Raw genomic sequence first — 144,179 nt, forward strand, 5'->3', positions numbered from 1 at the left:
ATGTGTGACTTTGGGGGAAACGGTCGTCGGATGTCATCGGTAGGCACCTTCCTCTTCCCAGCTACAACTCACGCACGGCCGTGGTTGAAGTCCTTGCTCCTTTGCTAGTTCACATTACGACAAGAAGAAACCAGCAAGCTTTAACGTTCAAAAATTAACAATGAATTAACTTCCAAGAGGGGATAGCCATCACTGTTAAGACCATATAAACCCTAGTCAATAGAATTGATTTAGGAAAGTGATGGCCAGTAATCTTCAGCTCCCCTCGCAATCTTTAGCTCCTAGGGTTCCAACAATAGGGATGCTGGCAGCAACCGAGTTGGATTTGGCTTCTTCACTCCCACGAGCTCTCAACCATAGTTATGATGCACGATATATTCTCAAGCAAAAGAAGCAACAATTGAGGAATAGTCAAGAATAGATGTGGACAAGTTCGAGTAAATGCGCTTCACCGGATCACAATAGGGCCCCAAGGAAGAATCATCAATGGGGGAGGCAAGTGTTGGATGTGCCAATGCACGCGTGTCTTTATCCTCCGACGTGCAATGTTCGATTTAAGTTCTAGCTAAGGATGCTTTCCCATCGTCAAGGTGATCTAACTCTGATAAGTGCGTGCAAGGTTGACGTGAACTTCTCCAAGGATGTGGCTAGGGTTTGACTCTTTTCCTCCTTCCAAGTTGGTAGATCTCCTTCCAAAAATATGGGATAGTTCACCTTCTGAGTAGCGCGAGGTGATTGGCTTCCTTCTACGTTGGGTGAGAGGGTCCCACCAAGGAGACGTGGCAGCCCCTCACTTTCCTAACTCGATATGTCCAGATTCAATGAACCAAAGTGTGATATCTTCTTCCGAGAATATTGGAGGCGATCAAGGAAAGTATGCTCTCCCTTTTTTGGACGTAGGATCCTCCAAAGACGCGTGGCCTCTTCTCCTCGTCTCGTTCGAATTACTTCCTATCTAGCTAGCCATTGACCAGCCTTTTCCATGCTCCACGTGTCCTCCTCCTTGGGCTGGCGAGATCCCCTTCCTAAAATGTGGGAGACATTTTAGGAAGGGATTTGAATTTCGCAAGAGGCACCAACCCCATCACGGCTGCACCTTCCTAGCTTGTTGCTAGGGTTTCTTCACGCCGGCCTTCTCAACGCAAAATATCTAAACTGCCCATGCTAGTCAATGCACCAAATAAAAGAATTATTCAAATGAGGGGCAAATTAGGAATGCGTCACCAGAACTGGGGTTGAACCGAAAATAAAAAATGAAATTGGGGAGGTGGTGCCGTTTATTGGCAAGAATTCTAGTAGACTCGCTAGTGCAGTCCGATCTTTGTCCACCGCTAATTCCACCACCAAATGAGCTCTGATCGCTGCCAAATTTGAGTATGATGCAGCTAAGACAAGGGTGATCAATCTGCTGTTAGTCCCGTCCTCCAATCTTCAATGGATCGTCGGATTCCGACCTATAAACAGCAAGTTGTAGCAGTGGTTTTCAGCAGGGTATCATGCGGCTGAATAAGTCCCTCGTTAGCTCGTTCTCCTTGTCGTTAAAATGATTAAAACCAGTCATGAGAATCTGCTGTAGGATGATATATCTAACCGAGACCACAAGGGTGAATCTCGAGTGCTAGATCCTTGCCACTGAGACAAGAAAATGCATCAGATCTCCCTCCAAATGCTCAATCGATGTAGATCTTCAACCAAGTTGAAATCATTTGAATCAACCCATGTTAGGTGATCGTGAGGTGTTCTCCTGTTAGATCCACAAGGTTGGAAACTAAACCATCAATCTACCCTAATCACCTAGGAGTTTCAGTACTTAGCTTTTGTAGAAAGCCGCTGGTGGTTGAAGTGCAAGACAGGATGCCGCTGCCGCTGCCACAAGCACCACCAACCTACTTTGCATGATCCCTTGATTCCTCGGTCTTTAAACTCTCTCGGGGTTGAAGAGAATGCACCAAAGGAAGTGAAGGTATTGCTGGAATCTTTCGATGACGACAACCGGTCGCTGTCTCTCTAGTTGAAACCGACAATGATCTCATGACAAGGGTGAGAATTCGTGTAGTGCTCACGGCCATGCCCTAGGGGCCAAGTTCCCCACACTCGAGGATGAAAGAGAAAATCAACCTTAATTCCTCAAAAGCATATCTACAATGTCTCGGTTATGGCCTTTATAGAATTAGGCTGAACTAGTTCTAACTTGTATCTCGAGTTGAGACGCTCAAACAAAGCAAGGAAATAAGACCAATACATAAGCAAATGTTTCAAAAGCAATAACAATAATAAAATGTCTTAGAGCTGAAATAGAAGTGGGCTCACGCCCAACTCGCCTAGGTTGCCCTAGGCTGCTGAAAAAGGGAATGGGCTTGCGCCCACCTTGCCTAGGTTATTCCTAGGCTATTGAAGTAGACTCCCCTCAAGCCGAGCCCACCGTCTCAACTAGGTCTGATCTTGCTAAACCCTCTAGGTGCTGCCCACCTAGGTCTTCCTGCTGACTTGCGCTCTTAGCTTCACTTAGGCTTACAATGCGTCTTGAGCTTGTCACTTCATCCTGGCCGATAACCTCACTAAGATTCCAGATATCTATCATGGTCGCTGCCATACTGAACTTTGAAGGATTAGCCTCCCTAGGATTTTCTATGTCTGTTGTAGCCGCTCCCACAAGTGAAAACGTAACCTCACTTAGTTTCTCGCTGCAAGCCTCAGCAGAAACACTCTCAAAGTTAACCTCCCTTAACTTTGTAACATGCCTCGTAGTTGCGTCTGCGCTAACAAACATAGCCTCACTTTGCATTCCAAGGCCTTCGGCATCAGCCTTGGCCATACTCGGTCGGGCGCTAGGTTGGCCTATATCAATAGCATCAGATGGTTGAAATTTGAATGTGATGCATTGGGGGGAACGAATGTTGCTATTTGGTAGCCGAGCAGCAATGCCAGACAACGGCTAGTGGTTGCAGGCTGAGAGGACGTTTCAGATAACGGTTCTGCTGCCAGATGGCTTGCGGGTAGAAGTGTCTGTGGTGAACCGCTGGCATACGTGGTAGTGGTTGTTGGACAGATGGCCGACATGCAGTTGTAGCCCCGCGATCGCGCTTGAACTTCGGTGGGATAGTCTTGCCACCTTAGTTTTGAATTTGAAACCATGTAATGGCTTTGGCCGAGTACTTAAGCCAAGCCGAGTAGTGTACAACGTAGATGAGTTGTAATGCTTTGAGTCTTTGTAAAGTTTTGCTATCAAGAAAAAGACTAAGTCCTCGAGCTGAGGAAAAAACTGGTTGTCCCTTGTTATTTGGAGTTTCCATATGGGAGGTGATAGGCTGGTAAGTCTAAGAGTGCAAACTTACGTTGTGCAGGTGAAGAACGAAAGAAAAATTTGTCCCTTTAATAGTTGGTATCAGAGCCCAGAACATAACCATAACTAATGGTGTTTAGACCCGGGAGACAAGACTCTCTCGCTTGGAGGAATCCATCAATTCATTGATGACTCAAGTGTCTTCTGCTTCGTCAGACTACCATCGAATTATGGAGCATCTGACTCAGTTGGAGAATCAGATGAAGGAACTCACTGCTCGTTTGGATGGTTTGTTTGATGACTTCTCTAATGAGCTTGGGGAGGCCAGTCTTGCTTGGCAACAAGAACTTGTTGTAGTGCACGGTGCTTTGGGAACGGACATAGGGGAGACTCCAAAGATAAAGGTCCCAGAGCCGAAATTCCATGGTGCTCGATGTTTGAAGGACTTGGAGAACTATCTTTGAGACATTGAGCAGTACTTCAAAGCTGTTCATACCAAAGAGGAGGATAAGGTCACTGTTGTAGCTATGTATCTGTAGAATGATGCCAAGTTGTGGTGGCGAAGCAAGTTGGAAGTAGATAATCATGCTAGTAAGGTGCCTATCTCTACTTGGGCGAAGATGAAGCAGGAACTTACTCATCAGTTGTCTAGATTGCGTGGGAGGGTCTACGAAAGTAGACAAGCTCCATTCGAGACTATGTCAAGGCATTTTTGTCGTTGATGCTTGACATAAAGAATATTGCGGAGGAAGACATGCTCTTCTATTTTATGAGTGGTCTTCAGTCGTGGGCTCAGACAAAAATCTGTAGACAAGAGATGAAGGACTTTTCTTCTGCTTAAGCAATGGTCGTCTTTCTCTTAGATTTTCGTGCCCAGCCAAGTGGTGAAATTTCTAAGAACCAGCCACAAAAACAGTACAGGTCGGGGAAGGCGAAAGATGGTTGTAAGAGGAAGGAGGGCCAAAGAGGCATACCCTCCAAGTCTTCCAGCTACTCAGGCTGCCTCATTAGCAAAGGCCTTCATCGTCCACGAGATTGCCCTCAGAGGAAGGAGATGAATGCTATCGTCCAGGAGCTGGATAATGAGTCAAAGGCACTCATCATTGCAGCCCTGATGCACATGAAGCCCCTTCGACGGGTGAACACTCTGCAACAGTCTCTTAAGGACACAACCTTGAGTCTTGGGTTGTTGTATATTGAGGTCTGGTTAAACGAAGTCCCACTCATGCCTTGGTGGATACAGGGGCAACCTACAATTTTGTGGCTAGGCCTTGTGGTAAAGCCAAATGCCAGCCATGTGAAAGCCATCAATGTTGTTCCTTTAGTGACGGACATCGAAGCGAAAGCTATCAAGACGAAAGTTGGGCCATGGTTGGGTAAGTGTAACTTCACAGGTTGCATACTCGATGACTTCGATGTGATGCTAGGCATGAAATTTCTCATCCAAGCCAAGGCAACAGTCTTGCTGCATCTGAAGTCTTTGATGATTTCGAATGAGAAGATGCCTTACCTGGTTTCATTGATAACAAGCAGGGCTGTTGTAGAAGCCATCTCGTCCTTCCTTGACCTTTTTAGCTGCATTGAAAGAAGTCGGCCCGGATTCGAAACAAGGTAATGTCTCTCCTATTGTGCAGGAATTGCTTGAAAGATTCTCTGATGTTATGCTGAAGGAGTTCCCACGGAGACACAACATGGATAATGAGATTGAACTGGTGCCAGGTGTTCGGCCTTTTTCACAGGCCCCATATCGGATGTCCCCACCAGAGTTGGCTGAGCTACGTCGACAACTTGATGAACTGCTTGAAGCCGGTTACATTCAGCCGTCCAAGGCTTCTTACGGAGTGCCAGTCTTGTTCCAATGCAAGAAGGACGGGTCACTGTAGAAGTGCGTGGACTATAGAGCCTTGAACAAGCTCACGGTGAAGAACAAGTACCCTGTGCTTCAAGTGGAAGACTTGTTCGATCGGCTAGGTTATGCTCAAATTTTCAAAAAAATGGATTTACGGTTTGGGTAATATCATGTTGGGATAGCCAAGGGGGATGAGCCGAAAACGGCATGTATTACTCGTTATGGTTCATTTGAGTACCTTGTAATGAGTTTTGGGCTCTGTAATGGGTTGGACACCCGGTAGGCTATGAAAGTAAAAAACTGTTGGACACAGAACAACGATATTCCGCCCAAAAGAAGGAAATGACAGCAGTTGTCCATTACCTAAAGCTTTGGAGGCACTATCTACTTGGGCGGCATTTCAGAGTGGCGACAGACAATGTGGTGAATAGCTACTGTCACAATTGGGGCTAAGTGCCAAGCAGGCATGCTGGAAATATTTTTTGGTGGAGTTTGACATGGACATAGTGCATCGATCGAGGAAAGCCAATCAGACTACTGACGCACTAAGCCGAAGACTGCAGGCAAAGGTCTGTACTGAGGCGGTGATGACTTGTGTCTCTGGTGACTTGATGAAGAGAATTTGGCAGGCTACGACCACTGATTCAGCAATTGCCCACCTCATTGACTTGGTGAAGGAGGGCACCTGTCGATGATTTTGGCCACAAGATGAGATCTTATTCGCCAAGGGGAATCAGATATACGTCCTCTTATCAGGCAGATTTTGAAAGGAGTTCTTGGGGGAAATGCATGATAGCCCATGGGTTGGCCATCCTAGCCAAGACCGCATGTTGGCCGTAATTGCTTGGCATTTCTACTTACCGAAGATGGACGCAGGCATTGAACAGTATTCAAACTTGCCTAGTCTGCTAGCAAGATAAGATAGACAAGCAACTTTTGGGTGGACTACTGCAGCCACTTCCTATTTCGGACCGATTGTGGCAAAGTGTTTCCTTGGATTTTATCACGGGATTGTTGACAGTAGATGGTATGGGATCGATCTTGGTGATTGTTAATTGATTTTCAAAGTATGTGACCTTCGTCCCTGCCCCAAAAGTATGCTTGACCTACCAAGCGGCCAAGCTTTTCTTCAGCAATGTGGTGAAGTATTGGGAGTCCCTGTCGACATAGTGGTTGACCGTTTCACTGGTCGATTCTGGACCTACTTGTTTAAGTTGTTGGGAATGAAGCTGAACTTTTCAACCAACAATCATCCACAAAGCAATGGCCAAACTGAGCAGATTAATTGCACTCTAGAGGAATATTTTTTGGCATTGTGTGATTGCAAACCAGAAGAATTGGACGACCCTGTTGGACTTGGTGCAGTTTTGCTACAATTTGCAGAAAACAAGTACCACGGAAAAGAGCCCATTCGAAGTTGTGTTGGGGCAACAACCCATCATCCCGATGGACTTAAGTGTTTTAAGTTCAGGAAACTGTTCTGTAGCAGTGAATATGCTTCAAGACAGGCAAGAGGCTATGGCTGAAGCTCAGGATTGCTTAGCCAACGCCATAAAAAGAACAAAAAAGGCAGCCCTTGCAACTAACCTACTAGGCTTACCCTTGGCTGCCTCGCCTTGCCTATGGCTCATCACTACAATGGTGGTAACCTCCCTTTGCTCTTCATCGCATTCAGCTAGGGCTGCACAACGAGTCGAGCCAACTCGGGCTCGACTCGAACTCGCTCGAAAAAGCTCGGCTCGAGCTCGACTCATTTATAAATGAGTCGAGTTCGAGCTCATAGTTAAACTCGAAACCATAAACGAGTCGAGTTCGAGTTTAAAGAACTCGACTCGTTTAAACTCGACTCGACTCGTGTTATATAACGAGTTGAATTATATAAACCGGTTCGTAAAAGCGATTCATCGGTTTAGGGTTTTACTGAGGTCTCCTCTTATAGCTTACTCTTCCTTCGTCTTCCCGACTTCTCTCTACGGCGCTGACTCTCTTTCTTCTCGTTTGCTGTCTCTCTTCCCGTCTTTGCTCTTTCGTCGACCACGGACCAGTAGACCACCCTTCGCCTTCGGTCTTCCATCTTCGCCCTTCGGCCTTCGGCCTTCGGTCTTCAGTCTTCACTCTTCCTTCTTCCTGTTTCACTCTTCCCGTCTGCTCTCTTGCTGTCTTCCTTCGACCACGACAACCAGACCAAACCTGAGGCTGAGGGCACTTGCTGTCTTGCTGAGTTGTTGTCTTCCAACTGCTCTCTATCTTCCATTGTTGCTGCCTTCTCTCGCCGCCACCGGCCCACCACTGCTGCCTTCTCTCGCTGCCGCTGCTGCTGTTGCCACCTTCACGCCAGGTACCCCTTCGACCTTCCTTTTTTCTTTTGCTTGTTGTTGTTCTTCTTCCTCCTCCTCCCAACTGATTTTGCCCAAATAAAACCCACCAGAAATCACTGCTACAGCTGCCTCAGTAGCATCGGTTGCCCCTCTCGCTCTTGCTGTAGCATCGGTTGCCCCTTTTTATGCTGTAAGTTTTGTCTAGTTTTTTGTTGAACCATGTTGCATTGATGATGTATTTTTGAGAAGGTTATCTTGTTTTGTACCTGCTGATTCTTCGCATCTTCAAGCTCCTTTGGTACAGCAGATCACGGTGGCAGATAACTTTAGGTAAATTTTAGTATGGCTACATCGTATGTGCATAAAGTTGTTTGCATTTTCATATTGGATGTCTTCTAATTGCTGGTGTAAATAACTATTTTATAGGTTACGGAGGCGGTCTTACTTTCTTCTTTTTGTAAAGAATATGTCGCTTTAGCATCTGTAAGATCCAAAAACAATATAGAATTTTTCATCACCGGCCTTCTTGATGATATTGAATGTTTCCCTCCTACGTGTTATGGCAATTGATTGGATTCACACTTGGTGATGTTACTTTCCTCTAGTGGTAACATTTCACTGATGAAAGTGCTAGTTTCATCTAGTGAATGCTAAGCAACATGGGTGTGAGTACTAAATGCAAGTGCAGGTATGGTTGTGCAGGTGCAAGCATAGCAATTTAAAAGAAAATGGGTACAGGAGTACGGCAGGGCATATGTGCATGTGTGTGCTTACATGTGCACGTGTGTGTGTGTGTGTGTGTGTGTGCAGGCATGCAGAACACCATTTTCTGCAAACGGGAAAATTTTGAGGAGATTAAGGAATTTGCAAGTTTGCTGATATCAATCTGCAAGTTGTAAAAAAGGGACTAACCCTGTCCCTCCTGGCATATACAAGATGCATTTAAATTACAACTGGATTTATCTTTGAAAGGCAGAAAAATTCTTGTACAATCCTAGAGTAGATGAATTACAAACTGGACCTGAGAAAGCAATAGTTTCATTGATCAACATCTCCAGGTTGTTTTGCATTCATAAGATGTAGCTCTATGACAACCATTGCCAATGGTTCACAACTTCACATACTGTAACTGGTAGCCATGTGGGTATGGCCCTGGTGACCAATGTTATATCACCATTGTACTGAAACTTTAGTTGTGGGCAATGGATTGTGTTATTTAGTTATTTTTCGCTTTTAGGTTTGTCAAATGATGTTTGTCCTGGAAGTTTTTGCAAGGTTCTAATGGTGAAATTTTTTAGGATTCATTCTGCTATCATTTCTTTAATATACTATTCAGCCCTTAGTAGGGTTCCAGTCTGGTGGATTTCAAAATGCCTTCAGTATAGTAGTGTGCATCTCCGAAACATATTAACTGCCCATTGTCATGTTACATATGCATATGAAAGTTAAATGCAGATGAATCGATGAAGGTAAATGTGAAAATGCTTAATCTGCACTGGTTTCTGGTATGATCTTAGCATCTAATACGTTTGTAGCATATAGAGGGATATCGTAAGTTGCTGCCTGCTGGTAGAATCTATCTGTGAATTCAAAGGAATATGTTTTAGGATATATACTATATATATATGGTGCTCAACAAGCCAAGTTCGAAGGGGACATTAAATTCCTATATCTGAGGGATATCGTAAGTTGCTGCCTGCTGGTAGAATCTATCTGTGATGAAACATCTTTGTCTTCTTAAATGAACACCATCTGTCAACAGAAAATAAAAACGTATACATTATAGATGTATATGCATACTAGTATATATATTTAAAAGACCATATATGTGATATCAAGGATAAGTATGTCATTTCTTAGTTCTTCCTCTATACATCCACCTGTTGTTCTTTTTGTGTTTCCATAATTATCTTTTTTTACATTGTTTTGCAGCTCATGTTCTGGTTAAGCTTGACTTTCGGCTAGACTTAGCTATATATTAGCAGCAATCAAGTAGCAATCGAGCCGATGCGTTGTTGTTGGTTGCATGTCTTTAATTCCTTCTTATTTTAATTTGTTTTTACGAAAACGCATTGTGAATTTAAATTTTGCAGTATATAATTGTAGTTAATTATTGTATTACAGATTAGTCCTTCTATCTACGGAAGAAGAATGTCTTCACCGATAGAAAATACTATTAGTAAAGACAAACAAGTAATATGCAGTTCAGGAGCAGGTTCAACAGAACCACATAATGTAGGAAGCTCTACACAACAGTCTATAGCTCATGACAGTTTAGATCCTACTAATACAAGGTCTGTTGAAAATGAGGATGTAACTGTGGGTGGTATGAAAAGACAAAGGGCAAGAACTTCTTCAGTTTGGAATGATTTTGAAGAAGTAACTGTGGGTGGTGTCAAAAAAGGTAGATGCAAGTATTGTAAAACAACATTTGTTATAAGTTCAGGAGGGTGTACATCATCAATGAAAAGACATAAATGTCTTATGCGTTCTGGTAGTTTGACGCAAAATACTTTGAGGTTTGTGATTAGTGAAGTTTCAGGCCTTACAAAGGAAGTCATAAGTAAGGGTGCCAAACTTGATACTGAAAAGATAAGAGAAATAATAGCAAAGATGGTAGTTTGTCATGAGTATGCATTCAATATGGTTGAACATTGTTGGTTTAGATTTTTAATGAAGGTTGCTTTTCCAAATTGGGTACCCATTTCAAGGACAACAATGAAAAGAGATGTCACAAAATTATACGAGGTCGAAAAAAAGAAATTGAAGGAATATTTTAAAAGAGTTCCTTCCGTTGCTTTGACAACAGATATGTGGACGTCTAACCAACAAATTGGGTATATTTCCATTACAGCTCACTTCATAGATCATTCTTGGACACTTCAAAAGCGTATAATTGGTTTTAGCCAAGTCGAACCACCTCATACAGGGAAGAATCTAGCAAATGTGATTGCTAAAAATATTCAAGAATGGGAAATAAAAAAGAAGATCATCTCAATTACGGTTGATAATGCTTCTTCTAATGATGTTCTTGTAAGAACATTAAAAGAAATTTTAGAGAAAAGTGGTGTAAGTCTATACCAAGGCGGTAAATTTTTTCATGTTCGTTGTTGTGCACATATTTTAAATCTAATGGTGCAAGATGGTTTGTCTGCAATTAGAGATGAACTTGGTAAGATCAGAGAGGCTGTCAAATACATAAAATGTTCCCCATCAAGACTTTACAACTTTCAAGTTATAGTAGATGAATTTGAAATGCGTGGTCAAAAGAAGTTGGTGCTAGATGTTTCAACTAGATGGAATTCTACTTACTTGATGTTGGAAGTTGCACTTATGTACAGACATGTGTTTGATAGATATGCTATGGAAGATGTTGGTTTTACTTGGTTGTTGGATGCAGAAGAATGGGAGAGAGTACAAAAAATATGTTCTTTTCTTGAAGCATTTTATAATGTTTCTGTTCTTTTTTCAGGGTCGAAGTATCCTACAACAAACCTATTTTTCTTAGAAATTTGGGGGGTTCAAGAATTATTACAAGAAGGAGTTACAAATGGGTCTAGCTTTATGAAGAGAATGACATTCAAAATGAAGGAAAAATTTGATAAGTATTGGAGTTCCTGCAACATATTAATGGCTATTGCTTCGATACTAGATCCAAGGATAAAGTTGAGTTTAACAGACTTTGTCTTTTCAAAGACTTTTTGTCAAATAGAAGAAAAAGAAGAACATATGACATTAGTAAGAAGTACAATGCAAGACCTTTATAACAGCTACATTGCAAAAATTGATGGTTCAAATAAAGATGTTGAAAGTGATTCTACTACTTTTATGAGAGGAACTGACCCATCATGTGGCAACTCCAGTAGAAGTAGAATAAGATTTTTAAGCTTTTTAAATAAAGCAGACAATGTTCATTTTCAAGCTTCAAAGTCTGAGCTTGATATGTATTTAGAAGATGGATTGCTCAAATGTGATGTTACCGCTCATGATTCGTTTGATATATTAATTTGGTGGAAAGATAAAGAACTGAAATACCCCATTTTATCACATATGGCAAGAGATATATTGTGTATTCCTATCACTACAGTTGCCTTTGAATCTGCTTTTAGTACTGGAGGTCGAATTGTGGATGAATCTAGGAGTTCATTGAGCCCAAAGACAGTAGAAGAATTAGTTTGTGCAGGCGATTGGATAAAACAGTATGGCGACCCTATGAATCTTGTACCGGTATTGCTAAAGGCAAGTACCAAAATGCATGTATATTTAAGTTTTATCATGTTTATTTTACGCTTATATGTTATAGAAGTTGTTTACTTATCAACTATTGTTGGTTTTTTTTGTAGGGTACTGCTGAAGATGAGATTGCATGACATGATTCAACAGTAGAAGAATTGGCAGCCAATCCATTCCGTGCTCTTTTCTTTATTGTTTTTATGATATTAGCATGTGCACTGTTCTCAAAGACTTGGATAGAAGTATTTGGCTTATATTCTAGGGATGTTGGCAAAGCAGTTGACGGTAGATGCAAGTTTTTTTTTTTTGATATTTCTGATTTATGCCAGCTTTTATATATTCTCCAATGAGCCTTTTCTTTTGTTTGTTTGCTTGTTTTTTTCTTGCTGTGTGTGTTTCTTTTCCTGCCATACGCACTGGGGTTAGGGGTACATACAGGCTTGGGTTTGTTAGCTGAGGTCTTGAACTCTTGAACTCTCTGCTCCTTCCTTTCTGTCTGAGTGATGAGATTGGCATGGCTGACATTTTCGAGAAATAACTTAACGTGTTGATTTCCAAAATATTGTTTCTGAAAAATGGTGCACGATCTATTTTAGCTGATCCCTGCTCCTTTTATTCTACATGCATTGATGAACAGCCAATCTTTTTGATAAACTGAAAAATGTGTGTGTGTGTGTGTATTGGATTGAGTGCCAGCCAATCTTGTTGATGGACAGCCTATGCTAATCTACGTTGGATGATTTATGTTCTGCACTAAGGAGCATGTCCTTTATTATATCATCTATGTATTGGACGATTTCTGTTGGAAATTTGAACTGGGTTTTGGTGATCATGGCAGCTGGGTATGGGAAGTGCTTTGGAGAAACTGTGTGGACAGGCCTTTGGAGCTGGGAGGTTGAGGATGCTGGGGATTTACAAGCAAAGCCAGAGGTCATGGGTTATTTTCTGTTCTACACAGCCTTGATCTTGACTCCTGTTTACGTCTTCTCAAACTATATTCTAAAGCTTGCTCAAATTGTTGCTGCTATTATCCAATTTCCTCTTGGAGATGATGCTCTGCTCAGATCTGAACTCGAATCTGCTCGTCTGTTTTTCCATCTAAGGACATATGTAGCTACTGAAGTTGTTCCCTTTTTTTGAAATGGAACAGAAGGTATAACGATTTTGGTCCCATGTGTTTAATGTCGAGTAATTGTCAATGTGAGATTGCTTAAGGGTTTTTCTAGTAGTGAAATTTGAGTGGTGGAAGCCTGGAAGGCACGCATTAATCATTATATGTTGCTTCTTTGATTTTTCTTTGCTTGGGAATTTTTTCTTCCCTAAGCAATTGCAAAGTGGATATTACTGATTGTGCAATGATAAAAGTACTTAAACGAGCTAAACGAGTTAAAAGAGTCAGCACTTAAACGAGCTGAACGAGTTAAACGAGTCATCACTTAAACGAGCTAAACGAGTTAAAGTTAAAAAAAGTAAATTTTAATCAAGTCAACGAGTTAAATGAGTTAATCGAGCCGAGCTCGAGCTCGACTTTGCCTAGTCGAGCCGAGCTCGAGCTCGACTTTGCCTAGTCGAGCCGAGCTCGAGCTCGACTTTGCCTAGTCGAGCCGAGCTCGAGCTCGACTTTGCCTAGTCGAGCCGAGCTCGAGCTTGCTATAAGAAGCTCGACTCGAGCTCGAGTCGAGTTCGAGCTCGAGTAATTTTAGCCGAGTCGAGCTCGAGCTGGCCAAGCTCGGGCTCGGCTCGGCTCGGCTCGGCTCGTGTGCAGCCCTACATTCAGCAGCTTGCTTTGCCTTGCTCTTGAATGAGTAGCCTCACCTAAGATTTCGGCCATTGGCATTTGCAAGACACTATCCTGCTTTAGCCTCACTGAAGGTTTTAATGCATATTGCAGCCACCATGCCTTGCTGCCTGATAGCCTCACTTAGGCTTTGGTCTCTCTCGGCAGCGCCCTCGGCATTCCTTGGTGGAGTCCAAGGTAGGCACATATCAAATCCACTCTCGTTATATCGAGCTTGCCCCTAAGCTTGTCCTCTATAATCTCCTTGGGTAGGTTGGACGGCCCTTCTCCACAGCTTCCCCACCCCACATTCTAACTTAGGGTGAGGTCCATAATCTCTTGGAAGTGACCCAAGCAAGGATTCATGGTGTCATTGGAGATGTTCGGGCCATGTAGGGTCACCTCATGCTAGAGTTGCATAAGGTTTTCCTCGATCAAACACCTGGCCATGTAGTCGCTTAGATCTAACTGCATGCTGCTCAATGAAGGTGCTATTTTGTTCATCTTGTGTCGTTGGCTCCGTGAGTGATGGCTGTTGGTTTGCCCCTATAGCAATTCTTTTCTTTCATGCTTCCTCTGTGCCACTCTTATCCATCTTTCCTTCATATGTCCCTTGGACAAGTTTCAGACCATTGTCCCTTGGGACTATGCCAAGTTGGGACTTAAGCCACCTATAAAGCCCCTTTAGCTTTTCCTGGTTATCAAGCCTGGGGTTATATTCTCCCGGATCAAAGATCAGTCTAGCATATACCCATGAATTGCTTATTCGTTGGTGCTCAATAGCCTTCCAGTGTAGAGGGGAAGTGATCCAAGCCATCCTTTGGCATGCACCTTCATCAACCTCATGGTCGACCTTGTCAACAAGACCCTTAAATTCGGTGGAAGTGGTCTTAGGAGAGTCTGAAATGTGTTGCCTTCTTTTTATCCAAGGAGCACTCCATTTCCCCATGTAGGTACCCATGCTTTGATCATGTAGGGGTGCTCACGATTGAATAGGCATTGGCCAAGGATAGTGCTGCGACTTCTATCTATCATGTCTTCTTCCTTATCATAGTCAAGCTCCACATCTAGAGCAATAAGAGTGGGGGTGGTAGTTGTAGAGTATCAAAAATTGGTTCGCCCAAACATGCTTGCAGCAAGTACCACCCTCCTTAGGCAATAACTTGATCATTTTGGAAAGATCCTTCCTTTCGTGGCAAGTTGCCAGACTTAGATCAGCTGGTCCGTGGTTTCCTCTTTCGATGCTCATGTTGTCGCCACCCTCCTTAGGTGACAACTTACTCGGTGTGGGAGGATCCTCTTGGTGCTTCATCAATCCCTCTTGCTCAACCATCTCATGCCACCCGAGTCCCATATAGACTCGATTATAGCCCTCCAAACTTTTAAATTGTCTTGGTAGCATAATAGCAACAGTTTCACTCTTCTTGAAGGTCTTATGGAAGTTCGTGATCTCCTTATTGGTAAGGGAATGATCCCTTGCTTTAGGCCTTTGGATCTTAACCTTGGAAACATGATATCCCTTCTTTGCACTCTCGGCTTGCTTAGCTTGGCTGGACTTTTTCAATGGAGATTGAATTAGGGCCTCTTTCACCCCAGTTTGCTTTGGTTCACACTTCGCGGAGACATGAATGGATCCTTGGACCTTGGCGTCCTCATGCCCTTTATCTTTGCTGCTCTTAGGAGGTAATTTGGGAGTTTGACACTCCTTCATATGTCCAATTAACTCGGTTTTGGCTGGAGTCAATTGTCCTCGTGCCTCTCGTTCCACCAATTTGGAGAGGGACTTACCCAATTCGTCTAACAACTATTTCATCTGATACCATGGGTCTACATTTGGGCTGGTTATCTTGTGTTTCAATTGCTGGAACTTTGGATGGTGTGATTGGTGGACTTTGACATTGGTCATCCCTCAAGTTCAAACCAGAATCTCTTTGTGCTTCTAGGGTCTCCAACTCATTGTTTAATTTTGAGAGATGTCCTTGGTTCCAAGTTGGGGATACCCACTCCAGCTTATATTCTCGACTTGAATTCCCCACCTTGAGAATATCTCTAGGATGAACTCATGCTGCGTATTGGGGTCTTATCACCTCTCCTGAAAAGCTAAGTTTCCCATTTACCATTACATTAGTAACCCAAAACTTCTGGTGCTCCTTATCAATCTCATGTTTAAAATGAAACCCGTGGATGCTGGGATGATGAAACACGAGGTCATTGTCTCAGTCGTGAACACCTCTATCCTTGGGCTTCTTCTCATTTCGATCCCAAGAATCAAGGTGATATCCTTCTGGTGTATACCCCTCTCATAGATACCAAGAACTAGTTCCCTTTCATGAGCCATTTGAAAGCCTTGTTTTTTGTTTTGTCTTGGTGTGGACGTCTGAAATTTTTTTATGGATTGAGCCTAGAGGGGACTCCTCCATTGAACCAGCATTGGTTGGCTTGGTGCAACCCTCCAAACTCTCACTAACGCGCCTCCCTAGTGCTGACATTAGTGTGCTGGCCGAATAACTTGGGCACAGCCTGAGATTGGTCTTCTACAAGGGAGGCGAATTTTGGGCTCGCCTGTGCCGCACCACCTGGTGCCTCCGTAGCTGCCTCTCACCCTCAGCCAGGTCCAAGTGTGGACCTAAACTACTGTGCCCACATCCCTAGTGCTGACGTTAGTGTGCTGGCCGAATAACTTGGGCACAGCCCGAGATTGGTCTTCTACAAGCGAGGTAAATTTTGGGCTCGCCTGCTGCCGCACCCACCTGGTGCCTCCGCAGCTACCTCTCACCCTCAGCCAGGTCCAAGTGTGGGCCTAAACTACTGTGCCCACCTGGTGCCTCGGCAGCGCACCTCAGGTTCGATCACCCTAGGCTATGCTATGAGCAAAGACGCAGTCCAAACTGTAACATAGGAAACTAGTTGGCTGTATCATAGCGCCAAAATTATATAAAATTTTGACCTTAAACTTAGCCAACACAAAGTTCCAATAATTATATGACCACCCTCAAAATTTCAGGTCAATCCGATATGAGGAACCCACTGTAACACCTTGATTTTCTTGGTTGACTGCACACTAGACAGAATCTATCTACACAGACCTATTTGACTTTTAGAGTGGTTAATTATGAATTTTCAAGGAAGATTAAGTCCAGCGCATGATTCCCCCATCAAGTGCCAATAATTATGAATTCCTCTACAAAATTCGAAGAATTTCGAGTTCGTTTATCCCCGACACTTTGCTATTTTCCTCCGCTGGTTGCAACAACTAGAATCCAACATACTGCTCCACTTAGCCATGCAAGTGTTGACCCAATCGAAACCAGAAGACCACTGCTCCAAGCTGACTATAACCTCTAAAAATCTGTGGAATCTGAGCATGCCGGAGCTGTAACAATCCGACACACTCCTGGGCTCGGGCCCTTGGTTCGATGGATCCCAACCCGTTCCCTAGCAGTTTCGGTTCCAACCCTAAAAAGGATAGAAACTAGGACAATCATCTCATTAATGACCTCACTTTATAAGTCCTTGAAGATCCCTCACAATCTTCAATACAAGACTAAACATTTGGGGCGTTACAATCCACCTCTCTTAAGGCACACACGTTTGCATGTGTGGGACCTTAGGTCCGAGTGTTGAAACTGCTCTGATACCATGAATACCACTATAACAACACGACCCACTCCTGGGCTCAGGCCCCTGATTCGACGGATCCCAACCCGCCCCATAGCAGTTTCGGTTCCAACCCTAAAAAGGCTAGGAACCATGACAATCATCTCATTAATGACCTCCCTTTATAAGTCCTTGAAGATCTCTTACAATTTTCAATATAGGACTAAACGTTTGGCGCATTACAAGAGCGCCCAACCTGGCTCTGATACCAATTGATAGGATGTAACCCTGTTGCGGCTAGAAATGAGGCTGCCAGCCGAATCCTCTCTCAAGATCTATGGAGGGAGGCGCACCAAGGTTCAATAATATTAGAGTTGTACATTTTTTCCCCAACTGAACAGCAACCCCAACTCAAATAGCAACCCTAGGACAAATGTACAAGTGAGGTTAAACCCCCCCCCATGCTTAACCTACTACAGAAATCTACAAGATGGGTGGCTTATTACAACTAAGATCGATACATCATTCACTCTAGCTCACTCATCCATACACATTCATTCATCCAAACCATCTGTCAAACCATGCCTAGGCGTCCAAACCATGCCCCATTACCCCTAGGTGGCCTTAATCAGCCCGAGATTGTGTCCTAAGCAAGAGTGCTCCAGAGGAATCCACGGTCGGCTGCTAGGCTTATTGTCGGCTGGAATCAATCAACACCCTCCCACGTTTCTATAGTGGGGATTTAGTGCTCACCTGCCGAAGCCACGTCCGGTGTTTCCCTGTATGGTAGATGACCGAAGGTGAAGTCCACAGCTAATGCTGCCCTCGATATTCAGCACTCTTCCAAACTCCTTTAGCTACGCCACACGTCCGTTGCTAATTCTCCTTCCCACTTCACCTTGGTTCAATTCAGCACAAGCAAGTAAATGCCCTATTAAGTCAGCAAGAGTATAAGATGAGAGGTGGAAATGCGTCACCAGAATCCTAGTCGGCCCCAAGTTGCAAAAGAGAGTTGGGGGAAGCAATCACCAATCTCGCTTGGCGGACGTGGTTTGTTCAAGGTAGGTTCAATGCTAGGCTAGGATTATCCGAGCCCTCAAGGTCCACACACGTTGGTAAGTCGATGCCCATGCCACTTGGTTGACCTTCCCAGTATAGGAGCTGGTCAATGTTGACTCTTCTTGATGAACGTTAGGAAAGTCCACCTTCCTAGGTTGTCGCGGTCCCTTCCTTCAAGCACGAGGTAAGCCTTCTTTCCAATCTCGGGTGGATCTCAGGTGGATTGAGATCTTCCCAAAATGATATCCTCCTTCCTTATTCTCCTCCTTCCAGATTTAGTGCACCCACTGGATGATCTCCTTTCCAAAGGTGCGAGGTGAGTCACCTTCCGATTTGGGCACAAGGGACCTCCTCGCCTACACGTGGCAGCTCCTCTTGGAAATTATTTGAATTACTTTCCTTTGTTGTAGCTGGTGATTGGACCTCCTCCTTAATTGGTGTTATCAACCTTCCAATTCTGGTAGATGGGATCTCCTCTTTGTGTGTGGGTCCTCCCTATTGGTACATGGCAGCCACTTGCCTTTTTCCTTAATCAAAAGTGTCTACAATGCACCAAAAGATTGAGATCACCTTCCCAAAATCATTCTAGCTGGACATGATCACCTTTTTATCTTGGCGAGGGCCAAGATCTTTCCTCAACCATGCACAAGGCTCCTTCCCCTCCACATGTCCCACCACCTTCCTCAATTGGTGCGAGCTGGGTCAAGTAACTCCCACGTCCTTGCCACATGTCCCACCTTCCTACTTGGTCGCAAACAAAATAGGTAAGCGGAAACTCCAAGGTGCGGCGCTATCTCCTTCTTAATTTTCCTCCTTCACCCAGCGCTAGGGTTGGCTTCCCTTGGACAATTATACCCTCAAATAATCCAATGTATCCTAAATGAAATAATTCAAGGCAAGGGCAATTGAGGAAAATATCACTGGAGCTCCCAAAATGCCAAAAAACTTATCGGAATTCTATGGAGCGGCACCAAACGGTATTAGGGTTCCGGCCAGCTGCTGGTGCAAAACCTGAATTCCGGCCGATGGCTAAAATGCAGGAAATACACCTTCAATCAGGTCCAAACTTGGCTGGAATGCTCCTAACTCTTGGGTAAACATGTTGAGGATGATATTCTGATCTGAAACTTTGATGGATCCCCATATTCTATCGACTAATCAGACCTATCAGTCGCGGCTCTTCTGGTGACAGGTTGTATTGCACAAATCTGATTGTTGCTGCCTCAAACGAACTCCAAATTGCACCAAACTTGGACAAAATGTGCCTGAGATAATTACGAACGTGATGAGGCAAGTTCTGTCCTTGGATCATTTCATCATTTGAACATGCTAGACTGTCATGGTTTCCAACAACAACTTGTACCTGGCTGAAAGACAGTCGATTGATCAGCTCCTTTTCTCCTTGGTTGTTCTCGGTTCCTCGCTAGAAAAAAAGTCAATGAATAATCAATTCCATGGACAAGGATGACTATATCAAGTCCGAGACCATTCAGATGAGGACCGGTGTTAGACCGCCATCGGATAAATGGCTGAATGCACTGGAACTTCTCCTAAGAGCTCAATTGGATTTGATCTTCGATTTTTGTTCAAATGCTTTTGGACAAACCTAAGTTAGAAGAGATCTCTCTCGAATGCATATGCTATCCTCATGTTAGATCAACAAGATTGGATCATAACCAGCAAACTATTGTTTGCAACTAGGACATTTGGTACTTATCGTATAGATTGCCGCCAGTAGTGGATGTGCAAGGCTGGAAGTTGCCGCCAGAGCCACGGGCATCGCTCCTCTCCTATGCATCTCTCTCTATTCCTTGGCCTCTAAACTCTCCCGTTGTTGAACAGAATGCACCATCAGATGAGGAAATCGTTGTCGAAGCCTCCGGTGGTAGCACCTGGCCACTACCTCTCTATTTTTTTCGGCAATACTCACACAATATAGAGTATTTGGGTTGTAGTGCCTTCACAAGGCCACGCCCTAGGGACCAAAGATCTCCAAGCAGGAGGAAGAGAGAGACTCTCAAATTTTCATTTCCAAAAACATATGTACAATGTCTCGGTTTTAGCCTTTATAGCATGCCTGAATCGGTTCCTAACTTGTCTCAGTTTGAGATGTTACAAAAGAAAAGAAAAACCACTACATAAGCAAAAGCATTTCAAAAACAAAGAACAAGAATTAAAAATGTCATGGGTGCTAGGCCCGCACCCACTCAGGTTCGCCTGAGCTCGTCTTGATCCAAGATGTCTTCCAAGGTGCTGATAAGAAATTGGGCTTGCGCCCACCTCGCCTAGGTTGGCCTTAGGCTGCTGTAGAAGATAGGCTAGGCATGGCCCTCTCGAGTCCCATATAAAGTCTTCAACAGAATGTTTGTTGAGCTTGGACCCATCCTCCATCTCGTTCTGGGTTTGACATATTTGGTTTTGGCTTCAGACCCACTTGGTTCTGCTCATCGAATCCTCTTGTTCACTCATCCTCCTACTAAGTCCAGACCCTTCTTCAAGTTGGTTCTTGTCCTTCAGTACGCCTAGCTGCATCATTCCTTCATCATGTTGGTGTCCATGGGCGCTAATAGCCCTTGCAGCTAACCTACTAGACTTGATCTTGGCTGCCTCGCCTTACGAGTCGAGCTTAAACGAGTCGAGCTCGAGTAGCTCGACTCGTTGTGCACCCCTAAATGTCAGGCAACGCCTAGCAGTTGAAGGCCGAGAGAACGTGTCAGATAATGGTTCTAGAGCTAGATGGCTTGCGAGCAGAAGTGCCCGTGGCCAACCGCTGGCATGCGTGGCAGCAGTTGTTGGCCAGATGGCCAACGGGCTATTATAGCCCACGGTCACGTTTGAACTTCGGCGGGATAGTCTTGCTGCTTTAGTTTTGAATTCAAAACTGTGTGGCCGAGTACTTAAGCCATGCCGAGCATTGTACAATGTAGATGAGTTGTAATGCTTTTAGTCTTTGTAAAGTTCTGCTATCAAGAAAAAGACTAAGTCCTCGAGTTGAAGCAAAGATTGGTTGTCTATTATTCCATGAAATTTCCATACGGGTGGTGATAGGATTGTAAGTCTAAGAGGGTAGACTTACGCCATGCAGGTGAAGAACGAAAGAAAAATTTGTCCTTGTAAGACTAGGCAAGGCCTCAGTTGGTCATTGGCCAAGATGGCCTTGTGTACCCTTTTCTTTCCAAGCTAGTAAAGGACGCCTAGGTGGAGGGTGCTGATAGCTCTAGGCAGCCTTTGGTCCACCTCATAGGCCCCTGGTGACCATGAGTGAAAGACCGGCCTGCTGAGTGGGCTCACCCAAGGCACGTGGCACGCTGGGTAGGACCGGTCTTTGAGCACCTGGGTCGTGCTAGTAGGCTGCAGGGGTTGGTTGAGCTCAGATAACTCTTCCTGACAATGGGCATAACTGAAGTAGACGTGAGTGTGTGTGGATGCGGGCTGATTTCTCAGGTGTCTGAGTCGTTGGGCATGGCTCTCATCAACTACTCCCATCCTTAGATGGATATTGTCCCCATGACCTGGTAGCTAGAAACCTATTCAGAAAAATATCCTCATCTTCTCAAGTTAGTCTCATTTCTATGTCATCTCATTGGACCAAAAGTTGGTGCAACAAACAACCCTCTCATCAGACCCACCTCACTTTCATGATTTAGGTCGTTAAGGGAGATGGATCATCCCATTGAGCCTTGTCTTCTTTAGATGGGGGAGACCCCACAAAAAGTTTAAGACTTGAAACAAGAAAGATCGTATGGAATTGTGCATTGTTAGGCAATCCTGACCTCTAGGTTGTCTTTCCTATGACTTCAATGACATTGAAAGGACCATGACTGCGACGAAGAAGCTTAGAGCAAGCTTGGCCAAGTAGGGTTCCTTGGTCTCTTGAGGGGTACCCAGTCACCCACCTCAAAGAATCTTTCCTTTTTTGTGTTTGTCATGCTATTGCTTCATTCTATTTTGTGGCACTTCAGCATTTCTTTTTTCACAATTCTTAGAATTTCATCTCTTTCTTTCAATTGTTTTTTCACATTGAGATCTTGATTGACACCTTTTTCATATTGCAGTAATGAAGTAGTGGGAAACTATATACCACCTCAAAATGGGTCATACAAATGGCGAAGTGGTGACTCAAATTTGTAGGACCACTCGCCTCAAAGCATGCATCTGGACCAACTTTTTGGCTTATGACTTGCGAAGCACTAAAGTATCTTGTTGATTATCTTAGTCCGGCCTTTGGTCTAAGGGTGATATGTTGTATTGAGACGGTGCTTTATCTCCATCAGTTTAAAGTACTTCAAAAAATTGCTTAAAGAAATGAGCCCAAAAGGTGACTAGGTTTCTTTGTTTTTTTTTATATAGTTATCTAACTTATGTTAACTATTTCAGTGTTATTAATATTTGAAATGCTTATAATAGAAATACAACAAACATATTCAACTTCAACAAAAAAAAATTGCTGGTGATTGAAATTCAATACAATCATTGAATATGCAAAATCAATAGTAGAAGTTTAACATTTCTCATTAAATGTAATCCAATATAAGAAACATAAATTAGAAACTAAATTTAATATTGATACGAAGGAATGTAAATCCGCAAGAAGGCTTTGATTGTTTCGCTAGGCTCTTCCAGTTCAGCAACTTTCTTAGTGGTTGATAATTGTCTTCTTCCTTAGAGTCTGGGACTACAAGTAAAGACAAATTGTCTCAAGAACAATATCTAGTACATGAATTTGTTCTTCTATGTTAGAAATAATCTCTGAAATATCATCTTGTTTTTTTTTTTTGTATTAGAAACAATCTCTGGTAAGGTTTGAACATTTGGGTCCTTAATTGTGCAAATCATTTTTCCAAAGATTCTAAACATATTAAAATCTAACAAAGTAAATATCAAATATGATTAGTTGAATAAACAATAATATTATAAGAATATTAATAAGCTAACAAACAAATGCTCAATATTTAGATGCCAAATTGTAATGTTTACTTCCTTAAACATTAAAAAATAGGAAAATCAATACAATAAGCTGATAAAGAGAATAGTGATCAGATGATGAAGAAGATGCACTTCCATCATCATCTCAATCATCATCTAAATTTAATGATATCTTAACATCTTCATCTGTGTCCTCAAATTGGTTCTTCTTCTTCTTCTTCTTCTTCTTGAATTATCAAATTTCGCTTCCCTTGGCTTTGGATGCATTCTTTGGACTTTTAGGTTGTTTGTCTGATCATCTTGATGGGCCATTGTGGTCTTGAGAAGCACTGGTTGCCTTGTCGGCAAGATCCTATATGAGAGAAGGATCATCATCATACACGTTGTTTATCATCACATGGTCATTCATCATTTTCATCAACTTCTCCCCAAATAACAAGATCAATTTTTTTTGCCATTTCTTTTCCTCTCGTCATATTGTTCCTTTAATTGCTGATTATAAGCCACAGACATTAAGTCCGTCAACTCTTTTTTTTTGTTGCAACCTATTTCACCTCTTTGTATGGAGCTGCAAGACATTTAACAATGAAAATTATGAGGATAAGGCTTAACACTCGAATGATGTAAAAACAATAAGAAAACATTCATAACCATTTGAAAGCTCCAAATACATTCACAACTAGAAGCTCTGCATGTAAGGCCTAACACTCGAACAAAAAAACATTGTAGTTCAAGACATCTAATGCCATAAGAGATCCACCAATCAATTTTGACATAAAAAAACCTAATGTTATTTAGTGTTAAATAATTAAATGTATTTACATTTTATATCATGATTCATTAGTTATAACTTACTTGGTAAAAGTGTTTTCCTTTTCTAAATTGCCATGTCCATCTCAAATGGACCAGTCAATCATGTATGTTACTCTGCTTTAATGCATTGTGAACTAGACGAGAAATGCACTTGAATAGTCCTAGCTTGATTTCATAATTGGACACAATATCATAGTCATCATAGAAAATTGATGGATTTAAGTATAACTCAGTTACATGTAGAGGTTGATGCAATTGAGCCTCCCATCTTTTGCTAATAGTTTCCTATATACGCTTATATGAAGATTCATCTTTCTTCAAATTCACCTATTACAGTTTAAAAGACGCTAGATTGTAGAGTAATAATGACTAAACTCAGAAAAGCAAACTTATAATGCATAAACTAATTTGCGTTTATTTCTTCATTCGCACGGTCCATTGCCTCGTATGTGTAACCCATCGACGGCTTTTAATCATTGTCAATTATGCAAAGAATTTCAACTAACAGATGCATAACTCTAAGAACATTAGTGACACCAGTCTAAAAGTTTTTTTGCAAAACACATCGTCCGACGTTCATCCAACGATGTATTTGGACAACTTGTTTTCTGACAATTCTTTTGATGTAAACCTTATTCTTAAAGTCTTTTTTGCAGCTGTGCAAACTTTTCAAAGTAAAAAAAAAATGTTGCAAACTTGGTCATGGCTGGCATGTAAAGGTCTATATGTGTTGCAGTCCTCATCATGTGCCATACCTTACCATGTGCATATATAAAAACAACCAACTGTTTTGCCTTAGAGAATATATGCTTAAACTGTAGAACTTCTCTAATATCTTCTAACATCAGACCCAAATAATGAGCTGCACAAGAGGTCCAAAACAAATGTCGCTAACTTTGGATCATCCATTAGCATCTTTCTTGCCTTCACATAATTTGATGCATTATCTCTTATAATTTGAGCTACATTTTCTTCACCTACTTCCTTGATAACATCTCTTAATAGCTTGAAAAGCAGGCTTGCATCTTTAGTTTGGTGAGACGCATCAACTAACTTAAGGAACATTGTTTCGACAATGAAATAAAGAAGTTAATGAGTGCTCTGCTCCTAGTGTCCATCCATCCATTTGACATAATATAACATCTATACTTTTTTCAATGATATTTATATAATTTAATAAATTCTTATGTCTATGCAACTTATAGTTACAACAAGGGTTCTTACATCTCATGGTAAGAAGGACCCTACATACATGGCCCAATTGTCTCATGACATTGATCATGGCTTAGAAGGAACAAAATTGATAGTGTTAAATGCTATTCCTGCCTGGTAAAACCATCAAGTAATGGTTTCACATACAGTCTGCCTTTCTTCCTTCATATATCTATTCTCCGTAGTTGTCTATCTCGCTTTACTAACTCTTTGTTGCAAAAAGAAAAGAGCAATAGGCCCATTGGATGCGGTGGCTGTGATCCAAACTCCTCTCTTGACGTTTGTGGGTACGTTTCAACCTCTATGTCGTCATCTAGAGGCACGTACGTCCTTCGGCCTTATTCCTTTGGGATGTGGTGGTTCTTCCATGTATTATAGTAGTATGCTTATGAATCTCTAATGTCGAATTCTTATATGCAATGGCATTTTTTCCAACGCCAAGTACGTATTGTTTAACGCGATGAATGCCACCATTCAAAACCCTCTTACATTTCACACATGTAACTACGTTCATATTCCTCTTGTTTGTGCAGTATGCCCATTGCTAGGTAGGGTAATTGGATTTTGGCACATAAAACATTATCAGACAGAGACTGATCTTTATCATTCTCGCGTTCAGACGTATTTGCATTGCCTGAACTTACATGATCGATCTGTAGATATATCATTATATTTGTATATAAGTATATAACTGGTATATTATATTTATCAATAATGGTACAATGGTATTTGCAGTCAAGTAGATACACCATGATATTTGCAATAATGGTACAATTACATTGTCATAATGCAAAATATCAAGGGTCGATTGGAAGCATTTACATGGTTTTAAAATAAAGTGAACAAAAGTACAATTTATCTTTTCACCTCTGCAAATTAGGTGTTCATAGTTCATAATAGCAAAAGAACAATGTCGTCCATAGCAAGTTGCTGATGTTGTTATATCTATCTTCCACCGTGCTAGTAACTAATCTATGGCTTGTGCATCGTTTAAAATGCAAATTTCATTAAAATGTCATAATATTACATTAAATTGAAGCATGAAGCATCTTTACCTTCCAAACAGACGATGAAATTAAAATGGAGGATATGTCAAAAGAAACGAAATCTGTTGATTTTTCCCTTTTTAGTGGACATTGGGAGACGAAAGCACCGTTTGGCAAGGAAACGTCATCTATTTAATAAAAAAATGATAGAAGGATAAAGACCGCTTATCATAAAAGACATTTATAAAGAATTGACCAAGATATGTTATACGTTGTTAAAAATGTCCATCCATCCACGTCATGCCCAAATTTGATCATCGCGGGGTCGTACCGTGCCATCACTCTCTCCTTTTCATGCTTCTCTTTTCTGTCTCCCTCTGGTTTTCAGGGCTCGCACGCACGGAGACGCATATGGTAGTGGCCTTCTCCGGGGATTCTTGGTTCCTTTTTTCAGGTTGCACTTCCTGACTACGTTTCTGGATACAGGTCCGTATTGTGCAGTTTCGCCTCACTGATCTAAAGATCGGAAGAAAAATCCGATTTCGGAATTGGGCGAAGAAGGAGGTGTCCAAAGAGGGATGAGGTGCATAAGATCGCCGTCGATACATCTGATGAGTATTTTCGTATCATTAGCGGAAGTGGTGGGAGATTATCACGTGCCAACGTGGGCATCAGCGGTTGCGGGGACCTTTGTGCTCCTCACGCTCGCGTTCTCGATATTCCTCGTATTTGAGCACCTGTCGGCGTATAAGAACCCGGAGGTCTCATTGCTTGTTTGATTTCTGTCAATTTTTGCCCTTGTTTCCTGTGGATGATCCTGACTTCTTTCTTTCCCCTTTCTGTGGTGTCTTCAATGCAGGAGCAAAAATTTCTCATCGGCGTCATCTTAATGGTTCCATGCTACTCGATTGAGTCGGTAAGTGGCCATTTCAGTCTGTATAAAAAGATAAGATCGTATTTCAATGGCGTCCATTTCAATTGCAGTATTTTCGACGGCTTTTACAGTTTTGCTGCTTAAGATATGCAGAAAACCACTTGTCAGAGTTTGGCGCACACGTTCCGTATACTAGATATGATAGTCCGAAAAGCTATTGACTTCAGACCGACTCGACTGATCGGTCTTAATAGGTAGCGTGTAGTTACAAAGTACATGCGTAGAAGTAGCAGCAACATATGACTTCGTGTCCACATTCCCCCACCTTCCAACCCCCACCACACCCCCACCTCCCCTCTTGTCCATTTTGGACACGCAATTCCTATGATGCGTATTATAGCTTAAACATAGACACAATTAGCTTATATTAATGAAGACGGGCATGTCATAACGACCGATGTTAAATTTTTAATTAATCCAAAATCATTCACAATAAGAGTCTAGAGAGAGAGAGAGAGAGAGAGAGAGAGAGAGAGAGCGAGAGAGAGAGAGAGAGAGAGTGGCAGAGAGAGAGAGAGAGAGTGGCTGCAATACAATCAAGAGAACCCAACAATAATGGGATAAGACATTTATTACACATTTTTATAAACATATTACAATGGGTACAAAAATACCATCACATAAATATAAATAAACTACAAGGTGCCATTAGTGAGGCACCGGCTGATATATAACACATTGGGTTAGATCAATTTGATCCAGCTTGCCAAGCACCACAACAACCTCTTCCTTTCACACTTCCTCAAGCTATGCATTTATGGACACTTGGCCTGTAAAATACCATAGTTTTGAACCCAACTTGACTTTGACTCCATTTTAGATTTCTCATTTTCTTAGCACATTATATCTCGGCTAAGGGAACAGTGAAAGGAGAAGGGAGAAGGAAGAGGCAGCTAACAATTACTTCATAAAGAGGGGCCGTGTGACCTGACCTAACTTCGACTAAAATACCCATGTCACATGATATACAAAAGGCACCATTACAAAGGGAGCCCAACAATAATATAGAAACTAGATATAGTATAACCCATATGTAACTAGGAATACCTCTTAACAATGACATGTCTCTATTTATTATAAAACCTATAGGGGCTATTGTGCAATTATTTTTCTTCTGTCACCATGTTTGATAATGGGTACCATGTTTCCATAGTTCCATAATCCCTTTATAATTTGTTTTTCTTAAAGAAATAAATATTTTTGCTCCATGTCACATAAGCTATATCACATGGCTGTGGGTGCAGGTTTGGGTACAGCAGCATGGGTTGGGACACACCATTTTTGAACATTGTGGCTATGTGGTGTACGACACTATATATATATATATATGTAGCAGTGTCACAAAAAATGTGTTTTTTTTTTTTAAAAAGCATGTTTAAAACTAAAAAAACGTGATTTTTTGGAAAAAAGTAAAAAAAATGCGTTTTAACTCGTTTTTTCGTTTTTTCATTTTTTATGTTTCTTTAATGCCAAACAGTTTTTTTTTTTCATTTTCTATTTTTTTTGTTTGTTTCAAATCTTCTTATGTTGATGTCTGTGTTATTAGTTTCTCACTTATTTTATTTCCCCTCATTTTTATTTTTTTTTGAAATTTTTGAAAATTTACCATATTTTTCCCATTTTTTTTAAGCTCGCCGTGTTATACCTGAGAAAAACGTTGCCGTTTAAAACTCCGACATTTTATTTGTGACTATGATATATACATACATAATCTACAATAAATCAAATTAAAGCAAAATTCATATGCAATAATGCGCAATATACAAGTTTAATGGTTCATACATGCAATCCCATCAAATTAAAGTTTAAGAATATGGTTTCATAATAACATCAAGGTCATCATCACTTGGCTCCTCCATGTCTACCTTCTTCCCCTCCTCTTCCTCCCTTTGCACATTATAAGATGGTCGGGTAGAAGGATCATCAAATCCTGAACTAAGAAATTCTCACCATTTTCTCCTTCTGTGTTACAATCCTCAACATTCATATCCTGATATTGGGTCAATATGTACTTCAATTTCTCTAGCATCATAAAGAATTAAAGATATAGCAGGTTGAGATAGTAATATAAAAGAAAGGTATTGAAGAAAATGATAAGATTGTCCATGTTTAATTCCAAAATTGTACTAACTCAAGCTATGAGCTAAAAGGAGTAACAAAAGTACAAGCAATGTTCTTGTAAATACATGCCAGACATATAATCATTTTCCTGTCTACAGCTATCTTGATGAGGATCCCGCTGTTAAGATTGTGGTATTGTGAGTAGCTTTTTTTTTTGAGTTAAAAACCAATATATGGTCAGAAAAGTATTTCTTCAAATTCAGATTCTTTCTATTCGTACCAGTTTGACACAATATCTTGAAAGAGAGGGATTTCTTTGTTCCACCCTTCTACTTCTTGTTTATCCAACTATTATTTTGTTGTGATCTCATGACATCTGTTAGTAATAACATTAGCCAGGTAACACATGTATAAGTCCATTAGTTATGAAAATAGTTCTTTTGTACTATGATTTGTAATATTTTCCTATCTTCTGCAGTTTATTTCATTGGTGAATCCATCAATAAGTGTTGATATTGAGATTTTGCGGGACTGCTATGAAGCCTTTGCGATGTATTGTTTTGGAAGATACCTTACTGCATGCTTGGGTATGCATTTTGTAACTTTGCAGATCCATATTACTTAAAAGTTCATGTTTCTTATTGCTCTTCCTTAGTTCTGTGGTCTCTCTGTTTAGCTTGGAAATTTCTAACTTTTTGTGTGCTCATGTTGTTGTTTAGTTGAAAAACAGCCTCGGCTGCTTAACAGCGAGTGGCATTCTGGGCACCTAGGGAGGGTATCTAAGGAATTTATTGAATTTTCATCCCAAGAATGAACTTCTTTTGTTGAACTACTTTTTTTTTCTCATCTGATGTGTTGGTTGTCAGCAGCAATGTAAATAGATATATTTTTTTATGTATATAATTACATACATATATACCAAGCATATGCATTAATATATTGTTATCTGTTGTATATGTATATTTGAAAAATATATCTGTTAGGATTTCTAGTTTAGATAAGTTCTTTAGTGAGGTTTTTTAGTTAGACCCCATGTCACATGGTTGCGGGGTGCTGATGCGGGTGCCAGTGCCGGTGCAGCAATTTTCAAAAGAAGTTAGGTGCGGTTGCAGCGAGGATGTATATATATGTGTGTGCGGATATTTTTATAAATCATCTGTTACATAGCTATTTAATTGTTTAGTAGCCTTATTTATCTATATTTACATGTAAACTTTTTGTATTAGAGATAGTTTAGTTATGTGCATATTTAAAATGATCAGTTTTGGCCCAGTTCGGCTGACCGAACCAGATGCATTGTGTCGGAGAAGCACCAGCACCAGCATCAGCAACAACATGGGTGTGGCATGGATGCGGCAGCCATTAAGAAACACCCATGTGACATAGGTTAGATCTTTTAGTTAGGCATTTTATTTTGTAAATATCTTCTTCTTTTTGAAAAATTTTAATGTTATATTTCTTCAGTTGAACAGCTCAGTGTGTGAGCCCTTGGGACCCCCAACGACTAGTAAATTCAATATTATCTTTTGTATTTTTCTTGTTCAGCTGAACAGCTCAACTATGTCAGCCCTTGGGACCCCCGATGGCTAGAAACTTAGCCATTGGGGGTCCCCAATGGCTCCCTCTTTTCTGCCTGTATATATATGGCATTCTGGCCCCTTTATATTGCGATGCTTCTTTTGATCTTTTCTAAAACATTTTTGTGCCCTGGTGGTTTGTCTCCTTTATGGGTGTTGTAAAGCTTTTGTTGTGAGAAATGTAGATTTTATCTATATTTTTGGTGCTTGATTACCTTTTTGAAGAAGAGCTTGACTTGTTGTCTGTTGATATAGATTTATATCTATATTAAAGCTGCTTACATGCCATGCCACATAAGTGCGGGTGCCGGAGCGGCACATTCAAAAAAATTTGAGTGCGAGAGTATGTCAAGGGTATTTTATTATGATATTTATATATATATCTATATATATGTGTATGTATTACATACAATAATGTATATTGTATATAACATACAAGCATATCAGGCATATATAATTATATTTTGTAAATGACTAAATGTAAAGGAAACTGTCAATATCTAGAAGAATAGCTCAATGTGAAGTACACTTCCAGATTCGGTGCTAAGTAATGGAATATTAATAACAGAAAATTTTCACAAATGAATGGATATCTAAACTTACGGCTTATAATATAGCAGTAAAAAAGTAAAAGTCTTGGATTCCAGGGAAGAAAATCAACAAGAACCAAGTAAAAGACAGAACACGACAACTTATACATGGTATAGACTTATACTATGAAAACAGCAGACTTATACTACGAAAACAGTAATCCTATGAGAGATTATGCACGGTATAAACATTATATTATCAAAACAACAATATAACAAAAAAAGCATGACATAAGAGAATTATAAAAGCAACACCATAACAGTAATTACAAAAAATAAAACACTAACAATTTAACATTAACAATACACCCATGACACTGCACAAAATGTGCGATATGAAAGTAAAGGTAATAATCATTAAATAATTCAAAGAAATAAACTAACATTGTGCCAATGAAAAATAAACATAAACATACCACTCGAACAAAAAAACATAACAGAAAAAAATAGTGAACAGTCACTATGGTGCACAGTAGATGCAACCGTCTGATTATGAAAATAAAAAGGGAATGTCTGAAACGATCATGTTTAAGAGTTGCTGTCGGATGGCAGAGAAAACAATGAAGTGCCGGTAGCCAGAGATTTGGATAAATAGAAGGGGGCTAACAATACACTAGTTTGGACTGCTTCTGGAGAAAAAGTCAGCTTACTCACGCTGGAGATTGATTAATTATTGCCATTGGCAGTTGCGGTCTCAGGTCACTGAAAAATTCTGAGTGCCACATGAAGGGAGGAGGGAGGACACACATGAAGGGGGAGAGGGCAATGACTAATTGAGGCCTAAACCCCTTGCATTTTAAACTTTTATAACAAAAATAAAAAAACAAAAAAAATTGGATAGAAAAGGATATGATGTAGTTTGACTGCACTTAACTCACATTTGATGCAAGTCAGGTGCACATCAAAAGTTCAACTCGATGCGTGTTGACACTTGTGGGTTCGAGTCAGAGCCACACCCGAGTCCGCACCCGCATCACATCGACATGGTTACAGTACCCAAATTGAAGCATCGTGTTACATAGCTGACATGGTATCAAAGCAGGAAGAACTTGCCACTATCAGAGAATCTTTGTTATTAAAAGTTAAGGAGGATTTGAAGACTTGGTGGTTAGACCTTCACTCGTGTTGAATTGCATGTGGCATCATAGCATCTCCCACTTGATCAATGTTGTTTTTCTCAGTGTTATCTGTATCATACGAACCATCTGGGTAAAGAAAACCCAAACGATACGGGCTTGATACACGATATGCATGCATATTGTGCCCATATCATGAGTATCGTACGATACATGTTATTTTTTTAAAAAAGCAGGCCCAAGGTCCCCTTTTGCGCCTTTTGTTAGAACCGTGCCCTCTCTCCCTCTGTCTAAACTTCTCTAAAAGCTGTGAGAGGGAGACATTTTGCTGGTTTCTCCAAAAAATCACTCATTTGAGGAAGAAACCATCGATTTGGGCATAAAGGTTTGCTCGTGCACATGGTAGGAGCTTGATTCTTGCTTGAAGAGGGCTTTCAACATTTTAGCGCTGCTAACACAAAAGTGGTATAAACTTTCTCATTACCGTTGATTTCCCTTGTTTTTTTTTATTATTACTTGCTACCAACTACTGTAGATTTTTGGTTTTTTTCTTGTTTTGGGAAGATATGACTATAAATCCTGCATGGTAATGGTGTTCAAGGGTGGATCCTAATAATAGGTTAAAGGTTAAATATAATTTTTGTGAGCAAATCATATCAGGAGGGGTATCTTGTTTTAAAAATCATATAACTGGGACACACACTGATGTGGCTAAGTGTGATGGTTCTAGAGAGAAGACGGTGCCCCCTTTTGTTAGGCATCAATGCATCGAAATGCTCAATGCAACTAAAGTATCGAGGATTGAGAAAGAAATGAATGATGCTGAGGTAGGATATGAGGATTAAATGTAGATCTTAATAATATGTTAAAGATTAAATGTAATTTTTGTGAGCAAATCATATCAGGAGGGATATCTCGTTTTAAAAATCATATAGCTGGGACACACACTGATGTGGCTAAGTGTGATGGTGCTAGAGAAAAGTCGGTGCTCCAATTTGTTAGACATCAATGTATGGAAATACTCAATGCTACTAAAGCAATGAGGATTGAGAAAGAAATGAATGATGCTAAGGTAGGATATGGGGATCCCATTGAACTTGAAGAGGAAGGAAACAAAGATGAAAACATTGAACTTGAAGAAGAGGATGTTGGTGTGAACTTGGGAATAAGTAAAGGGAAAGCTGTCATGCACAGAGGCAGTTCTTCAGGTTACAGACTCGTATCATACGTTATGACTCGTTTGGGCAAAGAAAACCTAGACGATATGGGTTCGATATGCGATGCGCTTACATATTGTGCCCGTATTGTGAGTATCGTATGGGTTCCCCAAAAGATCACTCATTTGAGGAAGAAGCCATCGGTTTGGTCCTAAAGGTTTGTTGGTGGGAACAGTGGGAGCTTGATTCTGTGTGAAGAAAGAGAGATTTCAACATTTTAGGGCTACTAATACAAAACATATAAACTTTCTCATTACGGTTGATTTTTCTTGTTTTCCATTACTACTTGCTTCAACTGCCATGGATTTTTAGTTTTTTCTTCTTGTTTTGTGAAGATATGATGGATCCCGCGTGGCAGTGGTGTTCAAGGGTGGATCTTATGTTAAAGATTAAATGCATGAGCAAATCATATCATAAGGAATATTTTGTTTTAAACATTATATGGCTGGGACACACACCGATGTAGCTAAGTGTGATGGTTCCAGAGAAAAGCCATTGCCCCCAACTGTTAGACATCAATGTATGGAAATGCTCAATGCAACTAAAGCAATTAGGATTGAGAAAGAAATGAATAATGTTGAGGTAGGATACGAGGATCCCATTGAACTTGAAGAGGAAGCGAAGATGAAAACATTGAACTTGAAGAAGAGGATATTGGTGCCAGCTTGGGAACAAGTAAAAGGGAAAGGTGTCATGCACGGAGGCAGTTCTTCAGGTTATGGTGAAAGAAGAAGTAGTGGTGCATGGCATGAGCCAAAGTTGTGCTCGTAGTGGTGAAGAGCTCGCAGAGCACCTACTGGAAGGTTGAGTGCTGCGTCTGGTTCGATCCATAATTTTTTTCTTCTTATACTGCTGTAGGTGCGCAGCCTGAAATTCATACAACCATGTGTTTTAAAGACATTGTGCAGCAAGTAGATGATACGATAGGCAAGTGGTTCTATTATGCATTTGTTCCATCTAATGCAGCGAATTGTTTTCAATTTCAAGCTATAGGAGATGCCATTGCTAGTGTGGGCCGAGGGTACACAATGCCCTCTTATCATAAATTGTGAGGTAAAATTCTCAGCAATGAAGTTAGAGATGTTAAAAAATATTCTGATGATCTGAAAATGACCTGAAAAGGAACATGATGTACTGTTGATGGCAGATGGTTGGACAGATAGAGGAATAGAACATTGGTAAACTTCCTTGTATATTGCCCTTTAGGTACAATGTTCTTGAAACCTTTTGACATGTTTGATACTCCTAAGACTTTTGAAGCTTTATTGACAGTCTTTGATGAAGTTGTACAAACAGTTAGGCTTGGAAAAATATTGTGCAATTTATTACAGACAATGCAACAAATTACAAACTTGCAAGTGAGATGTTAGTAGCTCGATATGGGACATTCTATTAGAGTCCATGTGCTGCTCATTGCTTAAATTTAATGCTTCAAGATCTTGGTGAAGGTTCTATTAGAGTCCATGTGCTGCACATTGCTTAAATTTGATGCTTCAAGATCTTGGTGAAGGAAATTGTTTGAAATTCCCAGTTTAACAATGGCAAGAAATCACTAAGTACATTTACAATCATGCTTATGTTTTGAATTTAGTTAGGAAATTTACAAATAAGGCTGAATTGATTCGACCTGTACAAACAAGGTTTGCCAAAAATGTTTTGATTGTGTAGGGTATAGTCAAGCTGAAAAATCTTTTAAGGCGTATGTTCTTAAGCGATGATGGGCTGCATATCCAAAAGGCTATAAAAGGCAAGCTACTGCAATTGTAGATATTATATTCAGTAATTAATTTTGGGAATCATGCACAATGTTGTTGAAGATTTGTTTACCTCTAGTGAAAGTCCTTAGGTTGGCTGATAGCAATATTGTCACTGGCATATCGTATCGCGCATCAGTTGGGCTAACCTATCTGCCATATCGTAACATGTCTTAAATGTATTGGAATGTATCGTAAAAATTAAATTTTTAGTTAAAAAAACTAAAAAATTAGTAAAGCATCAGGAAAAATCAAGAAAAATAGCCAAAAATTTAGAAAAATCAAGAACAATGTATTTCTTTTAAGAAAATCATCACAAATAAAGAACATTAATGATTCATCATTCATAAACCATATATATCAGGGACAAATTCAAAAAATGGAAAGTAAGACTAAGAGATTCAAAATAACATATTAAAACATCCACGATCCATCACAAGGTTGAAGAGCATATATCACATATGAGCAATGTTGTAAAACGCATATCGTAAGGCGTATCGGTCGGGCTTTAAGATACGCTGTATCGTAACCGTATCGCAAATTTTTTTAAAATAATAATAATAAATCAGAAAAAATTTTAAAAAAATCGAAAAATTCATAAAAAAATTAGAAAAAATTAAAAATAATAAATTCTTCATAGAAAACATGTTTTAGATAATGATAGACTTATTATTGCTAAATGCTATAAACTTGCGCGTTCACGGTTCATCACGGTTCATCATTCATACTTCATAGACTGATAGACATCAAAATTCATAACAATATCATTCAATTTCAATCAACAAAGCATAAGTCATAAAGTGATAAAACATTCAAGTGTTCAACAACCATAGATTCATAACTCTTAAGTGGTTCAATACATATAATGATTCATCATTCATAATCTTCATCTTCTTCATCTTCATCTTCTTCTTCATCTTCATCGTCAAGAATTGGAAGATCCTCACCAACATATTCAGCACCAGCAGTAGCACTAGCAGACTCTCCTTCATCAACAAAGCCTTCTGTTGCTTCAACTTCAAGGTTGAAGCATTCAAGATCTTCATCATCAAATATTGTTGCTGGTTCTTCCTCAATCCATGGCTCCAGTTCGTCAAAGTTTTCCAAGCTGATAGGATCGAACTGAGATGTGTGCTTCCTTGCTGATGTTTTTTGTAATTCTCTACGTTACATAAGAGAAAACTTGTGAATATATAATTTCATATAAATATATTGTACAAAAAATATAAACATTAAGCTATATTACCTTTGTTTCAACCTCATATTATATCGAACAAAGACAAGGTCATTCAACCTTTTATGTTCGAGCTTATTCATTTTTTTGCTATGGATATGTTGGAACACACTCCAGTTCCTTTCGCATCCACTAGCACTGCATGTCTGGCTGAGGACTTTGATTGCAAAACGTGCTAGGTTTGGACAATCAAACCTATACCTATTCCACCATAAATCTAAACAAAAATATAACGTTATAACAAATTAATGTGAAAGTTCTAAAAGAATCAAATGTAACAAATGCAAAGTAAATTAAACATTTATATGTATTTACCTGGACGCATGGTTGTCCTGGCTCGAACGGCGACAGGTTGTCCCATGCCCCGATAACAAGTATCATATAGATCTAACTCATGGCTGACGGCATCTTGTTCTCTAGAATCTGCCACTAACATGTTAATACAATCCAACAAACCACTTAAGACTTCTCTGTCCTTCTTAAATGTAGGAGAAAATCTAATTGCAGGATTTAGATAGTAAGCTGCTGCATGAAGAGGTTGATGAAGCTGTTCAGTCCACCTTTTATCTATCATCTTCCATACGGGCATATATAACTTTTTCTTTCCTTTTAAGTTGTCTCGAATTGCCTCTTTTGCTTTATCCATGACCTCATGTAAGTACCCTATGGAAGGCCTATCCTCGCTGTCAGCTAACCTGAGGACTTTCACTAATGGAACACAAACTTTCAATAGCTTCACACATGTTTTCCAAAATTCGTTATTAAATATGATATCCACAACTAAAGAAGCATTTCTTTTATGAGCATGTGGATATGCAGCCCATTCTTCACTAGCGAACATCTGCTTCACTAGCGAACATTTGTGGCAAATCTAGTTTGTGCAGGTCGTATCAATTCAACTCCTTTTGTAAACTTTCTCATCAAACTCAATACATATGCTTGATTATAGATAAATTTTGTTATCTCTTGACATTGGTCAATGGCTGATTTCATATCATGCATCTCATTAAGATCTTGAAGCATAAAATTAACACAATGAGTGACACTTGGACTCCAAAAGAATGTTCCATACTTTTGAAATAACAAATCTCATGCAGCTCTATAATTTGCAGCATTATCTGTAATAAACTGTACAATGTTTGCAGATCCAACTTCTTGTACGACATTATCAAAAACATTGAACAAAATCTCAATAGTCTTAGGAACATCAGACAAGTCAAGAGATTTCAAGAACATTGAACCTTTAAGGCAATAAACAAGAAAATTTACAAGTGTTCTTGACCTTGTATCAGTCCATCCTTCTGACATAATGGAGCAACCTGTTTCCTTCCAAGATAATTTCAATTGATCGCAATGTTCAGACACTTCTTTCACTGAGAATTTTACCCCTCAACTGATGATATGATGACATTTTGAATCCGGGGCCTATAAAATCTATTGCATCTGCCATGGCTTGGAATTGAAAAGAATTAGCTGCATTAAATGGAATACATGCATCATAAAACCATTTTCCTACCATCTTTTGTGCTTGATGTAACATATCTTTAGATGTTACAGCAACACGAATCTGCGGCTGACCACCTGGGCTAGTATATGAAGGGAAAAAGCTCTTAATAGAGCCAACACTAGAGCTGCCAGTAGGAACTCTACCACTAGGTGGTCGCATACCACGCCTGGCCCTATCTGCTATGCCTCTTCTCTTCCTTCCCGTTACGCCAGATCGACCTCCTTCATACATAATCCCTTTTCCTCTACGATCTCTACCTCTTGAGGTCTCCAAATCTGTTCTTAGAATGCTATCATCTTCATCATCACATTCATAAGCTTCTTCCTCTTTTTCTTCATCTTCCAAAGGCTCATTATAGCCTACATCTGCCTCTTCAATTTCTTTCCGTATCCTCTTTTGATGTAAAGCATGAAGCATATCTAAACATTGTTGACGCACATATGGAGGCAAAGGATTGTTTGGTCCTCCAACACAAGGAGACGCATCTTTGGAGGTCCCTGCCAAATGGTGTTTCATTCTACTAATCCCTCCTGAAAATGTATTCCCACAGAAGCTACATTTGAGTTTCAAGCGGTTATTCTCCTTCACCCTTTCGCACCATTGCCATGTGGGATCCATATCTTAAAAAAAAGAAAAACGAAATCCTATGGTAAACTTAATGAAAAACACTTAAAATCTTTCAATCTACGATTATATAGTAAAAAATTATGAATACATGGTAAAAACATGAGATTTCATACCTTACGAAGAAGAAATGAAGAAAACCACTTTCCTCCCAACGAAAATCAATCACCCACGCACAAATCGACCCCTTAATATTCGATTTCACGGTGAAAATCAACTTTTTGATGGTGAAAATGGACGATCGCCCTCCATGACAGCAGTATCCGAGCTTGAGAAATGAAGAACGGAGGCTTTTTTTCAAAAGAAGCCGAATAAGTAGGTCTCGGGCCCCCTTTTGCGAAATCAGCCCGTATCGTACGATACGGGTTCTGTATCGCACGATACGTGCGATATAGGAATGATACACCCCCTATTTACGATACAGGTGGTGTATCGTTCCGTTTTTTTAAAACGCTACGGTACGTATCGTACGATACGGGGTCGTATCGTACGATACGTACAACACTGCGTATGAGTTTATACCATAGTCACTAAAAAAACGCAAAAAATTAAATTACCGTTTAAAACTTAAAAAAACTGTGTTTTTTGGAAAAAAATGTTAAAAACGAAAAAAATGCATTTTTAGCGTGTTTTTTCACTTTTTTTCTGTCACATGGGTATGGGTGCGAGTACGGGTATGGATCATTTTCAAAAAACTTGGGCGCGAGGGTACAGCCGTACACACACACACACACACACACACACACATATATATATATATATATCTTCTCCTTGCTTTTCTTTCGACCACCGTCTTCCAATCACCGCCGACTGGTGACTGGAAACTCTCTTTTTAGGTGAGTCTCATTCAGTCCTTTCTCTCTTTCTCTGTCTCTCTCTCTCTCTAACTCAACTCCTGAAACCCTCCACCTCAACCCTCTACGTCGAGGCGCAGGGTCCCTGCAAACCCTCCGCCTCAAGGCAAAGGGTCCCTCTGCAAAATTCCGGCAAGCAGCCCTCCTTAGCCACTGGATTGAATACAACAACCACAAAATATACAGTCTTGTGCATTAACGGAAGAACGGAAGGAAAGAGCTCGATCAAAATGAAGAAAACAACAAACAGAAGAACAAAAAATGAAGATGAAGTGAAGAACCGTCGTCATTCGCCTGTCGTCGTTCTTCGCAAAACAAACGAAATCTCCTTTGCTGCTCGCCGTTCGCCTGCTGTCGTTGGTCTCTGTCGGTGAAGAGTGAAGACGAAGAACCATCATCGACGAAAATATGTTTAAGGGTTTCGATAATTTTAACGTGAAAATTGTGAAAAACGTTAAAATCTACCGGACCATTTTGGACTCGGTCAACTTTGACCGAGTCCGAAAAAGGTCGAATTCGACCCCGTGTATGTTGACTATACCCGGTGATGTCAACGCCGCACCCGAACCGCACCGGATGCCGCACCCGTAACCGCACCCGCACCCGCACCCGTACTAGTGTCGTACCGGTACCGTGCGGGGAGTACCCGTGTTACATAGCTTTTTTTTCACTTTTTTCATTTTTTTTCAGTTTTTTTAATGCAAAACAGTTTTGTTTCACTTTCTATTTTTTATTTGTTGCAAATCTATTTATCTTGTGATGTTTGTGTTATGAGTTTCTCACTTATTTTATTTCCCCCCCTCCATTTTTAGTTTTTTAAATTTTTTTAAAATTTACAGTATTTTTCTCATTTTTTTCAAGCTCGCCTTATTATACTCGAGAAAAACCTCACCGTTTAAAACTCAGAGACGTTATTTATGACTATGGTTTATAGTTTATACATTAGAAGTTTAAAGAGCATCACAAATCAGCGGTTTTTTAGAGAGACCAGCAAAATCTCTCCCTCTCATAGCCTTTACATATGTTTAGAAGATGTTCTCAATTTAAAAGAACGACGCAAAAAGGGGCCTTAGGTCCCTTTTAAATTTTAACCTCGCATCATACAATATGGGGTGTATCATACAATATACCTCCATATGTTGTATGATACACCCGATATGGGCACAATACATGGGCGTATCACGTATTGAGCCCGTATCATCTGGGTATTCTTCACCCAAACGAGTCGTGTTGTACGATACGGGTCCGTATTGTACAATATAGATAACATTGGCTAATAATGAATAAAGGCCTTCCATAGGATATTTGTATGAAGCTCTGGACAGAGCGAAGGAGAGCATTAGAGACAATCTAAAGGGAAAAAGAAGATGTATATGCCTATATGGAAGATTATAGATCAAAGGTGGTCTGTACAACTTCATCGTCTTACTCCATGTAGCAGCCTACTAACTAAATCCTTCTATTAGATATCTTTCCAATTTTAAAAAAGATAGAGAGGTCAAGTATGACATATTGGACTGCATTGATGTGTTAGTCAATGACCATATAGAACGAGTTGCTATCCATTCAAAGGTCTACAAGTATGCTACTTGTTTTGGTATCATGGGGAGAAATATCGCAGTTCGATATCATGCAGGACATCCTTGCGTCCAGGTATTAGAAACATGACCTTTAATTATTACTTGTTTTTTGAGTTTTTATTTGTTATTTAAATTTATTCGGTTTGGCCATCAGACCTAAGGTGATAGGCGGTGGACATTTGCAGCTTGGTGCCTTGTAGATGGAAGTATTCCTTTCAAAACAAGCTGAGAAATAGGGAGTCTTGATCGCTAACAATAGATCGACGCATTCCATGGAGATTTCCCACACTGTCATGGAATGCCTTCACAACTATCTTTGTGGTGAAGGGGTGGGCCAGAGCTATGAAGTAAGCGTGTTTAGACAAATGATCCACCACCACTAATGTAGCTGATTTCCCACGGGATTTTGGTGAGCCTTCTACAAAATCCATCGAAATGTCTTTTCCCAAATCCGATCTGGGATGGGTAATGACTGCAATAAACCTGCTGGCTTTTTAGTTTCATACTTATCCCTTTGGCAGGTTTCACCTCTCTTGATATATTCAGTGATCAACCTCTTCATTCCTATCCAGTAAAAGGAAGACCGCAGCCTTCAGTATGTCCTTTCCTCTCCCTCATGGCCAGCTGTTCTGGAGTTATGAAAATGCTCCAATAATGTCTCCACCAGCTCATATTCAAGAGGTATAAACACCCTGCCCTGGTAGTATAAGTATGGCTCACGCCATGCATGACCTTACCTCTTAGTCGGGCTATTGTCCTGCTGTTCCTTGATGGCCTAAATTGAGGCTGAATTCAGATGCAATTGCCGAATTCTATCCCAATGTTCAACCTGCACTTGAGACAAGGTCAATAAGGATTCAGCTAATTGGTCCCCTGCACATGACAACCCATCAGCCACTAGGTTCTCCTTCCCTTTCCTGATCTGAATTTCGAAATCGAAGGCATTAAGCTTCATAATCTAGCTCTATAAGGAGGAAGATAGTGATTGCTGCTGCAGACAATACTTAGGCTGTGCTAATCATCACCACCACGAAGCGTTGCCCCATCAAGTACTGCTTCCATTTAATGACCGCTGGTACAATAGTTATAAGTTCCCGTTCGTAAGCTGATTTCGCCTTAAATCTGGGTCCTAAGGCAATAGGGAAGCAATACTGACTGAGAACTGCTCCCACTCCCTGATCTGCCTCCACTGCAAAGAGAATTTGGAAGTTCGGCAACCTTAGAAGAGGCGCCGAAGTAATAGCCTGTTTCAGCCTTTTGAAAGCCTCTTTCTCTGTTTCGCCCCATCTAAATTTGTCCTCTATTTTCTTGTTCCCCTTATACCATCAACCTGGAGATATAAAACTGGCCCTAGGCTGTTGCCCACATCAAAATGATAACTCAGGCCATGATCCAACATTGCGTAAAATAAATAAACAACTATCATGCTCAATTAATTCTACATGAGCATACTTTCACATCTATCATCACTACCTTGCTTTCATTATCAATTATGCCCATCTCAGAGCTAAAGCATTAGGTTATCATTAAACAACTCACTTTTGAAAAGTCAATTACGAGCATGTATCAACACAACTCGAGTTCCCTACTTGAGTGTTGCTTGTAATTCCAAAATCAGATACGACTAAATAACATGCATGTATGCATGACCATATATTTGAAGAATCAAACTGAACTCAATTTGCTTAAGCCAATTGCTTACACTTGTGACTTAGTTCAAGCTGCTAAATCTCAACTTTGCTAGTCTAAGCAATCTGCAAACCACTTGATTAATCTAATTATGTATTATGATTAATGGATCTTAACTAAAATTCTATGTGGTTAATCGCCCGCCCGGCTTCATCTCGACCCTGGGTAAGATCAAGGTAATCTAACCAAAGCTGGATCGTATCAGACCAAGATGTCGATTAAGGCTAGCTGGGTCTCACGGTCTAGCCTAGCCCATTGTCAAGTTTCATGATACAACAAATTGGTGTGCGGTTCGACATGGATTTCGATGCAACCTAGACAATTAAGCCACGTGAAGACTGTTGGCACAGTCTGTTCGTCTCATATACGATATGTGCAAAACGAGGGGGTTCAGGGTTTCTAATGAAAATTCAGCAACATCTTGTCTACTGATCTGATTTTCTGGATTCCAATCTGTCGGAATCGTGAAGAATAGCTGCAGAGTGCGCAGCCTAAAAGAAGCAATTAAAGTTCTACCGTCAAAAATCTAAAATTTTATATGTAATTGGAAAAATTGCAATAATTTTCATTGTACCTTATATTTTAGCAAAGTCTCTGCTCCAGGTGATTACAACATGTGACAAGAAGGATTCAGCAAAGTTTTGTTTCAAACGGACACTTTCTCTCTCTTCATTTATCTCTCTCTACCCTCTCTCTCTCTTCCCTTTCTCTCTCTCTACCCTCTTCCTCTCTTCCCTTTCTCTCTCTCTCTCTCTCTCTCTCTCCTTTCTCTCTCTTTCCCCTCTTCTCTCTCTTTCTCGTCTTCTCCCTCTTCTCTCTTTCTTCTTTCCTCTCTCACGTTGCATCCCAAAGGGAGGTGGCAACCCCTATTTATAGCCAAAAGTTATTATTTTTTTATTACTTATTATATTGTATTTTATATTATTCATATGATAATATATTTTGAAGAGGTTTAGAAAAATGATAATATATTTTGAGGAGGTTTGTTTAATTGATTAAATTTGAATGATTAGTTTCAGTTACAGTTTAGCTTAGTGTCTAAACGTAGCTTAAGTGCTCTAATCCGTCACGATTTGAGTGTTTAAGCTTTTACACTGTCATTATCTAAACTTAATCATGATTAGCACAATTTAATCTCGATTAACCAAGTACTAATCTACCCATGTTCATGGTTGAAAATCACAAGTTTTCCATTGACCAATGACCATAATACCCCGGTCTTACTGGGTCATGGACTATTTTAGCCTCTTAGTTTGACTGCAAATTTCTTAACCACTGGACATCCATTTTTTGTTTGGTTCAAAACACAAGTGAGACTAAGTCGTTTACTTTCTATATGTATTATTAGTTTCAAATTTTGATGTACTGTCTTAACAATACTCAGTTACTCACACAGACACAGTAGGGTTAAGGAACTTCTAGGGCTAAAGCTGTAATTCATAAACTGTTTTAAATGCTAAGAAGCTGTATGTTACATTCATAGCATTACTTTTCATTTTGTTGTTTAGATATGTGGTGGGATAGGTTTGAGCTTGAATGTCCATATCCCAAAGAAAGTTGGCAGTTAGAATCCTTAGCCAAACATGCAGTGCCACTAGATGTGAAAGAAATTGGAGTGTATTTGAACAAACTCATACCAAGAAAAGAAATAGGTTGGAACATAAAAGGCTGAATGACCTTGCTTTGTCAAATTCAATATGAAGTTGAGAGAAAGGTAAATTCAATACATTTATTATGCATTTTAAGTTTTTACCAATTGGTTAATTTTTTCTCTTGTTAAATTTTGTAGGCAATTAGGCGGAACAATGGGAAGGCTTCATTGTGCTCAATTTGATCCCATCAGCCTATATCATTTAATTGGATTCTTGGGTTAAACCTGAAGAAGAACCTGTGCTTGATGAGGATGATCTTGATTTTTTTAATAACCTTAAAGGGCTTGAAGAGTTTGTTGAAGGAGAGCCATGGAATGTGGATATTGATATTCCATTTGAAGGCATTGAAACAATTCCTAAAGACAAGGATAAGGAAGATGAAAATGAAGATGAAGATGTTGAAATGATGATTAGATAATTTAGATTAACACATTGATTGATGATTAATCATGTGTGTTTGTGATGACTAATGGTTGTGACGAATTGTGTGATGAATTTGTGATGACTTATATGTGATGACTTTTTTCTTTATGAAATACATTTTTCTTGATTCTTTTGAATTTTTATATTTTTTCCTGACTTTTCTTGATTTTTAAAATTTTTTTGGTAATTAAAAAATTAATTTCACGGATACATTACAGTACATTTACAATACGTTACGATGCATATAAGGCCTGACCGATACGTGATACGATACACCAATGACAACATTGAGATTTGGATTAACCTTTGTTTTTCCGTTATTTGATCAAGACTTTGTGGGATTTAACTAATGTTTATGCATCATCTGAAAATTGACTGTTGAAAGTTGAAATGTTTTTAGAAGTTTTCTGCTCAGTGGCAATGTTGTCATGTTTGCTCTTAGAACGATACTCATTCTGCATATCTTCTTTGTTTCAGGGGGTGAGGAAAGGACCATCCGGTTTATGAAGAGCCAAGGACGCCTTAGTGCCAAAACACCCTTGTTGGAGCAGGGTTATGAAAAGGGATATGTGAAGCACCCATTCCCGATGAAGTATTTCTTAAAACCATGGAAGCTAGGTCAATGGTTTTATCAAGTGATCAAGTTTGGAATAGTCCAATATGTATGAGCACTTTCAAATTTACAGCACCTTTTTTCTCCTTTTGAGCATGACATTATGTAATATCTTTCATGTTTGTCAGTTGTATGTTTTTCCTTCTATCTCCTACTGTAATTAATTAGGTATGGTTGATCATTGCAGATGATAATAAAGTCATTTACAGCAGTTTTGGCAGTGGTTTTAGAGGCGTTTGGAGTTTATTGTGAAGGAGAGTTTAACTTACGGTGTGGGTAAGCAAGTACCTTTTATTCTTTTATGTATATGCCAGATCACGTGTCTTGTTTCCTCTGAGTTTTTGTTTTTCATTTGATATAGAGCAAATGAGTTAAAAAGTGTCTGGTTAAAAATAGGAACAAGAAACTTACAGAAACAAGCCTAATTTTTTGGCAAATTTACTACTTTTGAAAAACTACAAACAGCTGCCTGGGTTAGTAAAAACGACTCTCAATCAAGCTCCATAGACAGCAGTCAACAGAAATCATGTGAATAATGTTAGAAGTACTTTTTCACAACTCGAGGAAAAAATATATTATGGGGTGATTATAGCCTGATTTGACTTGCATCCTTCTCACCAGATGCAGCCTTTTCCTGATCCAGTGTTTATAGCCTGATTTGCACTTGCATCCTTCTCACCAGATCCATTTGTAATTTTTGGTGAAAGAGATGTCCCGCTTGTCAAAATCAAATGCCATTTGTAATGGGGTGTCTAACTTGTGGTTTCTATATTTATGCAAATGCAATCGATTTATTTCAATCCTTCACACTTATCAGCATTTTTATTTCCTGAAAATAAGAAAAGAAAAAGGAAAAATAAAGGAAAGTTGAGAAGGTGAAAAAATTGTGATATTTTGGGAAAAACAGAAAAATGAAACTTCGTGCTTTATTGCATTTTTCTAGAAACATGATTTTACTATATTTTTAAACTTTTTTTGAGTTTGCATTCAATAGATTATTAAATGATGTAAATTTGTTCAGTGTCTTTGTAAGAAAACTAGTATAAAATTCAAGTTTTCTTATGTATAATTTTTTCATGTTGTCATTTTTGTAAAAATTCCTGAGATTTTCTCAAGGAAAAAAAACTTTGTGCTTAACAGTAGAGGAATACTTGACCAATGAAATCCTGAAAATGATGTTTGTGACTGTGATTTCAATTATTGGATTGAAATTACCGATTCTCTCTCTCTTTGCCATATTCTAGGCCATTCCCAACCACTGTATGGGAGAAAAAGAAAAGGTACAGAGAATAAGAGAATCCAACAAAATGCTATATGCCATTGTCAGTTGTCACAAATATTGTTCTCAGGTTTTTAACAGCGAGATTTTTCTTGGGAAAAGGAAAAGCTTAAAAAACTTAAACAAATAAAAAATTCAAAAAATAGGTAAAAATGAAATAAATTCAGTAACTAATAAAAAACATAAATAAAACTAGATAAAAATGATAAAAAGAATGTTCTCTTGATGTTAAAAATGATGACAAATAATTTGGTTTAAGTTCAAACTGAATAGTGAATACATGTTTGTATTAATGTTAAAAAAGAGAAAAATGAAAAATCAGAAAAAATGTGAAAATAACACGATAAATTTGTTTTCGTTTTTTTTTCTAAGTATCACGATTTTTCACGTTTTTACATTAATATCATGATATTTTCGAAAATATTGTGATATCTGTGATACTGCTATATGCCAAACTCCTCAAAATGCAAACTGAACAAGTTTATAGAAACAATAGATTGTTGTCAACCGGTTCATTATGTTGTCCTTGCACATGTATGGTCAAATTACATATGGACCAACTATTTATATTTGGAGCGCTCGGGCCCGTCACCTCATCATTAACTGATCAAAGCCCTGATTTTTCCACGAGGCCGTTTTGTAACTTGGGGTGTACATTCGTGCTCTTCATTGCAAGTGGGAGCCATTTTTTGATGCATTCATGGGATAGAAATGGAGATGCAGAAAAGGCGTAGGTATGTATGGATAAAGTGTTAAGTTGTTACGGGTTTGTATGGGTCCACAATATTGCCTGTGTTCACTTATCTAAACACCCATTCTCTACAACGGTGGTTGCATACATTTGCAATTACCGTGACACCTTTTACTATCTAGGGAATACATTACTGTCTCATTATTGAGACGTGATTTGCTGCCTGTTTCACTTCCTTTTTCTATACTTTCTTGCTCTGAACAGATTTTGGGGAGCTCTCAAATAGTTTAGAGCCAGGTCAATTCTAGGACTGGAAATTCCAACAGGTGTCTTTTCCGCTCATGTCTGTTATTGAATAATTCTTTTCGTTCATTCTCATCTTATCTGTCGGTTATCTTTTATTTCTGTGCCAATTTAATTTTGATATATTTCACCCCAATTTCTGCTATGATCTCGGTTTTGCACTAATTCTTCCTATTCTTTTCCTAGTTGTATTTTCCTGTCCTGCGTTAAATTTTCCCAAATGACTTCTGTCTATTCTGCTGTATACTCTGTTCTTTCTGGACCAACACATTTGCTGACTGATTACTGATCAGATTCATCTGATCAGTAGACCTGTCTGAAAACTTCCTTTCTATGCCTCTTCCTTCTGATCAGACTAGGCTGTTCTGAGTCCCATCTTCATCTGATTAGTCATCTGATTTAATTCCTGTAAGACTTTTTTTTTTTTTCCATCTTTTGTTAGACTCCTTGTGATTGTAGAGAGTCTAATGTAATCTGTCCTCTTTCTTTTCATTTAATCTATCACTTCATGTCATAGGATTGGTTAGCCACACTTCTTTTTCAGCAGATAATAGTACCTGGCTTGCTTATTGCTATTTTCTTTGCTCTTCATAAAAAAAGGTAAAGAAGTTAAAATCAGATGTTGCTGCAACTCCAAAAAAAGAAAGTGTTACACGACGGAGGAAGGAAGGAAGGAACGAGAGAGAGAGAGAGAGAAGGAAAAGATACTTCTTCAATATCGTGCCCTAATGGCCTAATCTACTTAAATAGTTAGGGATCGGTTGTTACATAAGTAAGACACATAAAGTTGTAAAATGACAAAAGAAGACTCTAACTTTTAAATAAACAGAAAACTACCATACTTAAAAATAAACTTTCTGATTTCAACACTCTCCCTCAAGCTGGAGCATAAATATCAACCATGCTCAGCTTGTCACAACATCTAGAGAGTCACCAATCGGAAGAACCTTAGTAAACATATCTGCTGCCTGATCTTCAGAAGCTACATGAACCGTAGACACTACACCTTCTTTTGTAAGATCTCGAACATAATGACAATTCACCTCAATGTGCTTAGTTCTTTCATGAAATACTGGATTGTTTGCAATGTAAGTGGCAACCTTGTTATCACAGTACATTTTCATAGGAAGAGGAACATGAATACTCATATTTGCTAGCATAGATTTAACCCACGTCATCTCAGTCGTTGTTTGAGCCATTGCTCTATATTTAGATTCTGCACTTGATCTAGAGACTACATTTTCTTTCTTGCTTCTCTATGATATGAGATTGCCCCCAACAAAGATACAAAAGCCAGTTGTGGATTTTCTATCATAAACAGACCCTGCATAGTCAGCATCACTGTAAGCAACAACTTCTGGAGATTCACCTTTCTTAAAGAAGAGGCCTTTGCCCGGGGATGACTTTAGATATTTTAACACCATCAACGCAGCATCTTCTCAACCCAATGATCCACCTATAGATAATCGGTTTTCAGGCCTGGTATACTCTAGGCGATCAGTCTCTACTGCAGCTCCACGCCAATCACAATGCGTACGACATCCTATTGACAGATGGGTGAGCTATAACGATTTTTCTTTGGATTTTCAGCTGTTTATGACAGAAGTCAGCAAAAAGGTGGAACCAAAATGTTATCAACATGCGAGTAAGCAAAAATGTTGGGTTGAAGCTATGAATGAGGAAATGGCAGCCTTGCATGAGTGTCAGACATGGTAGATTGTCCCTCGTCCAGATGATAAGAATGTTGTGGGCTCCAAATGGGTGTACAAACTGAAATATAAGCCAGATGGTAGCATTGATCGATACAAAGCTCGCCTTGTGGCGCGAGGCTTCACTCAGCAATACGGGGAAGATTATGATGAGACATTCAGTCCGGTCATCAAGATGGGAACACTACGTGTAATTATTTCTCTTGCAGTCTCACATGGATGGCCTCTTTATCAGTTAGATGTCAAAAATGCCTTCCTTCATGGGATTCTAAAGAAAGAGGTATATATGGAGCAACCTCCCGGTTATAGTACTCATGATCCTCAAAAATGGGTTTGTAAATTACACAAGTCTCTATATGGGTTGAAGCAAGCTTCTAAGTCATGGTTCGATCGGTTTTCTCATCATATACAACAAGTTGGTTTTCTCCGAAGCTCTCTTGATCACTCTCTATTTATCTACCATACTGGAGAAGCTACCACTTGGTTACTTATATATGTTGATGACATTGTTATAAGTGGGAATTCTTCTTCACATATTTCTTATGTTAAAGATATGTTGAAGCAAGAATTCAAGATGAAGGATCTCGGCGAATTACGGTACTTCTTGGGTGTTGAACTTGACAGGATGAATGATAGATTGACTCTTACGCAGCACAAGTATACCCTTGATGTTTTGGATATGGCAGGTATGATTAATTGCAAACCCATAACTACTCCTAGTGTTCTGAACACTAAATTGACTGCCTCTGATGGAACTGCTGCATATTCCAATCCTACATTCTATCGCAACATTGTTGGTATGTTACAATACCTCACTTTTACTCGCCCAGACATAGTATATGCTGTAAATCAGATCTCTCAGTTTATGCATGCACCCACAGAAGGACATATGGATGCCGCTAAGCGGATCTTACGGTACCTCAAAGCTACTCTTGGAGATGGACTAGTCTACACAAAATGTCCCAATGTTTCACTTGGACATAGCATATATACCTATACTGATGCAGACTGGGCAGGGGATCCCGATGACCGACGATCAGTTTCAGGTTTCTGTCTTTTTCTTGATTCTAATCTCATTTGTTGGAGTAGTAAGAAACAGCGTGCGGTTGCGCGATCTAGCACTGAGGCAGAGTATAGAGCAATGGCTGCAGGAACAGCTGAAGCGTCATGGTTACGACATTTGCTTGGAGAGCTCAATCTTCCTATTGTTTAGTCTTCATTACTTTGTGACAATCAAAGTGCGATAAAAATTGCCTTCAACCCCATCCTACATAATCGTACCAAGCACATAGAGATTGATCAACACTTCATCCGTCGGAAGGTTGAAGAAGCCGAGATCTTGCCTGCTTATATATCCACCAGTGAACAGATAGCTGATCTCTTTACCAAAGGACTCACAGGGCAGCACTTTTGGGAATTGAAGAACAAGTTGTGCATGATCAAATCTCATGCACAACTTGAGGGGGGCTGTTAAGTTTGTGCGTATGGGGATCGGGTCTGTTCAGACCCCATCCACTTCTTTTATATCCACACGCCTAAGAATACTAGGCGGTGACATTCTTGTAATATTTTATATATTTTTGTACAAATCTGTTGTAACCTAATTAGGTTAATCTTTTTAATAGAGATTAAGGATTGCAGGGCTACATTGGTCGACTGCATCTCTTCCTCCATCGTCTTGCTTTCTATCCTCTCTTCTCAATCTATCTTATTTTCAGTCGGAGAGACATGATTTAGTGAAGATTCTTACAATGATAGTACATATAAAAAACATGTATGTGTATACCTATGTGAAACCTAAACCCTAAATTCTAACAATTCATTCATCTCATGAAACTGCAAGAAACAAAATAAAGTCTCTTGGTTTCCAATAGAAGCTGACTATCATGCAATGACTGCTATTACCATGCAGATTGTATAGCCAAAAAGTCTACTAGAAGATATGAGAATCCATTTTAAAGAAGCTACCACACTCTGTTGTGATAATAAGAATGCAGGCATAGCTAACAATCAGTCAATCACCATTTCATATGAGAATAAAACATCTTGGGATGAATTGCCACTTTTTTCATGAAGAATACATCAAGAAGACATCCTGAAAACCATAAAATTGTCTTTTGTCCCTTCAGGGTATTAACCTGTAGTTTTTTTCATGAAGGTTCTTGCTTCCAATAGATTTCAGTTTCTTGTTGACAAACTTATGTGATCGTATAAATTTGAAGGGGGTGGGTGGGTGTTAGATTTAATGCAAGTATGTACATGTATATTCTATTATATATTACAAGCTCTATGCATATGTGTCATCTTTTCCATATGTGTTCATAAAATAATTGATTTGAATATACCACTTATACATAGGTTTCTTTTTTGTAATTTTTATCCTTTTTTTCTCTATTTTTCTTTTTATGACTTTGTATTTTTTTTTTATTTTTCTGCTTTTTTTTACTAGGTTTCTAGCTGTAGCCATTCTGGCCCTCTCGTCTATATGTTTTTTTCCAATCTTTTATAGTTATTATCTCTGTTTTTAGTGCTTTAGTGCATTTCTTTTGTTGAGAGTTTCTTCTTATGGTCGTTGGTATAGATTTTACATCTATATCATTGACATTGGCAGTAGCTAACAGTGAGAACTGGTAATGGCAAGAGATGAATGGAAAAACTTTGTTACCTAAATCCTTGAGTTGTGAAAGGTTTCTTCATCAACTTGATTATGTCCTGATTTTTATAAGAATAAAGTAGAAAAGTCAATATGACTTGTCGATATTAGTATTGATTGATGTGAAACAAGCTCAGGCAAGTCACTATTGAAACCATCGAAACAAACAATTATAAACCGATTCTTCTGATTTATGGCAATGAGTAGGTTAGTACCGCAACACTTGCCCTGCAACGTTATCGTCTTCATCAGCTCGAGCAATTTCCAAATTGTCTCGAGAGGTTTACTAGCTATGGTTGTTAGAGGGTGGCCGTATGTCTTACATATATACAAGAAAATGGAAATGGTAAGACCTGTCCTATTGGTCTTAGGCGATAAGTAAATGGCAATTGTTGGTCTTAGGCAGTAGGAAATGTTTGGCGGGTGTGTACATGGAGATGATGTTCAAATATTGAACACTAGGATAATGTTATGAACTATGTCACATAGGTACAGGTACGGGTACAGAGAAGCGGATATGAGTTCGGCGTTTTCGCCAATCTTGGTACAACGATACGACGATAATTATATATTTGTAATTCTAAAAAACAAGTGATATTATCACATCATTAAGACTGTTGCAGCCGTGAGACTTGGAGAGAGAAAGCTTAATTCATTCACTAACCTTAATCTCCATTATAAAGAGATTAGGGTAGAAAAGAGATTTACAGATTGCATCAACCTAAAATAAAGAAATGATTAAGGAGGCCTTATAACTCTTTAATATTACAAAGAGCCACCTAGAAACATAAACTCTTCTAATTCAACACTCCCCCTCAAGCAGGAGCATACATATTAAACATGCTCAGCTTGTCACAACATTTAGAGAAATCACCAATAGAGAGAGCTTTGGTGAAGATATTCTGCAACTTGATCTTCTGAAGGAAAATGAATAGTGGCAATGGTTCCTCCTTGAATGAGATCCCGAATGTAATGGCAGTCCACTTCAATATGTTTAGTTCTCTCATGGAAAACTGGATTGTTTGCAATGTATGTGGCTACTCGATTGTGACAATACTTCTTCATAGGAAGTGAAATCGACACACTTAGGCTAGATAGCATGGATCTAGCCCAAGTCATTTCTGTTGTAGTTTGAGCCATAGCTCTGTATTCGGATTCTGCACTAGATCTTGACACCACACTTTGTTTTTTGCTCCTCCATGATATAAGGTTGCCTGCCATAAATACACAAAATCCTGTGGTAGATTTCCTGCCTTCGACTGAGCCAGCATAGTCAGCATCATTATAGACTTCCACTTTCAGGGTCTTGCCTTTTGTGAACAAAAGGCTTTTGCCAGGAGACGATTTCAGATATTTGACCACCATCAAATCAGCATCCCAATGAACTTTCCTGGGTTTTTCGATAAATTGACTTAGCTTCCTCACTGCAAAGCTAGTGTCTGGACTTGTCACAGTAACATAGAGGAGTTTTCCAATAAGGGACCTATATGATCGAGAATCCACTAATTCTGCTTAGTCATCGTGAAGGTGTATGCATGTATTCATAGGTAAATTAGTCGGTTTAGCTCCTAGCATCCCGGTGTCCTGCAATATCTTGCTAACATTCTTGTCATTTGAGTAAGTTTGTTTCAAGAAATCTCACATTTGTTTGGCAGAGGTATAGTATCCAATAGTTGAAGCAATATGTGGTTGCACACTATTCATGATCCACAATATGACAATATTATTATTCAAAAGGAAGACCCAAGTGACTCGAGAATAATTATAAACAATGACAAGGAAATACCGAAATCTTGACCTACTAGCAACTCTGCTAGGACCATACACATCAACATGAAGAAGATCAAATATTCCACAACTGGACGGACTAAGACTCGATGAATAACTGTTACGGGTGTGTTTGCCAAGATGACAAGCTTCACACTGGAACGACTCTGGTACTGAAAGATGAGGAAGAAGGTGACGGAGCTTGGAGACAGATGGATGACCAAGTTTGAAATGCCACTGGAAGGAGGAGGACAATTAGGTGATCGATGATGCTGCAATACCCACTGGATCTGATAGGAAGTAGATGTCCCCTTTCTCATAGCCTCCACCAATCGTCTTTCCAGTTTGCAAGTCCTGAAATGAACATATACCATAGTCAAATATAACACCACAATGTAGATCATTAATCAATTGTCCAACCGATAACAGATTTGTGGGAAATTTAGGAACACATTAGGAATAGTCATAGACTGAGAAATCTTGATATCTTCATAATCCATAATAGGTGACCATCTACCATCTGCAAGTCTCACATGACGTGTCTGAGGTAATGAGTATAGCACAGTAAACATAGAAGGTCTACTACAAAAGTGTCTCGATGCTCCTGAATCAATAATCCAAGTAGTAGCTGTATCATGTGGGACAATATCAACAGACATAGCACTGTCTATCATGACTGTAGAGGCTGATGGCTCGGTAGATCTGTGTGCTAGGAAGTTCTCATACTCTGACTTGTTGATACTCACAGAGTCACAGTCACTGTCTCAGGGTGAAAGGAAGATAAAGACCCATCTACAACTGATGACGCTGCCTGAACAGATCCAATAGGAGACTGTAAAGAATTTTTGCCCTCCTTAGATGCAACATTTTTTCCTAGGGATGCAGCGGAAGGACGACCATTTTTATCCCAAAATCTATCTTTCAAATGCCCTATTTTCTCACACTAGGCGCACTGAAATCTCCCCGACCTCCTGCTAACCCTCGACCTATGCCTCTCCCCCTGATTGAACTGCGTCCACGACCACCGGAAGCTACCAAGGCAGAGACATGGATATCACTAGAGGGCGGAGAAAGGGTCACAGCAAGATGGCTGAGTCTGTTGTAGGCTTTAGCTAGGTCAAGGATTTCTACTCTGGTCAATATCTGCGCCTTTGCTACTGTGTATTCAGGAGAGAAACCCTATAGAAACTTCGCTACCATAGACTGCTCACCATGAGTATCATGACATGTTGGACATGGGGGACATAATGCTTTAAGTCGTTCATAGATGGACTTGAGGGAAGCGAAATACTGAGCAAAACTTTGGTCACCCTGTTGCAAATTAAGTAATTCCTCCTCCACCTGCAATATCTTGCTAACATTCTTGTCATTTGAGTAAGTTTGTTTAAAGAAATCCCACCTTTGTTTGGCAGAGGTATAATATGCAATAGTTGAAGAAATCTTTGGTTGCACACTATTCATGATCCACAACATGACAATATTATTGTCTCCCTTTCATGAACCATATTTTCCATTCTTTTCAACAGGCTCATTTTCTTCTATAACATGCTCCTTCTGATGTCCAATCACAGACATCATAAACACACGAGACCAAATCTCATAGTTAGATCCATCTAACTTTACAGTAGAACCATAAGGGAATGTATTTCCTCCACTTTTAACCTCATGAGAGAAATCAGTTTTGGAATTTTCAGCCATCGCAAATCTGTCCACAAGTGATCAACCACCACCAGGAAGAAAAAATATATATATATATATATATATATAGAGAGAGAGAGAGAGAGAAAGAGACTGATCAACAATAACAAATGTCCCACACAACAACGTTAGATGCGCAGCAACAACCAGACAATAGAAGAGGATAATAGAGTGAAGATGAAGCAGCCCTCCTCTTAAAAAAAAATACCCCACGATAGCAGACTGCTGTCCAACTGCTGACAGCAACCCCACGACAAAAAAAAAAACCAGCAATTCAACGACAAAAAAATCCTGCTAACAGCAAACTCACAACAGGAAAAAAATCCACACTGCTTGTACTGCTCCAACCAACAACTTGTGTATTTATGCATCTAACATTGCTGTATCACAGATTATTTTCCACAAATCATGAATAGCGACAACAAGAAACTTTCAACATAAACTGCGACAGAATTCATAGAGAGCAGTCCTCCACTCGGCTGCTTTGATCATAGAACACATCAGACCATAATAAGTTAATCAACCCAGACTCCCACACTGCTGCGATAATATATGTACTTGTTTAATTCCACGGCTGGAGTCTATTCACACATATTTCATAGCTTGAATGGACTCCTCCACATGGTTCCATTGCTGGAAAACAGTCAACTAGAACAGACGAGAAGAGAAGGAGAAGGAGACGGAAGAGGGAGAAGGAGAAGGAGATGGTGGAAGAGATATATCTTGAGAAGAGAAGGAGGGTCGCCGGCTGTTTGCTTCACGTTGCCAGAGTAATGGACGTTCCTTGCCTGATTCACGACCCAGCCACTTGCTTCACGTCGCCAGTCACGTTATGGCTCTGATACCATGTTGCAGCTGTGAGACTTGGAGAGAGAAAGAGTTGCAGCCGTGAGACTTGGATAGAGAAAGCTTAATTCATTCACTAATCTCTTTATAATGGAGATTAGGGTAGAAAAGAGATTTACAGATTACATCAACCTAAAATAAAGAAATGATTAAAGAGGTATAACTCTTGAATATTACAAAGAGCCACCTGGAAACATAAACTCTTCTAATTCAACAAAGACAATGTTTCTTTCATAGTTTCTATATATAATCTCATAAAAAAAATAAACAAACCAAGACAATGTCTTTTTGTGTGGTTTGGATCGGTTTCGACTCGGAACCGATCCAAACGTACCTAGTCCCGGTACCAGTACGCCGGTTTGGGTACGTGGGCTCCCCCACGTACCACTGTGACTTAGGTTATGAATATATGCATTATCATAAACTTATATGTATCATCCATAAGCTATGTCACATAGGTACGGGTACGGGTACAGACCATTTTCAAAAAATTTGGGTGTGGGGGTACGGCCGTACACACACGCGGACATATATATATATATATATATATATATATATATATATATATATATATATATATATATATATGTCAAAAAATTTCAAAATGAATAACATATTCATAAATCATGATCCAAAACACAATATGGAAGTAATTAACATATAAATATATCAACTTTCTTGATTCTCCATCACATCATCAAGATTAGAAGGAGCAACAGGTCACACTTTTAAGATATATTGACATCGCTATGGTTATGGCTCACACTATTATCAAAGAGTCAAGTTATAGAGAAAGGATGAATTTTCGAAACATGTATGGAAGATTTTAAATGAAAAGTTGTGAGGAACTATGTACAAGAAAGGTTTAGAGTGAAAAAGGAAACAGGAAAAGAGAGGGGAATTTTTAATTTTCAACTTAAAAACTGGACAACTTTGGACTAGGTCAAAGTTGACCGAGTCTGAAAATGGACAAAAATGATCCCGGGTACATTGACCGTACCCGGTACTGCGTTGACCGCACCTTTGCCGCACCCAGGGCCGTACCCGTACCCGTACCGTTCGGGTACTCCTCCTTAAGAGGAGTACACGTGTGACATAGTCAATAAGTTTGTTCTCCTCTTCTTGCATCTAAAGAAAGGACAAAGGAAAATATCGAAGTTGCTAGCTGGAACTCAAATTTGGCAAGATTTTGTTGCAAATTGCAATTAGTAGGATAGAGTAATGCATGATAAAATGGCTTCTACACTACAATTCTGATATTATCCAAATTCCAGTATTTCATTTCCTTGCCATTTCATTTTCTATATCTTATCTAAAATGGTATATAGAAACCTAAATCCATACTTGCATTTCTGTTCTAGCCCTATTTAGTCTACCTTGAATCCAAGTTTTCTTGAGGATGAATCCAGTCTTGTTCTTGCTATTGGGACTGAACACAAGTCAAGGTTAGGGATGGGGCTAATTAACAGCAAATCTTTTGCATTAATAGTGAAAATACTTGATAACACGACACTGATAACTGTAGTGGAAAAACAAGGGATGTCAATGTGTATGGGAAGAAATAGTAAAGCAATAAGTAGCAGTTTCAGTCATGAAAACGTGTTCATTTTAAATTGTGAATGACTGTTCTTGTATTAGACCTCTCAGAAGCCTTTTCGTCTGTTATAGTATTGCTAATATTTTCTGCAATTTTTGGTTTTGCAGGTATATATATATGGCGATTGTTCTCAATTTCAGCCAATCATGGGCACTTTATTGTCTAGTTCAATTCTATACTGTCACCAAGGATGAGTTGGCACATATAAAGCCTTTGCCAAAGTTCTTGATGTTCAAGTCAATTGTATTTTTGACGTGGTGGCAAGGTGTGGCAATTGCAATACTTTATGCTTTAGGTTTATTCAAAAGCCCTATCGCCCAAAGCTTGCAATTCAAGTCTAGTGTTCAGGACTTCATCATATGCATAGAGGTAAACATGTCACTTAGTGGGTAAAAATTTATTGCAAAGCAGTTCAGTTATTTGCTTTGTGCATATTTCATGAATACATCACCTTCTATGTCACATATCATATGGTTATGAGTGCTGGTGCATACACGGGTTTACAGAGTAAGATTTTAAACAATAAAAAGAAACATTAATGATTCATAATTTATGAATCATGAAACATAAACTAATAAAGTAGCTCCATCCATTCTATCATATTTTTTTTTTCAGCTTTTATTGGCTTAAAACCATTTGCATATTCATATCATTTGCTTGTACAAAGAAAATATTAATAATGACATGCTTATGTCATTGGATATTTGTATCATTTGCAAATTACACATATATATTGGTAGCATCTTTATACTAAATTCTCTTTATGCCCTTCAGTTGGCCCAGTACAAACATATTTGTATTATTTGCATGCCCCAAAAGAAATATTGATAATGCATAAAAGACAAACAATTGTTGCAATGAAAACCAAGGTTGGTTGAGGAATCCTTGATTTCTCTGGTCATTCCTTCCAGAGAAGATTTGGCAGCCAATCTCAGTACCTGGGTTTGGTTCCATGTTAGTTTTTCATACCAAACATCATTCACACAAAAGAGAAGCCATGAAAAGCAAGGAGCAAAATCAACCCCACAAATTCCATTGACTGCTGTGTCAATAAGATTACAAAGGTACTTTAGGGTACAATTGCCATTAATAAGTGGCACCCCCAGATATTATAGATCTCGGTATGGAACTCGGTCATGTTCCGTAGTGTCTTTTGACATAACACATTAGAGATTAGATTTGCTTATTGGGAATACTTGGTTGCCTTTTTTATATATGCAAAACTAACAAAAAGAATCAAAATGAAAGCAACATTTAATAAACAAGTGATATAAATAAAACATTATCTAAGACACACGAACACGGTAAAATGGGCCGCGTACCGGTGTCAACACTCCGACACGCTGATCCCGACACTTGGACACGACAGGATACGTTTTGGATTGGGTCAGACCCGGTCCGAACCACTTTTCTAACCCGATATTCTTTTTAACCCTCGACTTCTTTATGCTTTCACTCTCGACCTTTACCCTCGACTTGTGATAAACAATGTTTTGTTTGAGACTTTCTTTCTTATGACTTATGAGATTGTAAGAGTGAATTATTAGTTTAATGTTTTTTATTTTATTTTATTATCATTTTTATTTTTTTAGAATATAACACGGTGTCTGCGTATCCTAAAATTTTGAAATTGTCATGTCCGCGTACCCGTACCCGTGTGACATAGAACATTATATGTTAATGAACAATAACTCTAAGAATATAATGAAGGTGGAAAAAATTAAGTCAAAGTAAAATTAAGCAGTTTGGATATAAAAGGTCCCAAGTGTGTCAAGTACTAGGAGTGAACACGAGCCGAGTCGAGCTCGAGTTCAGCCAGCTCGAGCTCGACTCGATTAAGGCTCGACAAATTTGAATGAGCTTTTGTAAAAACTTGCAGTGGCAGGGAAAGGCCCTGCAGAGTTAGAGGAAGAATCTAACTTTAGAAAAATAAATACAAAAAAATTTCCAACCCTTAACCCGATCCAGAGGGCTCTAAGAACAGAAACCCTCGCTCCTTCCTGTGAGGGTTTCTAAAATGGGAAAAGTTCAGATTTTGAAACCCTCACTCGCTCGAGCGTTGGGGTTTCAAGAAACCCTCGTTCGCTCAACCCTTGTCGAGCGAGGGTTTTGAAGGGTTTCAGAAACCCTTTGAGCAAGGGATTCAAGAAACCCTTGCTCGCTTGAGTGATGGAGTTTCAGAAACCCTCGCTCAAGCAAGCGAGGGTCTCAAAGAGAAACCTACTTGAGTGAGGGTAGCTAGGAGAAACCCTCACTCACTCAACCCTCGTTGAGTGAGGACTTCTAAAACTCACTTGAATGAGGATTTTCTGAAGCCTTTATAGTTTCATATTGAGAAAGAGATTGAGAGACAGAATAAGTGTAGCACCTTGGCTGTTGGCTGATCTGCAGCATAGGAGAAGCCAATGTGCAGCCTCACCGATCGCCTGTCGTTGGTGCCGGCCTCCCATTTGGATGAAAACGAAGAAAGTGAGGAGAGAGAACACATGTCCACAAATGAAACTCAAAACTGAAGGAACATAATAAGTAGTAATTGCATTTTGCTGTTTGATTTTTACTCTAGCAGAGTCGAGCTTAAAAGTTCGAGTTCAGTGAACTCGAACTTGGCTCGACTATGACGAGTCGAAATACGAGCTCGAGATCAGCTTGTGTACTAAAACAACCGACTCGTACTCAATTTTGAACTATGTTTTAGCGAGCCAAGCTCGAGTTGGTCGGCTTGTTGTTCGCTGCTGCCAAGTACCCATTTTAGGTCGGGTACGGTGACACGGGTACGTGGACCTTACTGAAGTACCCATGTAAGTTAGCTGAAAAATTACCTAGCAAAGAAACTTAAAAGTCAGTTCTTAATCGTAATTACTAGTTTACCACCAAAAAAGCGGACCCTGAACACATAAATATGATTTTAAGTTCCAAAGCATGGTTTTGATTAATTGAGTCATGCTGATCGGTAATATGGCTTGATCTATAGAGTCAGGAATGTTGACCGTACCCGGTGCGGTCAACGCCGCACCTGCACCCGTACCGGTGTCGTATCGGTACCATGTGGGTACTCCTCCTTAAGAGGAGTACCCGTGTTGCATAGTGTTGCACGAGAGAGAGAGAGAGAGAGAGAGAGAGAAGGTTTCTGTTATTCCTCACGTAACCCTAATCTCATATTTAAAGAGATTAGGATGTTGACAACATATTTACAATTTCAGTCCACTAAAGTGCACTAAAACAATAAGTAGACCCTTGTCCACTTTCTAATATTTCAGAAAGACTCAAATAGACTCTAGAAAACTTTGACACTCCCCCTCAAGCTGGAGCATAGATGTCAATCATGCTCAGCTTGTTACATCCTCTCAAGAAATCTCCAATGGGAAGAGCCTTAGTAAACATATCAGTTGCTTGATCTTCAGAGGAAACATGAATCGTGCTAATGACTCCTTCTTGTACCAAGTCTCGAACAAAATGACAATCCACTTCAATGTGTTTCGTCCTCTCATGAAAGACAAGGTTATTTGCAATGTATGTAGCAGCTCTGTTATCACAATACATCTTCATAGGAAGTTTCACTGACATTCCCAATTCTAGAAGCACTGATTTGACCCATGACATTTCAGCTGCTGTTTGAGCCATCGCCCTATATTCAGACTCAGCACTCGATCTAGCAACCACATTCTGTTTCTTGCTCCTCCAAGAAATAAGATTCCCGCCAATAAAGACGCAAAAACCTGTAGTAGATCTCCTGTCATTTACTGACCCTGCATAATCAGCATCACTATATGCTTCTATGTCCAAACATTCTCCTTTTTTGAACCATAATCCCTTTCCCGGGGCTGATTTCAAGTATTTTATCACCATTAAAGCAACCTCCCAATGAACTTTTCGAGGTTTCTCCATGAATTGACTAAGCTTATTTACATCAAAGCTAATGTCTGGACGAGTGATGGTCAAATATAAAAGTTTTCCTATCAGAGATCTATAAGAACGAGAGTCAAAATCCTCTGATTCATCATCGTGCATATGAATTCGAGGATTCATAGGAAGTGTAGCAGGTTTGGCTCCCAATAACCCTATTTCCTGCAGAAGGTCAAGAACATATTTCCTTTGAGACATCACAATCCCTTTACTACTACGAGCCACTTCAATACCAAGGAAATAACGAAGTTGACCAAGATCTTTTGTGACAAAGTGTTTCTGTAGAAACTCCTTTGTCAGAGCTATCTGTCGAGTACTTTCTCCAGTGTGCACAATATCATCAACAAATACAATCAATATCATTATACCAGAAGTCCCTTGCTTGATAAACAACGAGTGATCAAGCTGGGATCTTCGAAATCCACATTTAGAGACAACCTCACTTAGCTTATGAAACCATGCACAAGGACTTTGTTTAAGTCCATAGATAGCCTTTTTGAGTTTGCGTACCTTGGAACACTCCCCATTTCGTTCAAAACCAGGTGGTTGTTGCATATAGACTGTTTCTGAGAGATCACCATATGGAAATGCATTTTTCACATCGAGTTGAAAAAGAGGCCAATCTCGCTGAACTGCGAGAGATATAATTAGACGAATAGTACCTAATCGTGCCACAAGAGAAAATTGTCTCGAAGAAATCCACCCCATAAGTCTGTGTATAGCCTTTAGCAACAAGACGAGCTTTAAATCGTTCTACGGACCCATCAGAATGATATTTGATGGTGAATACTCATTTGGAGCCGACAACATCACAATTCATCGGTGGGTCTACCAAGTCCCAAGTCTCCCTAGAAAGAAGAGCATCCATTTCCTCCTGCATAGCGTGTTTCCATCGTGAATCTAATAAGGCTTGGTGGTGAGAGGTCGGAATAGTGTGACTGGCCATAGCTCGATCAAACTGCACCAAACTTGTGCTCAAATGGTCCATAGAAACCGAGTTAGAAATCGGATGCCTTGTGCACTGCCGCTGGCTCTTGCGAATAGCAACAGGTAGATCATCAGCAGAATAGTCATCATTTCTTCTTGAGTCATTTCTATCATTAGAACTTACCTCATGAGAAGACTCTGGTGGGCGGTTTGGAGAGGGACCTTGACGCCGAGTATAGACTATTGGAGGATCAAGAAAACGATCACTTGATAGTGGTTGAGAGGACGGGATAGACTCAAATGATACTGGGGGAATGGGAAGAGGAACAAACATGGGAAGCTCAGACACAGTGGTACTTCGAGCAGAAAAATAAGGACAAGACTCAAAGAATGTAACATCCGTACTGACAATCTCTTTCTTGGTATGGGGATCAAAACATCGATAGCCTTTTTGATTGGCAGAGTATCTAATGAACACACATTTGACAGCTTGGGCAGCAAGTTTGTTTTTGTTTGGGCCCAAGATGTGTGCAAAACAAGTGCATCCAAATACTTTGGGAGGTATATGAAATAATGGTCGATCTGGATATAGTATTTGAATGGGGATGCGTTCTTGGATAGTAGACGAGGGCAATCTGTTGGTGAGATAGCATGCAGTAAGAATAACATCACCCCAAAAGTAGGCAGACATATGAGTATGCAACATAAGGGTACGGGCCACATTTAGAAGCTGTCGATGTTTGCGTTTTGCAACACCATTTTATTGGGATGTGTGGGGACATGTATATTGTGGTCGAATACCATGATTGACATAAAATTGAAGTAGGACAGAAGATTTAAATTCAAGAGCGTTATCAGCGCGAATATTTTTGACAGTAACACTAAACTGAGTTTTTAATTCATTGATAAATTTCTGAAGAATACAAATGACTTCAGACCTATCCCATAACAAAAATACCCAACTAACTCTAGTAAAATCATCAATCAGAACTAGGCAATACCAGAAACGTGAACGAAAGGGAACTCGACTTGGACCCCAAACATCAACATGGAGAAGATCAAAAGGACTTTGACTCGATGGACTCTAACTGAAAGGGAAACTACTACGTGTATGCTTGCCTAACTGGCATGCATCACATAAGAAAGACTCTGATGTAGGAATATCTAGAAAAATGTGACGAAGCTTGGACACAGAGGGATGACCCAGTATGAGATGCCACTGCAAAGGAGAAGGCTTCGATGTGAAGGAAGATGCAGCAACATCTATAGGGACAGAAAGGAAATAGAGCCCCTCTCGTTCATGGCTGCCACCAATCATCTTCCTAGTTTGTAAGTCTTGAAAAGAACATGAACCAGGATAAAAAATGACTCTACACTGTAAATTTTTAGTCAATTGCTTAACAGATAACAGGTTAACAGGAAAGCGAGGAGCATATAGCACATGTGTAATGGTGCCCAAAGGTGTGAGCTATATATCACCACTACCCAGAATAGGGGACAACTTGCCATCAGCCAATCTGACATGTTGTGGTTTAGTGAACCTGGTAAATGATAAAAACATATGTGGCTGATTACAACAATGTTTGGATGCTTCTGAGTCAATCATCCATATCATACTTGGGTCACTGGTTGGGGCACCAATAGAGAAAGCCGATTCTATTGCTGCATTGCTGGTCGAGGTAGGGGTAAACCTTTGAGCTAGAACCAGATCATATTCCTCCTTGCTTAAGTTGAGAGAGTATGATGAAGGTAGGGGAGAACAGGTAGTAGACTCAACCAGAGAAGTTGTAGCCTGTGAGTAAGTTGCATTAGATGAAGAAGACCCTTTCCCTGCATTTGTCCTCCCTCCACCACGTCCTGGTTGACTGGCAGAACGTAAATGGGGAGGCTTGTCCCAACATCGGTCCTCTAAATGACCTATTTTACCACAATAGGAGCATTGAAATCTGTCACGTCCTGCACCACGCCCCCTAGTTCCAACAAACGAACTATGGCCACGTCCTCCTGACATCACAAGTGCAGAGACTGGTGTCTCATGCGTAGGCTGAGTAAGAGTGACTGCAAGACGACTCAGCCTATTATAAGTATCTGCCAAGTTTGGAAGATCACTCCCTGTGAGAATTTGAGACTTCGCCACAGAATATTCTGTAGATAACCCAGAAAGAAACTTTACCACCATACCAGTTTCAAAATGTGATGCATAACAGTGCTTGCAAGGTGGGCGAAGAGCTTTTAGCCGTTTATATGCAGCAGTTAATGTGGCAAAATATTATGACAGATCTTGATCTCCTTGCCGATCTCCTTGCCGTATGTTACAGAGCTTCTCTTCCAATTGTAAAATTTTAATAACATTAGTAAAATGAGAATATGTTTTCTGCAGGAAAGACCACATATCTTTAGTTTTAGTGTAGTATGCAATTGTTGGAGCTATGCGAGACTCGACACTATTCATAATCCATGTCATTACAATGTTATTATCTTTCTCCCACGCGGCATATTTCCCTTTTTTCTCAAGAGGTTCATCTTCTTCAATAATATATTTCTTCCTATGACCAGCCAAGACATCATAAATACCCTAGACCAGATTTCGTAATTAGAACCATCAAGTTTAATTGTGGTTCCATACGAAAAAGAGTTACCAGCCATCTTGTATTCATAAAAACTTTCTGATCTACTACTTTCAGCCATAAAAAAAACTGACACACACTAGTAGGGATGCAGCAGTCAAAAAACCACAGAGAAATATATTTCTACTATCCTCAGAATATCATAAGAAGATCACATGCTAGATAACAAAAAACATGTGTAATCACAGAAACTGCCCACGTCTGAAAGCATAACAGAAAGTAGAAAATAGGTTACTGAATTTTGGTCGACTGCAATGGATTTTCAGTTTCAGAAAGAACTGATGCTTTCAGCCGACTGCTTAAACCTTCAGACGACTGCTGACACCTGCTGATTTCTGCTGCCTTCTGCCGATTGTTTACACCTTGAAAACTGATGCTTTTAGCCAACTGCTTACACCTTCAAATGACTACTTATAGCTGCTGATTTCTGCTGCCTTCTGCACCTTCAGAGAGAAATAAAACAGAGACAGCTATAAACCTTCTGATTTCTGTCTTCTCTTACACTATCAGCAGAACACCATCCACGTTTCCCCATTTTTTTATTGTTTTTCTGAAAAGGACTGCACGATCATCACACCTTACGCAAAAAAAAAAATCCACAAGATCTGCTGTTCCTCATATCAAACAGCAGCCATGAGAATCTGACATAGGCATGACCAGTCCTTCTCCACGCAGCACACCCAAACTTTATTTCTTTACCGCCTCCTTGTTGGTGGGTAAGAAGAAATAAAGTTGGGCAACGAGAGGAGGAAAGTGAAGGAAGACGCCGGAGGAAGAAGTCGCCGGAGACAGAGATCACCGGAAAACTTACTTGGTTGTCGCCGCCGGTGGAGGCTCTGATACCATGTTGCACGAGAGAGAGAGAGAGAGAGAAAAGGTTTGTGTTATTCCTCACGTAACCCTAATCTCATATTTAAAGAGATTAGGGTGTTGACAACATATTTACAATTTCAGTCCACTAAAGTGTACTAAAACCATAAGTAGACCCTTGTCCACTTTCTAATATTTCAGAAAGACTCAAATAGACTCTAGAAAACTTTAACACATAGATTGGAGTCTTGATTGTGCTCGTGCATGCATGTTCGTAATACCTTCACACACCCACACAAAAGTAAATAGGAGGTTGTTACGTGGACTTGGAGCATCAACGTTTGGCATGTAGTTCAGCTGGCTGACTTTTAGTTTGGATAGTTGAGGTCTTGTACTTCCTTTAGTCTCAGTACAAAAGCAAACGTGAAAATATTCCTTCTCTAAGCTATAAAATCATTTAAGATACGAATAGTCATCATAAATTGTTAAGCTAAATAAGTAAGAAATGCATTTGATTCTGAATATTGACAACTTACTAACATTTGATATTGTAGATAATAAGACCTTTCTATGAGCATTTTCTGTTAAAGGTATAAATATGAGGGTGCATGAGGCATGCAGTTTGGTCACCCCGACTTGGTAATGTCTTTGGGCTTGATTTTGGCTCTATTAACAAAGCTTATGCATTAGCTCACTAGGTTTGCCAACTGTCACAGACACAAATAGGAAATTGGGTTTTATGTGGATGTCGGTGGAAGATGCCCACAAATTGGCATGGAATCCAGCCCAAATACACAGAACAAAATGGAATTGAAGGCCAACCAGGCAATCACCTAGAAGACTTGTGTATTAAGGCATACAATACACCAATAATGTATTATAATGCTTAGAAAATGTTGAATTACTGAAGGGAGTAATTTCTCCTATAGGTGCAACAAAGGAGGGAGAACTAGTTACGCCAGTACCTAATGGCTAGAATTCTACCCATTGAGAGCTCGTCAACAGCCAGCCCCTACGTCAAAGGCCATTGATGACCTTACAATAGACTGAAAGAAAAATAAAACAAAAAAAATACTAAAAAAAGACGAACAAAAACAGAATTACATAATAATAAACCTATATACATAGTATATCTAATCTACCAATATCTGGTGAATTGAACATTATATGCGTACTCCAATTTTGGGGTTCCTATATCAATAGAATATATGATGCTTGGAGTCAAAATTGGAGAATCCACGTGATTAGGTTCCTAGACAGTTTCATCTTCAAACCGTTGTGCATAGGTCAACTTAATTAGAACTATGCGCAGTATGGCTTCCTAAGAGACTTCTGTTAGATGAAGCCCTTTATGCTTCAGGTGTGGTTTTTCCAAATTAGAAAACAATAAGTCTCTTCCTGCTTGAATAGTCATATGCAAAGATGAGAATTCCTTTTCATAGGTCATGATTAAATGATGTCTTGCATAGTGATTTCTTGTTGATGAAGGGATACCCTGGGGCAGTTATTCTTAAGAAGGTATGTCTCGGCAAGTAAATCACATTAACGTTGCTATTTGTATGCTCTTTGATTTTCAGTTGATAAACATCAGTTGCAGTATATATATTTGTTTCCTGGCATTAATTTGTCATTATGCTTGTTGATGACACAGCGTAAATCTTAACAGCCTGATATTCATCAGTGCAGATGGGTGTTGCTTCAGTCATTCACCTTTACGTATACCCTGCTAAGCCATATGTGATGATGGGTGACCGTGATTCAACAAGTGTTTCTGTCCTTGGTGACTATGCAGATATGGATTGCCCTCCGGACCCTGATGAGGTTAAGGATAGTGAGCGCCCCACAAAGCTACGATTGCCCCAGCCTGACTTTGACAAAAAGAGTGGAATGACATTGAAAGAGAGTGTTCGAGACATCGTCCTTGGTGGTGGTGAATATGTAAGCTTTCATTGGCTTTGGGATGTGAGCCTTTCTGAAAAAGTGCTATTCATTTTTCAAAGTTTTTCTAGTGCTTTGTTAATGCGGTCTAGTTTTGGCTTGTTTAGATTGTGAATGATGTCAAGTTCACAGTTACCCATGCTGTAGAGCCTGTGGAGAAGGGCTTCACGAAGATCAATGAAAAATTTCATAGGATTTCCCAAAACATAAAGAGGAGCGAGAGGGAGAAGAGGAGGAGCAAGGATGATAGCTGCATTGGTGAATCCACTCCTGCTAAACGAATTATCCGAGGTATAGATGATCCTCTTCTCAATGGAAGCGTGAGTGACAGTGGTGTTTCAAGAAGTAGAAAACCACGTAGAACGTCTGGATACACCAGTGCAGAGAGTGGTGGTGAGAGCAGTGATCATAGTCATGGAGGGTATATAATCCGAGGAAGAAGATGGATCACAAGTGATTAGGTACAAAGCTGGAGTGTGAGATTAGCAGAATGTGAGGGTGAGCATATGCTAAAGCAAGTAACTTTCTTGATGATAGAATCTTCTGCATTTTCCCCAAAAAAAAGGAGGAGGAAGCTGGTTGACTGAAGCTAGGGAAGAATGGCAACGATGAAGTTTCTGAGGTTGCTGTTGAAGAATGGCTTCTTCAATACTGTTGGGTTTGCGAGTTCTAAGGCTTGACTACTGAATAGAAATCCACTTGGTGAAGTTTCAGTTCCTTTCTGTTTCTTTTGAAAAGAGTAGGTGGTGGAACAAATACCATGGCACCTTGACTTTTTTGTTGTCGATGGCTGAACTACTGTTGCTCAGTATGATGGATGAGCATCCACCAAGTCGTTCCTGGTGATTGTACTGCATTTCAGGCTGCAAGCGCTACTATATCACTGCGATCGTCATTAAATTTATCCAATTCACGAGGTGGCTGCTTGATGGTTATAAAACTACCCAGTTTCATTGTAAATTATATTGCTTTATTATTTCACATTCAGGTGGATGAGTAACATTTCTCTCTCCCTCATCAGAAGTATTTTATCCCTCGATTGATAAATGTCACTGTTTTTAGCGCTGGTAGTTTTCTTCTCGTGCAATCTGCTATTCCAATAGAAAGAATGCATTTCAGGTGACAATCATCCTGTTGAATTGTGGACCAAGGTTCAAGCTTGTTTGTCTGTGAGCTACCAAATTCAACTTGAAACTCAGCAAAACTCCAATCTGCGACATCTCAAATCAAATTTGAGAAAAAAATATTATAGGTGTTCGGAGAGGGCCAGTATACGCTTGCCATAGACTGTTGCACTAATTTAGATTTTTCTTGTTCAATATCTAAATTGAAAAATGGACATGTAAAATTGAGAGGTGATTAAATTCTAAGGTGTCTTGAAATTGATTGAAAGGTACGAACTTTCACCTCATTGTAAATTTCCGAAAGGTATTAAGCTCTATTTGGAAAGTTGCAACGGGGATAGCATCCCCTTTTAATTTGTATTTAAAGCACTTGTACATGGTGAAGGGCAAGTATTTCCTTACCATTTATTTTACTCTCCCATAAAATATTATTTTGAGTGCATTTCTATGGGATTGGAAAATTATTCTTCACCTCGCCATTGTGTTAAATAGGACATTTAAGCCATTGACGAGCTAGGTTGCTGGAGTCCCTGAAACAAAATCACATATTAGAAAATCATGGCAATCGACGGCAACTTTATCACAAATATGTCAACTTCTGTGTTTATATTTAATGAAGGCTTTTGATTTTTAGCCTTAAAATGAAGGCTGTTTGTTATGTAAGAGCTTATGGAGTTTGTATGACGTGGTTATGAAGAGTTCATTAATGATATAATTCTTGCATTATTAACCACGCAAAACGGAGAAAATGTGAGAGATCAAGAGAAATGTATAAGGCACTACTTGGGTTAAGTACCATATTTCCCTAAATCACGAATCAACTTTTTCCAACGAGGCTTGGAGATGCCTTGGAAAATGAACTTCAATGTTTAAAAAAGATGATGTCCATCAAACTTCAAGCATTAGGGGGCTATTTTGATATAATCCATTAGACTAATTCTCACGATTTGTTAAGATCATCAGTCAAATAAGGCGTTTGTACGATATAGATAAGGATCCACCCATGGTAGGTAAGATCCAAATGGAAATCAAATGAAGGGAGTGGTTGCATGCGGCAACTGCTCAAGAACATATTTGCTCTATCATGATGGATAGGGATATAGACGTTGTCAACGCATAGATGATGTATGCCTATCACCGTTTGAACACAAACCTATAATTGGTGATTGCTCAGATGGTGAAGAAGATTGAGAAACCGATTTAGACATTCAATCATAGAGAAGAGATTTTACCTGCATCCCTCTCTTAAGCATGCTCTTTTTGCAATAGCATTGTGGAATATGAATTTTTTCTTATAGGAAGGTCCAATGAGCAAGGGAGGATCAGACAAGGCAAAAATCAAACAATGTGCCACGTGGTCGACGAATCACACAAGAGAGAAATAACCCAGTGTGGCCCATGGCTAGAATACCGGCAACTGATGTAAGGGTTTGCCTATCAAGCTGACTTGTCTTCCAGTCAAGTAAGCTCAGCTGGGCCTTTCTCCTCAAGTAGATGCTCTCGGCATTGTATGAGAGGTGATGCACATGGCCGAGGTAGCTGATTGATGGTGCATGGCTGTGTATGGGCACAAGAGGAGGATTGCTTTTTTGCCTATGATTGCTTTTTTGTCATCATTGTCATCAACAAGTTAACTTGATCTTGTAACTCAATAATTTTCTGTTTGTTTTCTTCCATTTCATGTTCCTTTTCAGCTTGTTTTACTTGTAGTTCACGTATTTTTTCAGCTTGCCTGGCTTCAAGTTCACATATGCTCTCAACTTGTCTAGTTTCCAATTCACATATTTTCTCATTGTGGATGGCATCTATTTCATCCACCTTATTGCATAAATGTTCCACCTTTCCACGAAAAATCACATTTTTGTGCCCTTAGTTCTGTTTGACTAGGAATTGCACTAAAAAGCTGTGATGGTTTGACTCCCATCCCATATGTGTGCACTCGTCCATATTTTTCTTGCCCCATTACTTGTGAAAGAACATCATTTGGAGATGGTCATCTTTGGCTCCTTGAGGTGGTTTAGAAAATGCTTCATTGATCTGAGCTTGTAAATTTGTGTAAGTTCAAAAAATGTGTGCATTTAGTACCTTTAAACACAATCCATATTAATAACAAAGAACTATGACTTATAGCTGCTTCACTAGCGGATGGATTATAATACTCTTTTTCTACTTGTTCAATAATAATGAAACTTCAGCGCATGAAGCCTCTAGTGCATCCTCTGGAATCTGCATACAACAAATAATTAATAACAGAAATTTAAGTAAATAATGACAAATAAGATAAAATTTGATTAATGAGACTACATTTTCAGCTCGAAATTGAGCAAAAGTTTTTTGTGCAAGGAGTAAGAGGAAACTTTGACATTGCATGGTTTGCTTTATTTTTTCACTTTGCTACTGCAACAATATCAAAAATCAAAACCTGATGAAGTTAAAACCAAACCCAATTTGAACTATGTCGTACTCAAATTATGCAACAAAGAGCGAGAGTGAGAGAGAGAGAGAGAGAGAAAAGGAAATATTATACAAATTTTTCTACACAGCCTGTGGTCTTCTACTTTCAAAGTGTTGAATCAAGTACCTCTATTGATCTTTAGGGATTATGACCTTGCAATGTTGCATACAATTATCCAAAGTTCTATATTTTCTGTAAATTTTTCTCAATTTACACCTCGAACTTTTTTGTAAAGTTTGGTACTCTTTCATCACCCATGTATTTGTAACACCAGGGACTTCGTATTTTTTCTGCAAGACAACAATGGAAATATATCATTACTAATGGAAAAACATTTTGTATTAAACATAAACAATGAAAAAAAAAATTACTTACCAAGACACGATGTCACACATAATCCTTGCCCATATTAGGTAATTCTTTTCATTTGTAGTAGGTAAGTGTTGTGACTTGAGGATTTCATACCAATGTACTGATAAATATGCTCAATTTCTAAGCATTTTCACATATTAGTTTACTATGCTTGTTAACCTCCACTTTGAACTTTTGTGAACCCAACCTCATTGTATCTAAAGCACAAGAAAGGCCCCTTGTTTTCTTTTGTGGAGGTTGTTGACCTAAAAGTACAATAGATGAGTAAGCAAATAAAAACAAGTAAAGATGTAAGTAGCTATGACTAGAAGTAATTCATACTTGTACTAGCTTCATCGCCTTGCATTTGTACATAGTTGCACATATCATGAAAAAATTCCACTCTTATCCATCTATGACTAGACAAACAGCTCGAAAATGAGAACCATATGAGATAATTCAATCAACAAACCACTAACAAAATAATGAAACAAACTAGCCTAAATTTGCATGAGTCTGACCATACTCATTAATAGCATCACATGATTTAGTATGACTAAAAGTAGAATTTCTTTTTTAGTACCAAATTGAAAGAACAACAAACCTGGAATAGGCTGTCAAACACAAAAAATTGAAACAAAACTAAATACATTCAATAAATACCTCATTAATAAATATGACATTTCAAAGTACATTTTTTTAATTATTTATACAATATGTCGTACTCTAAAAATGTTACATCATTTGATAGTTCTTTGAAAGTTCAATCAATTGTAGAGGATGTGATGGCAAACAAAGCCGGCACATCTGTCCGAACCCAAGAAATAACATCATCAACAGTCTCGGACAATTCAAGGTCATAAAATTCACTATCCCAAGGATGCAAATTTACTTCATCGATCATTTCATTTGACGTAGTCTATTCACTTTGCATGTCAAACAAGTCTTGAGGCTCCACTTTCACAACGACTTTCCAATATGTGCCAACAAGTCTTTTACATAAAAAACTTGTTGAACTTGAGATTCAAGCACAAATGGTTGATCATGGACAACATGTATATTTAGAGTTCACAAGAACAAAACTAAACTCATACTTCTTTATGCCTCTAGAATGTCAACTTAAAATATCAAACCATACGCATTTAAACAATACAAACCTCAAAACGCCATAATAATCAACTTCAAAGATATCCTTAATAATACCATAGTAGGTATCTAAAAATGTGACTGCAACAGTCACCAAATGAATATGTAGTAGAAATAGGCACTAAGGCCAAGTGGGAGAATAAGAATCATTTATTCAATAACTAGCTGCTATTCATAACAACTTACTTTGTACAAGGAATAGTGAGATATTTATAGAAGAGAAGAGGGGAAAGGCTAGAGAGGACTAGCCATTGGACTAGTTCCAATGGATTGAAAAAAAGCTGTTGGGACTAGACAAAGGCTAGAACAAGGACCAAAAAAATAAAAATAAAAATAAAAAACTTAAAAAGATGACCTATCAATAATACATTATTAACAATAATATTAATACATATATTAGCCTATACCTATCAATAATACATTACTAACAATAATATTAATATATATATTAGCCTATATATATTTATATCAAATGTGCACACATAAACATATGTAATATATGCATACATGTACCCTATTTTTTAACACCCACTCAAACTTATGGTGCTATCACCGAAAGTTTGTCTAAAAGAAAGTTTAATCTGAGAGAACATAGAGGCTTAGTGAAGAAATTAGCCAGCTGAAACTATAAGAAAACATATGGAAGCTTGATAGTTTTCTTCAAAAGAAAGAGACTTTCTATTGCTTTTTGCACTTCTATGAGATGAATGATTCCCCTAAAAAAAATGCAAAATCTAGTGGTTGAGTGTCTGGCATTTGGATCTCATCTCCAATCAGCATTAGTATAAGCAATCAAGTTTAGAGAACAAGAAGAAGCCATAAATTCTTCCTTATTTATTATCCCTTTGATGTATCTAATGATACAAAGAACAACTCCCATATGAATAGAGTTGATGGAACATGTTGAAATTGACATATTGTATGAACCGCATGAGCAATATCAAGACGAGCAATGCTGAAATATATTAAAGATCCCACAAAATTGTTGGTAGGGAGTAGGAATGGTAAGAGCAACTTCATCATCAATTTTCATTTTGCTTCCTACTACTTCAAGAGTTTCCGTAATGTTATCATCTGTTATACCTGACTTAGCAATAATCTTTGCAGAAAACTTAGTTTGGATAAAAATAGCCTCTAATGGAATATGCAACTTCAATTCCTAAAAAGTAAGTTAAAAAACTCAAATCTTTCATTTCCAAATGTTTTTTGTAGTAGGTTCTTACATTCTTTAATTATTTTTTTGTCACTACCTGTAATAATTATGTCATCAACATATAGTAGGAAGATTATGATACCTACAACAATATTCTTGACAAATAAGGCAGTCTTAGTCAAAGATGAATGAAATCCATAATTAGAGATAATTGAGTTAAATCAATCAAACCGAGCTTTAAGGGCTTGTTTGAAACATATAGGGCCTTCTTAAGTCTTAAAACTTTTTCTTGTGGAAGTAAAAAACCTGGTGGTGCATCCATATAAACTTCTTCTATAAGATCTCCATTTAAGAATGTTTTTTAATATTCATTTGATAGATTTTCTTGATTTTAGCTATAGGAGCAAATATTTCTTCATAGTCAATTCCATATTCTTGGGTATAACCTTTAGAAAGAAGCCTAACTTTATATCTTTTTTAAGAGCCATCACTTTTCGTTTTCACCTTTTTAGCCCATTTGCATTCAATTGTCTTTTTTCCAATGGGTATATCTTGTATTTCTATATTTGATCATTTCTCAAGGCATTTAATTCTTCTATCATAGCATTCCTTCCCTCATTATATTTTGAGGCTTCACTAAATGTAGATGGCCAAAAGTGAGAGTGAATGACGTTGATTCTAGCTCTATATGTTGGGGTGAATGTCTGATATAACACAGGGTTGCTTATATTTCTAGTGGATCTTCTAAGGTTGTTTTCATTTGAAGTAAAATGAAGATCAACAGTTTCATGGTGTTCTTATTCACCAATATTTTGCTGTCGGTTTATTCTATGATATGTAACTATGTCATTGGATACTCCACCATCATTTCTTTCATTAATATTACTATCATCAATCTCATCATACATTTTGTCAACACATTGAGAGGGTACTTGAATGGAAAAAAATAATTATTGTTATTTTGTGGTTCTCTACATTTTTCAAATCCACTTTCTTTTTATTAAGCTTTACATTTCTTGAGACTATGATTTTGTCTTTGATTGGGTCATAGCATTTCTGGCCTTTTTGTGTTTTGTAATCACCAATGAAGACATATTCAATAACCTCTGAGTTCAGTTTGTTGCTCTTGTCATTTAAAACAAAATATCTGCATTCAAAAATTCAAAGTCTATTGACATTGAGTTCATATTTAAATAACTTCTCAAAAAGAGTTGTATTCTTTAAAATTTTTGAAGGCATTTTAATTGTGAGACAAATAGAAGCAATGGCTGCTTCAGCCCAAAAGTTTTTAGGTATATTTTTTGCAATAAGTAGGGTTATTGTTGTTTCAACTATGTATTTATATTTTCTTTTAGAAAGTCCATTTTGTTGAGGTGTTCTTGGACATGATTTTTTATGAACTATTTCACAGTTTTCCAAATATCTTTTGAATTCATTTGAAATTTATTCACCTCTGAAAGCGGTTCTTAGGATTTTTAATTTAGCATCAAATTGTGTTTTTACGAAGTTGTGAAAAAATTTGAACACCTCAAATACTTCATATTTGAATTTTAGGAAATATATTCAACAAAATCACATAATAAGATTACCCTCCTTTTGACATAATAGGAGAATGGTAGAGAAGAAAGGAAACTTCTTTGTCCAAAAGATAAGGATTTCATTTTTCTATGTATGCAATCATTACATTTACAATTCTCAGTACAAAAGTCCTTGGTAGGAGTCATTATAGATAATTTGCTAATGTTTGGATGACCTAATCTTTGATGCCAAACATTGATGTCAACATTTTTGATGTAGTTACAAAAGTTTTCTTTGGAAATACATAAATTGTTCATGTTGTAAAGATCACCCTTTCTAAAACCTTCTCCAATCAATCTCTTGGTTTGGTGATCATGCACTAAACATTTACTTGATAAGAAAACTATATCAAAACCAACATCTGAAATTTGGGATACAGAAAGTAAGTTAAGATTAAGTTTAGGGACATAACTAACTTTTTGGTATTAAGAATTTTTGTTTTTTCTTCATTTTTTTTTAAATTTTCAACTCCTTTAACATTCAAAGACATTCCATCAGCAGTAAATACATTTGATTCATTTTTTGCTTATTCAAACTTGACAAAGAAGATATATTAGGTGCCAAATAAAATGAAGCACAGGAATCTAAAAGCTAAAGGACCATATCGAGAGTGTTGGAGGTGGATGCCGTTGTTGCTAGAGCTCCAGAATTTGACTCATTTATCATAGGTTGAAGAGCTGTTATAATTTGATTCGATGTTATGGAGATTGACGCAAGTTCACATCCTTTATTTTGAACATCTGCAACCTTCTTGAGAGCTTGATCAAATTGTCTAGGATTGTGTTGCCCACCTTGAGAATACGAACTTCTTCATTTATGAAAATTTATTTCATAATTTCACGATTGTCCTTCATTTTTTGTTTCCTTTCAATTTTGGGCAACTAGGACTTATGTGACCCTGTTCATGACAAAAAAAATGACAAACAATCTTATATTATCCTTTATTTTGATTTTTAAAGTGAGGGGGTCTATAAGATCTAGAGTTGTTTCTGGGTCTAGAAGTGGCTATAACTTTGTCTTATTCTTGTTTGAAAATGAAAACAATATCTATTTCTTTAAAAAAAATCATTCTAGTCTCTTTTCCACTTAGTTTGGTAAGAATTTCATGAATAAGTGAAGGAGAAGCTAAGGATAATAGGGCTCATTTTATTTGTTCAAATTCGGGTCTTAGCCATTGAAGAAATTGAAAAAATCTAGATTCATTAACTTCATCTCTTCTAGTATCATGACATTTGCAACTCATTCTTAGTTTAGGGCTAAGTTTATCTAATTCACTTCAAACACAAAAGACTTTCATAAAGTAATCTCTTACATTTTCCTCCCCTTGTTTGATATTTTGAGCTTTTTGAATCAATAGATACTTCTGAGCCATGTTTTTTTAAGTAAACATTCCTTTGAGGTATTCTCATACCTCACTTGCCTCTCATAGTACATGACATTTTGGGCATTTCTAGGTTTGGTGCTTCCATAATCCAATCTTTAATCATTGAGTTCTTGGCTTCCCTATCATCTAGTTTCTAATAATATTCATTCATAACATTTCATTTTTCTTCTTCATCTAATTCTTTCTCAATCCTATTTTCTATTTTAGTTAACTTGAGAGAAGGATGTATAGACATACCTCTTATGAAGCCCCATAAGTATTTTCATTTGATGTGTATCTCCAAACATTTAGTCTATAAGATATAGTTAGTTCCATCGAGCTTGTATGAAGCATGATAGCTCCCTCCCTCAATCAAAATTTTGGAATCCTCCATGAAAACTTCTATAAAGGACTAAGTAATACTTTTGGATGTTTCACCGAATAGTTGGTGGATGATAATCAACTGATTTCTTAAGATTTAGCAAAATCAGTTCCAAAAACTGGGGCTATAATAACTTCATACCAGATTATGTTTAGAATTAGATGTATACTTTGGAGTGCAGCAATAGACCAAGATCAAAACTGCATAATATGAGGTGCTATTTTAGGATGAATATCCTTTCTCAAAGGTGCAACAGAAAGAAATAGAAGGTAACTTCACTTAGAGGTAGACAATCCTTGAGAAGATTCCACAAACAGGTGGTGTGCCACGTGAGAATGATAGCGATGAATAGGTAGAAGTCTGATGATTTAGTCTTCAGAAATAAAAACAGCAACCCAACTTTAGAAATCCTATAAATAATCAATCCAACCAGGGCTTTGATACCATGAAAATGTGATTGCAACAGTCACCAATTAAATATGCAGCAGAAATAGGCAGTAAGGCCAAGTGGGAGAATAAGAATCCTTTATTCAATAACTTGAAAATTGTTGTTCATAACAACTTACTTTCTTCCAGGAACAGGAACAGTGAGATATTTTTACAAGAGAAGAGGGGAAAGGCTAGAGGGGACTAGCCATTGGACTAGTTCCAACAGCTCATAAAAGAGTCGTTGACTAGCTAACGACTAGAACAAGGAACAAAAAAATAAAAATAAAACACCTAAAAATATGACCTATCAATAATACATTATTAACAATAATACTAATACATATTTCAGCCTATATTTATATATGTAATGTACACATATAAACATAGGTAATATACTTGTACCTTATTTCGTAACAGTATCTTCACCAATAACTGGATTTTTATCTCTTGCATTAGAAGTTTGTGCAGTGACAACAACACCATTATTTTGAGTTTTTCTCTTCCATTCTCTTTTAAATGTATGAAATCAAAATCCATTTGTGATAAAGCCATAATATTTTTTCACCACTTTTTGAAGATAGTGAGAGAGCCAAATATGTTCATCATCCACTTGTTGGCTTGTACCTCTTTGGCGTAACTAACAAATCTAATGCAAATAAGTGATATGTTAGATAGTCAAACAAAATAAATATTAAAATAAAAAAATACAAGTGTCTAATATATAACTTACATGATCTTGGAGAAAATCTAGAAATTGGACCTTATGCAATTGTTCAATCTAATGAGGCCTTTTGTAGTATCATCTTCCCATCAAGTTTATATGTTGCCTATTGACAAACCAAGTTATTAGTAAAATAAATAAATACAATTATTTTAAAGTAATCAATTTGATTAAAATAGTATCTTACTGAAGGCATGGTGCCACCAAGGGATGATTGAATAATAAATATGTGTGTACTTATTGAAGCATTTGGTTGTCCATAATAGTTAATTCATATGCTCCCAAGAAACGACCTTTTCACAAGGTTGATACAATTTCTTCATAGTTTCTTGTAGGTCTATTAAAGTGTGTTTCAATGCCACTTAAATACCTAGAGCAAAAAGTCATGCTTTCTTCAACTAAATATCCATTAACAATAGATCATTCTTGTTGACTTTTATTTCTTACATAAGATTTGAGCTTCGAATATCTTAAATAAAAAAATCATTGTAAGAAATTAGTATCTACATGCTAAATAAAATATTTAAATGCTTGGAAAAAAAAATATTGTTTGATCTTACCTTTCGATCAAATACATCCATCGATATTGTACAGGACCACCCAGAAGAACTTTGCAAGCTAAGTATGTAAGTGAATCATAATATTAAAGAATGTTGGCAGAAATTTTTTTTCTATATGATATAATGTCAAATATAATTTGCTCATCCAAATGCTTCAAATCATCTTCTTTTCCAACTTTGGTATATAACATTTTAAAAAAAATGCAAAACTCAATCAACATCCCACTTGCCTTTTTTGACAAACACTTTCATAAGGCTAATGGAAGGAATTGATGAATTCACATATGACAATCATACTCTTTAACCCTGAGATCTTGTAGCCCTTTGTATGTACACATCTTGAAATGTTTGATGCATATCTATCTAGAACTTTCAAATCCTTTAAAACTTTACAGAATACACCATTTTCTTTTTATATCATAGTAAAACATGCAACAGACAATAAGATCTCGCCAGTTTCCTGACATTTTTGTGGATGAAGGACTTGCCTTATATTCAGTGCTTACAAATTCAACTGAGAATTGTAGTGATCTTTTGTCTTCCCTTCTAGATTCAATAATGTACTAATTGTCACGTCACAATCACAACCGTTCTTTTTCTATATTCATTACGTCTCAATTGTGAGATAAATTATGATTTCAATATGACAAACTAAAATTTTTTTTTTTTTCAATTATACGTCAATTGTCCATGTCTTACTTCTTCTAGTGCATCAATTCTAGAAATAGGTTGAAGAGCACATCTCAATTCGGGAGTCCCATCAAATGAACTCTTGTGCAGTCTATATGTATGCTGTGCAGGCAAAAATCTTCGATGGCCCATGTAGCATTCTTTATTACTATTTTTCAAATGATAAGATTGTGTCATTGTGACATATAAGACATGCCAACATCCCTTTTGTACTCCATCCTAATAAATCTACATAAACTGAAATTTCATTTCCTGTCCACAACAAAGCTGTACACATTTCAAACTGTTAATTTTTTCTTGCATCATAAGTTCCTACACCAACATCCCACAAATAACTTCAATTTGTCAATTAGAGATTACAAATAAACATTTATCTTCTCATTATGAGAAGTTGGTCTAGAAATTAGCAAAAGACAATCATGTGAGACTGCTTCATACACATCCATGGAGGCAGATTACATACAACAACAATGACTAGCCATATACTATATGACGTGTTCAAAGTATGATAAGGGTGGAAACCATTTGTTGCCATTAGGCTGAGGGACCCCACATATCAATACATGAGACTCGGGCATTGGCCCTCTATGTTTGGCAGAACACCACCTTCCCAAATCAAACATCCTCTAAGGACATCTTCAATGACGCCCTCAACCTAGTTGATAATTGGGTTTGAGGAAAATTTTTTGCTAGAAAGAGCAACCAAGTTCAGAACATGTTTGGGAGGCTACAAAGCTAAAGTTTTCCCTAAACTCAGATTAGGAAATTGTAATTGCAAATGTATTTTGAAAAGGCTGGGGAAATAAGATAGTTGTCATCCTAATACTAACTTGGTTTTGATGATGCAGCATTGCATATCTAAGTTTTCATGTGTCACTCAAACACTGTGTAAGTTCTTCTTGTAAGTAAAATACCACAAACATGATTGACATACATTATTCAGTGAAACACACCATTGGATCATGCAAGCATGATTCCACTTTACTAGCAGCCATGAGAGATTGCCAGTCACATAAAAGTAACACTTACAATTAAAAGATATTGTTCTAATATTTGCAGAATGTGTTCAGTGTAGGCAACTCAAAACATAGGAAACTGCAGCAATGTAAACAATAGAATTCAACTACAGATCTAGAGAGGCTATATCTTACATGCATGTGTGCTCAAGTCAAAACAATTTTTTTTTTAATTCAACTACCATCTTGCTTTGCACATTCTGACATTTGAAATGTTATCCTAAATCTTACATGCATGTGTGCTCAAGTCAAAACAATTTTTTTTTAAATATTGAGACAAATTTTGAAATGATTAAAATATGGTTTGGTTTAAAAAAAAGTGCCCTCAAATCTAGAACTACTTAAGACTTAATGAACCCTTAATAATTAGTAACTTTAGAAACTTGAGATTGAATTGTTGGAATAGCCAAATAGTATAAAAAAATAAATTGTTTAAGAGAGATCATTTGAATTCTTCAAATATCGTCACTAGAACTCAACTAAAAGATAACTTATATTTGGAGATTTTTTAAGTTTTGAAAATCAAAGTTTCAACTTGTTTGAAGAAATATAATTAGGAACATACTTATAAATTACTTAGTTTGTAAAACATGACTTCAATTTGGCATGCTTTGCAAAAGCAAGTTTTTCAATTTTGTTTGAAAAATAAGATATCAAAATAGATGGACGATGACCACAACTTTTGTTCATCATAGGGCCAAAGAGAGAGATTCTGCAATATTGCAAATATCAAAATAATATATTGAAAATAGTGAAGATTTGATATCTAAAACAAGAAATATTATAATTTGTAGGGGTGTTTCCCTTTAAGTTTCAAGATTTTGCCTTAATTCAATTAGGGATTTATCTCATGTTACTTAAGCTTCTTAAAGATGTGTTTTGAGAATTTGTGAGTCCCATAACGGGTTGTTTATGCATAATTACATAAATTCTATATGCATAATAAGAAAAAGACCATTCATATCATAACATGCATCCAAGGGACAACAAAAATGAAAAATTTGATGGAAATTGATAGAGGTAAGATTTCATCTAGCGAGTCACTCAAGAGTGTATTGAAAATGTAGGTTGGCCAATGAAAGGCTAGAAGAATGATTAAAGAAAATATGAAAGATTAATTTGCAATTTGAAAAATTGAAAATAACATGCTTAATGAAAATTAACATGTACATCAAGCGTGTTTGGGTGTTTCTCGGGTTGGACATATCCCAACCTCAAAATGATCGAAATAGAAAAAAATAACTCACCCCAAATCCTCACGTCAAAATACATATCCACATACAGTCAAGCCATCAAACTAGAGAATTAGATAGAGAAATGAAAAGATAAATATATGATGAGACATCAAGAGTAGGTAGAGAAAAGTTAAAAGAGAGAGAAAAATGAAAATACATAGAGAGAAATAAAGATAAAAGAGGGAGAGAGAGAAAAATATATATTTGAAAGAGAAAGAATTAAATAAGAGAGAAATGAAAAGAGGATGAAAAAGAGAGAAGTAAAGATGATAAATTAAAATGAGAGAAATACAAGTTAAAAGAGATGCAGAAACTAGATAAAATGTTAAAAAGATCAGCTAAAAAGAGGGAAAAAAATGATTTTGAGGAAAGTATTTCTCTTAGTCATGCTTTCAGAGATTCAAAGAGGATCCTTGGCTCCAGAGAGACTTTAGACCTTCATTGGTTTGTTATGAAGAAAATAGACAAGAAAATGGTAGAAAGAAAAGTTATAAATGCGTTCAATATAAAAGATTTAATGTAGAGGCATCTCTTTAGCTCTTCCGGACAAAGAGAACTCCTTGGTGGTGGTTTGAATGGGTTGGAGATGCTCCTCAATAGTCCATCACAAGCTCCTCTAAGGTCTCCTCTTGTTGGAAATGAAGGTTTGAAATTGACGATTAGAAGTTCCAAACAAGAAAAATTGAACAAGAAGAAGAAAATAACAAGAAAGCTAAAAGAGGAGAGAGAGAACTCAAAGACTTAAAAAGACGATGGATTTTTTCTTGTTAAATGAGAGAAATGAGAAGACATTTATATAGGAAATGCACAGGGACATTGTGGTCTTTTAAAAATAAAATCAGCAATTAATTAGTTTTTATTGGCTTAAAAATAGTTTAAAAACACTAAGAGGGTTAAATTTGTCCAAAAATAAGTTGATTGGAAGGTTGACTATGCCAAGGGGCAAGCTGCCCACCCAAGGCTCACCCAACCTACCTGGCCCACTGTTAGGCCTAAACAGGCCAAGTTGGCCTGCCAAGGCCCATAATCCATAATGGTCTGTGTTGATTCAAGAAGACATAGACTCAATATGAGTGAATGAATAAATTAAAATAATGTGTCCGATGATTGAAAAAAAAGCAAAAGTTGGTAATTAACTTGGAACAAGTGATGACCTAATGAATTCATGGAAATGGTAAAAATGGGAAGAAAGACACACGATGTTGAAGCTAGAAAATTATCAGGCTAAATATAAAGGAGGATAAAAAATATGGATGGTCCAAAGTTGGTCATTGAATCAAGGTATCATGTTCAACAATAGGAGGTTGGACAAATAAATAAATGAGGGATTGACAAGGTAGGGTAAAATGTAGATTTTGAACAATTCTAAAAAAGATTGGACCTGCTAAATAATAAAACTTGAAGAGAGTCCATCAAAGTCACTTAGGTACTAGGGTTAAAACATGGGTTTATGACGTGTTCATGCTAAAGATTACATAGAGATGATCGAAGAAGATAATGAATTAAATAAGGAAGATGGAATGTAAAATTATTAAATTGATCGAAGGGTGTATGAAAGACACACATGCATTCATCATACAATGATAAACATCTAGCATTTTTTAAAATCACATACATTTATCATGCATATATTTGGAAAAGGAACATAGGACCCTAATTGAGTTTGGTTTGATCAGTTATGATTGTTCCATACAAGATATGCCAATATATCTTAGCCAAGAGGCTTAGTACAAACATAGACTCCTTTATTAGGCAACTAAAAGTCAGGTTTTTCATTTCTCCTTGGTCACCTATCAATATACCATAAATTACTACTCATAGTACTAACAAGGAGGTTTTCCTACTGAAAGTGTGGTCCAGTTGTAAGACTAAGTCTTGTGCTACTACCTAAGACTGAGCCAAGCAACATGATGACCAAAACAAATAGGTATAAGAAGCTTTGAAATATGAGCAAACTTGTAAAATCGGTTGTCTTTAATACAATGTTTCCTAAGATAATGATTAAAACAAAGAGAGCAAATAATGTCTTTAATTAAGCCTCAAATTGAAGAAGTTTGTATTTGAATTCCAAGTCTAACTGAACATGATTAAGTACCATCAATTACTCCTAGATACAAGAAAGCATATGAAATCAAATCATCTAACGATGCTTAGAGATATATGTAATGGAATGCCAACTAGATTTAAGCCATGAAGCTAGGTGTATGATTAGTCTTAGCATTAAAGATAACATTTAAAATTTAAAATGTACAAATAAAGATGCTAGTTAGACAATGACGGGTCTCATCATGGTTACCATTTGTTACCATCCCCTAAAATTTATTACAGTCCTTGGAGTGCTTCAAAAAAATGAGGTTTTATTTTGAAATGAGAGAGGAAGAGACTCGCCCATTGGTACAAGGTCCGACCGTTCCCAATGCCTCTATTGGGGGTAACCCGACCAAGAACTAGTTTCTTGCTTTCCACATTCTGATATTTGAAATGTTATACTAAAGCCTATATGCGTGTGTGCTCAAGTATAAACAATTTTTTTTTAAATAGGAAAACCAATTTTGAAATGATTAAAATACGGGTTGGTTTTTAAAAAAGTGCCCTCAGGTCTAGAACTACGGTCTTAAGAGTTAATGAACCATTAATAAATAATAACTTTAGAAATTTGAGATTGAAGTATTGGAATAGCCAAATAGTATAGAAAACAAATTATTTAAAAGAAACACGTGTAATATCATTTGAGTTCTTCAAATATTATCACTAGAACTCAACTAAAAGATAACTTATATTTAAAGTTAGTTTTGAAAATCGAAGTTTCCAACTTGTTTGAGGAAATATGATTAGGAACATACTTGTAAATTACTTATTTTACAAAATAAGACTTCAACTTGTCATGCGGAAGAAAGTTTTCCAAGTTTTGTTTGAAATTCATCCTATTTCATCAGATCGGGGATGTGATATGGTTCTGAAAGATGAACCGAATATGGACAGTTCTAATAAGATCTCATTCTTAAACAAAAACCATTTTGTGATTTATTCCATCTATTACATGACCGAAACAAAGGGAGATGCACGTTGCACCACGATTTTGAATCAGAAGAGAGATTTCAAGAAATGGCAGATCTATTCATAAGATATCAAAATAGATCGATGATGACCATAGTTTTTGTTCATCATAAGGTCAAAGAGAGAGATTTTGTAATACTGAAAATATTAAAATAATATATTGAAAAGAGTGAAAATTTGATATTTAAAACAAGAAAATATTATAATTTGTAGAGGAATTTCTCTTGAATTTAAGCAAGTTTCAAGTTTTTGTCTTAATTGGATTATCGCCTCACGAGGGCTTGATCTTGTCTTACTTAAGCTTCTTAGAGATGTGCTTGTGAGTATTCATGAGTCTCATAAGTAGTTGTGTATGCATGACTACATAAATTTTATATGTTTAACAAAAAAAAAACCATTCCTACCATAACATACATCCACAGAGCAACGGAAAAGAAAATATGTGTGACTAATGAAAGGCTATAAGAATGATTAAAAAAATATAAAAGATGGATTTACAATTTAAAAAATTAAAAATAACATGCTCAATGCAAATTAACATGTACATCAAGCGTGTTTGGGTGTTTCTCAAGTTGGACATGTCTCAACCTTAAAATAATAAAAAAGTAAAAAAAAAATAACTCACCCCAAATCCTCACATCATAATATACATCCACATACAATCAAGCTTTCAAAATAGGAAATTAGATAGAGAAATAAAAAGATAGATATATTATGGGAGAGCAAGAGTAGGTAGAGAAAAATTAAAAAGAAAGAAAAAATAAAATTACATAGAGAGAAATAGAGATGAAAGAGGGAGGGATATATATATATATATATATATATATATATATATATATATATATATATATTTGAAAGAGAAAAAATTAAATGAGAGAGAAATGAAAGAGGAATCACAAAGAGAGAAATAAAGATGAGAAATTAAAATGAGAGAAATACAAGTTAAAAAGAGATAAACGATTTAAGAGATAAAGAAACAAGTTAAATGCTAAAAAGATAAGTTAAAAAAAAAAATCTTGAGGAAAAAGTTTGCCTTTGTAATGCTCTAGGAGCTTCAAGATCCTTAGCTCCGGAGAGAGTCTAGACCTTCATCGACTTGTTATATGAAGAAAATAAACAAGAAAATGGTAGAAAGAGAAGTTATAAATACCTTAAAAAAAAGATTTGGTGTAGAGGCATCTCCTTAGCTCTTCTAGGCAAAAAGAACTCCTTGATGGTGGCTTGAACGGGCTGGAGATACTTCTCAAAAGTCTATCACAAGCTTCTCTAAGGTCTTTGCTTGTTGGAAATGAAAGTTTGGAGTTGACGATTATGAGTGCCAAAAAAGAAAAATTGAAGAAGAAGAAGAATAAATCTAGAAGAGGAGAAAGATAGCTCAAAGGCTTGAAAAGATGATAGATTTTTTCATGTTAAATGAGAGAAATGAGAAGGTATTTATAGAGGAAGGAGGCTCAGGGGATTGTAGCCTTTTTTAAAAATAAAATTAGTCATATATTAGTCATTATTGGCCTAAAGATAGCTTAAAAACACTAAGAGAGTCAAATCTATCAAAAAATAAGTTGTCTAAGAGGGTTGACCACACTAGGGGGCAGCCTGCCCACCTAAGGCTCGCCCAACCTAGGTCGAGTTCACTGGCAGGGCAAAACAGGCCGAACTGGCCTACCACAGGCCCATTATGGCCTGTGTTGGGCGGCCGCATGCCTAGCCTGGCAAGGCTAGGCCTAGCAAGGCTAGAATTGACCTGCCAAGGCCGTGCCTGGCTGAGGTAAGTGCTAGGCCGAGATTGGTCAGTCCGTGCAAGCCACGATTGTTCAGGCCAAGGCCGCGCCTGGCTACACCAAGTATGGCCAGACTAGGCTTGGTTAGCCTGACACGTAGGCTGTGGACCCCACAAAGGGTATTTTGGTACTTTGGTGAAAAATAAGGTTATTTTTGGAAAAGAAAAGATAGTTCGAGCAAATCAAGGGCATTTTAAGAAAATCAATGATATTTTCAGAAAATCAAGAGTATTTTGGAAATTTTGAATTAGAAAATATTGGTATTTGGAAAACGATCATTATGTCTCAATACTTGGACTGGGAATCATCTGTGACTTGTATTAGGATCTTAAAATGGATATAGCTCTCGGATTTAGAGTTGAATTTGAGTTTAAAAGCTTATAATGGATCAAAAATAATATATTTGGATTTGGATCTCGAATTTGAATTTAAAACTCATATTTGGTTTTGAATCTCAGATTTAGATTTGGATCGAGGTTAAAACATGAGATTGGATCAAAATTTGGACCTAGACTTTGGATCTTGGATTAGGATCAGGTCTGAATTGATATGAAGGCACAAATTGGGATCAAATGAGTCCATAATTAAGATTTGGATCAAGGTCTATATCTAAAAAATTTTGTTGTGGATCAACCTTTTTAATTTGGATTTGGATATGGATCCATTTTGTATGTGGTTTGGATCTATGGATCCATTTTGGCTCTAGGGTTAGTATTTGGATGCACATATAGATCTAAGACTATGTTTTGCATATGAAACTGGGCTTTGGATCTAGGGATTTGTTTTAGGCTTCTATGTGAGTTTTTGAATCAGATCCTAGTTTCAATTATAGATTAAGTCTAAATTGAGATTGGACTTTGTGTCCAAAGTCTGAAATTAGATCCAAATAAGTCTCTATCGTTGATAGTCAAATAAAAGAAGAAGTTGACCATAATTAAGATAAATTGAAGTGTTAGAGACAAGAAATCCTTAAGGTTTTTATAAAGTTATCACGAAATGTTTGAAAAATGCTAAAAATAGAATTTTGAAAAATTTTGGGTGATTACAAATGTGTGAACCTTTTAAAAAGGAAACCTGCATGAGATTGAGAACTTTTAGATCAGACTTTCATAAGCAAAACGCCTCTTGATCGCCTTCTATTCTATATCAGTCAATGACATACTTTGCTGACTTCAGATAGAATGGTAAAGAGTGAAATCTGAATTGGGGTTTGACATTTAAATTCAATGGCATAGACTTTGAGAGCAGTTTAAAGTTTAGAAAGAAAAAAAGAAGAAAAAGATTTTAAACTCACAAGGTTAAGATTTTGTAGCTTGGCCTATAATAGAAAACAAACATTAACCTTAGAATCCCCCTTAAGCACAATGAGATCAGCCAAATACATCCACAAGTCGAGAAATGAAACAAATGCTTTCCTGAGTAATTTGATAAATCTGTTGTCAAAATTATTATTGGAAGCGTTCAAGTAGCTGTTATGAGCAACTGATGATCACCCAAATTGACGATAGAGATGTGATATTGAGACTGAACTAGTTCAAACAGCTGTTATGAGCAACTGATGATTAACAAGGATTGACAGAGATGTAACCATGGATTCTCATAAACAGTACATGCAGCAGATGACTCTGTTTCATTCATTCTCAAAATGGTAACTGTGAGAGACAAACTAAAAGAGTTGAAAGAAGAGGAAAACAAGAAGGATGATTTACTCGAGTTAAATCTGTACATAAATGCTGTCAATTCAATTCAAACTAACAATAATGTAGCATAAAGTGCAAATATATCTAACTCCAAAGGCATCTAGCAAGACCCAAAAGGATGCACATGGAATTCTGAAGGCCAGCATTAGATTCACATAAAATATGTGCACAGATAACCATCTATGTTCTCCATATGCAACTCCATCCTCGACCTCATGCAAGCATCATCTAAGCTAAACCATCAAACAATAATTGAAGAATGTCGTAAAAGATAAAATGTTAGTGAATGCAGATACAAGAACAAATGCATATGCAGAAGGACTGGCAGCTTCCATGTTGTACAAGATTGCAGGCAGAAGGCTACAAAAACGAAGGAAGAGATTAGAAGGCTCAAAAAGGACTCATTTTAACGGAGGGCATTTCAACCTAACATTGATTAAATTTTTAAAACTCCCATCTTAATAAAGTGAAACCCAGTGCAATGTAGATTTCATCAATAGCATTATGATTGTAAAAGTTTAACACGCTGACGTGCAATAAAACTGAAACTAGAAATGCCTTTTAGTCTAGAAAATAACTCTATGTAGTATATTGTGTTAAAATGACCAGCTAAATTGGAGTTAGCACAGTTGTAACTGAGAATCTCTTAATGTTTATTCAAGATGAAAAGCATGAGGATGCCTGCTTTGCTTTAGGTTAAGTTATTCGTGAAGGTGAAGGAAGCCTACCTGACCTCTTGTCGAGTATGGATTGTGTTAACACCCCAAATTTTTTCACATCAAAATTGAAGCAATGTGAAAATTTCTCAAAAGAATTGTAAAATTTTGCAAAGCCAATTTCAAACCTAAACGTAATTTGGATTTGGATCATGAATTTAACTTGTGACACAAATCCCAATGCAGGATTACGAGTTCAAACTATGTCCAAATTAGGATTTGAAATCCAAATCCAATTGCTGTCATTTGAAATCCAAATCCAATTGCAAATGTCATTTGAAATCCAAATCCAATTGCAAATGTCATTTGAAATCCAAATCCAATTGCAAAATTCAAATTTTGACTTAGATCCAAGAATTGGATCTAATTCGGTCTAGAATGCTATGTGGGACCCACGTGTGGGACCCACGTGTGGGCCCCACCTAGCCCGTGTGGTCAAGAGCCTCCCCCCCGGGTCACACCCCCCATTTAAAAAAATAAATAAATAAATAAATGTTTTCTCCCAATTAAATGAAAAAATCATTTTCAAGGAGAAATGAATGATATCATAACTAAAAACCTATGAAACATTTATGCATCTCTCTCTTCTTTAACTAGGTCCTCTTTAAAGAGTTTTCAATCTTCGAAAAGCAATAACTAGGCTGGTCAAACCCACTTAATTCAAGTAGGTTCAACCCTAGTGCACCCAAATCTTAGCTAGGCTCAGTCAACATGAGCTCAGCTTGGCCAAAAAGTAGGTCTGTCTCACGATCCAATTAATGGACGAAAATAGACTTTGACCGAACCAAACTCACTTTGACTAAACTCAGTCAAAGTACAATTTAGCTCAACTAAGAGCTTTCTTGACTCAAATTTATCAAATTACCTCAAACAAAGTCAAACTACTCACAAATGAGTTTTGACTTGCGTCAATTGGTCGAAATTGACTAATTTGGACAGTTTTGCCATTCTATGGTCAAATTGAACTTACGGAGCCCAAATTGGTTTATGAAAGACAAATAAACATTTGGATTTGTCAAATGCATAAATCAAATACTAAATTAAAATTCAATTTTTCAAACAAAAGTTTGATTCAGTTGAAATCCGTCTTCAATCAAACTATGGACGAAAATACCCTTTTCGAGCCAAATTTGACAGAATTTTCAAATTTTATTCAAATTTAAATTGGATTATCATAATTCAATGGCATTTGGAGCTTAAAAACTAGGTTTTAACCTAACAAGCTCGATTTCAAACAAAAAAAAATAAATAGCACAAAATAAGGGAAAACCCGGTGCAAGGGTATTTTCGTCCAAAATTTTAGTCAAAGTTGGTCAGCTATGTCTGAACCAAGGTTGACCACACCTAGCCCAGCCCACCTAGCTCGTGAAAATGGGCTAAGAATGATTAAATAGAGCCATTAAAACTCATTTAATCCATTTTTCATCTCCCTAAGTCTTGATTAATCTTCCAAGGCAAATTAAATGAGGTGGTTGAACCCACCTCCTCCTCTATATAAACCTCCCTTTGGCCACCAAGGGGGGAGGGACGAAATTTTGAGGTATTCCATCAAGTGCTGTAGCCAAGAAACTAGGAGGGAGAAGCCAAGGAAGAGATGAGAGATTCGTCCAAGTACTCTTCCCTCTTTTCTCTTACTTTCTTCTTCATTTTCTTCTATTCTCTCCATTGATTTTGCTAAGTTAGGGTGCTTAAGTGAACTCTTACTTAGGATTTTCGTGGTGAGAAGCCTTCTTTCATACTACAAATTCCAGCAAGCAAGCTATTCTACTTCTAGCTTTGCTAAGCTCGAATCCAAGCTTGGATTCTTGCTTAGGTTAGAAAACAAGTGAAGGCGAAGATCAAGTATCCAGACCAACCGCAAGGTAGGTGATTTTAACCATTTCTCATTTATTTTGGATTCTCATTAGTTTATTTTAATTACAGCAATTCGTGGGAGGGTTTATTTTCCTTTGTTTCATGGCTGAGAATGATGTCCAGCTAAGGGAAACGTACGATTAAATATACATGTTAATGCATCATGCATGCATACGTCAGTTTTTCTTGAAGATGAACCCATGTATCAAATTTTGAAAAGGACCCCAATGTCACGTCCCTTTCAAAATAACCAGCTTAAAACCATTTTGAACTCCCCACCTTGAGAGAATATCACGGTGAGAGAGTGATCTTGCTGCAATATGTATATGACGAAAAAGCCTATTAAAGATGGATGTATTCTCATGAATGTAATCCACCTTTGCATGGTGAAATTAAGGATGAACTAGCTTGAGCATTCATTTATCCCTTTCTATTCAAAGTTATTTTGTTTCATGCTTTATTTAATTGATCAAGGGTAGTAGGGAAGATTTGGAACAAGTTTTCAATCTTCCCACGTAAAAGAACCCAGCCATGAATCTTCATGATTTGTGAGTTATATGGTCCCTCCATGAAATTTAATTTTGAAGAGTAAAGTATGTATATGTATACATTGTTATACATATACATATGCGTGTTCAATCTCTTATTAAAAATTGTTTTCCTCTCTTAAAATCAGATTGGAACACGTTTCCAATCATTTTAAGAAGATGGTTCATTTTGATTTTCATAGTATTAAGTTATGAAATCATTTTCATTTCATTTTAAAATTTGCTTAATTTCAGCAATCCATACGTAAGATGTATGTATGTTGTTGAAATCAGACCATGTTTTATAGGAATTGGTTTAAAAATGTCAAATTTTACATATTTGAAATGCCAACTATCCTAAAACCATCCAAAGAAGTTGACGATTTCATGAGTACGAAATCTGAAATTTGATCAAGGACTTCTCATTTCTATCTAAGAAACAAGCTCTTTATTGGAATCAATGTCCACAATTTTCAGCTATCTAAATCAACATAAGGTCTGATTTTTTTAGCTACTTTGAGACAAAAGTGGACGTCATCAATATCTCCCATCTATTTTAAAGATTGATTTTGGCATTATTTGTGTATTTTTCATCATTTTGATAATTTTATGTTAATACTCAAGCTTATGGACTACATCTTTAATTCATGTGTTTAATCATATAATAAGCACAATTAGAGAAAGTCCTACATTTTAATTAAAATCAATCTTTATGTATAAATTGTATGATATGTGGATGAACTTTGAGAGATTATGAGAGAATGAAGAATATATGTTTCACATGAATAAATCTTGAGAAATTATGAAAGAGAGAAGAATGAATGTTCCATATAGTTTCCCTTCTCATTTCATGCATCAACTTTCACTCAAAATCAATGGCACCACATGCACATTCTCAAGAAGTTAAGTGATTCAAATTTGAGTTGCAAAAAGTGACCAAGTCATATTGCAACAAGAATTTGTAAATTTCTCTTAACTTCAAAAGAAAACACAAGCAATGCATTCATGATCTTGGCCAAAGTATATTTGAAAAACAACACGTTTTCTAACAATTTGGAACCTATGTTTCATCAAAAGAATGAATTCTACCTAACCAAATCACGCGATTTGGCAAAAGAAGAATTCAAAAATCAAGTTTCTTTGCTAAGGAAACTTCGCTATTTTTCAAAAGCTGATCATAATTTCAACTCATGAACCACCTAGAGTTCACAACAAAGAACTCAATTTCACTTTTCAAAGTCATCAAGAATTATGTATTTCAAATCGGATGGCACGAAAACAAAGGTTCTCGAACCAATTTGAAAATCTTCTAATCTTCAAAACGAATTCAAATCACTTATTTAAAATGAAATTTGGTTCTTGAATCCAAAACCTCAATGCATAAGCATATAGGATTTGCATCAATAACTCGTATATGATCCAAATGATCCTTAGTCCTTGATCTAATTACCCCTGTTAAAGGCGGTAGGAACGGTTGGACCTCGTACCGACGGGCGGATCCCTTTTTATTAAAATATTTTTCAAAATCTCAATTTTAAAAGAATTTTGTTGATTCGCATATGACACCCTTTGAGAAAGGGGTAGGGTGCGAACAAATTGTCTAAAGCACCTTTGAAGGACCCACAGATGATGCAATTCTTTCTCCAGGACATCAATGAAATAAATGGAATTCATGTATAACAAGAAGTAGAAGGGGATTTTATGTGTCCAGCTTGGGGTAAGCGATACAATATTTCCCGAGATTATGAATGCAACTTCATTGAAAGAAGCCTGAAATATATTAAAAATGAATTAGAAGACTCTAAGGAGATCATTTTTTATCAAATTTTAAGGATTATAAAGAGATTTTGACACATTATTTAGAAGGATAATGAATTCAAGAGTTTTTTCTAGAGTTATTAAAATTATAAATCAAAATAAGGAGTTATGGTGAAAATTTTAAAAAATGAAAAATAATTCCAAAGATATTGGCAATTTTGTTAGCAGATGTATGCTTATGTCATAGCCGCCATAGAAGAAGTAAAAGATATGTCAACTCTGTCATGTCAAGAGTTGATGGGAGATCTTGACATACATAAAAAGCATATTGCAAGTCTTAGGCCTCAAAACATTAAGCTTGCATTCCAAGCAAGACTAAATATTCATGATGAAAAAGGATATCCCCAACAAAGAACCTCAATTTCCAAAAGAAAGAAATCCAAGGTTTGCCAAAGGTTGTGATAAATGGAAAAGTTTCCCCATACAACCAAAATAGTTTCAGCAATTAGAAAAATACTATCGTCATGGAAAGGATTTGGGCATGAGATTAAGGAATGCCAACTCAGATGCAAGATACCAAATCACTTTAAAAATGATTGGCAGTTTCAAGAAAAACATGAAATTCTCAAAGAATGAAGATGAGAAAGATGAAATTGTTTTTTCTTGCATGAATGATGAGTAATAGCAAATTAACATGTGATATTAAGATAGTAATTGTGGAAGCTACATGACAGATCACTAAAAAAATGTTTGTCAAACTAGGTGAGACAAATATCGATAAAAAATAATGCGAGACAGAAAATCTCAAAATGATGAAGGCAAATCATACCACATAGTTAGAAACCAAAATAGAGAGAAGAAAAAGAAGAAATAATGCTAGAACTCAAGACAAGCAAGAATCAAGCAGCAAAAAATATTTACGATGCCATCATTTGTTGACAAATTTGAACTTCCTTTTTTTGTTGACAATTACAAATTAAAAGGAATACCAAAATTTCAGTTTGCGATTAAATTTAGGTTCGAAAAAGCAGTCTGCCGTGGAGTCATAGTCGATTTGATGCTCAAAGCCCATATCAAAAAACGAAGTGGCTTGTAAATAGAAAGATACTTCAAAAGTAAGGGTGGGCTCGGGCCCGGCCGGGCCGGCTTGATCCGGCCCAATAGTCCGGGTCTCGGCCAGGGCCCGGCCCATTTGAATTTAAAAATTAATTTTTTAATTATAAAATAATTTTTTAAAATATAAAATATATTTAATAATACTAAATATATATTTTTAAAACAAAAAAATAAAAATATATATTTTTAATGTAAACGGGCTGAGTCGGGCCGCCGCCGGGCCGACCTATTGGGCCCGGGCCCAATCGGGCCGGACCGGCCGGCTCGGCGGCGGCCCGGCCCGTTGCCGAGGCCTATTCAAAAGACAACTTGTTTAATGTTTGGTGAAAAGTTGTAATTGTATACCGTTTGAGAATTTACCAAGAGGTGTAATGCTTCATTTGAAAAGGTGCAACTTTTTATTTGAGCACTATATAAAATTCTTTTCCCCATCCAACATGTTGTCGTCGTTGCTTTTTCAATTAGAACAATATCTTGAGAAGTTCTTTCCAATCTTATTTAAAAATAAAATATTTTATGGCATTGTTTTGGCCATATAAATAAAATTTTTAAAAATCCAACAGAGAGAGGATGAGTTTCATGCACCAACTCTTACAGTAGATGCCGGCAACGAGCTGGACATGAAAGGCTCAAGCGGAGCCTTAGCGCAAGAGAAGTAGGGGCACGCATGACGGTGCAAGAGCTAAAGAGAAGCTGCAGTAAGGGACGCTGGAGCCTGAAAGGGCATGACATTTCTTTGCTGTGGGACTACGGGTCCTACTTTTTTCTAAATAATCTTTTCAGGATTACAGGAGAGGGTTAGGTCGCATGATGCGCCGAAAAATAGTCTACGGTGCCTTTCTCTCTTTTTTTTATTACTTTTTTTGGGGGACAAAAGTGGTGTATAAAACGCCCGTGAAGTGGATCGAGAGAGAAGGAAAAAGGAGAAGGGATGGAGAATGCTCTGATCGGAGGGCTCGTAGGTTCAGCGTTCGAAAAGTCGCGGGTGCCGCTGGAGGAGGATTGCCTGATACACTTCGACCCTCCTCTTCGATTGTTGAGAGGCCCCCTGCCTTCGTCCGACGCCTCGTCCTCCTTCGTCCTTGTCTTCAGGGACGAGCAGGCGTTGAGGCGGGCTCTCCTTGATACCGAAGCTCGGGTTAGGGAACGGTGCAATGTAAGCATGTACCTATTTTTTTTTGTTTTTCCCATTCCAAGGTCGGAGATTCTCTGTTCCTTCCTTGGAACCAATATGTTCTCGATTTTGTTGAAGGTAGGGAAAACCCATGGAGAGTGCGGATGTTACTGATTCATTCCCAATTCCTTTAATCGGAGTATATAATATAAATTTTCGTAATCGTTGTTAAATCGTGAGAAAACTGTGTGGGGATGATATATTTACTGGAATTTCCTTCTCTAATGTTCATCACAGTCTTTTCGTCATGCACTCTTAGTCTATTGGCCAGAAATGAGAACCAAATAACCTATTTTAATATTAGGGAAAACGAAGATAAGCTAGTGGAATAGGAATGAGGAAGACATAGTTACCCTTTTGAACAATAAGGTCCCTCTCTCTCTCTCTCTCTGTCTCTCTCTCTCAGCCATTGATTTCATTTGATTTGAAGGCTGGCGCACGGATTGGATGCTCAGTCAGTGCGACAAAAAGTTGCAAGCCTCCGTGGTGGGCATGTCTGGCTCGATTGCTTGGACCAAAGCTAGCAGATTTTGAAGAGAGAGAAAAGTGTGAGGAGCGGGAAATGGAAGCGTGCTTAGCGGCTTCAACGGAGGCTTGTCTGCGATTTGCTAAGGAAAAATGGCCACCATCATGCCAAGATGCTCAAATTGCCTACAAAGGAAAACACGGGTCTCGTAATTTATAAATCGCCAGGGCTTGAACTCTTCGGAATTCCGAATGGCGCAATGGTTCTGTGTTGTTGAGAAAGGGAATGACATCGTTGAATTGCCAGGTCAAACTTCAAAAGACTATCCAGAAAGACCATTGTGCTGTTATTGGTTATAGAGAAGATGCAAAGTTACTGTTTGAGAAGCTCTGGGCACAGATCTGAGAAATGCTTTTTTCATTGACTATATTGGTGCATTAGTGGGCGTGCTGTTATTTTAAGAAAGTAAATCTTGACAGCTGACTGATGCCACCCGTAATGTGTTGAAAGTTTTCTCCATGATTGTGTTCATTTTTTCTTTCTGCTGAAACTAAAGGAGCCCTTGAATTAGTTTTTGGGTCAATTGTAAATCTGGACAGATAAATGTGTAGATATCATGAAAAGTAGATCGCTTTCTTTTTTCTTGGCTATAGAGTTGGGGCATTCAGTGCCACAGTTCTACATAGTTTTATTATCAGTATAGTAAAGTGTTTATATTCATGGGCATTCTTTTTTGTATATGGCTTTCCTTTTACCAATATGTAATATGTATGAATGGATGAATGCATGTATCTATATATGTGTGTTTGTGTGCACATGCATGTATATAACATATTAGATTGTAGTCAATCTTCGAACAGCCAACAGATCCAATGGTATAGAAGCCCTCACCAGATTGCCTTTAAACGGGCAGGTCAGATCTGTAATAGACTTGTCTAGTACTGATGATTTTCACTTAAATCACATGAAATGCAGTTCTTGGATTGTTTAGTTGCCTGTTATAGGGACCACGAGTTGTAAATAATAGTTGGATTACTTTACTCTTGAGGAATAAAACATTCTCTTTGCATAGATACAATGCAATACATTGATTGTCGAGCATGTCACTGAGAATACTTGGATTCTTTCTTGATTTCTGCTCCACATGCATCTTAGATATCTACTATGTGGAGCAGAGTAGAATTTTTCTATTTTCAGTTCCATAATTCCCTTATTGAGTTTGTTTCCTATTAATTTTTCCTGTTTGTGAACGTCTCTAGACCTTTGCGTCTCATCGACAACTAACTGTCTTTATTGTTTTGTTGAGCTTAACTTAAATATTAAATGACAATTCTAACTGCTATAGATTATGAATGATCATCTCAGTTTGTTTTGGCTACGACAGAAGACTTCATTTCTTTCTATGAAAAACAAACTAAGGCAATATCCATGATTTTGCTCAGATATCTCCTTGTATTACGATGGTTGCAAGTAGTGTTATTAAATGCACATACATCACAACTACGCGGCACCCCTGAAAATGCACTATTTCGTTGGGGTGACACATATTTGACCTGATGCGTGTGCACCCCCCCAGTAATGTGCATGCATCAGGCCGATGTGTGTTTGTGCTTGATGTGTGCACGTCAGGCACAAATAATTTTTTTTTTATTTTTTAAATTATTTTTAAAACTTTTGCATTGTTATTTTCACCTTGTTTTTTCAATTTATCTGCTTGTAAAACCTTCATCTCCCGTAAACCCTTTTTCTTTTCTCTCTTTGTCTCAGCTTTTAGTTTTCACTAGTCCGCAAAGTTAAAAGAACAAAAAATTTCATGACATCGTTTGCCACCGCTGGCTGGCCGTTGAATCCCATCCCCACTGTTGCCATGCCTTGCCTCAGGTAACCCCTTTCTCCATCCTTCATTCTTTTGACGGTGGCTCTCTCCGCTTGTACTCGGCAAGTGCCTTCCGAGGTTTTTTTGCATAAGCTGCCTCCCCTTTCTCCATCGGTTTCAGATTTTTGCCTTGAGTTGAATCTGATCCTACTTTTGATTTACCCATAGGTTTCAGATCTCTCCACTGGTTTCGAATTTCTCCATCGGTGCCTTCCCACTTCTCTCTCTGCCGAAGGTCATAACTCTCTTTTTTGTTGATGAATATGTCGTCTGCTTACCCATTTTTCATACAACAGAAGAGATTGTTTGATTCTACTTTTTTCATTTTGATTTTTTTCTGTGCTTTTAGTTGCATGGTTGGGCAGTTAGTCTTTTCTCTTGTAGCGTATTTACCCAGCTTTGGACTTGCAACGAGAGCTCAACCCATCATATTCTGGCTTTAGGATTGCATTACTGCTCAATGAGTTGAACTTACAAGTCGCTTCAATCAGAGATGTGGCTTTGTAAACTGATACACCACCTATATTCAGGTTGACATTTTACCATTCTTTGTTCCTTTTTTGTCAATTTCCTGAGTTTAAAACTCTGTGTGGATGAGAATCTATCAAGAACCAATATTTCGTATCCACCCCACATCTAATCTGCAATCCTGATATACATCCAAGGCAATCAAGTTCTGGACAGCTATAAAGGTGCATATCTATAATAATATGACATATATTAGTTCTGCTTGTAATAGTTTGTCGCTTATTAGTTATTTAAATTGCCTTTCTCTTTCTGAGTTCCTTAAAAATAAACTTTATCCTCTGCTTATTTCTTAACTGGACAAGTCCATCTTTGTAGTTAGTAATAGTATGTCGCTTATTAGTTGTTATTTAAATTGTCTTTCTCTTTCTGAGTTCCTTAAAAATAAACTTTATCCTCTGCTTATTTCTTAACTGGACAAGTCCATCTTTGTAGTTAAGTGAGTAATAAAAACTATTAGACCTTGCAAAACAGTTCTGCATTTATGTCATTTGATTTTGGACAAAAAGATAAATAGTCAATGTTTAGTAGGGGCGGAGGAAGACGCAGCTCACGTCACCAATTTGCAGACCAAGTGCATGTCATTGTTGTACAATGATGTCTACATTTTCTATTATTTTTATTGATCAAATACAAAATAAGGCTAGTGTTAGCTCCACCCAACACGCTGACAGAAGGTTACTCAATTCTAATGAACGCCAGTTCTCGCATAACTATATTACTAATTAGGATAAACTTTCCCATATTTAAGCACAAGTATTCTGGGTTGGGTGTATTACCTCCATAGCTCTACACCCGACCCGATTCAGACCCTCTTGAACAAGAACAAAAAATAAAACCTGCTTACTGTTATTAAGGACCCTCCTCTGCTAAGGCCCGACTCTAACAACTTCCCCCCCCTTCAATACACACCTTGTCCTCAAGGTGTGAAGTCAATCGAGCTTGAATGTCTGTGTTGACCTCTCAAGTTGCTGGCAGATCTTCATAACTGCTCCATTCGATGAACCATTCAGTCCTGAAGTGATTTCCTTTCTTAACTCTGCGGCCACCCAACTTGCGATATTGTTGCACCCTTGAAATCTCTTGGAGAACTGGTACTTCCTGAATTTGAGCTGCAGAAGGTGGGGTAACATAAGGCTTCAACTTAGAGACATGGAAAACTGGATGGATCAGACTTCACGTGGGCAAGAGCAGCTCATATGCCAAAAACCCAATCCTTCTCTTGATCTGATACGGGCCTTCAAATCGAGAGGCCAATTTAACATCTCCTTCAACAGGAATCACACAGGGTAGATTCATACGATAGAAACTTCTGGTAAAATGCCCGCCCGTAACCTAACAGATAAAGTACATTACATAGTCAGCTTTAGGTTAGGGATTGATGACTTACCCATTCAGTGACTTTGGCACTGGACGTTCCCAAAATGGGTACTATCGTGTCGGGTGAATTAGATATGTTGGCATTCCAAGCTTCCTTCTCCTTTCAGGGAGGGCCTATCTGAAAGAGAACGTCGTCCTAATCCATGGGGGTTCTACAAAACTTGATACTGTTGATCCCTTCTTTTTCTATTGTGTTCAATAACCATTCAGTTTCTGGCAGAAGCCAACTAGTGCTTAAGATCCTTGAGTACTTCATCCCTGCAACAGAGCTGAATGTCAACAGCCTCCTCACGGTCTATTCCAGGCTGATAACGTTGTATGTTGGGAGGGGGTCTCCCATATACTGTCTCAAACGGTGTGGTGCCGGTGGCCGGCAAACTTAGCCCACGACAGATACTTTGCCCATAGCTTGGGTCGCTGGCCAACAAAGCAGCGAAGCTAGGTCTCCAAGCATTTATTAATGATTTCAGTTTGTCCATCCGATTGGGGATGGTATGAGGTGCTCATCTGCAGCTTGGTGTCTTGCAATCTAAAATATTATTTTCAAAAAACACTTAAGAAAAGGGAGTTGCGATCACTTACAGTCGATTTTGGCATTCCATGGAGCTTCCCTACATGATCTTCGAATGCTTTGTCTATTGTTTTTGTTGTAAAAGGATGGGGCCAAAGGTATGAAGTGTGCATATTTTGAGAGGCGATCCACTACTAAAAATTTGACGGACTTCCCTCTTGAGCTTGAAAGTCCTTCCACAAAATCCATGCAGGTATCCTCTCAGATTTGCTGTGGTACAGGTAAGGGTTGCAACAACCCAGCTGGGTTTCACGTCTCATATTTATTTTGCTGGCAAATATCACACTGTTTGACAAACTCGCGGACCGCATGGCCTTTAGCCTTTGATAAGTTCCCCCCACTCCTGTGTGACCTGCCTCCTTGGAGCTATGGAAATGCTGAAGGAGAACTTTCAACAGCTCTGTTTCAGGTGGAATATAAATTCCTCCTTGGAGCTATGGAAATGCTGAAGGAGAATTTTCAACAGCTCTGTTTCAGGTGGAATATAAATTCGGTGCTGAAAATATATAAGGATGGATCAATCCATCGAAACCTATAACACTTGATGTGATCGTTCAGCAACTGTTCCTTGATCTTCCTTGCTGATTGAGCCATTTGGTGGGTCTGCTTAATCTGATTCCATAACCTCACCTGGACTTGCGAAGCTGCTAGTAGAAAATTAGTGGACTGCTCTCCTTGGCGAGATAGGCCGTCGGCTGCTAGGTTCTCCTTTCATTTCCTGTATTGAACCACAAAATCAAAACTCATTAGCTTGCATATCCACCACTGCAGAGCAGGTGAGAGCGTTTCCTGCTGTAAGCAATAGCGTAGGATGTGATGATCAATCATCTGTATAAACCTGCGCCCCATGAGATAATGTTTCCACTTCATGACTGCTAAGACGATGGCCACAAGTTCACGTTCATATGTAGATCTGGTTTTAAAAGTACATCCCTACACCCTGCTAAAAAATGCAAATGGGTGTTGGTTCTGTTGCAACACAACTCCTACTGCATGGTCAGACGCATCAGCCTCTACAACAAAATGTTGAAGTTAGGCATCTTCAACACCGGCGGTGAGGTTATTGCTTGTTTCAGCATATCAAAGGCATGTTGTTCATCCGATCCCCATTTCTCTTTCTTGTAAGAGCTGTTAACAGGGCAACGATTAGGCCATATTCTTGCACAAATTTTCTGTAATAGCCTACTAAACTGAGAAAAGATCTCAGCTTTTAGGAGAACTTGGTAGATTCCAATGCCTTACAACTTCTACCTTCTCATCTTCCAGCTTCACCATCCCTTTGCTGACGACATGTCCCAAGTATGCGACTTGGAGAGTGCCGAACACACACTTTGAGAGTCTAGCCTGAAGATGATGCTACTGTAATATGAGAAAAACTTGGCACAGGTGCTTAAAATGATCTTCCTCGGCTGCACACAACACTAGTATGCCATCAAAGAATACCAATACAAATTTGTGGAGGAAGGGCCTAAAAACATCATTCATTAATGACTGAAACGTGGTTGGGGCATCTGTCAGTCCAAAGGGCATTACCTTAAATTTGTAATGCTTACCTATCATAGGTGTGAAACACAATTTTGGAGAGAGATTTCAGCCGCCACCCTGATCTGGTGGAATCAACATGTAGGTCCAACTTAGAAAAATATTCTGCCCCATGTAGCTGATCTATCAAATCTTCAATGACAGATATGGGATAATGATTCTTGACTATTATAGCGTTCAAGGCTCTGTAATCAATGCAAAAGCGCCAGCCTCTATCCTTCTTCTTAACAACTGGAGAAGCAAAAGAGCTTCGATTTGGTTGAATTATTCCCTCCGATAGCAATTCCTGAACGAACTTCTCTAGAATTTCCCTTTGGTGCTGACTGTATTTGTAAGGGCATCGGCTGACTGCCTCACTTCCTGGTTGTAGTTCTATGCAGTGATCACAATCACGGGAAGGAGAGAGCCCTTTGGGCTCTTCGAACACACTCTTAAATTCTGCTAGTATATCCATCAACTTTTGTTAGCATATCTCACTTGATGGTGCTGTTTCTACCCCTTTTTTTCCCTGTTCGCAGGCTAGCAGCAGCATGAGGGGTTGGTGACCCTTTCAATATCTGAGCCATTGATTGCTCTGCACTAGCCTTCTGAGTTGCTGCTACCAAGGTCTGCGTCCCTTCACCCGTTCTGCAGAAATGCATCTTCATGTCTACAAAATCCCAAATAAACTCCCCAAGGCTACGCAGCCACTGTATGCCTAATACTAGATCAGCACCTGCCATGGCTAATGTAATCAACTCAATGGAAAATTGATGTCCCAGGATTTCCAACACTTTCCTCTGCACTTCAAGGTGCTGCCATCTCCCACCACATCGAATGCCTGCTGATTTTTTACACGACAGCCCAATGCCTTTGCCGATTTCTCACAAATGAAATTATGAGTGGAGCCTGTGTCCACCAACACACTCACGGGTCATCCTCTCAGCTGCCCTTCAACTCTCATCAACTGTGGAACCTTGTCTCCTACCAAGGCATGTAAGGAGATTTCCGGTGGTCCGTGTCTCCCATGGATTCCATCATTGCCTCTTTAGCGTTTTCTAGTTGTTCATCTGGTGGATTCTCTTCCTCATCTATGAGATACATGTGAAGTCTCATGCACGTATGCCCTGGTGTCCAGGGCTGATCGCAGTGAAAACAAATGCCTCTCTGTCGCTTTTCTTTGATTTGCTCAGGTGTTAGTTGCCTGACAACAACAGGTTTGTTGTTGCATTTCCACGTTGAGCCGCTACCCCATCCACTGGTGCTGTAGGAGCGTCAAGGCATGCTGGTGGACCACAAAAGCTTTTGTCGAAGCTTCCTTGTTTGCCAAACTGATGGGGCCTGATACTTTTCTTATGTCTTTCTAAAGAGCTTTAAGTAGTCAGATAAGCTGCGAGGCTTTTCCGCGTACTTCTATATGAATATCGTCCTTCAACCCTCATACGAAAGCTCCAATTAAGGCCTCCATTGGCCAACCATGCACCATGTTATTAACCTCTTCAAAATTTCCCTGATACTCCACCACCGAACCCCTCTGTTTGATCTTAGACAACTCGACATTATAGTCGAGATATGTTGAAGGACCGAATCTCGACTTCATGGCCTCCAGCAGCTCTCCAATTGGGTTTTCCTTGGTGGGCTAACAGCCATCGATACCAGCAGATGGCTGGTCCCTCCATATGCATCGCTGCTTGATTTACCTTGTGTTCATCTACTATACCTTGATTTACCTTGTGTTCATCTACTATACCTTGATTTACCTTGTGTTCATCTACTATATCTTGACACTCGAAGAATTGCTCGCTTTAAAAATTCAACTTAGCATATCATTTTGGCTGGCTTCTAGTCCACGCTTTGAACGAGAGCTTCCCCTTCATGAAAAAACGCTTTACTTTGCTCACTGGAATGAAACCCAAAGGGATTTCCAGGAGCACTTGCGCAAATCTCAAATTGGCGACGTCCTTAGTGAAGGCGTTCGCCTCCACAAAGGATGCCCCCATCATATCTGCGAGTAGTCGGAAGATACCCTTCCATATTTCAGTAGGAAGTCAGGGAAGCGCATTCAGATGCACACCCTGCTTGACAACTCCACCTTTAGAGGCATTCCAGGCCTCCATCTATAGGCAATCAAAACATGACCCCCAACTCTCCACCAACCTAGAGAGAGGATGGCTTGAAGATCAGCTTCCTTCGAAGCCCTAACCAAGAACAGGCCCTTGCCTACTGAAGAAAACTTAATGAAAGAAAAGGCAGACCATAGATTACGCAAAGCTGTGAAAACATAGCCAGTCTAACCTGCTGCGAGATCCTCCTCCTACAAGTGTTGCTATGGCCGTGAACTGAAAAGGAGCTTTGAGCTTTTCGTGAACCGCTTTTGGAATGACCAACACCTTGGATCGATCGATCTCACGCACCTGTGCTCTTGGCAAAATCGTCTTCCTCCTCCTTGTTCGCCCCTTCTACTATCGAAGCCCATGATGGTTTCTGTGCCTAGGAAGCCTCTATTGTTTGAAGGATGTCTTGCGACCAGAGACCATCGCTAACTCAGCCCATTTGCTCCTCATCGTCCGTCATCAGACCGCCCTACAGAGTGTTCCCCGAGCCTCGACCATTTACCCCAACCAGCTCAAGTCTGCCGGCCGATCGGTGGCCTCCCGGCAAAGCCCTGGATTGTTCCCAATTTGTCGCTCCACGCAACCAGCTTCTGGTCATCTGCTCTCTTCGAGGAGCTCGTATAGCCATAGTTGACATCACTCGAGAAGAAGGTTATTATTGGTGGAACTACTCAAGTAAAGTTAGCCTGGGCGTCGGACCGGGCCACGGCTGGGCCCGGGCTCGATAGGCCGGCTCGGCGGCCGGCTCGGCGGCAGCCCGGCCCGGCCTGACTCCCGCCCTCTGTCCCTGCTCCCCTTAGGTGGAAGTGCTTTCTTCGAGCTACAAACAGGGAGCCCACCCTTGTCCCACCGTCAGGCGCATAGTGTGGGACGTGCTACTACAGAGCATTAGTATGCCTGAGCTCAGCCACGTTATCTTGGGGTCACAACTAAGGTTACCCTTCCAAGTTCCATCCCCGTGACCTAGGTAGCCATGCAATTTCATGAAAATCTGAGCCTATTATATAGGCATTCAGTTAATTTTCTACAATCGGTCATCATACTTCGTTTCTACTTTTTATAACAAGTTAGGTTCGGCTGCTTTAGTTCATTTTCTCTTTTCGTTTTTAAGCAAGGTTTACATACGTTATCATGTGAAGGGGTCTCTTACAAGTGTCATAAGTGGTCCCATCAAGTTCCATGAAAATCAACGGTCATTCCAAGTGGGTTATAGTTATCTTTCAAAAACCTGTCATGTTATGCAAATGAATCAACAGGAGAGAACAATAAGCCGCATATTTAGTCCCTCTTAGTTAGCCTTTATCAACTTTTAGCCACACGTATAAGAAAGAAGGCACAATGCAACAACGCTAAAAGCATGAGGTCATAGCACCACAGTTATACTTGTTAGTCGAACAACTCTATATTATAGAAACTTGCATACAAAATAATGTATGTTAATAAAAAAGTGTGAAGATGACGGTTCGAAATACATGCAAGGCATGCCTTGGTCTAGAAGGTTTAAACGAGAAAAACAAGGGTAAAAACAATTTAGAACTCTTCGTTACCATTGAATGCTTGATTTTGCACGTGCGCCATCCTATTTTTACCTTAATATGTGTCTGCGTGTGTGTGTGTGCGTGGAGAGAGAGAGAGATCATTAACTCAACAATAATAAGATTACAATTGTCAAAAAAAAATTATCATTGGAGTTGTAAAGGCATTGGTAGAGCCAGAATTTTTTTTGCCGAAGGGCACTGTTTCAAAAATTATCGTACGGGGACACCAATATATACAAGTAAATAGTTTAAAGCACCTATATGAAAGTAATAGAAAGTTGTAGGGCTGGTGTAGACAAGTGCTGACACCGGCCCATGTGTTAGCTCTGATACTGGACGCATGGAGTTGGCAAGTGCACACGTTTACAATCCAAAGAAGCACATCCTACACTGTATCAGACGCAGATGCTCACATGTCCAAAAGATTCACACCGGAAATGCATTTTGTGAAGCAAAAATAAATACAGTGGTCTCAACTCATTATTATTATTATTATTATTATTTTTACAAGGACAAGCAACGGAACTTCAGGTAAGAGCCCAAATATAGTAGAGAGGCTTGGAACTGCAGAACGTTTCTTTCAAGCCCGCAATGGTCGTTCAGTTGGAATCCTAAATAACACGTGCTTGCATTCAATTCAAACCATACAATGCCGAAAGGCAATTTCCTTCAAGTCAATACCTTGAGTTGGTTGGGATTCTTAGCATTCCAAGCCCAGATGCTAAAGAGGTATGTTTCTTTCTAATATAAATGATTGGACAACTTACAAGTAACAGACACAGAATTATCCCCTGGAGAAAGAAAGTCACAATCAGATAACAATTTAAGCCAAAAGAAGCTCAAATATCTTTACTATCTAGCCAACAGAAACAATTTTAATCTTGTTCAGACAAGGATCACTATGCAATCATGCACATCCGTTTGCATGTTGAAAGGGCAAAGAGTATGAACTGTGGTTAGCAATTGTATAATAACAAAAGGAGAAAATAAAACGAAAAACTGCAGAATGTGTTACTTATCTGTGGTCTGATACCTTCAATAACGCACTTCAACTATTTGTGTCAAATAATTATTGATAAGATCATTTTTGTTCAAGTTACTTTACGGAAGTGGATATAGTGCATTACGTTAAAAAACAAATCTATGCAGTTATCTTTTATTTTCCATGCACTTTTCTTTCTCGGCCAGATCTTCATTTTTTTTTTCTGAGAACCAACAAACATTTGACATTCTATTCAGAATCTCTCCCTCTTTTTACACTTCCAAGACAAAGTTTTGCTTGCTGTAATGGCTCAGTGTTGCTTCCAATTGTTACCAATGGTGCAGAATACAAACCCTAGATCCATAAATATAGGGTCTGCCTACTACTGTCCATAAAAAAAAAAAGATGAGATTTTTCTGATACCAACTTCTTTACAAAGACAATGATCAACTTTAGGAAATTTATTGATAGAATTAATAGTGTTGTCACGGGCTGACTTTTTTAAGCCTATTTGGCCCGTGCGGCGTGGAAGGTTTCCCAAGCCTTCGGCCAGCCTTAACTCAATCTCACTGTAGCAGAAGCTTTCATCAATCTTTTGGAATCCTGGACTAGACGATGAGGAGTGCTAAGCACTCGGCACATCATCACCTAGGATTATCTCCCAGTAGACCATTAGCAAGCCGTGGCCATGAGGCCTTGTCAGAACAATGCTATTTCTCTAAGCGTCTATCTACTTCCATACGAAATCTGGGTGGGGATAGACTTCTTTTGGAAGGAAGTCCCTAACCGAAGCCAGTTGCCGACTATATGTAATTAAGCAAAGCAACCGACCATCGCCCTACTCGACGACGAGCTCTCACTTGCTCGCCCCCACATGACTCTACACAGTTGTGGACACAACATATGCGTCCATCAGAAAAATTGCCCTTAACCCACACGCATCCCCGTGCGCATCCAAACGCTATGTGTGGGGAACCCACTAATTCTCCAACGACGGACTTGCCCGTTTTAAATGGACTAATGACCATGATGCACTTATATGTTTCGTCTTTTGCACTACCGCGCTGCAGAGTCTAAGTGCATCGCTTTCCGCTTGACTTCGCGTCTGATTGGATCTCACATGCTTCTCGAGCAATGCCCAAGTTGGCCAAGTAGCATCACATACTGCTAGCTTGGTCGGGCCAGACATAGTCAATCTGCAACATTCTCCCACACCATCAAATCGTCGATGTCATTAGCGACTTGCCCCAAGCAAGAGAAACTCCGCAGCCATCTCCTTTATTTCATTCAATTGAGCCAACATCAGTCTGATTGATGCACGTCGCAGCTACCTGCATTATCGGGTGTTTTGCCTCTAGTCCATCTCTAATTCTTTTCACTTTTTCTATCATATTTTGCACTTTTCCTTAGTAAAGTCTGGAACATATCCGACGACTACTAAGTATCAAATTTCCAAGATGTGTTGCCGACCAGTACTTCACTGAGTACCTTGACATGCTCGCTTCTTTAAGCCATGCCAACACTAAGGCCCATGCCCTCCTGCACAATCCTTTTTTACGTTGAACCTCTCACTCTGAACCTCTCACCCTATCTGCCTCAGCGAGTGGCTCCTCCTGACCTTTCTGCTCCTAACACCTAGATATCATCTTCGGAACGTGTGATCTCCATCTAGCGGTCACTTGAACCAATGTCCGACGAACATGCCCAAACTATGGACTACCAACAAGAAGCCAACGTTTTTTTAGAACCACTTGTTGATTGTATCTTTGCATCGTTCTAATCTTCCCGGTAGATGCAAGGCAACCGACCATCGCCCTACTCGACGACGAGCTCTCACTTGCTCACCCCCGCATGACTCTACACGGTTGTGGACACAACATATGCGTCTACCAGGGAAATTGCCCTTAACCCATGTGCATCCCTGTGCGCAACCAAACGCTACGCGTGGGGAACCCACCGATTCCCTAACGACAGGCTTGCACATTTCAAAGGGACTGATGACCATGATGCACTTACACGCTTCGTTTTTTGCACCACCGCACTGCACATTCTAAGTGCATTGCTTTCTGCTTGACTTCGCTTTCAATTGGATCCCACATGCTTCTCGAGCAATGCCCAAGCTGGCCAAGTAGCATCCTATACTGCTAGCTTGGCCGGCCCAGAAATAGTCGGTCCACAACAAATAGAGCTATTAAAAAATATTGCACATAACGGCATAAGATAAGGGTCATTGGCTTATCCTGCTAAGCCACAAAAGAGCAAATTAGCAAAAGATTTATGCTACGAACTTTGTAGAAATTTAAATTGCTTCCTACATGTACCACAGGAAATTAAGAACTTGAATCAACTGAAGCAAAATAGGCAATCTAGTGGAAAATTAAGAGTTTAGCCATCAATAATCTCTTAAGGAAACATTTGAATAAGTAGAAGATTCATTAAGTTGCAAAACGTTAGCCTAGCATAATCTGGCATGCTTCGAATGTCAATAGAAGGTTTTGCCTATCCAGTGAAACTGAATATCCAAAATATTTGCCAAACAAAATGTGATGGAAGCTAAAGACACCATGACCATCTCAATGAAAATTATAGTTGATTTTTTTTTCTCTGCATTGACTTGAAATCATGCACATCAAAAGCATCTTTTAAGACATGCAATTTCACTTAAATCTATACTAGCATGATGTGCCAAGAGGTTGCAAGCCCTTATTTTTAAGAACAATTGTTGAATACGATGAATACAAAACTGCCAAAAAGTTCTTTCCACTAACCCTAATCTCTCTTAAATAGGGATTAGTCAAGCGTTACAAAATAGTCCAACATATCAAAAGAAAATAATGAAGAGTACTGATAACTTATTAAAATTTGTAAATAAGTACAAATCTACTAACATTCTTTCAACACTCCCCCTCAAGCTGGAGCATAGATATATGTCATGCTCCAGCTTGTCACAACACTTCTGCAATATAGAATTGGAAACACCTTTGGTAAACGTATCAGCTATTTGATCTTTGTGACATGCACAGTATGATATATAACCAAATTGAACCAAATCACGAACATAATGACAATTGTCTTCTATATGTTTTGTTATTTCATGGAACACTGGATTATTTACAATATATGTGGCAGCCTTATTGTCACACTTTATCTGCATAGGGATGGAGCCTCAACCTGAAGATCAATTAACACACATTTAATCCACATCATCTCAGTTGTAGTTTGAGTCATTGATCTATATTCAAATTCTGCAATGGACCTTGCCACTACATTTTGCCTTTTGCTTCTCCATGTAACTAAGTTTCCCCCTACAAAAACACAAAATCCTGTTACAAACTTTCTATCTTCAATAGATCCTATATAATCTTAATTTGAGTATGCTACCACATCAAGTGTCAACATTTTCTTAAATAGCAATCTTTTGCCAGGGAAAAATTTTAAGTACCAGAGAATCACCATGGCTGCATCCCATTGTCCCTTAGTAGGCTTGTTCATAAATTGACTAACTTTACTTGCTGCCAAAGCTATATCTGGTCTAGTGACTGTAACATAAAGAAGCATACCAAGTAGAGATCAGTAACTATTACTATCAACTGGCTCATGTTGCTCATCATATAAATGTTTCTTGGGATCCATAAGAATATGAGCATGTTTGGCACCCAGCATCCCTGTCTCTTTTAACAAGTCAAAACATACTTGTGTTGAGATAAAACCTGTTGTAAAAGCTGTAACGTAACGTGTATTGATACATTACGATACGTGTATCGTAAACATCTGCATCCCATTGTCCCTTAAGGCTTGTTCATAAATTGACTAACTTTACTTGCTGCCAAAGCTATACCTGGTCTAGTGACTGTAACATAAAGAAGCATACCAAGTAGAGATCAGTAATTATTACTATCAACAGGCTCATGTTGCTCATCATATAAATGTTTCTTGGGATCCATAAGAATATGAGCAGGCTTGGCACCCAGCATCCCTGTCTCTTTTAACAAGTCGCATCCCTGTCTCTTTTAACAAGTCAAAACATACTTGCATTGAGATAAAACCTGTTGTAAAAGCTGTAACGTATTGTGTATTGATACATTACGATACATGTATCGTAAACATATTGTAAGTTTATTTTTTAATTAAATAAAAAATAAAAAATAAAAAAAAAGTAAAAAGTTCAAAAAATAAAAAAAAATCAAGAAAAAGATGTTCTAGAAAAAAAAAACTCATTACCCACATAATGAACGTTCATAATTTATCGTTCATAAGTAACAATACATTAGCAAGATAAAAGTCTGAACTTTAAAGTATTTTACATCACATCAAAGCATATAATCCATAGTTGTTCATTGTCAAATGAGAATTGAAATAATGTTTATGATTAAATAACATCATGATTATTATCAATCAATACAATCATCATTATCTTCAACTTCAGCCTTTCAAGCTGGTGATTTCTCCCTTAAGATGATTTCTTGCGATTTCTTTTTAAAATGGTGAAGCCTCATCCTCCCACAACTCTTAGCAGTGTTGAAAAGGAAAGGGAAGAGGAACTTTTCAAAAAAAAAAAAATCTCAACAAACAAAGGGCATCAGACCCCTTTTTTGAAAAACAAAGACATATCGTAAGATACAGCCAATACGGGTAAGATACGCATGCATTTTGTGTCTCATGCCTGTATCATATTGGTTTTCCCAACCTACACAATACGTATCATAAGATACGGCTCTGTGTCATAAGATATGGATAACAATACATAAAACGATTCCTTCTTTACTCTTGGCAACCTCGATACCTAAAAAATATCTGAGTGGTCAGAGGTCTTTTGTAACAAAATGCTTTTGAAGATGTGCCTTTGACTCGGATATATCCTTCATGCTATTTCCTGTCAGTATAGTATCATTTACATAAACAACCATGACCACCACTCCATTACATTTCTTAATTAGTAATGAATGATGTGATGCTGATCTACAAAAGCCAAAAGAAGACATGACCCCTACCAATTTTTGATACCATGCACGTGGGTTCTGTTTCAAACCATATAATGCTTTCTTCAACTTCCATACCTTATTACACTCTCCTTGAATCTTAAATTCCTGGTGTTCTTGCATATATAGGCTCAGATAAGTCTCCACATATGCATATATTTATTCAAGTTACAAATTCAATTATACATAACAGTAATACTAATAGTATAATACAATTCATATTTCACGCATTATAGTTCCTAAGCTTCAATACTTTAAATTTTAAAGAAGAGTTTAGAGCACAAAGGCTGAATGTATGATGGGTTCAAAGAACTCGAACAACAAACAGTTTGTATAGACTATATACATTGCATTTGCGCAATATGCAGTAAAAGAGGACATGATAGTTGCAGTGTGCAATGTACAATGTCTTATACTTGGAAGGACTAACAACTAACAACAATAAGTCGTTGGGCTAATGAAGCTAGAAAAAAAAAGCGATGAAACAAATAAAATAGAAAAAAACTAACATGTTGAAAGCTAATGAAAAGAGTAGATGTAAGATTAACAAAAGAGCAAGTTCAAAAGGAACACGATGCACAAATTTGAGTATAGAATGGGGCAAAACAGAGGAGAAATGGTTATGGCACCCACCTATTGCTAGAAGAACATATGCCAACGGCACCAGAATGATTAGCTGAATGGTCGGATGCCGAAGAGATGCCCTATGGTAATCCAAAGGGACAAAAAACAGAGTCTCTGTGAGCACGAAGGTTGGAGCTGAAGAGCTTAACGAAAGGGTCAGGAAAAAACCTAAAGTTTGGATAGAAGTGGACTCGGTCAAAGTTGACCAAGTCCTGCTACAGTCAAACAAGAATTTGGGTACACTGACCATACCTGACACTGCATGGACCGTGTCTGTGCCGTGTCTAGCCATGTGTTTGTACCCGAACCCATGTCTATCTGAGACGACACTGACACTTTTCGAAGCCATACCCATGTTTCATAGGCTATATCAAGTGGGTCAGTTTTAGATGAGGCCTAGGTAAGACCCCAGTTGATCCAAAACTTTAAGTGAAAGGTATCAACATTTCATGTCATTTCTTAAGAGGTAACATGAACCCAAAGCGTCATCCTCCACCTCCTACCTTCCTCTCACAATGTTGTGTTTAGATGAATGTCGACCTATGTCACATAGGTGCAGGGTACGGGTGTGGGTGCCAGTGTCGGAGCGGCACATTCCAAAAAATTTAGGTAAGACAGTGTGGCAAAAATATTTTTTATTATTATAATCAATTTATTATATAAATAAAAATATATATAGCAAATTTGTCTATAAACAACAAAATTATCAAATAACAAATTTGAAATTGTAAACCAACAATTCAACGAGTCATTAAGTTATTAATGTATAGAACATAATGCATACGACCATATTAGTTCAGAACAACATATATTATATATAGTAAAATACTGTAACTTACTAATAACATACTAACATATATACAAAAGCAGAAACTGAAATTAACATTTGGAAAGTAGAACACGGCTGCACCTATAATACAAGTAACAAAACTTATATATTAATATATTATAACCAATAGCCAATAATGTATACCACGATATGAAACAGCAGTAAAAATGTAAAACAAAATGTCAAAACAGCAAGTTACAACACAATTGTATATTGTATACTATGAAAACAGCAATAAAACAATAACATATTTCAGACAACAATTATAAAATCCTAAAAAAGGTGTATCACAAAGAAGAACTGAAAAACACACAGCAAATATAAAAAAACAGGGTTGCAGCAAGAACAAACAATTATTCATCAGTCATCACACACGTTAAAAAAAAAATGGAAAAAAAAGCTGGACAACAGTGAAAAATGAACTTAAAAGGGTGATGATAGTTGATACTTGATAGAATAATAAAACTACATGGAGAACATCAGAGGATTGGACGTCAGAGGACTGGAAGACAGCCCGCCATCTCAGGTCGCTGTCGCTGTTCACCGAAGGACTGAAAACTGATAAAAGAAAAACACTGATTGTTAGAGGACTGAATGTCAGTTGCCTTGTAACAAAGAAAGGCTGAAGGTCACCGCTGGAAGACAGTCTGCAGGTCTCAGGTCGCTGTCGCACTGATGGCTGCTGGAAAATCATCGTCAATCAAGTCTCTCCACACACACACCAAAGGCCAAACTCCAAAGGGATCGGGCAGTCGACTGACTTCTATCGAAGCCTAACCTCCTTTTCAATACTTATAATTAAGTAAAAAACAAAAAAAGACACAATATAGACTCGACACGGGTTGACCGCAACTGACTCGAGTCAAACCCGAGTCGGGTGCATGTCGAAAATGGACAGAAATGGTCGGGTCCAGCTGACCGCACCCGAATCTTCTTGACTGATTGTGGGTGCGAGTCGAAGCCACAACCCCCGTTCGCACCCGCACCCGAGTCGTGTCGATGAGGGTGCGGCGGCTAAATATAAAGCGCGTGCGTGACTTAGAAGACAACCTATGTTGGAGCAGTGCCACAACTATCACGAGATTTTGAAAATCTCACAATACGAGAAAATCAAATAAAACAAAAAAACGGAAAAAATGGTAAGATTTTAAAAATCTTACCATTTATGAAAATCTCGTGATTTTATCATGATTTTTCTTGAGATTAATATTTTTTTATTTTTTGAGTTTTTTAAGTTTTTTTATTATTTTTTTAATTTTTAAAAAGAATTGTCAAGATTTTTCGAGAACTACTTTGCCAAAAAATACCCGAGAATGATATTAGTGACAATCGTTGGAGGCAACAGGCAACCAATAACAAATAATACCAAGATGGACAGTGGAAGATGATGGCAACGAGTGATGCTTTCTGTTCTTTTCTTTCAGGCAATGTTTTAAAGCCTAGTGGCTTGGGATTTGACTTGTCCATTTACGACTCATAACTCGGTGGGTCAATTTGGTGGCTTGGGCCAAAGTTTGAAGAAACCTCACTTATAACCACTGTCACAAAAAACACGTCTTATTGGAAAAAGACGCATATACGCCAAAAGAGAGTCAGCCGTATTAAACATGAAAAAGAATGCGTCTTTTTTAAAAAAACGCCAGAAAATAAAAAATGTGAAAAAAACACATATTATACGCGTTTTTTCGTATTTTTTATGATTTTTTATAATTTTTAGAATTTATTAAATGTTTTAAATTTTTTAAAAATTTACAGAGATTGTCCCGTTTTATTCTCGAGATATACAACTTTGTCGTATTATACCCAAGAAATTCATCGCCGTATAATACCCGGACACATTTTTTGTGACAATGCATATAACTAAATTATCTAAACAATATTCCAGTTTTGTTACTTATTTTTGTTACTCTGTAAACACACAAAAAAAATTGAAAGGGAGGGATGCAGAAAAAGCAGGACGAGAGAGGCATCATAAATATGAATGTGTATATTGTGAGAGAGAGAGAGAGGTAGAGAGAGAGAGAGAGGGAGAGCAAAAGGGATGCCTAAAATTTGAAAGAGAGAAGCCATAAATATGAGAGAAAGAAACTTGAAAATAAGAAAAAGAGGGACAATAAAGAGAGAGTGTGACATTGGGAAGATGAGACAAAGAAAGACACTAGAAATAGCCGGGAGAATTGCTAGAAATTTAATGTTCTTTTAATACTTTTGAAATTTTACAACTGTGACCTGAGTCACACCAAGTTTTGTGCACAAACAAGGCCCCCTACTAGGTTGACCTGGTAGGACACTGAGCTTAGCCGAGTCAACAGTTGAAGTGGTAAAACAATGCTTTCATGTGGCTTGATGATGCATGAAATGCATCATGTTCTAGCATTAAAAGCATGCAGTCATCTACATTTTTAGTGTTCCAAACCCATGATTAAGATGTTTTCTACATCAAGGAGTTTGTTTCAAATTTTAAGTAATTTGGAATTAAATTGAGGAAGAAGCAGTTATCCTTCGTATTTCGGAGCAAATCAATGAAATCCAAATTCAAATCCATATAAAATTGTCCAATTTCAGATCTTGAATCAGTTTGGAGCATAAAAACAAGATCCAAGCTCCAAAATACCATTCAAATTATTAAAATTTCAAAAGAAAACCGGGGCCAACCTAGAGTGTTTTTGAGGTTTCGTGGATTTTTTTGTCTCCCATTCCCACTTCTATGAACCTTTTAAGTCGTTGCTTCCCAGCTCCACTTCCTGAATCACTTCTTGCTCCTACTTCCACCATTGGTAACCTTGGGAACTTCACTGCCAAAGGCTTACTAATTCACATGACTGATTCCACTTGATGGCATTCTGTCACACAATCATATGCAAGATTTAAGCATCCAGGTCCTTCCAAATATTTCCCCTTTGGCTCGTGGCTAAGCAACAAAAGTTCATCTGTCATGGCCATATCTCATGGTTTTAATTGATCTCTCAGCATACATTTGCTTCTGGATGGATACTGGTTTCCTATTTTCTCAACAGGCGCCATTTGCCACAGATTTGCTTATCAGTCTTCAACACTTTCATGATCCAAAGAGGTGATCATTTTTTTAATGACCATTTGTTTTACATTCAGTTTTCTTCCAAGGATAATAGACAAAGTTCCTGCTTATTGACTTCAATTATGTAACTAAAAATGCATCAGGAGCAATTACATATTAAGAAAAAAAAGTTCCTTCAGGAGTAACATATGATCATGAATCAAAAGATAATCTAAAAGTATATATTCAAAAATCTCTGGGACTGCATGCACCAGTTTATGATTCACATACCTCAAAACCTAGAATGGTTAATTTTTCTCCATCTACAGTTGGTGTGCAACTTTTAAAAATCATATAATGTTGCTTCTTCTTTTTCTCTTCTTTTGATGAGCTGCCCTTCAATAATCTCCTTCCTAGAAGCCTTTCAGGAGAAGCAAAATCCTTCCTTTGCTGAAATGCCGAATATGCATTCCAATGATTGGAAGAATACAATGCAGAAGTACCCTGCAGAGCAAGCCTGCCTTTCTGATACTTTTGCCCATTTACTTCTAGAGAATGCTCAACATCTGCACATTTGAACGGAATCCGATAGCCAGTCTCACTGCAGTGGTACTTCTCATCACTCTGCAAGAAATCCTGTTAGGAAATGAAAGATGACTGATAATAACAGTATGATACCAATCAAATGGAAATAAAACAAATACAACATTTTAAGAGATGATAATTGGCAAATGAGGTAAATTATCTTTTGATCCTACCAAGATGAATTGGTTCAAAGAGCAAGCTCTAAATCCCTTAACTCAAGAAAATTGCTGCCACTATGGACTTATAAACCATGCCCTCGGTAATTCTGTCCATCATTTCACAAGTATGGACAAATCCACATTGATTTTCTATAAGATTGGGCCAATTGGCAGACCCAGAAATTGAAATGAGGGGAGGCACAAATATAGAAGTTTGTAGTTGAAGGGGGCACATGTAAATATATGTGGATGTAAAAGATATTTTGACAAGTTTGTGGAAGCAGTGGCCTCCTGGTATATGTGGCTCCACACTAGATGCATATCTAGGGTTTTATAAAGGTATGGAAACAGACCGTAGGATTAGAATCTTGACAAACATTCTAAATCAAAAAACATACATGCAACGAGTACGGATGCGAGCCTTGTTATTGGTTATATAAGAATGGAACACTAGATTGCTTGGTTATGATGCATATGTAGGTTTTCTTTTATAGGTTCAGAATAAAAGCACCTGGAATCTGAAAAAAATAATATTCTAGCCTAAAAAAAAATCAACATATTTTTCACAACATGGTTCATGTGAACAAAGGGGGCTATGCTGTAATTAAGAGAGGAACACAGAAATTCAGCATACACTTTTATTTCGCATGTCTGAGAGCATTAGTTTACTGGATCAGGTCTAGGACACCATGTATGGGACTGAGATTTTTCAGGTCTTCGGTCTTTATTGTAAGATTTTGATATCTAATACCAAACCACCGACCGAATGAACTTAGATGCAAGAGGAGGAAGAGAGAAGTGGGCTGCACGTCCAAGCAAGAGAGAGATGAAAGAGAGCAGCAACAAATGACATCTGCCTCTTATTATCATTATATACTAATCACGATTTAGGGTACATCATAAAATACACAAAATAACAATAAGATTTACAAGTATGCCACCGCCCATGATGTGTTGGGCGTGTGGATCAAATGGGTCGGGTCTGAGTGACCCGATCCATATGTACAAACTTAACAGCCCCCCTCAAGTTGTGCATGGGGTTTGATCATGCGCAACTTGTTCTTCAATTCCCAGAAATGGTGTCCTGTGAGTCCCTTGGTAAAAAGATCAGCCACTTGTTCAGACATAGATATATAAGTGGGAACAATCTCGTCTTCAGCAACCTTTTGACGAATGAAGTGTTGATCAATCTTTATATGCTTAGTGCGATTATGTAGAACAGGATTCAGGCAATCTTGATCGCGCTTTGGTTGTCACAAAATAAAGATGACTGAGCAATGGGAAGAGAAAGTTTCCCAAGCAGATGACGTAACCATGAAGCTTCAACGGTGCCTGCAGCGATTGCCCTATATTCTGCCTCAGTGCTAGATCTGGCAACTGCACGTTGTTTCCTGCTACTCCAACAAATAACATTGGAATCAAGGAAGAGACAATAACCGGAAACTGATCGTCTATCGTCTGGATCACCTGCCCAACTTGCATCAGTATAAGTGAAAATGTTGTGGCCATGCAAAACAGTTGACTGTCTTGTGTAGATGAGTCCATCCCTAAGAGTAGCCTTAAGATAACGCAAAATACGTTTGGTAGCATCCATATGCGCTTCTGTAGGTGCATGCATAAACTGAGAGACTTGATTCACAACATATACTATGTCTGGGCGTGTAAAAGTGAGATATTACAAGATGCCAACTATACTCCGATAGAAACTAGGATTTGGGTAGGCATCACTCCCATCAGATGCATTTAATTTTGTGTTGGGAACACTAGGTGTATTTATGGGCTTGCAACTTGTCATACATGCCCTATCCAAAATATTAAGAGTGTATTTATGTTGTGTAAGAGTTAATGTGCCACCTTTTCTATCAAGCTCAACACCCAAGAAATACCATAGTTCGTCGAGATCCTTCATCTTGAATTCTTGTTGCAATACCTCCTTAACATGGGATATGTGACATGAAGAGTTTCCAGTAAGAACTATGTCATCTACATATATAAGTAGCCAAATGGTAACTTCACCTGAATGATAGATGAATAAGGAATGATCAAGTGAACTTCTGAGGAAACCAGCCTGTTGTATATGGAGGGAAAATCTATCGAACCATGAACGAGATGCTTGCTTAAGCCCATACAGTGATTTTTGTAATTTGCACACCCATTTGGTTGGATCATTAGAAACATATCCTGGAGGTTGTTCCATATAAACTTTTTCCTTTAGAAAGCCATAAAGAAAAGCATTTTTAACATCCAACTGATATAAATTCCAACTGTATGAGACGGCAAGAGAGATGATAACTCAGATCGTTCTCATCTTGATGACTGGACTGAAAGTCTCATCATAATCTTCCCCGTACTGCTGAGTGAAGCCTCTAGCCACGAGTCGAGCCTTATATCTATCAATGCTTCCATCAGGTTTATACTTGAGTTTGTAAACCCATTTTGAGCCCACTACATTCGTACCATCTGGACGAAGAACAATCTCCCATGTTTGACATTCATTTAAGGCAGCCATTTCTTCATTCATGGCCTCGATCCAATGTTTGCTTTTGCACGCTTGCTCATAGCATTTGGACTCCACCTTTTTGTTCAATTCTGTCATGAAGAACTGAAAATCCAAAGAGAAATTACCATAACTTACCCATCTATCAATAGGGTGCCGCACACATTCTGATCTACGTGGACAAGTAGTGGCAGTTTCTGGATCAGCTGGAACTGATCATCAATTATACACCATTCCTGAAAACCGATTAGGTGAAGTCATGCTCATGTTGTTGGTCCTGAGTAGATGAAGGTATGTTGTCCATCTGAGTGTTTGTGGCTGTCTCGATCAATAGTTCTGTCACTTTGTGCATGGTGTGTATCAGCTCTTTGGTCTAATATTTCAGCATTCAGCCATGAGCCATATACATCATTTCTAACATTAAGTGTTGCATGTGGCTCCTTTAAATCCTTCAACCTGAGCTCGTAAAAAACAACATGTCGTGAAATATGCACACGTCATTGTAACAGCAATAGCCTTTATAATTTTCTGCATAACCCACAAATCTACACATGACAGCTCGAACTTGAAACTTATTTCTCAAAGAAACATCAACATGAACATAACAGATGCATCCAAAAACACGTAGCTCATCATAATTTGGTTGTTCTTTGATGTAAAATAAAGAATGGAGATTTTCCTTCAAGCATGGATAGTGGCAGTCGATTAATAACATGAACAGCAGTATAGAAGGCTTCAGTCCATAAAGTCATGGGCACATCAGTGTTATGCATAATACTGAGAGCACTTTCACCTATGTGCCTATGTTTTCTTTCAGCAATACCATTCTGTTGTGGTATGTGAGGACAGGAAATCTATCCAGTGATCCCATGATTTAGTAAGTACTTAGTAAATTCATTTGAAATGACCTCACCACCACCATCACATTGAAAATGCACGATATTACTAGAGTATTTGTTTTGGACCAAAGCGTGGAATTGGGTGAACAAGCGGAAAACGTCTGATTTGCTTTTCATGAAGTGGATCCAAGTGTAACGAGAATAAGAATCAATGAAAACAACATAATATTTACTCCCGGAAGAGGAAGAAATAGGAGTAGGCCCCCAAACATCAGAATAAATGGTGTCAAATAACTTCGAAGCTCGCTTATTTATTGATTGAAAAGGAAGAGCATGGCTCTTACAAATATGACAACTTGAGCACATGCTAGACTCACTAACAGGACTTAGACTGGACTTTTGTAATAGTCCGTCAGCAACAAGACTTTGAATGAAAGACCAACTACAATGTACCAAACGATCGTGCCAAAGAGATGGCATATCATATTCTGTAATATTGACTTCACTATGATTGGGAAAGGATGAATCTGAAACACAAGACTTAGACACTTTTGGAGCTTCTTCAATGACGTACATGTCTCCTTTGCGAACACCCTCAGCGAATGTCTTCTTGGTTCGAGCATCCTCAACATAAACAGAAGAAGGAGTAAACTCAACAGAGGAATGAGTATCATCAATAAGCTTTGACACAAAAATGATATTTTTCTTGACATTTAGAACAACAAGAACATTCTTTAAGGGAATTGAGGAATGAGCCATGGATAAGTGTGCATTTCCAATATGTGATATTTTGTGATGGGAACCATCTCCTGTGAAGACTAAGCCTTTAGCTAAATAAGGGAGAGCACTAGAAAGCTTACCTACGTAATCAATTACATGAGCTGCAGCACCAGAATCCACATACCATTGTCTTTCCTCATTTTGCTTGAGATTGACTTTAGACAACGCTGTCATTAAAATCTGCTGCACATCAGGGAAAATGTTCGATGTTGCAGTCGTGTTCGAAACAGATGACTGCTGCCTTATTGTCACGCCTGACCTGTTTTCCCTTGTTCTGTGGGTTATGCAACATTTTGACTTCACATGACCTCTCTTATTGCAATAAAAACAAGTAGGTATCCTTCGTGGTACATTTGCCTATGCATTTGTGTTAGGTGTAGGAAGGATACCTCTCCTCATCCCTGCCTGTGAGTTCCAAACTCTTGGATGACTTCCTTGTAAAGCATGGGTCCCAGTGACCAATACATTGTGACCGCAAGAATGAACTAATCCATGTCGTTGTACACGACTTGCTTCATGTTGAATCAATTTTGCTTTCAAGTCTTCAAAAGAGGGAAGAACAGGCAATACCTCTAAAGCAGTGCAGAAAACATCAAATTCTAACCCCAATCCACTCAAAGCCTGTTGTATCTTGTCCTTGTCACTGACTGGATGCCCTATGATGGCAAGTTGATCGCTGACATTTTTTATCTCGTGTATATATTCCAAGACTGAACGTGTGTCTCGCTTGATATCTTGAAATTGCCTCTTGAGTTGTAGAAATCTCGCTTCTAATACTTGAGAATATGTGGTAGCAAGTAAATTGCACAACTCAAGTGCTGAAAGATCATCATCAACACCCGCCAAAACTTCCTCTGATAGTATGGAGGTGATATAAGCAACGAGAGATTGATCATGAGCCATCCACATCTCATATTCAGGATTGATTTCTACAATGGTCTCTTGAACTTGCCCTGCAACATTCTTCACCTCTCGCATAATCCATTCAGGTGGCGCAGGTGTGGTGACATTGAGATGTCCATAGAGACGGTAACTCTTGATGAAAGGGACTATTTGATGTTTCCATGTCAAATAATTGGTGTGATTTAGCTTTTGTGAGATGAGTTGGGAGAAGAAATTGAACGACAAGATGCTGGAATTGCGGTGGGGATCCATAAATGCAATAATCAGAAAATAGGTAAAAAATAGAAATTTTGAGATTAGGGTTAGGTGGCTGACGGTAGGGCAGATTAGGACAGATTAGGGCAGACACGGTAGGGTTAGGGCAGACGGTAGGATTAGGGCAGAAAATTTGGGGATTGGAGTTAGGGCAGAAATTTGGGGATTAGGGCAAAAAATAGAGATTTGAAGATTAGGACAGAAAAGAAACAAAGATTAGGGCAGAAATTAGAGATTCTTACCGAACATTCTCAGTGGCAAAACCTGGCTCAGATACCATGTAAGATTTTGATATCTAATATCAAACCACTGAATGAACTTAGATGCAAGAGGAGGAAGAGAGAAGTGGGCTGCACGTCCAAGCAAGAGAGAGATGAAAGAGAGCAGCAACAAATGACGTCTACCTCTTGTTATCATTATATACTAATCACGATTTAGAGTACATCATAAAATACACAAAATAACAATAAGATTTACAAGTATGCCACCGCCCATGATGTGTTGGGCATGTAGATCAAATGGGTCGGGTCGGGTCTGGGTGACCCGATCCATATGTACAAACTTAACACTTATAACAGAAAGGTTCCAGCAATATGGAGTTTCTGCAGTTGGTGATCCTATGATTAATGATGATTTACCCATTGCTCTGAGGAAAAGGAAACGACAGTGTACCATTTACCTGATTTCTAAGTTTGTTACTACTAGTAGACTCAGCAAACATGTGCAGCAGATCATTACAGCCTTGTCAGTTTCTTCCATTCCTATAAGCCACCAGCAAGCTCTTCTTGGTCTTAAGTGGCGGAAGGCCATGGAAGAAGAAATGGAGGCGTTGGTATCCTGAGGAACTTGGGATCTTGTTCATCCTCCTTCAGACGCCGACATAATCGTCTCCAAGTGGGTATCCACCATTAATGTCGCTCAAACGGATCAGGGGAGAGGTGCAAGGCACGCCTAGTTGTCTAAGGGTACACTCAAACATATGGTATTGACTTTTTTGAGACTTTCTCCCTTGTTGCTCGATTGGGAACTATTCATTTGGTTATCAATACAACTGTTTATAGGGAGAGTGTTCCAAGTTTCGCTTATTGAAGAAAGGCAATTTGTGGTCTCAAACATAGTCCACGGTCCTAGTTTCACAAGCTCTTGGAGGTGATGACCAGCTTCGGTTTTCAGCTATCTTGTCAAGGCGCCCAGGCAGAGCCTAGCACCTAGGCGGGCCTTTGCGAAAAAGGCAACAATTTTTTTTTTAGTTATGTTAGTATGTCAAATTATTTTGACTGACTATTACTAATATTTGAAATGTGGAAATTAGTAATATAACAAGCATAATCAACTTAAACAATAAAAAATTAATTGTTGTCTTCATTGAATATGAAAAATCAATAGAAGAAGATTAACATTGCTCATTAAATGTAATCTAAAAAAAAAAAAAAAACTGAATCTAATCTCTAGAAGAAGGAATGTAAATCCATAGGAAGGCTTTAATCCATCTGTACTTTAAAGAAAGACATAATATAATAAAAAAGACTAACAGTACATAACAATATACATATAAGTACATAACCATACTAACGTATATATATAACAGGTATCACAATATTACATATTATAAAACAGGCTAAAAGTATAAACATATAATAGGTTGATGCAAACAGGTATAACAAACTGTATGTAACAATATACACATATACATATACTACAATATATATAACAAGAATAACAAATTGTATCACAATACGACTTAACATAATAGTATATACATATAAGTTTATAACAGGTATAACAAACTAACAATACGTATAACTATATGATATAAGTATGTAACATAACTATACTAATGTATACATATAACAGGTATAAGGTATCACAATACTATATAACAGACTTAAGTGGCTAACAGTATATGTATATATATATATATATATATATACATATAAAAGTATAATCAACATAACAATACATAAAAGTACATAATCACTACAAAGTAAAGTGCATAACAATATATCCTCAATTAAGAAACTATAATTGAAGGGAAAGGTGACTTTTCACTTTCACATAAACTAGGTGTGTTCGCGCCTAGGTGAGCCTAAGCATCAGCCTAGGTGCCAACACATATCCCATCGCCTAAGTGGTGGACTTAGGCGATGGTTGTGGACTCACGCTTAGTCCACGCCTAGGTGAGGCCTTAACAACATAGGTTTTCAGCGATCTCCTTCTTATCACTCTTTGTTCATTAAGAAGAGTGAAAAAGGTATTGTAGCAGTCGTTGTGCATGTGGATTATATCATTTTCACAAGTGATAATGAACAAGAGATTATAGAAACCAAGTAGTGCTACAAAAACACTTTGTTACCAAAGATTTTGGTCCTCTTAGATACTTCTTGGGAATTGAAGTGTTGAAGAACAAAGAGAGAGTTCTTCTCTCTCAGAGAAAGTATGTACTTGAATTATTACAGGAGACAGCCATGCTTGGAGCAAAACCCGCAAGCATCCCAATAAATTTCAAAGTTCACCTTCATGAAGCCTGTAGACAGTATATCTTATAGGTCGTTAATTGGAAAGCTCCTACATGTGACTATTACTAAACCGGGCATATCTTTCGCCATTCGAAAGCTTAGCCAGTTTATAGACAGGCCTAGGAGAGTTCACTGGGAAGCAGCCTTGATGGTGTTGAGGTTTCTAAAGTCATCTCTAAGGAAGGGTCTCTTATTCCAAAGGGATGTTCTGTAGATCTAAAGGCATAATCTGATGCTGACAATGCAAGTTATGTTGATGATAGAAAATCCACTACTGGATTTTGTGTATTTGTTGAGAACAATCTATATCATGGAGGAGTAAGAAGCAAGCGGTAGTGGCCAGGTCTAGTGCAGAGTCAGAATATCGAGCTATGGCTCAAACTGCTGCAGAAATAATGTGGATAAAATCTATGTTGGATGATCTTGGTGTTCTAATAAAACTACCAATGGAGATAATGTGTGATAAGCTGATAACGAATGTCTACACATATTGCTAGCAATCCATTTTTCGTGAAAAGGGCGAAGCATATTGAAGTAGACTATCATTTACATTTGTGACCTTGTGCAGGCCAAATCGATTTAACTCAATTATCTCAAATTATGGATTCCATTTATGTTTGATTGACACTGTCTTGTTTGTCAAGAATACTGTTGTAGGTATGATGATCTTTCTACTAATGTTGATGACACGATCATTACAGGTAGAGACAAAGAAGCAATTAAAAAATGTAAGAACCTACTGCAAAAAACTTTTGAAATGAAATATTTGGGTTTCCTAGGGTACTTTTTGGGAATTGAGGTTGCATATTCCACTAGAGGCTTCACAAACTAAGTTTGCTGCAGAGGTTATTGCTAAGTCAAATATAACAAACGATAAAATCACGGAAACTCCTGAAGCAGTAGGAAGCATAATGAAGATTGATGATCGAGTTCCTCTTACCAATCTTACTCCCTACCGACAGCTTACGGGATCTTTAATGTATCTTAGTATCACTCGTCCTGATATTGCTCATGTGGTTCATCCAGTAAGTCAATTTCAACAAGCACCATCAACCGTCCATATAGAGCTATTCTTCGTATCATTAGATAAATCAAATGGACAATAAATAAGGGAGTATTATGGCTTCTTCTTCCTCTCTAAACTTGATTGCTTATATTGATGTTGATTGGAAAGGAGATCCAAATGACAGACACTCAAACTACTGGATTTTATGTTTTTTTAGGAGAAACACTCAACTCATGGAAGTAAAAAAAACAACAGAAAGTCTCTTTTTTCTACCGAAGCTGAATATCGAGACATGGCCTCCACAACCATGGAAATTGTCTGGCTTCGTCAAATGCAAATTGATATGGGAACCAAAATAGAAGAACCTACTGATATGTGTTGCGACAACAAAAGTTTTGTCTACATTTCCAAGAACCATACATTCTATGAATGAACTAAGCATATAACGTGATGGTCAAACTCTCAAAGAAGGAATGGGTTGTTACTATGTTCGTGAAGAATTTTTGAAAAAAACTATCAAGTTTTCATATGTTTTCTCAAAATTCCAGCTGGCTGATTTCTTCACTAAGCCTCTATGTTCTTCCAAGCTTAACTTTCTTTTAGACAAACTTTTAGTGATAGCACCGTAAGTTTGAGGGAGGATGTTTAGAAATGGGGTACATGTATGCATATATTTCCTATGTTTATGTGTGCACATTACATATATAAATATAGGATGATATATGCATTAATATTATTGTTGATAATGTATTATTGATAGGTCGTCTTTTTAGATTTTTAATTTTGTTTTTGTTTTTGTTTTTTTTTTTTTATCCTTGCTCTAGCTGTTGGCTAGTCCCACTGGCTCTTTTATGAGCCATTGGAATTAGTCCAACGGTTAGTGCTCTCTAGCCTTTTGGCTCTTCTCTTGTATAAATATCTCAATATTCCTTGTACAAAGTAAGTTGCTATGAACAGCAGTTTTCTAGTTATTGAATAAAGAATTCTTATCCTTCCACTTGACCTTAGTGCCTATTTCTGCTACATATTCATTTAGTGACTGTTGCACTCACATTTTCAGCAATCCTCATTGGAGGGTGCCATTTCCACGTCTCACGCACTCATGAGCAGCATGTGGTAAGGGAAGGCCAGCACACTCTTGGGATTAGGCCTCCTCAAAGATTTATTTCTTATGAGTCTTTTTCTCCCAAATACTGAGCTTGTCTTATGGCACATCATTCTTTTTATGAACCATCTTCTTACCTTGAGGCTAAGGAAGATCCTAATTGGATTGAAGCCATGAATCGTGAGCTTAAAGCTCTCGAAAATAATGAGACTTGGGAAATTGTTTCTGTAACGTTTGACATTTTCAGGTGGGCCGGATCGGGTCCAGACCCGAACCCACTTGCGCGAAGGAACCCGATGCCTCATCTCCCTCGCCTTTCCTCTCGGTCTCCCTCTTCTTCGTCTGCGTGAAGGAGCCCGACGCCTCATCTCCCTGGCCTTTCCTCTCGGTCTCCCTCTTCTTCGTCTCTCGCTGGTTTGCACAACAGAGAGTAAGAGGCGGAAGGTGTGGCAGCGCCGACGACTGGGCCGGCAGAGGAAGGATGACGGCGGTGGTGCTCCGATAAGCCCTCTCTATCTCTCTGCCTCTTTCTTCTTCTTTCTCCTCCCTCTTCCTTCTTCTTCTCCTCCTCCCTCACATGCCCTCTCTCCCGTGCTATGCCCCTTCCTGCGCCTCTCCCACACTCCCTCGTCCCTTCTATCTCCTCCTCACCATTTCCCCCAAATCGCCCGCTTGATCTCCCCTCTCTACATGTCCCCGAACCCTCTCTTTCACTGTCTTCCTCACATGCGTTGTCTGTCTCCCACTCCCATCCACTCGTGTCCTCTCACTCTCACTCGTTTTCAGCCTCCCACACTACTGCCGTGGGTTTCTTCTAACGACAAACCCCTCTTTTGGCCTCTCTTTTACTAAATCTTATCTTATTTATTGTTGTGGATTGGATTGCAGTTTGGGGACACATCATTTTTTCCCTCATACCAACGAGTTGAAGGTTTGGGAGGTGACGACGACAGTTAATTTTGGTTGTTTGGGGGATCACTCGAACTCGTGAGGTGGCTGCCAGGAGGACTGCAGCAGCTAAGACTTTGAAATTAGGTGAGCAAGGCCTAATCGAGCTTAGATTGTTGTATATTTTCTGTTGGAGCACGTATAATTATTGTTATTGTTTGAACATGTTAGAATTAAGAATTGATGATTTAGAATGCATATTAGCAATGTTGCTATTTTGGGAGAAGATTATGACTATGTTGAGTAAGACAAGCGCCCACGTGTATGTTTATCTCTTTAGCATTATAAGTTGATTTTCGAAGCAATTGGGGAAACATGGTAGAAATTATTGTGGTGTGGAGAAGATTTAGAATCATGGTAGCGAACTCGCGAAGTATGTTTTTGTTGAGGTGCACGTACGTTGTTGTTGGGGTATTGTAGGTATGTTAGGTTAACGCCTCAACTAAGGAAGCAAGGGAGAAATGGATTAGTGATCGGTTCAAATCGAAAGCGCGAATCTTAAACCATTTGGTGATAACCTCTAGGGCTAAGAAGAGGCCTATTGGAGGGCTTTGTAGGTCAACACTACTCGTCAACACCCTCTTGAAGCGATGACATGTGCCTCAATGATTTTGTTTTATATTTGTATGGCTTGCGAAACTAAACTAGTAGAGAATTAACCACTTGTGTATGTTTGTAGGTACACCGTACACCGGGCACGTCCAGTAGACCTTGAGCAACTAGACATGAAGTTCGAGGCGTTTTGGAGTGTTTTGTGGACGCGCGACAGGTATGGCGGCATTCCAGGCAAATCTCTGCCCTAGGGCCAATTTGTGATTGTGTGTTTTCGGGATCATGGGATCCTATGATTTTGATGTAATTGAACGATTGTTTTCTGAGTGAATGTATGTATGCATGCGAATGATGTGCCATGTGATAAGTTTTGTTTTGGAAAGCTATTAGAAGCTTGTTTTGAAAATTGTTACGCATTTGCATATACATGCTAGAATTGGGAACTGCTTAGGACAGATGAAGTGGGGTATCGAGTCGAGTGTCTCCTCGACCCCGATTGTGCATTAGAGAGCATCATAGAATGATAATTGCATAGGACAGCTACGAGCCATGACATATCAAGACTACTCTCCGGGATTTGGCTAAGTTTTGAAAGACGTGATTGATGTGTTTGATAAGATGTGAATTTTTATGAATGTGAATGTGGTGATTTGTTGCATATGTATTGCCGTGGGCAATGATGCAATTGAATGAGATTGGAGGGTAGATGTACCCATATTGTTATGACGGCTAGCTAAGACTGTTCATGTTATGTGTAGCCCTCCTCGTGTGGAGGCAATTGGAGGTGTGGGTGCACTCGTGAAGTGAACCAACCTCATGAGCTAGCCAGTCATTTTGTGAATGTACAATTAGAATGATAAAAATGAAAGCACAAGAGATGAGAGGCTAGTGGGTTGTGGCTATGTGTTTGGAAGTTGTCCCGCCTTCGCCACTGGTCTCTCCTGTTCAGAGCACAAACGGTGCAAGGCCCCAGGCCCAGGGTACTGTTGTGTGATGTGTTTGGAGCTCCCGCCTTTCCAACTTGGGTGTCCTAAGAAAGGCTGAGTATCTCTCCTTGGAATTCACACACTCATGGATGAGTGCTCTACCGCTACAGCGGGAATGGATCCATACTGTTATGGGCCACCACAGGGGTTGTCTCTTGACTATAGGCCGTCCGCGGTGTGCACGTGCCTGTGTTTGCACCCACAGAAACTGTCAATTCACTGAAGCTAATGAAAATGAAAGTATATGAATGAAATGTATGTGAATGATGTGCATGTGAATGAAATGAATGAGAATGATATGTTTATGCATGTCTTGCATGTGAACTGAAATTGTGTTATCGTGGCCATTGAGTGGCCTTTACATGTCGTGGTCTATGTGAGGGGCCTTCTTGGCAAATGATGTGACTATGCCCTGCCACGACATGATGATAATTTGCATTTATAATTGTGATTATCTCATATTTGAGCCCTACCTAAGAGGGTTAGAAGTTTTCCTGGCTTGTTGCCATACTGCGAAGGCTAAGCCTTCAATTGTCTCCTTTTTTAGGTTTTGGTGGACCAGGAGCAGCAGGTTGATCAGATGGCTTCACTCACATCCTACTAGGGAGGTTTTGGGTCCTTTGTAGTGTCGGTGCGTTTTATTTTGATTTTATTGATGTCTTGTTTTTGTTAGGCATCAATTATGTGGTTTGGGGCATTTTTGTCATATACAGATGTAATTGTGTATGAACTGAAATTGTTATATAAATGAAAGTTTGCCCTATTGTTTCGAATGGTATAGCTCCCTCTTTTTTGAATTGTTGTGTCGTCGCACTTCAATGCTTTATGTTTAAAAAAAAAAAAATTATTTGAGGGTCAAAAGGTTGGGGAGTGATGGTTTCTCTACCAATAGGGAAAAAGACTATTGGTTGTAGATGGATCTATAAAATCAAAACTAGAAGTGATAGAACATTAAAAAGATATAAGGCCACACTTGTTGTCAAGGGATATGCTCAAGAATATGAGATTGATTATGAAAAAACCTTTGCTCCTGTTGCTCGCATGACTTCTGTTAGAACTCTCATTGTCGTTGCTTTTGTTAAATTTAAGTTTTTTGAATCTTCAATGATATAAACTATGCATTTTGTCATTATGGAACTTGATTGTTGACTGTTAAATGTTTAATATATACATTTATGATATATATAATAGTTGGTTTTCACACATTTTGAACATGTATATTAAGTTATATAAGACATTTAGATATATTATATAACATGGATTTATATAATATTTGTATTAGACAGTTAGAAAAATCAGTAGGTGCACCTAGGATCTTGGTGCAGCTTGTCGCCTAGGCTGCAATGACGACTTTGACAACATAGCATACTGCTAGTCACACCCTTACTTATATAACATAGCTAAGTTGAGTGTCAATGGTTTCCTTACGTGTAGTTCCTTAGCTAGTACCAACGAAGATCTGGCAAAGGATTACTGTTTCAGCTTCAAATGGTGTCGTCCTCGTAGATGAGTGTGAACTTGTGTGATAGGCAATAGTCCATGGCAAATAAGTTGCCCATAGCTTAGGTTGTTGGACTGGAAAGTGGAAAGCAATGGAGATGTCTCCAAGCTCTTAATCACAATCTCCATTTGTCCATCCATTTGTGGGGGTATGCGGTGCTCATTTGTATTTTAGAACCTATGTCACATGGGTGCAAGTACGGTACAGGTACGGGTACGGTATGGGTTCCGACACGGCAATTTTGAAAATTATGGGTACACGGGTACGACAAATTTTATATTCTCAAAAATGACCATAATGAAAAAAAAACTTAATAATTCACTCTTATAATCTCATAAGAAAGTCTCAAACAAAACATTGTTTATCATAAGAACACCATTATTATCAAACAGGAACTTGTAGTAGGTTGAGAGACTCCTTGTCCTTTGTTCGCCATACTACATTAGAAATAATAAAAAGATGCAAAACGAAAAACATATAATGAACAAAAAAAGGAAGGAATAAAAAATGAGAATATGCCAATAATTTACCAAACAAAGAAATAACGAAATTGACCAAGATCTTTTGTGACAAAGTGTTTCTGTAGAAACTCATTTGTCTGAGCTATCTCTTGAGCACTTTCTCTAGTGAGGACAATATCATCAATATATACAATCAATATCACTATACCAGAAGTCCCTCTCTTGATAAATAACGAGTGATCAAGCTGAGATCTTTGAAATCCACATTTAGAGACAACCTCACTTAGCTTATGGAACCATGCACGGGAACTTTGTTTAAGTCCATAGATAGTCTTTTTGAGTTTGCATACCTTGGAACACTCCCCCTGTCGTTCAAAACCAGGTGATTGTTGCATATAGACTGTTTCAGAGATATCACCATATAGAAATGCATTTTTCACATCAAGCTGAAAAAGAGACCAATCTTGCTGGACTACGAGAGATATAACTAGGCGAATAGTATCTAGCCGTGCCACAGACGAAAACGTCTCGAAGAAGTCTACCTCATAAGTCTATGTATAGCCTTTAGCAACAAGACGAGCTTTGAATCGCTCTACGGACCCATCAGAATGATATTTAATGGTGAATGCCCATTTAGAGCCAACAACATCACAATTCATCGGTGGGTCCACCAAGTCCCAAGTCTCCCTAGAAAGAAGAGCATCCATTTCCTCCTACATAGCATGCTTCCATCGTGAATCTAATAATGCTTGGTGGTGAGAGATTAGAATAGTGTGACTAGCCATAGCTCGATCAAACTGCACCAAAATTGTGCTCAAATGGTCCATAGAAACCGAGTTAGAAATCGGATGCCTTGTGCACTGTCGTTGGCCCTTGTGAATAGCAATAGGTAGATCATCTACAGAATAGTCATCATTCCTTCCTGAGTTAGTCTTATCATAAGAACTTACCTCATGAGAAGATTCTGGTGGGCGGTTTGAAGAGGGACCTTGACGCTGAGTATAGACTAGTGGAGGATCAAGAAAACGATCACCTAACAGTGGCTAAGAGGACGGGATAGACTCAAGTGATACCGAGGGAATAGGAAGAGGAACAGACACGGGAAGCTCAGACACAGTGGTACTTGGAGCGAAAAAATAAGGACGAAACTCAAAGAATGTAACGTCCGCACTGACAATCTCTTTCTTGTTATGGGGATCAAAGCAACGATAGCCTTTTTGATTGGCAGAATATCCAATGAACACACATTTGACAGCTTGGGCAGCAAGTTTGTTTTTGTTTGGGCTCAAGATATGTGCAAAGCAAGTGCATCCAAATACTTTGGGAGGTATATGAAATAATGGTCGATCCGGATATAGTATTTGAATGGGGATGCGTTCTTGAATGGCAAACGAGGGCAATCTATTGGTGAGGTAGCAAGCGGTAAGAATGGCATCACCCCAAAAGTAGGCAGGCATATGAGTATGCAACATGAGGGTGCGGACCACATTTAGAAGCTGTCGATGTTTGCGTTCAGCAACACCATTTTGTTGGGATGTGTGGGGACATGTATATTATGGTCGAATCCCATGATTGGCATAAAATTGAAGTAGAACTGAAGATTTAAATTCAAGAGCATTATCAGTAAGAATATTTTTTACAGTAACACCAAACTGAGTTTTTATATCATTGACAAATTTTTGAAGGATACAAATGACTTTAGACCTGTCCCGTAACAAAAATACCCAATTGACTCTAGTGAAATCATCAACCAGAACAAAGTAATATCAGAAGCGTGAACGAAAGAAAACTTTACTTGGAACCAAACATCAACATAAAAAAGATCAAACGGACTTTGACTCGATGGACTCTGACTCGAAGGGAAACTACTACGTGTATGCTTGCCTAAATGGCATGCATCACATAAGAAAGACTTTGATGCAGAAATATCTGAAAAGATGCGACGAAACTTGGACACGGATGGATGACCCAGTCTGAGATGCCACTGCAAAGGAGAAGGCTTCGATGTGAAAGAGGATGCAGCAACATCTACAGGGACAGAAAGGAAATAAAGCCCCTCGTGTTCATGGCCACCGCCAATCATCTTCCCAGTTTGTAAGTCCTGAAAAGAACATGAACCAGGATAAAAAATGACTCTGCATTATAAATCTCTAGCCACTTACTTAACAGATAGCAGGTTAACAGAAAATTAAGGAGCATATAGCACAATGTGTAATGGTGCCAAAAGGTGTGAGGTAGATATCACCGCTGCCCAAGATAGGGGACAACTTTCCATCAGCCAACCTGACGTGTTGTGGTGTAGTGAACCTGGTGAATGATAAAAACATCTGTGGCTGATTACAACAATACATGGATGCTCCTAAGTCAATCATCCATATCATACCTGGGTCACTGATAGGGGCACCAATAGAGAAAGTCGAATCTATTGCAGTTGTGTTGGTCGAAGCAGGAGCTAGAACCAGCTCATATTCTTCCTTGCTTAAGTTGAGTGAATACGATGGAGAACAGGTAGGAGACTCAACCATAGAAGCTGTAGCCTGTGAGGAAGTTGCAGTAGAAGAAGAAGACCCTTTTCCTGTACTCGTTCTCCCTCCACCACGTCCTAGTGGACGTGGCAGAACGAAGATGAGGATGCTTGTCCCAACATCGGTCCTCTAGATGCCCTAATTTACCACAATAAGAGCACTAAAATCTCCCACGTCCTGCACCACGTCACCTATCTCCAACAAAAGAACTATGGCTATGTCCTCCTGACATCACAAGTGCAGAGACTGGGGTGTCATGCATAGGCTGAGTAAGAGTGACTGCAAGACGACTCAACCTATTATAAGTATCTGCTAAGTCTAGGAGGTCACTGCCTGTGAGAATTTGAGACTTCACCACAGAATACTCCGAAGATAACCCAGAAAGAAACTTTGCTACCATACCAGTTTCAAAATGTGATGCATAACAGTGCTTGCAAGGTGGGCGAAGAGCTTTTAACCGTTCATATGCAGCCGTCAATGTAGCAAAATATTGTGGCAGTTCTTGATCTCCTTGCCGTATGTTACAAAGCTCCTCTTCTAATTGTAAAATTTTAATAACATTAGTAGCATGAGAATACGTCTTCTTCAGGAAAGACCACATATCTTTAGCTTTGGTGTAGTATGCAATTGTTGGGACTCTACATCGTTCATAATCCATGCCACTACAATGTTATTATCTTCATCTCACGCAGCATATTTCCCTTTTTTCTCAAGGGGTTCATCTTCAATAATACATTTCTATCTATGACCAGCCATAGACATCATAAATACCCTGGACCAGATTTCATAATTCGAACCATCAAGTTTGATTGTGGTTCCATACGAAAAGGAGTTACCAGTCATCTTATATTCATTAGAACTTTCTGACCTACTACCGTCAGCCATAATAGGAAACAGAAAAAAACTGACACACGATAGTAAGGATGCAACAGTCAAATACCGAAGAGAAATATATTTCTACTATCCTCAAAGATCATACAGGTATCACATGATAGATAGCAAAACAAATCTATAATCACAGGAACTGCCCACATCTAAACAGTATAACAGAGAGTAGCATGATGGATAGCAAAACAAATTTGTAATCATAGGAACTGCCCACGTCTGAACAGCATAACAGAAAGTAGAAGATAGATTACAGAATATTTTTTTTTGTTAGATTACAGAATATTTTTTTTGTCATTTTTGGTCGACTGCTATTGATTTCCAGTTTCTGCTGCTATCTGTCAACTGTTTACACCGTCAGAAACTGAAACAGCTGCTGTTTTCAGTTTCCTCACACACTGTCAACACAAATTCTGCTTTCTGCCGAGTGCCGACTATTTACACCTTCAGAAAACTGAAACTGTTGTTGTTTTCAATCTCCTCACACACCATCGGCAGAACATCATCCACTCCAAAAAAAAATCCACGTTCATCACGCCTCAAACATCATAAAAAAACAGATCTGCTCCACACAATCTGTTTTTCCTCATATCAAACAGCAGCCACTAGATCCACTTAAGGATCTGATCATGCCTTCCACATAGGCGTGATCGGTCCTTCTCCGCGCAGCACACCCAAACTTTATTTCTTTACCGCCTCCCTATTGGTGGGTAAGAAGAAATAAAGATGGGCGACGAGAAGAGGAAAGAGAAAGAAGCCGCCGGAGGAAAAAGCCGCCGGAGGAAAAAGTCGCCGGAGAAGGAGAAGGAGTCACCGGAAAACTTGACTGTCGCCGGCAGTGGAGGCTCTGATACCACATCGTAATCAGAGAGAGAGAGTCGTTTTTGTTATTGATCACGTAACCCTAATCTTAGGTTAAAAGAGATTAGGGTAAAGACTACATATTTACAATTTTAGTCCACTAAAATATAAGAAAACAATAAGTAGTCCCTAGTCCACTTTCTAATATTACAGAAAGCCTCAAATTGACTCTAAAAAGAACTTTAACACACACACACACACACACACACACACATATATATATATATATATATATATATATATATATATATATATATATATATATATATATATATATATATTCGTAGTATACATATAATTATATGGTTGTTTCTTAGCTTACTTATTCCTTTTTCAACTTTTATTACTGTAAATAAAGAAAGAGAGGGAGAGAGAGAAGAAAAAACAAAGAAGGAAAACAATTTTTAAAGGGAAAAACATAAGGTGCAGTTGGGGTGCGAGTCGGAGCCATACCCACACCCGCGTCGTGCAATCTTTTTGAAGAATCCGTGTCACATAGAGGGGAGCATGCCAAGCATTTCAATGAAGGTGGCATGTTCACCACTGTACTAGTAGTGACATGCTACATTGGGAAGTCCACCTGAACAGTCTATCATTTATTTTTCCCCCAAGAATTCCTCTTTCCAATGAATCTGCCACGTACTACCAGCGGGCAGCAAGGGTTTCAGCCATCCAAAAATAGGTTGATAACTTGATATGGTTCCATTTTTTATAATTTTTTACTTTTTTTATCAATCAGTAATGTAGATGCTGTCTGATTTTTGTTGGAATAAGCTTTGTGAAGACTTAAGCATAGGCTCTGTAGTTTGTACTTTGTAACTTTGTGCTAAATCTATATTATGCTGATTGTGGAAATTTTCTTCCTATACTTGCATTTCAGTTGCTCAGTATGTTCATTTTCTTGTACTGAATGTGAATTTCCTTTTGGATCTCCTTTGGAACCTTAGTAATTGTTGAAATTAGAAAGTTTATATTTAAGTTTGGTAGCTTTCTAGTTTTTAAAGAGTTAGAGTCTTCTTTAGTTATTTTATATATTTTTGTGTCTCTCGTATGTAAGGAGGTCAGTCGACTCCTAATGTCTCTTAAAATAGAGATTAGAGTTAGCAAAGGATATACAAAGCATTGTCACAAAAAACGCCGTTTTTTTATAAAAAACGCGTATTTTACGTTAAAAACGTCTTTACCGTATAAAACGGGAATAAAACGCGTTTTTTTCAAAAAAACGTTTAAAAATAAAAGACGCGTATAAAACGCGTTTTATACCCGTCTTTCACGTTTTTTAAGACATATGTTTTTAAAAGAAATGGCATGCATGTAATATTTGTAAAAGAATTGGTTTTTTGTAACTTGGATGCTCCTTTTAATGGCAAAAACGTCTTTTTAAAGGATGGCATACGTGTAATATTTGTAAACGAATTGGTTTTTTTTAACTTGGACGCTCCTTTTAATGGCAAAAATGTCTTTTTAAAGGATGGCACGCATGTAATATTTGTAAACGAATTGGTTTTTTTAAACTTGGATGCTCCTTTTAATGGCAAAAACGTCTTTTTAAAAGAGAAAGTGGCTTATTAACTTCCCGCCATCCTCTCCTTTTTCCGTTTTTGATTTTCTCATTTCCCGCCTCTCGCTGGAGTTCATTTGCGAGGGGAAGGGGAAGAATTTATTAACTTTAAACTTTATTTTCAATTTAAACTTTATTTTCAATTTTTAAGTTGGCAAATTGTTTCAGACATGTACCTAAAATTTGTTGCTTATCTAGCTATTTTCCAATGTTTTTTTAATTTCTCATTTATTTTATTTTTATATAATTGTTAGGATTTTTTTATTTATTTTTTAAAAATTTACCGTCTTTTTCCCGTTTTATTCCCGAGATTTTTTTCCTCGCCGTATTATACCCGTTTTTTTCCTTGCCGTATTATACCCATTAGCGTCTTATGTGACAATGATACAAAGTGATTCTTCCATCTCTCTCTCTCTCTCTCCCCCCCCCCTCTCTCTCTCTCTCTTTTCTCCATTGTGTTCAATGGTAATTCAAGCAAAAAAATAAAATCCTGAATTCTTATCTTGAGTTCTTCACGATAGCTTGCAGAGCCCGTGATTTTATTCTATCACTGTTAGTTTACTCACTGTTCATCAAATAGTTTTGAATCTTTGTAGTTTTGTAGTTTGTAAGTACAAAATGTGTGGAAGACACATGTTGGCCAGACGACTTGAGGAAGAATTATATAATATATAGTACATACTGCTCATATAAAGAAAATATAGGTCATTTTATAATCTTTTTATATTTAAAAAAGAAGTTATACATTGTTATTTCTTCGAAAAAAAAGTTAACATGACCCAGTCCGAGTTGACCCACGAGTCACAAGTCAAGAACAGCCGAGTCAAGTCCCAGTCACTGGGTTTTAAAACCTTGGTGCAGATCATACGGCTCAGAGAACAAAGAAAAGGAAATTTTGCTGGAAGAAAAAATGTTGTTTACATGGCACAAAACCACACTCTTGATGAACGCACTGATTAAGTCACACAAACATGCCAAAAATGGCAGCGCCCACATCTCGGAATCACTCCCAACACGTCATGGAACTCGGTTTGACCAAGTCAGATGTGGTCAGTCATACCCATTCTTTCTTTTTTTGTTTTTTCTACTTTTTTACTTCTCTTGCACTCGTTTTTTTTTTTTCTACTCTCTCCCTCTACATCTCTCGCACGGTAAGGGAGACCTTATTAAAGGACAATAAGCCTGACATCCTTTCTAAATGATGACCAAGCCTATCGTCCTCTAAAAGATGACCATGACAGGCCTGTCATCCTTTAAAGGACAACCATGGCAGGCTAGTGTATATATAGAGTAATACGTCCCTCTTCTCTGTTTATGTTTTTCTAAGCATATTTTAAAGAACAAAGATTTTATTTTTATGTATGTGGTTCCTTTATGCACTAATTGCGAGAAGAGGTTATAGGTTGCATAAATTTCTATCTCTTGAGCAATAATCTATTTGCCCTTGGGCTGTTTTTCGCCTGTTTGGCATAAGGTTTTAAAAAATGTATTCCATGTTTTCTGATTTAAACCTTATGGATTTGCCTATGTATATGTATATATATTTCAAGTAGCTAGATTATGTATATTGGACAAAAATGTATTTTTTTATTCACTATTTATTTGTCTTTCTTTGTTTTTTGTACTTTGATTATTTTTTGGTCAAATATAGTCTTTGATCAGAAAAAGACTAGCTGTTGGAGCTTGGCCAATGGCTAACTCAACTAATTTGTTAAAAATATGGAGGGATGTTTATCTTCTTCATGCTTTTCTAAGCTCAATTAGCTCTTGGTGCATATATAGAGGGATACTTCCCTCTATCTCTGTTTAGGCTCCTTTAGGCATATTTTTAAGAATAAAGAATTTATTTTTATGTCAATAGTGCTAAGTCACATGAGTACATGTGATCTGCCCAAGTAAGTGTGTCAGCACATGGGTAACAATGAAATGGGTACGTGGGTACGGTTGTACTTTAAAACTTAAAAATGTATATTTTCAAACTTAATTTTTGTTTTAATTTTAGATTTTTCCCTTCTTGTTTCATTTCCCTCCTACCTAGATTCTATATTTATTTTCCTCTCGTTTTTCTTTAATTTTGACAATTTTTTCAGATTATTATACATATAATGTATATATTTACATATACCCTCTGTTGTACCCCTATATTTAGATTTTCTAAAATCATCACACCTGTACGGCCATATGTGACATAGCAGTAGTGCCTTAGTGCACTTATTTTTAAAAGCCCTTATAAGCTTTAGAAGTTGATAGGGCTGCTTTTGGCCTGTATGATCTAAGGTTTTATAGAGTCCACATGGTATTCCATGCTTCCTGATTAAAACCCTATTGAGCCAAGCTGCCATCAACAACACCCCCTTTAGAGGCTAACAAGGAATGGTGAATCATGTGTGTTTTGAAGCAGAGGCAACATATCAAAGTGCTTGTCAATGGACGGCGGTGAAAACAAGGACAAAAATTGGAAAGAGGAAGACTCCCTGTATGGAACCTATCCAGACTGGTTTGTATGAGTGCAAGGCATCTTTTGAAATTTGGGGAGTATTAGCATTAATAGATCAGGTTGGATCTGGAAGGACATGTATAGGAACTGTGACTTTTATTAGGTGTACTGCCCTTACAAGAGGAAGGTCCAGATCATTGGGGATTGAGGACAATGTAACTTTTTTTCCTGTTTCTGCTTATTTACTACTGTTTATGTGCTAATTCTTAACCTAATCTAAAGGAGGCACCAATTTAAGTGTCTATTCTTAGTAATTGGCCCATAATAAATATTCCCAAGGCATGATATTATAATTTTAAAAAAAAAATGGAAAACAGAAAGTCCAAGAATTTTTTGTTGCCATATTACACACACACAATTGGATGTATATACATATATTTTTTAAGACATAAAAACAATCAAGTATAAAGATGAGCAACATGATATGGTCATTTAAACATCAAACACAGCTTTGTCTATAACATAATGACATCTTAGATGGAGGAAGCACGCAAGATGTATAAGTGAAATGAATTTAATGAATATTGAAATATTAGGTCTAAATCTGAAACAGAAGTTGTTAATAGTCTAATTTCACAAAATCGTTCTTCCGGTACATGTACTTCAGAATGAAGAGCAGAATCAGAAAAAAAAATTAACTGAAAACTGGACTTATCTCAGCCATGACTTTGAATTTAAACTTGACTACCTGGTTGCTAAAAGCCTGAAATCACTTTCTTCAAAGCAAGACAAGGAAGTTTTTTTTATGCTGACACCTACAGCACATGCAAAAAATGGTCCAACATGTGAAGCATCAGCATAAGATGATAAATTCTTATCTACAGAAGGGAGAATGCAATCTGACCTACGAGCTGCTTCACATATATAGGTAAAGGAATTTTTTTTTTTATGAAGGTACTATGGCATGGAAGTCCTTCAAGGAGGAAACTACACGTACCATAGAAACTGAAGTAAAACTGCTTTGAAGAACACTCCTTTCAGCTTTGGTGGCTCAGCACCACCTTTGATGGCTGATTGGTTATACTGCAATGTCCCAACATTCCGGGTATAGGGCCCTATAACATTGATCAAGACCCCGTAACTAGATATGTACGGTATTGCTTTATTGCTTGAGAGTAACTATAACAAACTTCCAGCGCTGAAGACTTCTTATCGCAATGCAGGATTGTATATCAGTACTTCACGAACATTTAGACTTCAACAATCCAGAAGTGGATCCAACAGACAAACAACTTCGCAACAGGTGATGTGAAACTGCGGATTTAGTATCAATCTTCTTAAAGAGTGTTCGGTTGCTTTACAATTACACACTTCATAGTACAGGTCGTCTCAGATTTATTGCTTGTAACAATGATCTGTCGTAAGAGGGAAAGGAAAGTCTCAAAGCCACATAGTAGTTGTTGATAATTCGTTTTGCGCCTCCCAACACATTATTCGGGAAAAGAGAGAGAAGGGGCAAAGGATGCAGCAGATGGTAGAAAAGGGGAAACCCCAAAGGACGTTTGCGCAATCAACCGTTGAGATTAACTAAACCCACACAACTCAAGTCGAAATCACCAAAGAGAAAATCCGAAATGGGAAAGAAGCAAAATAGAAAAAAAAAAAAAAAAAAAAAAAAAGAAACAAGGAAACAGGGACAGGGAGAGGGAACGACGTCCATCGAGGAACAGACCTTCTCGGAATAGTGACAGGCAACACAAGGACCAGACGGAAAGCACTCAAAGGTGGTGTTTCCTCTCAGCTCCTTAAAAGTCCGAAGCTGACGCCGACTTGTCGCGCTGCTGATACACAACGAAAGAGCCTTAAATCGCACCATAAAAGCGCAAGCGCGCACACCCACACGCACAGAGAGAGAGAGAGAGAGAGAACCTTTACCCTTGAGCAAGCATTGAGGATGAAGATGAAGATGATGGCGATAATGAAAGTATCAGAAGGAGAACAGATGCCGCGAGAGAGAAGGGAATTGCCATGACGGCTTTCTGAGTTTTCTTCCGTACTCCCCAAGCTCGCAGATTTAGATCACCACTTTTGGCTAGGTTTGCGTGGTCGGGGTATGGACCGGATACGGATTATATATCTGACTAAACTGCTAAAAAGTCGGATATTGAGATAAAGTGACATCTGATGAACAAATTGGATTGAATTCAGTTTCAAGACATGACGTCCGATGGCGGAGGCATTCGAACTCCATTTTTGTTGTAAACAAATATCCAATCAGACAGTTAAGGCCTATCCAGGGCCCGGGCCCGAAAACTAGCCCTTCATAAATATGTTTGAGCTCCTTTTTTATAAATTTTGACGGTCCTGTCTCCTGTGCCTAGTCCTGTCATCCCTCTCTAGTCTCTACACTCCTTCAAAGCTTTCTCATTTTCTTCCTCTTTCACGTAGAAGAAAAAAATAAACACAGACTATTCATTTCCATTCAATTTCGAATAGATGAATATTTCGTAAGTCGGATATGATAAAAGGTACTGTTGACTCAAACCCAATCTGTTGACATTCCAGTGTGTTGTGGCAGTTGGATCTTTTCACTATGTCAAAACTTATTAAGAAAGGCAGTTAAATGTAGTTAGTTTCTAGTATATAGTTGGCAAACTTATTAAGAGTGACTGTGTGTATGTTTAGCAAAGTTAGCAGTTGGATGGTTAATAAAGCAATAACTTAGGGGGAAGACAGCCTTTTTTTTTTGCTCTCCTTTTATTAGCAAGTTGGTGAATGCGAACACAATTACAAACTCAAAATAGGACAGAAACAACGTTGATACTATCACATATTCATTTACATTTCATAATTCACAAGATGATAAAATTCATTTCCCAGTAACACAAAACAAGATAAAGAACATTGTAATTAGTTGACAATCTCAGCTACCAAGGCACGTCCAAACTCATGAACCAGTAAATCGATGGTCTTAGTCTACTCAAACGACTTGCAAGTCAGTCAGTGAATTTGCCAACTATGTTATAGTTACTCATATCCCTATGAATTGGGTGCACAAATGGAATGTAACTAATGTAGGTTTGACATTCGACCCTTATGTGCATGAATACGTGATTGGGGTCTCTGTGGCTACTATGTGTCTTTTCAGTTGATATGACAACTCAATACAATGTCATAAACACATCACTAATAGGCGGGAAGAGGACCTTAATGTCCTCTGTCCTCCCCTTTCTCATGACAACCAACAAGTGAAATCCTCTAAGCCCTATAAAAACCCTCAAATGGAACCCTTGCTAAACCTTCATCACGAGAGCCCTCTAATCTTCACTAGGGACATTGATTTTTTGGTTTGTGAGTACTTCAAACAGTCCCATAGGCACCACCTTTTGGGTATTCTCTTTTGCATGTTGCCATTGTCTGCCTCGACTACCTGGGCTTGTGTCTTATTTGTTTCTAACTTAACTGCTCTCCTAATTTTGGTATGACCTTTTTCGGCATATAATCATTGTTTGGGCTTGGTATCTCTAAATTGTTCAAGGAATTTCATTAGATGGAGAACTTGGATGAACGAAAAGCCATTGGCTCCTACTAGACTAGTTTGGGATGGTCGGATTGTTTTATAGAGTTCACCAATAATAGCTGAAACTAAGGGAACGACACTAGAGAATTTATGAAACCAAACTAGCATAAAAATTCAGTACATGAAATTGAGTGTTTGAATACAAAATGGGTTTTCTAAAATTATTAAACCCACATTAAGAGGCAAAAATGCAGTGAACTCTGATGGGAGTAGTGAGGTGAGTTGTCCAATCCATAAATGCCATAAAAGTCAGTTGCAAGTGGAGCTAGATGATGGTGGGTTGGCCCAATTGGCTTGAGTCATGCTAGTGGGACACTCATTATTGTCATGCCATGTGGATCCCTTAGGGTAGATATTGAGTGGGCACTGGCTCCATGTTGCCAACCATGTTGTACTGTGCCTTGATTGTTAGTTGCATGTGTGGCAAGAGTCCATGCCTGAAGGATGTGTTTTCATGCACATTCCATGTGAGGATCAGCTAGTGGGGCAGCGTGTGACTCCTAGTTGGCAGTTGATAGGGGCGTAGGAAGCAGAGAGAGATAGGGAGAGAGAGAGTGGTAGAGGGCGGCACTCCAGTGGAGCTTTGTTAGCAAGGGTCAGTGGTGGGTGGCAGGTAGGTCACTGACAAAGGTGTAGGTTGTGGCACAATAGTGGCATGGTAAGCGAGAGAGAGATTCCCAAAAGGTGGGGGCAAGAGGCATTCAGGGATGGTGTGGTAGCAGCAATGGACTGGATGGTGACCCCAGGT

General features: G+C 38.4%; 4 protein-coding genes and 1 long non-coding RNA gene across 11 annotated transcripts; 3 read left to right on the plus strand and 2 right to left on the minus strand.

Moving 5' to 3' along the window:
- The first annotated feature begins 10,582 nt into the window (after nt 1-10,582).
- On the plus strand, nt 10,583-11,820 carry LOC116259505 (zinc finger BED domain-containing protein RICESLEEPER 2-like). Its single transcript, XM_031637370.1, has 3 exons — nt 10,583-10,826; nt 10,923-11,677; nt 11,794-11,820. The coding sequence occupies exons 1-3, from the start codon at nt 10,583-10,585 to the stop codon at nt 11,818-11,820; spliced, it is 1,026 nt and encodes a 341-aa protein (XP_031493230.1).
- Nucleotides 11,821-26,336: 14,516 nt separating this feature from the next.
- LOC116258698 (protein LAZ1) lies at nt 26,337-69,219 on the plus strand. 2 transcript variants are annotated; one of them, XM_031636019.2, is made up of 9 exons: nt 26,337-26,467; nt 26,540-26,814; nt 26,913-26,969; nt 29,527-29,635; nt 45,303-45,487; nt 45,626-45,714; nt 58,089-58,350; nt 67,935-68,186; nt 68,294-69,219. In XM_031636019.2, exons 2-9 carry the CDS (start codon nt 26,632-26,634, stop codon nt 68,645-68,647), a joined length of 1,491 nt encoding a protein of 496 aa, XP_031491879.1. In that variant the 5' UTR covers nt 26,337-26,467; nt 26,540-26,631; the 3' UTR covers nt 68,648-69,219. The 2 variants fall into 2 exon arrangements, with proteins under 2 accessions (XP_031491879.1, XP_031491881.1); XM_031636021.2 differs by lacking the exon at nt 68,294-69,219 and having other exon boundaries at nt 67,930-68,121.
- A 26,567-nt stretch (nt 69,220-95,786) lies between these two features.
- LOC116259035 (uncharacterized) lies at nt 95,787-97,255 on the plus strand. Its single transcript, XM_031636629.2, has 2 exons — nt 95,787-96,051; nt 96,500-97,255. Exons 1-2 carry the CDS (start codon nt 95,827-95,829, stop codon nt 96,752-96,754), a joined length of 480 nt encoding a protein of 159 aa, XP_031492489.1. The 5' UTR covers nt 95,787-95,826; the 3' UTR covers nt 96,755-97,255.
- A 2,265-nt stretch (nt 97,256-99,520) lies between these two features.
- On the minus strand, nt 99,521-105,464 carry LOC126410298 (uncharacterized). The gene is made up of 2 exons (XR_007574083.1): nt 104,704-105,464; nt 99,521-104,565 (listed from the first exon to the last, which is right to left on the minus strand). It is a non-coding gene; the product is annotated as an uncharacterized LOC126410298 (long non-coding RNA).
- A 1,058-nt stretch (nt 105,465-106,522) lies between these two features.
- LOC116258640 (uncharacterized) lies at nt 106,523-142,071 on the minus strand. Of its 6 annotated transcripts, none has more exons than XM_031635904.2 (4): nt 141,787-141,996; nt 141,584-141,692; nt 116,782-117,126; nt 106,523-106,851 (listed from the first exon to the last, which is right to left on the minus strand). In XM_031635904.2, exons 1-4 carry the CDS (start codon nt 141,879-141,881, stop codon nt 106,735-106,737), a joined length of 666 nt encoding a protein of 221 aa, XP_031491764.1. In that variant the 5' UTR covers nt 141,882-141,996; the 3' UTR covers nt 106,523-106,734. The 6 variants fall into 6 exon arrangements, with proteins under 6 accessions (XP_031491764.1, XP_031491765.1, XP_031491766.1 ...); XM_031635905.2 differs by having other exon boundaries at nt 141,584-141,689; nt 141,787-141,978; XM_031635906.2 differs by having other exon boundaries at nt 116,782-117,114; nt 141,787-141,973.
- Nucleotides 142,072-144,179: the final 2,108 nt, after the last annotated feature.

Source organism: Nymphaea colorata, chromosome 8, assembly GCF_008831285.2.
Source record: "Nymphaea colorata isolate Beijing-Zhang1983 chromosome 8, ASM883128v2, whole genome shotgun sequence".
Taxonomy (NCBI): domain Eukaryota; kingdom Viridiplantae; phylum Streptophyta; class Magnoliopsida; order Nymphaeales; family Nymphaeaceae; genus Nymphaea; species Nymphaea colorata.

Bases quoted from the DNA above. Each gene is read 5' to 3' on its own strand.
- LOC116259505 (XM_031637370.1), top strand. From the start codon at position 10,583: ATGGTGCAAGATGGTTTGTCTGCAATTAGAGATGAACTTGGTAAGATC. The intron at 10,827-10,922 runs GTTTTACTTGGT...TTCTTTTTTCAG, and splicing joins ATATGCTATGGAAGATGTTG to GGTCGAAGTATCCTACAACA. The intron at 11,678-11,793 runs GTATTGCTAAAG...TTTTTTTTGTAG, and splicing joins ACCCTATGAATCTTGTACCG to GGTACTGCTGAAGATGAGAT.
- LOC116258698 (XM_031636019.2), top strand. From the start codon at position 26,632: ATGAGGTGCATAAGATCGCCGTCGATACATCTGATGAGTATTTTCGTA. The intron at 26,815-26,912 runs GTCTCATTGCTT...TCTTCAATGCAG, and splicing joins CGGCGTATAAGAACCCGGAG to GAGCAAAAATTTCTCATCGG. The intron at 29,636-45,302 runs GTATGCATTTTG...TCTTTGTTTCAG, and splicing joins ATACCTTACTGCATGCTTGG to GGGGTGAGGAAAGGACCATC.
- LOC116259035 (XM_031636629.2), top strand. From the start codon at position 95,827: ATGGAGAATGCTCTGATCGGAGGGCTCGTAGGTTCAGCGTTCGAAAAG. The intron at 96,052-96,499 runs GTAAGCATGTAC...TTTGATTTGAAG, and splicing joins GGGTTAGGGAACGGTGCAAT to GCTGGCGCACGGATTGGATG.
- LOC116258640 (XM_031635904.2), bottom strand. From the start codon at position 141,881: ATGGCAATTCCCTTCTCTCTCGCGGCATCTGTTCTCCTTCTGATACTT. The intron at 141,693-141,786 runs GTAAAGGTTCTC...GTTGTGTATCAG, and splicing joins TCCTCAATGCTTGCTCAAGG to CAGCGCGACAAGTCGGCGTC. The intron at 106,852-116,781 runs GTATGTGAATCA...TTCTTTCTCCAG, and splicing joins TAACCATTCTAGGTTTTGAG to GGGATAATTCTGTGTCTGTT.